Source organism: Bos taurus, chromosome 16 (genome assembly GCF_002263795.3).
Source record: "Bos taurus isolate L1 Dominette 01449 registration number 42190680 breed Hereford chromosome 16, ARS-UCD2.0, whole genome shotgun sequence".
Classification (NCBI taxonomy): Eukaryota; Metazoa; Chordata; class Mammalia; order Artiodactyla; family Bovidae; genus Bos; species Bos taurus.
This window is the reverse complement of record NC_037343.1, coordinates 38750940-38864020: the sequence shown is the minus strand read 5'-3', so window position 1 is coordinate 38864020 and position 113081 is coordinate 38750940. Positions and strand designations below refer to the sequence as shown.

General features: G+C 40.1%; 2 protein-coding genes across 6 annotated transcripts; both read right to left on the bottom strand.

The window, feature by feature from the left end:
• Positions 1–14944: 14944 nt before the first annotated feature.
• On the bottom strand, positions 14945–62139 carry FMO1 (flavin containing dimethylaniline monoxygenase 1). 3 transcript variants are annotated; one of them, XM_010813213.4, is made up of 10 exons: positions 62063–62139; positions 53715–56910; positions 44758–44895; positions 31473–31661; positions 28308–28470; positions 23729–23871; positions 20340–20539; positions 18239–18594; positions 17499–17571; positions 14945–15713 (listed from the first exon to the last, which is right to left on the bottom strand). In XM_010813213.4, the coding sequence occupies exons 3-10, from the start codon at positions 44887–44889 to the stop codon at positions 15371–15373; spliced, it is 1599 nt and encodes a 532-aa protein (XP_010811515.1). In that variant the 5' UTR covers positions 44890–44895; positions 53715–56910; positions 62063–62139; the 3' UTR covers positions 14945–15370. The 3 variants fall into 3 exon arrangements, with proteins under 3 accessions (XP_010811515.1, XP_059731308.1, NP_001193128.1); XM_059875325.1 differs by lacking the exons at positions 53715–56910; positions 62063–62139 and adding an exon at positions 46353–49365; NM_001206199.1 differs by lacking the exon at positions 62063–62139 and having other exon boundaries at positions 14950–15713; positions 53649–53748.
• A 1638-nt stretch (positions 62140–63777) lies between these two features.
• On the bottom strand, positions 63778–107975 carry FMO2 (flavin containing dimethylaniline monoxygenase 2). Of its 3 annotated transcripts, none has more exons than NM_001163274.3 (9): positions 107856–107975; positions 106496–106633; positions 84652–84840; positions 80404–80566; positions 76697–76839; positions 72702–72901; positions 71090–71442; positions 68293–68365; positions 63778–67314 (listed from the first exon to the last, which is right to left on the bottom strand). In NM_001163274.3, the coding sequence occupies exons 2-9, from the start codon at positions 106625–106627 to the stop codon at positions 66969–66971; spliced, it is 1599 nt and encodes a 532-aa protein (NP_001156746.2). In that variant the 5' UTR covers positions 106628–106633; positions 107856–107975; the 3' UTR covers positions 63778–66968.
• Positions 107976–113081: the final 5106 nt, after the last annotated feature.

The window sequence follows — 113081 nt, the reverse complement described above, 5'->3', positions numbered from 1 at the left end:
CAGAGGAAAGTTGAAAAAACAATCTGATTAATGTGCATCAACATATCCCTTACCCATTTCATCAACTAGTAACCTCTTGACACATTGGCATTTTCTTCATCTCTCTTTCTCTTTCTCCACACACATGTACCCAGAGACACAGACACATATACACCTAAACACACAGATCTGAAAGTAGTCTTCAAACATCAGGATGCCATCAGAATATTTCAGCATGTATTTCATAAAAGTAAGGGCATTTCCCCACAGAATCATTATCATTACCACATCCAAGTCAATATAACTTCAGTATCATCCAACATACAGTCCACTTTCAAATTTCTCCAGTTGTCCCCAAAAATGTTCTCATCCAGTGGTGTACTGGAGCTCGTCTGCACAAAGGGAATACGTATGTCTTCCAAGCTCAGTGATAGCTTGGCATTACGCATAGTAATGCTTGACACAATAGCTTGACATTGTTCATGGTGGGGATGTTTACATCACGGAAACTGGCAAACACTACAAATTTGGGATGTCCCCCACCCCCAGCCATTTGTTAAATATTTACCCTCTCATTTTTGGCAAATGGCTTTATCGAGGCCTAACTGATATGCAAAAAAACCTGTATATATTTAATGTATATAATTTGATGAATTTGGACATATGCCTGCATGTGTGAAACCATCACCGCTCAAGGTAATAAACACATTCATCACCTCCAGAAGTTTCCTCATGGACCTTTGTTTATTTTTGGTTAAGAATATTTGACATGAGATATACCCACTTGCTGCTGTGCTGTGTTCGGTTGCAAAGTAGTGTTCAACTCTTTGTAACTCCATGGACTGTAGCCTACCAGGCTTCTCTATCTATGGGATTTTCCAGGCAAGAATACTGAAGTGGGTTGCCATTTCCTCCTACAGGGGATTTTCCCAACCAGGGATTGAAACCGAGTCTCCTGCGCTGGCAGGCAGATTCTTTACTACTGAGCCACCTGGGAAGCCATACACCCTCTTAACAAATCTTTAACAAAATTTAAAAATCCACAATACACTATTGTTAACTATTGGCACTACATTGAATGGCAGATCTCCAGAATTTATTCATCTTGCATAACTGAAAGTTTATATCCATTGAACAACAATTCTCCATTTCCCTCTCCCTCCAGTCTCTGGCAAGCACCATTTCACTGTTTCCTTCTATAAATTTAACTATTTTGAATACCTCATATAAATAGAATAATACAGGCTTGTATTTTTGTGACTGACTTATTTCACTTACAGTAATGTCTCCAGGTTCATCAATGCTGTCCCATATTGCACAATTTATTTTCTTTTTTAAGAGCTGAATAATAGCATACTGTATGTATATACCACATCTCTTTATTCATTCATCTGTCCATGGACATTTAGGTTGTTCCCATATCTTGGCTATTGTCAGTAATGCTGGAATGAACCTGATAATGCAAATACCTTTTTGAGATCCTGATTTCAATTCTTTTGTACAAATACCCAGAAGTAGAATTGCTGGATCATATGGTACTTCTAGTTTTAATTTTTTGAGGAACCTCCATACTATTTTCCATAGCAGCTGCACTATTTTACATCCCCACCTACTGTGTAGAAGGGTTCTGATTTCTTCACATCCTAACACTTGTTATCTTTTATTTTGCTTTTGATAACAACAATCTTAACAGATATGATGTGATATCTCATTGTGGTTTTGATTCACATTTCTTTGATAATTAGTGAAACTGAATACTTTTTAATATACCCATTGGTTATTTGTATATCTTCTTTAGAGAAATGTCCATTCAAGTTTTTTGCCCATTTTTGAATTGGGTTATTTGTATTTTTTTTTTTAAGTTATAGAAGTCCCTTACATATTTTGGATGTTAACCCTTTATCAGATGTATGGTTTGCAAACATTTTCTCATTCAAAAGAAAACGTTTCTTTTGCTATTCAGAGACTTTTAGTTTGATGAAATCTTGCTTGTCTATTTTGTTTTTGTGCCTTTGGTGTCATATTCATTGTTAAAACAATGTCAAGAAGCTTTTTCGATATGTTATCTCTTAAGAGTTAAAAAAAAGATCTTGCTGCACATTATATTAAAGACTGTTCTGCCTACAAAAAATAAAAAGAGTTTTATAGTTTCAGTTCTTACATTTAAGTATTTCATACATTTTGAATTGATTTTTTAGCATGGTGTAAGAGAATGGTCCAGTTTTATTAGCATGTGAATATCCAGTTTTCCCAACACCATCTGTTGAAAAGACTGTCCATTACCCTTTCTGTGATCTTGGCAGTTTTATCGAAGATATACTAACTATATATGTGTGGGTTTATTTCTGGGCTGTCTATTCTGTTACATTGCTCTGTATGTCTGTCTTCATGCTAATATCACACTGTTCTAATCACTATAGCTCTGTTTATTATTAATAGTTCTAACTTTTTTTGCGGAGTATTTAAAGGTTTTCTGTATGCAAATCGTGTCATTTGCAAACAGAGATAATTTACTTCTTCCTTTATGATTTGAATACTTTATTTTTGTTGTCTCTGCTCCAGCTAGAACATTGAATCTGAGTGGCAAGAGTGAACATTCTTGTCTTGTTTTTCACAATTGAGCATGATGTTAGCTGTGGACTTGTCATATATGACCTTTACTATGTTGAAGTAAATTCCTTCTACATCTAGTTTGTTGAGAGTTTTAATCATGAAACTGTTGAATTTTGTCAAATAATTTTTCCTTATCTATTAAGGTGATCATGTGATTTTTATCCTTCATTTTGTTAATGTGGTATATCACATTAATTGACTTGCATACATTGAACCACATACCACTCTTTATGGTTATATTTCTCCTGATTAAAGAGTCAGTCAAAGTTTATGTTTATAAACTTTGTTTAACTATTAGATCTCTTTAGTTTGTCTTATTCCATAACAGTTTTCCATCCTCCAAAGGGTCTAGTTTAAGAATGATCAACATCGAGTTTGCTACTACTGGAACTAATCTTCTAAAATAGCCTTCTACTTAGTTTTCTTACTTCCAGTTGCTCGCCTATAAACTGTCCTTCAGAACTATCTTTCTAAATCATAAATCAGATCATGTTTTTTTTTTTTTTTGCCTGTTAGTCACTCAATTGTGTCTGACTCTTTGTGACCCCATGGACTGTAGCCTGCCAGGCTCCTCTGTCCATGGGATTCTCCAGGCAGGAATATTGGAGTGGTTAGCCATTCCCTTCTCCAAGGGATCTTCCCGACCCAGGGATCGAACCTGGGTCTTGCGCATTCCAGGTAGATTCTTTACCATAGTTTGAGCTACCAGAGGCCCTCTGATGTATAAAAGTGTTTGCTGAAAGAGTTGAGTGGTTTGGGAGGGTTTTTAAAATCAGGAATAGTAAGGCATGTTTATATACTGTGGCAAATAACCAAGTAGAGAGGAAAACTCAACAATTTGGGAGAGAAGTTGGTGGAAATCTGTCAAAGTTATCTGCGAATTGCCACTATTTTTTCTCTGAGAGTGAGGTGAGAAGGAAGTGGTAGAGATTCGTGGTAAGAGGAGATGATATAAAATAGTCATCTAGGACATGAGATTGGGAAGTGAAGGACTTAAAGAAATCTACCAGGGTTTGGGGGCAGTAGGATAGGCATGAGTTGAAGAGTGATCAGTTAGGAAGCTGAACATTTTTCCTCTATCTAAGATGAAGTGTTCAGGTGGGGTCTGAAGTCAGAGAAGAGTTGGATTTTGTCCAGAGTTCGAGTCCTACCATGTAAGTGTGAATGAATGAGAGAAGACAATGGAGCTGAGAGTATGCAAATGTGATGTTATAGAATCATGAACTCTAAACTGGGTAATGAAGGAGATGAGAAAATAAAGGGGGGCTGGACAGTGAAAGATGGTGGAATGTTTGGATTGGAAGTCCCAGGAGTTTTAAGGGAATATCACATTAGAAGAGTTAACCGGAAGAATACAATGATGTTGGTGGAGAGTGGGATGCTTGTAATTCAGATTGTGAAAAATTACACTTGTTGAGAATAGTATAGCCAAGACCAGCACTGTCTAATACAATAGCCACTAGCCATATATAGCTTTCTAAGTGTGTTACTATTGGAGAAGGAAATGGCAACCCACTCCAGTGTTCCTGCCTGGAGAATCCCAGGGATGGGGGAGCCTGATGGGCTGCCGTCTATGGGGTCGCACGGAGTCCGACACGACTGAAGCGACTTAGCAGTAGCAGCAAGTGTGTTCCTAATTTCTGCAAGTGTTAATCATGCAGTTGTGTCCAACTCTTTGCAACTCCATGGACTATAGCCCACTAGGCTCCACTGTCCATGGGATTCTCCAGGCAAGAATACTGGAGTGGGCTGCCATTCCCTTCTCCAGGGGATCTTCCTGACCCAGAGATCGAACCCAGGTCTCCTGCATTGTAGGCAGATTCTTCACTGTTTGAGCCACCAAGGAAGACTATAGCTTTCTAAATTTACATATAAATCAACATTAAGTTAAAAATTCATTTTTCTTTGGCACTAGCCACATTTCAAGTGCTTAACAGGCATACGTGGCTAGTGGCTACTGCACTGCTGCTGCTGCTACTGCTAAGTCGCTTCAGTCGTGTCCGACTCTGTGCGACCCCATAGATGGCAGCCTACCAGGCTCCCCCGTACCTGGGATTCTCCAGGCAAGAACACTGGAGTGGGTTGCCATTTCCTCCTCCAATGCATGAAAGTGAAAAGTGAAAGTGAAGTTGCTCGGTGGCGTCTGACTCGTAGCGACCCCATGAACTACAGCCTACCAGGCTCCTCCATCCATGGGATTTTCCAGGCAAGAGTACTGGAGTGGGTTGCCATTGCCTTCTCCGGCTACTGCACTAGAGAGTGAAAATTGAATTTTTCCATAATGGCAGAAAATTCAATTGGACAGCACTGGTTTTGCATATAAACATAGTACTATGTGGGCTTCCCTGGTGGCTCGGTGATAAAGACTCTGTCTGCAGTGCAGGAGCTGCAGCTAAACCAGCAGGTTCAATCCCTGGGTTGGGAAGATCCCCGGGAGGAGGGCATAGCATCTCCTCCAGTATTCTTGCCTGGAGAATCCCATGGACAGAGGAGCCTAGCAGACTATAGTCCATAGGGTCCCAAAGAGTGAAGTGACTTAGCATGCATCCAGGTATAGTAGTAGGTGATTGAGACAGGTGGAGGATAAGATTGTTAGAGGGAGCTAGGTTAAGGAGCTGATTGGACATGACGTGGAAGGACGGTATATCTGATTTTGAAATCACTGAGAATTATGACAGGAGTCACGGGAAAGAGAGAGGCATTGAGTCAGAGGTTAATTCACAGCTTCTCCATGCTGCTCTGAGCCTCTTGGAGACAGCTGACCTCACCCACAGCTCTGTGTGTGGGTCTTTTAACCAAAGGAGAATCCCATCCCCCTAGCACATGATTAGAAGGAGGCTTTGATGCAGTTTATATGTGAGGACTTGAAACACGAGGAGAGATGCACTGGAGATTTTAATTTGTTTCTACAGTGCCAAGGGAAGCTGATGTAGCAGAGACTCTTAAATACAATGGAACAAATAAGACAAAATTTTATTTCTCTGCCATGCAACCATTTGCCCACTCTAGGCTGGTAAGGAGGCTTTCTTGCCTGAGTCACTCTTGTTATTCTGTCATCTCTGAGGACTTTGCATGGTTGAAACTGGGTTGCTGCCAAGACCATGATACAGCTCTCAGAAAGGAGAGAGTGAGGAAGTCCAGAGTAAGCAATTCCCTTTTAAGTAATTGAAGGAGAAACCACAAGCATAATTTTCATTCACAAGAAAATGATCACATGGCCACACCAGCTGCAAGAAAGACAGGGAAAGGTTGTCCCTACTTAGGCAGCCATGTGACCAGGAAGAAGAGGTAAACAGACTTTTAAAGTACAAGTTACTGTCTGCCATATTCTGCTTCTGAAGGAATTCTGGAGGCAATTCTTTCTTTTTCTACAGGTTTTAGTCTGGAATTGCAGCAGCTGTTTTCTTAGCATGCTAAGGATGAGCTGAGTCAAGGCAGAAGCGCAAAGCCAAGGAAACTGGAGAAATGGCACTAGAGCCACTGGATCGGGCAATCCTGAAGCCCACGTTACCTCTAGACTCCAGTTAGATGAGCCACTATGTTTTCTTGTTATACTGGTTGGAGTTGAGTTTTTGTTTCTTGCAGTTAGGATGCACCCCAATTTATTTAACCATTCCACTGCTGACACTATTTCTCTTTGTCATTGTTACAAGCAATGCAATAAACATCTTTGTACACATGACCATTTCTATAGGATAGAGTCTAAGATGTGTCATTGCTGTGCCAAAGAATATGTGCATTTAACATTTTGGTGAACACTACCAAGTTGCCCCAACCTATGTTTAATAACATTTACATTTCACAATCACCACCCTCCTCTAATGTTCTGAGATGTCTCCTTTTGTCTAGGTTTTGTAGGATAGCTTTTACAGAAGAGGATTTTGGTGATGTGTTCTCCTCTGCTGATGTTGAGGCTTAGATTTTTAAAAAAAATTTTTTTTAAATTTATTCTTTTATTTTTGGCTTTGTGGGTCTTTGTTGCTTTTTTGTGTGGGCTTTCTCTGGTTGTGATGAGCAGGGGCTACTCTTTGTTGTGGTGCACAGGGGTTAATAGCCACCTGTTGCTCTGGCTAAGGCATGAGAAAATCTCCATGGGAAAAGAATATAAGCAAAATATAGCAATAGAGCATAACCCAAATAAAAGTACATTGGGTTGATCAGTTGGGGTCATCATGCCCTGCTAAGCTAAGGAAGAACATAGTGTGGACCTTGGAACGCTGGTCAGCACAAGTTCAGAACACTGCCTATGCACACACTAAGATGTTTTCCCAAGGCATATGCGGGTCTACCTCCAGATAGGTGATAGCCCTTGTACAAGAAAATAAAAGACAGTTTAAAGTAATTAATAAAATGGGAGTCATGACTGGGGACACAGGAGGCTAACTTCATCGTAACACAACAGATACTTTCTGCTTGCCAAGACACTAAATAAAAGTGATGTGGCTCTGAGGAATAGGGCTCTTGACCCAAGAGGTCTTGAGTTGCCCGGTCCCATCTTTAAAATTTTAATTCTGTCTCTAGTTTCTTTTTCCCAAATTGTGCGTTGACCACTTTTGATCCCTAGCTGCTGTGCTGGACACAGCAAAGGTGCACAGACTTCTCATTGCAGTAGCTTCTCTTGTTGCGGAGCACAGGCTCTAGGTGTGCAGGCTCAGTAGTTGTGGCTTGTGGGTTTAGTTTCTCTGGGGCACATGGAATCTTCCTGCAGCAGGGATTGAACTCGTGATCCCTGCATTGGCAGGCGGATTTTTATCCACTGAGCCACCAGGGAAATCCGAGGCTTAGTTTCTTTCTCTATTCACATACTGCTCTTGCTCCTTCACTGTTTACTAATCCAGCCATGACTAATCATAGTTACACTCTTTATAAGTCTGCTGGCACTTCCATGAAAACAGATGCCAGAAATAAAAATATGACATAGTTAGATAGTATAACTTTTACTCTGTAGGAAAATGTGCTCCGTAGTCTTATCCTATTGATACAAGCTAGTTGTCTCATTATATTTTCCCTTTTGCCCTAAAGTTTGATATCTATTTTTAATTATCTAGCAAGTTTTTTTTTTTTTTTTAAGAGAAAGGAGTAAGTGTAGACTTTTAAAAAAAATCAAAATGCTCTGAAGTTAGAGACTGTTTTAAAATAATGATATACTGTGTTAAGGACAGGACAACTGTGGGGGTGTTGTTTTTCTTAGTTGTCACAGTTTTCATGTGAAACTGTCTACACTGGGAAGCAGTGATTGGGAGTAGGCACTAGGAATGGGCTTCCCTGGTACTTTAGATGGTAAAGAATCTGCCTGCAGTGCAGGAAACCTGGGTTCAATCCCTGGGTTGGAAAGATCCCCTAGAGAAGGGAACTGCTACCCACTCTAGTAATCTTGCCTGGGAAATCCTATGGACAGAGGAGCTTGGTGGGCTACAGTCCATGGGGTCACAAAGAGGCAGACACAACTGAGCAACTTTCACTAGGACTGGGAGAACACAGAAGCTCTTTCTTTAATTGATATCCTCTTACAATGATCACTACAGGGAATGGGGAGACCCTCACATTATTCTATGGGGGAAGGCAGGGAGATGGGGCCAGGGGGACCAATGGAACAGGAATCAGTAACCTAGACAGGAAATGAAATGGGCCTGAACTAGGCAGTGAGGAAAGGGGGAAGATAAGGAACAGAGTCTGTGATTTTATTAATACTTACCTTTATGTGAGTATTTACTGTACGTTAGGTACAGTAAATAGGCTCTGTTTCTTTGCATTGATCACTGAGGAAGGCTTTCTTATCTCTCCTTGCTATTCTTTGGAACTCTGCATTCAAATGGGTATATCTTTCCTTTTCTCCTTGCTTTTCACGTCTTTCTTTTCATAGTGGTTTGTAAGGCCTCCCCAGACAACCATTTTGCCTTTTTGCATTCTTTTTCTTGGGGATGGTCTTGATCCCTGTCTCCTGTACAATGTCACGAACTTCCATCCGTAGTTCATCAGGCACTCTGTCTATCAGATCTAATCCTTTGAATCTATTTGTCACTTCCACTGTATAAGCGTAAGGGATTTGATTTAGGTCATACCTGAATGGTCTAGTGGTTTTCCCCACTTTCTTCAATTTAAGTCTGAATTTGGCAATAAGGAGTTCATGATCTGAGCCACAGTCAGCTCCTGGTTTTGTTTTTGTTGACTGTATAGAGCTTCTCCATCTTTGGCTGCAAAGAATATAATCAATCTGATTTCAGTGTTGACCATCTGGTGATGTCCATGTGTAGAGTCTTCTCTTGTGTTGTTGTGAGAGGGTGTTTGCTGTGACCAGTGCCTTCTCTTGGCAAAACTCTATTAGTCTTTGCCCTGCTTCATTCCATACTCCAAAGCCAAATTTGCTTGTTAACTCCAGGTGTTTCTTGACTTCCTACTTTTGCATTCCAGTCCCCTATAATGAAAAGGACAACTTTTGGGGGTGTTAGTTCTAGAAGGTCTTGTAGGTCTTCATAGAACTGTTCAACTTCAGCTTCTTCAGCATTATTGGTTGGGTCATAGACTTGGGTTACTGTAATACTGAATGGTTTGCCTTGGAAACGAACAGAGATCATTCTGTTGTTTTTGAGATTGCATTTAAGTACTGCATTTTGGACTCTTTTGTTGACTATGATGGCTACTCCATTTCTTTTAAGGGATTCTTGCCCATGGTAGTAGATATAATGGTCATCTGAGTTAAATTCACCAATTCCAGTCCATTTTAGTTCGCTGATTCCTAAAATGTCAATGTCACTCTTGCCATCTGCTGTTTGACCGCTTACCATTTGCCTTGATTCATGGACCTAACATTTCAGGTTCCTATGCAATACTGCTCTTCACAGCATCAGACTTTGCTTCTATCACCAGTCACATCCACAACTGGGTGTTGTTTTTGCTTTGACTCCATCTCTTCATTCTTTCTGGAATGGTGGATTACACTATTTAATCCTTATGAGACTCTACAAGGTAGGATGTGTTATAACTTCTATGCAATAGGAAAGAAAACTGTAGCTTCAGAAAAGTACATTACTTGCTCTGGTTCACACAGCTAGTAAATGGCAGGACTTCTGCACTCATTTCAGTTCTCTAAGCAGCCCCTACAGCAGGGTGTATTGAAAGATCTGGAGAGTTGGACTGTAAAAAAAGATAGGTCCAGTAGGGGGTACTATTTGTGTACACTAAAAAGAATTTCTGACAATGTAAAATTACCCTTGAGTTGAAATGCCTTACCAGTCTTTCTGATTTAAAGGATGTGCCGGAGGCCAAAGTGTTTAATATATTTTCCCTTTTGCTAGGTTTCTGGGACCTAACTTGTAGTGGGAATTCCTTATAATGTACTTTCACAGCCTTGAGAAATTTCACAGAAATAGCACCTGGGAAAACAGCATATATTAAGAAATTATGTTAATGATTATCTTTCATGTTTTTCTTAAGAATAATTGCCTTGTTACAAACCCCAAGGCCAGATCCAGAAGGGAGTATGACTGGGATCGTGAAAGCATGGACGTTGGAACACCGGGTTGGTATCAGACATGAACACTGCCTACTTGCTAATTGTTCCCAAGGCTAGCCCAGAAGGGAATAGCCTGGGGCAAACACAAAGAGATCTGGACTATGTCAGTGTGGTCCATGACATTTAGGAGTAGGTGATCAACAACACAGCATGTGTCTTGAGAAAGGTAAGTTCTGAGAAAGTCTTGTAGTCAGCAATTAGGAATAAAAGCTGGACTCAGAGTGGACTTTGCACACTCAGAGGTCCCCTGACCCATTGCATCAGATTTTGTGTTCTGTCTTCATTCTCCTTGCTGGCTCCTGGACTATTAGGGCAACAGTAACTAAATTCATTTGTTTTTATGCATGGGTTGTGTTTCAATCAGTAATTGAAAAAATGTATCTCAATAGGTAATTATATAGAATTAAATTGGCAATTATGTAGAATTTTTCTGGGCTCCAAAGTCACTGCAGATGGTGATTGCAGCCATGAAGTTAAAAAATGCTTACTCCTTGGAAGGAAAGTTATGACCAACCTAGACAGCATATTAAAAAGCAGAGACATCACTTTGTCAACAAAGGTCTGTCTAGTCAAGCCTATGGTTTTTGTAGTGTTCATGTATGGATGTGAGAGTCGGACTGTGAAGAAAGCTGAGTGCAGAAGAATTGATGTTTTTGAACTGTGGTGTTGGAGAAGACTCTTGAGAGTCCCTTGGACTGTAAGGAGATACAACCAGTCCATCCTAAAGGAGATCAGTCCTGGGTGTTCATTGGAAGGACTGATGTTGAAGCTGAAACTCCAATACTTTGGCCACCTGATGTGAAAAGCTGACTAATTTGAAGACCCTGATGCTGGGAGGGATTGAGGGCAGGAGGAGAAGGGGACGACAGAGGATGAGATGGTTGGATGGCATCACTGACCACTGACTTGATGGACATGCATTTGAGTAAGCTCCAGAAGTTGATGATGGACAGGAAAGCCCATGGGGTTGCAAAGAGTTGGACATGACTGAGTGACTAAACTGAACTGATGTAGAATTGCACAGTTTAAAAATAAACAGTACTCAATAAATATTTGTTTTCTTCTTTCATAGTTAAATAAATGAGTAAGCATTGTCAAGAGCACTCCTTTCAAGGTTATCTAATTTTGATTCTGAGACTTGTTTGGAAACTCTGTAAAACTATAATTGACAGCTGTTTCCCAGTATGATTTATGGACTAATTCCAAGGTGAAGAATGAGACCTCTTCTTCCTATTGAACTTGTTCTACACTATGGCCACAGAGTAGGTCTAGAATAGCCATGGTCAGAGAAGAGGGAGGAATGAACAGTGAAAAAGATGCATGTGGAGATTCAGAAACATAGTGGTCTACATGGAGGAAATTAGCTGCAAGATCCAAGACACAACAGGGCAGATGTGCTTGGATAGAGAGGCAGGTCTGTACACACACTCAGGCAGAGTGAGGAAGGGAGACATATGGATGCTTTCATGGAGCAATATCCTTGTAATATGATTTTCATGATATCACTATTAAGAATTCTGAAGTCATTTTTTACATTGGAAACCACAAGCTTAAATGCTGGAGTTAAGAAGATCCCTGGATGTATGTTTTGCAGATCCATGTCTTCACTCAGCCACTTATTAGCTCTGTTACCTTGGACTAGGGGCTTCCCAGGTGACTCAGTGGTAAAGAATCCGCCTGCCAATGTCGGAGATACGGGTTCAATCCCTGGGATGGGAAGATCCCCTGGAGAAGGAAATGGCAACCCACTTGGGTATTCTTGCCTGGGAAATCCCATGGACAAAGAAGCCTGGCAGGCTACGGTCCAGGGGGTTGCAAAAGAGTTGGACACGACTTAGCAACTAAACCACAAACAACAACAACTTTGGAGTAATCAACTGATATTTCCTTGTCTGTTTCTTGTTAAATTGTGTAGTACTGACCTCCCCATGAAGACAGAGCTTGCCATAGTAAGAAATTCAGCTACCATCATTACATTTGGCAGAGATTCAAAGGCAGGAAGGGGAATTTTTTTAAAAAAATTAGAAAATGAGAGGCATTCAGACATACTCTTATTGGAGATTGTTTGCATGGGAAAGGTGAAGGCGGGTTAATGAGAAGCAGGGCATCACATGTGCCTGTGTTTGGGGATTATATTTGATTTTCTTTGTTGTTCATGAGTTGGAACTAGGGCAAGAGTTAGAGAAGCTGGCACTTATTGACCAAGTCCTGGTCCTGAATGTTCTAATCTGATTGCTGCAGAGGTTATGGGTCAGAGTTCTATTGTGACCAAGTCCTGGTCCTGAATGTTCTAATCTGATTGCTGCAGAGGTATGGGTCAGAGTTCTATTGTTGTAGATGGTTTGGCAATAATCTGTTTGTGTATTCAGTCCCTTGGCACAATGTGTTCAGCAGATGAGATTAGATTCAGGTGGCAGCTTGTGATCCCATAGTTTGCCCCATGGTTGCCTGGATAGTTTACCTTGCCATGCTTCATCCTGGGTACCCAACTTTCCCAGCCAACTTCATGAGGAATACTAAAGTGTCAGCTCTGCTTCACAGGAGAGAAAAGCATTTCCCAAAGTCATTTTTATTATATTCAGCAGAGCAGTTTTTCACTATGAGTTCCTATATTAAGTGCTCTGCTTCCAATTCCAATGTGTGTGTGGGGGGTTTTCCCCCCACACCATTGAGCGGTTCTTGGAGACCAGCTGGGTTTCCTACAGTTGAACTCGATTCTGACACTATCTACCTAGAGATAGTATCAGGTTCTATGCATTAAAGGCTTGGTCCTACCAGATCGCCTTCTCTTCAGATGTCAGTCATGAGCCCAGGTTGTCACCTGTGCATCTGAGAGCCAGTTGTAGGTAGGAAGTTTCAGTGAGCCCCTAATTGGGTTCAACGAATTTGCTAAAATAATCAGTGCTTTTGTGAACTAGTTTGGCTCCCAGAACTCAGAGAAACATTCTATTTACTAGATTACTAGTTTATTATAAAAGGATGATATAATTTAGGAATAGCCAGGTAGAAGAGATACACAGGGCCAGGTAGGTGGGAAGGGAATGGAATTTCTATGTCCTCTCAAGGGCACCATTCTCCCTGAATCTCTGTGTGTTCACCAACTTGGAAGCTCTCTGAACCTCATCCTTTTTGGTTTTTACAGCGGTTTCATTACATAGGAGATTTCATTAATGTGCATTAGAGGATACCCCAGGTTGACTGTCATAGAAAACTGTCTCTTGAGCCTTTAAATTCTACACCAATTCTACACCTCTGGCTGGCCAGCTGTTTGTTTCTTTATTTAGGTTTTAAGGTAAAAGACCTGGGGCTATTTGTTTCCATCAACCTGACTACAAATCTAAAGGCGCAGTTGAAATGTCTATTTTTCTTGCCATCCTCAGAAGAGATTGCTGCAGATCTACTCTATGATTCTCATTCTTTTCAGCTTACAATACAAATAGCTTATTATTTTTTGCAACCTATGTCTTATAATAAAGCAGTGCTGAAAAATTAAATAGAAGAATGTTCACTTGCCATATAGGCTATGAAAATGATTTGCTGGTGGTGATTTTTTAAGCTTGATTTTAAATAGGTTTATGAAGAATGGCACTTGGAAGACGTGGTTCAAATTTTGCTATTTAAGGTCCCCTGGAGGAGGAAATGGCCACCCACTCCAGAATTCTTGTCTGGGAAATCCCATGGACAGAGGAGCCTGGCGGGCTACAGTCCATGGGGTCGCAAAAAGTCAGACACAACTGAGCGACTAATACTAATACTAATACTCATTACATAGGCATGATTGATTAAGTCACTAACCATTGGTTACTGATTCAACCTCCAGCCTGCCTCTCCCCTCCCCACAGATCAAAGGGATGGGAAGGAAAGTTCCAATCCTCTAATCATATGGATTGTTCTTCTGGTGATTGGCCCCCATCTTTAGGTGTTTTCCAAAAGTCACCTCATTAACAAAAGATATCTTTATGTTCTGATCACTTAGGAGATTTCAAGAGTCTTAGGAGTTCTGTGCTGGAAATGAGGAAGACCAAATATACAGTTGTTATTACATATCACAATATCACATATGTCAAGAAGTGAAATTGGAAATTGGTTAGAAGTGTTAAAAAATGGAACAAAAAAGAGGAGCTGCAAGAGCGGACCAGAGTGGAAGAGCCACAAACTACATCTCTTCTTACCTACACAACTCACTTACTCCTGATTCCGTAGGTTTTGAATTTACTCCAGTGTGAAAACCATGGGCCTCTCTCTCTGTGAGGAGAAGTTGGCCATCTAAGCCCGTCAGTGAGATCATGTGAAGGCAACACCTTTTCTGGCTGAGTCACATTCTCAAATGTGTAACTGTGAGAGAGGATCCAGGGTTGGTATAGCTTGGTCAAAAACTGCTTTTGACATGGTGTTTGCTTTTGCTCTTCTTTTCCTATCTTTTCTTCTATTATCTCTCTGTGAAAGACTTCTCAGCTCTGTCTTTTCCAACTGGATTTCGTTGACCCTTAGAAGAGGCAGCTGTTTGCCTCTTTAAGCAGAATTGTAAAGGTGTATGTGAGTGGAAGGTGTTTTTACTTTGGGTGCTGGAGGCCGGTTCCAAGAGTGGGTGGAGGTGGTTGCTTTCTGTGCAATAGATCTGATTGGGTTTGTTCTTATGTCAGCTGGAGACCCTGTTTGGTTGAAGAGTGCATTCTAGGGGGATGGGGACTTCTAGGCAGGTACATTTCTTTAGAAACACTCCAACCAAGTCATTGACAGCTCCCATCCTTTTATGGTCTTTATTAATAGACTTCTCATCCCCTTCTCTCTTTTCCCCAGCTCTTAAAAAGAGAATTAAAGACCACTCAAAAATAATCATAGGCTTTTGCTTTCTTTTTATTTTTAATCAGCTGATACCATAAGAGTGCCCTTTTAGTACAACCATTTAGTATTTCTTTCGTGAAATATTGAGTTTTAATCAAGATCTATGAAAATAGGAAAGAGGTCTAATTGCTCAGAGTGGTGTCTGAGACAGCTCTCTCTTCTAAAATGAACTTTGAACCTTCCAGCAGTCTTCAAATGCACAGAAATCTTGGTTATCTTTCTCTAGCATTAGAAGCAGGTGGAGCTGGGAGACACTCAGGAATACTAGTGGGCCTTTGAGCCAGCCAGGGAAGGGGAAGGGGTGGCTTTCATTGCTCAGATATAGATTATAGTCATGAAGGCAAAGCTGTTGCAGTGGGGGAACCAGATTGCTGTCCATCTACTCTGTGCATTTGATAGTTTATTTAGGTAATTTTTTATTTATAGGAAAATCAGGAAAATGGCCACAAGCAAAGCTAGAAAGCTGAAGACTTTAAGTAAGCTTGCAAAGAGAGATGGGGATTCTTGTACAATTCGAGTTTTGGTGGCCTTGAATGTTCGGTCCCACTGGGTCATGATAGCATTTCGGGCTCCTTCCCATTTCCCTGGACCAGTCAAACGGAACTGGTATGGTGTGCATGGGCCAAAGAAGATGGCCAAAGCCAGGCGTGGATCCGTCAGGAGCAGAGAGAACAGGTTGGGCTTTGCGTTGATAGCGGTCAGGAGTTCATCTATATATGTGATATAATCGGTTTCCAAAGCTTTGCAGTAACACAAGCCAAACCTTTATAAAAGGAAGATTGGGATAAAGGAGAAAACAAAAAGATTAAATAATGGTAACCTTAGAACAAGTAAAAGTGCCAGAAGTAAACAATAGGCTGCAAAATTTGAACTGGTTTCTGTATTCTTCCCTCCATGCCCATAGCTGTCTATTGGTCTCATGGTATTGTTTAAATACAAGATAGATCCTTTGAAAAAACACTCTGTACACATGGTTCGTCAAATGCTGATAATGAATCTAGTATTACTTTAGTCCTATTGTCAAATGACTAGCAATTTCTAGAAAAAAAGGTTTTATATAATTTTACTATTCCTACATCTTCCTGAAACTCAATTATTGCTTGATTTGTATAATGTGAAAAATCACAAAACTCAGTAGGGTGAAATTCTGTGTAATGCTAGTATTAATCCTTAATTAATTAATCCCTTGACTGACCAAAGTGACAAAAGCTTTTGCTTCATGTAGTTCTAATTAGTGATTTATGTTATACCAGAATTGCATAATGGAGATCAGATCATATCCCAGGTTGAGAGACACTGAAAGTGCTTTTATAATTTTGGGATTTAGGACTTTGACAAGGATAGAACAACATTTGAAGTTTGGAAATATATATGAAGGAGAAAAGTGGTGTTTCTTAAATGCAGTGATTTTAAGAATTTTTTCTCGGCTACAAACCCCTTCTTTTTCCCAAGTGAAAAATATATGTCAAAGTCTGAAACATAAATAGTAAAACAGAGAAAATAATAGGAGCTTTAGGATTAGGACTTGGGGAGAGCAAGAGTCCCTCCCAGCTGGCCGTCTGCCTTCCACTGTCCCGGCCCTTCGTGGTAGCCAAAAAGCAGAGCACAAGTGGAGACCTGTCTCTGGAGAAGGGCCAACAAACTTGTTCTTCAGAAGACTAGATGCTAACTACTTAAGGTTTATGAGGGCCATGTTACAGTTTCTACCTCAGCTAGTCAACTTGGCTGTCCTAACATGAAAGCAGTCTTAAACAATACGTAAATTGCGTCTGCTCAGTCGCTCAGTCGTGTCTGACTCTTTGCAACCCCATGGACTGTAGCCCGCCAGGCTCCTCTGTCCATGGGATTTCCCAGACAAGAATTCTGGAGTGGGTGGCCATTTCCTTCTCCAGGGGATCTTCCCCACCCAGGGATCAAACCTGTGTCCTCCATATTGGCAGGCAGATTCTTTACCAGTGAGCCACCAGGGAAGCCCAAACTTGAGTGGGGCTGTGTGCTAATAAAGCTTTACTATGGCCACAGTGATCTGAATTTTACATAATTTGCACGTTTTATAAAATCTTCTTCTTTCCAATGATTTAAAATAGGAAAATAGGTGGTTGGCAGATTTGGTCCATTGGCCCTGTTTTGACTCATGTTCTAGAGTGGCTGTCTGAATAAAAACAGGAGAGGTGAACGTAGATTTGCTGAAATGAGTGAATGAGCAGACCCTTTGGTGTCAGAGTGGATAAACACAACAGTTTGCCTTCTGATTATGGATAGAAGTATAGAGTAATATCTGGTAGATAAGGATTAATTACATTTGGTTTAGAATCTAAACTCCACGTCTCCATGTCGTGCTAGATGACCATGGTCTAAAGTGATGGTTTAGGACATTAAAACCTGTTTCCTTTGCCTTTCTTTCCTTAAAACAGGCTAGCTTAGTCTTTTCCCCCCCCTTTTGAGTCTTAGCCGCTTCTTTTTTCTCCAGTGTAACTCGCACAATTCTTTGCTCTTGCTTTACCAGTTTTAGTTATGATTCAAAAAGAATGCATAGCATTTAACTTACCCACTGGGCTTGTTTTTTTTCCTTTCATTAACTTCCTCAATCATTATGCTTGATGGTGGTAACTTAATCACACCTATAAAGCAAACAAATAAAAATGCAATGTAACTTCAGTGCTTACTTAGCAGGCAAAGATGCTTTACTACTGCACATCTTTTATTTCTAGTACCCAGCTAGTCATTTATTCTTTTGGCAGAAATGTTAGCAGAGTAATGTTAACTCCTGGTGATTATGCCACCAGTTGAAGAGATAAGAATCAGATCCCCTCACTACTTATTTGATGTTGCAGAACCTCACAACTGGCTTGACTGAATTTGTCATTCAATTGATTGAGCTTTTAAAATGTTAAAATGTTAATTGAACCAGTTGATTGAGTCAGAATAGCAGCTGATATTTTTTGATCCATGATTTATCTTCTGTGCTTGTACTGGCACAAATTCATTGTGATATTGTAATTCAGTGAACAATAGATGGATTTGCTTAAAAAAATTCTATTATTTTAGATGGGAGGTGGGAAAAGTCTCAAAATTTCCAGTACCTAAAATGACATGGTAAACTGAACACATATATCCTATTATTTCTTTTTAAAAATTTAATTATTTTACTTTGGCCACACCATGTGGTTTGTGAGATGTTAGTTTCCCAATCAGGGATTGAACCTGAGCCCTCCACTGTGAAATGAGGAGTCATAACCCCTGGACTGCCAGGGAATTCCCATGGTCTCCTATTTCTTATACACTTACCTTTCAGGACCCGAACAGCCCATCGAGCTTGCGTATCCCCTGTGGGTAGTAAGGAGCCCAAGGGTTTGATGAGACCAATGACAGCCAGGGTTGGCTTTGGCAGATGTGCAGGAAAGATGTACTTGTATAGCGATGCCTGGCCATCTTCGACTTTCACTACAGTCTCGTCAAGGAAGGGGAAAGCAAAAGTGTATCCAGTGGCAAAAACAATGATATCGATGGGCTCTTCCTTTGGGGTGTTGCTAAATACGACAGAGTTTTCCTTCACTTCCTTAACTCTTGGCTTGATGAGTACTTTCCCAGTGATGATACGGCCTGGGAGCTCGTCATTTAGCACAGGCTCTCTTAGCTGTACCCTAGACATTAAAATGGATAAGGAAGAGATCTGCCAGGGACCGATGGGGCCAGCCCTCTCTCCTCCTCCCCTTCTCCTCTTCATTCTGTGACTGGCCCCTCAGCTAGGCAGGAGGTGACAGTATTGTGGGAAGTTACCTCTGTGGGAGTGGATTCATGAATGACCAAGAGGGATGATGGAACCATGCTTACCATTTACAAGAATTTAGAAGCCTCGGGAGAAGGAGGTCAGAGTTTTCTCTAGCTCTGCTTCTCCTGCTGAATTCTAGCATTCAGCTATCCCTGTCATTTTAGAGAGAGCTGAATGCTGAAGGACCACAAGGGACACCAGGGACTTCTCTATCTGCTGAGAAATGCTAGAAACTCTTTCCTCCTCGGAAGCAATTGTACAAGGAAAACATGCATGTGTATAAAGGAACCAGGGCAGAATTAGCTTTTTCTGGCTATGCCTTTGGAATCACCCTTTTCTGGCTGTGTCTTTGGAATCACAAAGCAAATACTTTGCAAGATGATTTTAAGTAAGCTGAGTCATTTTGGGCTTATGGTGAATGCACAGAAACAGACAATGTGATAAAATGGAAGGTGCTCTGGAGCAGGAGGTAGTTAGGGTGGCTTTGTGTCCAAATGTTTATATTTAACAGAGCTTGGGAAAACCATTTCGTCTTTGTAGGCTTTCTTTTATTCACCTGTAAAATAGGGATGCTAATACTTGCCATCCTTGTTAGTTGATTGGGTAGGATGAAGAACATATGAAATAGTGTATTTCTAAGAACTTTGGAAATGAAAAAGGATTAGCTAAATCTAACAGGGAAGATATTATAATTCCTCAGGCTTCTTTTACATTTTCTAGGCTTTGTGGGATTAAATAAAGTCTTTTGAGTGGCCATTTAGGCTAAATCAAGCTTATGGTAGGAAAGGCTCTGGTGAAAAGTTTAAAACTCCTAGGGGACTTGGAGTTAGGCAACAGAAGAGGGTAGGTAAGAAAGGAAAAAAATGGAGACAATAGCAGGACTAGACAAGCAGGGAGAGACGAAGGTATATGAGAGAAGGATGAAGAGACCTAGAGGAATGAAGTACATGTAGCAGGAAGGGGGCTGCCTGCCAACCCTGGTGGCTTGGGTGCCACCTGATCCATCCTGGTCCAGAGTGGAATCTGGGGGAAGATCAGACAGGATCTCTAGGCTGTGGTGTTACCCTGGCAATGGAATATAATTGTACAGAGTCAATGAATGAGGAAGTAAAATAAAACCACTGGTTCTCATTAATGGGATAAGTAATGGGTTGTAACTGAAAGGACAAGACTGAAATCAAGGTCATCTTGGGAAGAAGGCACTGTCCTTTGAAAGATGGTGAAGGATTAAGTTTTTCCCACACTGTGAAATAGTGTGCTTTTGTTGGAAGAGTCATAGACAAGTTTTTCTCTTTTGATTGATGCAACTAAGGTTTATGTAACTTGCCAAGGTCACAGAGTCTGCTTGGTACTAGATTAACTTGGGCAAGTGACTGAACTTCCCTAAGTCTTAGTATACCCATTCTGAAAGGGAGGTTATATGGCTTACTTTAAAGGGTTGTTGACAGTTATGTATCACATAATTCTACTTACCAAGCACTAAAAACAGTTAGCCATTATGACTAAGTAATTCATATGAAGTTTTCCTTCATACTCAGTCTTGTTGCTGTATTATGGTTGCTGGAAGGACCAATGCCCCTTCTCCCTAACAGCCTTCTGCAGACCCTCCGTATTTACCTGTCTTCTGGTATTAAGCCATAATTTGCATGATTGAACCAGCTGTTCATCCTTTTCGCTATCAACCAGTTCACAATTGGAGTTGGAAGAGAATTTCTGAATGTGTTCTGAAATCGTGTCATGAAAACCATGTCCCATGGGTACCCTGAGTCAAAGACACGGCTGATCACCCATGCCCCTCCAGTGGTGCTGAGGAACACCTAGAAGCAATCAAAGAGGTCACTCAGTTTGACACAGTGAACAGGGCTGGTTCGTCAGAGATGAGAGAAGTTTCATGAATTGAAAGGCACCAAATAGCCAGCCACGCCCAAAATACCTCCCTGACAAGACAGTTTTGGCTTCTCTAACTCCCACTTTAAAGTTATTCTTTTGAGATAATGGTTTGAGTATCTAGAGTATGAAAATGCCTTAGCACGTATTATTGAGCCCTTTTTATCTGCCAGGCTCAGTGCTAGACCCCATGGTGAATTATATATTGTGGTTAGCCATAGGAACTTAGAATCTCATGTGAGAAGATAATGTTATCTCAGGTGATAACAACTTTGTATGCTAGTGACTATGAACAAGAGCAGGGCAAGGATCCAACTGAAAGTTGTCTATAGGGACTTCCCTGGTGGTCCAGTGGTTAAGACTCTGCCTTCCTGGATCAAACCCATGCAGGAAGCACGGGTTTTATCCAGGGAACTAAGGTACCACATGCTGCACAGTGCAGCTAAAAAAAAAAAAAAATGTCTGCAAAGAGTTTCAACATAAACATTGTTAGAACTGACAGTAAAATTTAGTAATACAACTAGTTTTAGTGGATTTTTAAAAAACAGATTATTTAACTATTTGAGTTTATCAGCTGACCTAGTTTGTTAAGCTAATAGTTGCTTTGGAACCTATACAACAAGGAGTTGTCTGTATAACTTTTTAAAAGTTGAAAAATTTAGTCAACTGATCTGTTCCTTTGCAAATACAAAACAACTGGTTTAATGCCTGGTTTTTCTTCCAATAAACTGGGGCATGGTGGCCATAGCTGCAGTGTTAGTGTTTTTATGACACATTTTGTTTGACCTTATAATACTGGACTGGGTAGCCATTCTCTTCTCCAGGGGATCTTCCCCACCCAGAGATAGAACCTGGATCTCCTGCCTTGCAAGGCAGATTTTTTACCATCTGAGCCACCAGGGAAGCCTAATAATATGATGGAGCCTTATGGTGGCAAGAATTATGAGCACATCAGTAATTCTGATGTTAGACATATTTGCACCTGCCTTTCTTCATCATGATGCAGAATCAGATATGATATTTTGGTAGAAATGAATTATATTCTGAAACAAGGGGAGTTTCTTTGTCAATATAGAAATGGTGTGTGCCAAAGCATGTTTTCAGACTGCAGAAATTTCCAGCGGTTAGAGAAATAGAAGTAGTAATGCATGACTCACGTGTGGTGGTCATTGTGAATGGGCCTGTGCTGATTTTTGCTTCAGAACCTCCTTTCCCTTCCTTCAGGATAACTCTACCAAATTGCTAAGTTTCTCCAAATCAGTCAATCAATCATCAAGTTCCTTCCTTAAAGTTCCAGAAAGGAACACACTCCTAATTTTTCTTCCTCATACCTATTTTCATTCTTGCAATTATTTACCTAATTATTTATACTTATTTACTTGACATCTGTTTTCCCCATGACTATACCATCTATCAGAGAAGGCAATGGCACCCCACTCCAGTGCTCTTGCCTGGGAAATCCCAGGGACGGAGGAGCCTGGTGGGCTTCCATCTATGGGGTCGCACAGAGTCGAACACGACTGATACGACTTAGCAGCAGCAGCAGCATACCATCTATGACAGCAGGAATCCTGTTTGATTATTCTATTCTTTCGTGTAGCCTCCATGCCTGGCACAACATTTGGTATAGCAGAATTCAATGACTAATATTGATTTGTCGCCTGAATGGCTTTCAATGAGTTTATAGCATAGTTGGAAAGAAAATACATACTATAAATAATACATACTATATATTTTACCTATATATAAAAGGTAATTGCCATGCCGTGCTAAGTTGCTTCAGTCGTGTCTGACTCTGTGTGACCCTATGGATGGAGCCCACCAGTCTCCTCCATCCATGGGGATTCTCCAGGGAAGAATACTGGAGTGGGTTGCCATGCCCTCCTCCAGGGGATTTTCCCGACTCAGGGACTGAACCTGCGTTTCATAAGGTTCTTTATCACTAGTGCCAACTGAGAAACCTCATAAAAGGTAATGAGCAATACCAAGAATTAAAAGTGCCATCTGAGGAGTGTAAATTTCAATTATTACATAAATTCATACTGGAGAGATGATTTTGTGTTGGGTAGAGGTATCTGGGAATGTAAATGTAAATTGTAATAAAAGAGAAAAGGGCACTGCAGAAGGGAGGGCTATGGTGTGAATGAAGGGGAAAATAGAGACTTGGGGGTGGGAAAGGTCACAGAGCAGATCAATCAGCGTTCAGTTGATGATCGTGTGGGAAAGTAGTGTAGGATAAAGTTAAAATGGCAGATCTGGACCAGGTGATGGAGAGCCCTGTAATTTATGATTTTTTTTTGTTAGGTAAGGAGGAGTTGTTAGTTTTTTAACATGAGTGTCATAAAGAGAATAGGCTTTTCAGAGGATTTGTCTGTTGGTGGTTGGGGGTCTGGATGGATTGTCGTGTGTGGGAGGTTGACTGGGATAGGAGTACAGGCCCTTAAGGTAGAATTAGGAGCAGGGGCTTTGAATGGAAGAGACTTGGGTTTGAGGACTGGCTCTACTGCTGGTAGTGTGCCTATAGGCAGCTTGTTTAACTCTAGGTTTCAGTTTCTTCACTTGTGATTAAGGAGTCTTGTACCTACTTCATGGCTTGTTTTGATGATTGGCTGAGGTCATGCAGTAAAGCCTTTAGTGCTGTTCTCAGTACAGAATAAGCAAGCCCCAGTAATAGTAACTCTTTCCATAATTGTTGTGAGGAGGACTGTGTAATAGATCCCACGTGAGGTGGTATGGACTTGATGAGGATGGTGACAACCAATAAGGAAAGGAAGGAGCAAATGGAAGATCTTAGTAAGAAAAAATTAGCCAGAATTTTCTGACCTATGGGACTGAGTAAGAAACAGATGCTTGCTGTAACTCACTTTGGCTGGGAAAATAGCACAAATAGGAAGTCATAGAACTGAATTTGTGAGGAAAAATGACACGATATATGACACCTGGAATTTATAGTAACATGTATGAACATTCAAGAAAAAAGTACCTTAAAAATCTGTCTGTGTGTGTGTGTTTTAGGAATTCTTTTTTCTTTTCATCATTTATCATGGTGTCAAACACAGTTTGTTTGAGGCAAGCATCTTAAGATAAAGCCCCTCATTAGGTAACACCAAGAACAATACCTTCTTTGCCAGGTGGCTGGCCTCCACAGCAATGTCTGTGCCAGAATTTCCCATTCCAATAACAAGAACGCTCTTGTCCCTAAATATATCTGGATGTTTATACTCTCGGCTGTGGAAATACTGGCCTTTAAAATTATTTATACCTATAGAAAAAAAAGGAAGTCAAATAGAAAGTTTACAAGATCTGTGAATGAAACACACATTATTTAGCTAATAACATCCTTTTGATGGGTGACTTAGGTTGTTTTAATAGCATACTCAATTTTAAGAAAATCTGAAACATGGATACATAATTATGCAAGATACAGAAATTGGTGAGTGATTATTTCATGGAGATACTTACTCCATCTCACTAGATGGCCCTCTAGTTTTACTTACTATATGATTACTAAGTTAAAATATCATGGCACTGTAAAAAAATCCACCCTGCCAACCTACTAGGGATTTCAAAGTTTTTGAGCATGAGCCACCCATCCTTGCTTTGCCCTGCAGTAAACCAATTTCTGCTAAAAACAAAAAACAAAACAAAAAACTAAAAAAAGGAAAGAAAGAAAAAAAAATCATGGCATTAAGACTTACTAAGCTGAAGTACAAGAGGTCATTACTTTTAAAAATTTGATAGAAATGAATGTGACAGAAATACTGTATTTACTAATTGATTATTTAGAACTTTTCGTAAGCAAGGAGAAAGAGCAGAGAAGTTAAAGTGAACTATGAGTCAGTGCTTCCACTCTATTCAGCAAACTTTTTGGACACCTCTTATGTGCCAGACACTGTGCTAGATGATATGGGAAATAAGAAATAAAAATATGGGACTTTCCTGGTGATCCAGGGGCTAAGAATCTGCCTTCCAGTGCAGGGGATACAGGTTCGATCCCTGCTCGGGGAACTAAGATCCCACATGCTGCAGGGTTACTAAGCCCATGTGACGCAACAAGAGAAGCTTGAGTGCCACAGCAAAGACCCAGTGCAACCAAACCTTTTTTAAAAAAGGAAATAAAATTATAGTCCCTATTTGAAAGATCCTTGTGTGTTTACTTTGGTGACTGATGGTAACTTGGCTAGGTTTGCTGAGTCAGCCAGAGTTGGCTCAGAGAAAAAGGGGTTATGTTAGTTATACTGGGATCAGCGCTGTTTGAACTAGATAAGACATCTCAGTTGATGCCAAATCTCATTGAAACATCAAATGCTTGTGGAGGGTTTTGGAAAATACTCTTAGGTTGCATAAAACAGTCAAAAGTAGTACATCCTGTGCAAAGAACTTTTTTTTTTTTTTTAAAGAAAATATGATAGCAAATCTAGATTCTCAGTGAATTCTCAGGATATGGATGCTGTGGCACATTAGTGGCGCATTACTGGGCCTTAACCAAGGCCAGTAACTCTATTTCACCTTAAATATTTAGAAGTCTAACATGAATCTCAGTTAAAACCCAACCACAATCTAGATCATTTTGAATTTAGCAATGATGCAATCAAATTCAAATATTGACTTAGCTCAACATTTGACCCAATAGGGATTCAAGAACTGCCAGGAATGGAGAGCTGGACAAGTTTAATTAGAATAATAGAATTATCTGTGAATGTTATATTGTCTTAGATTCTCTCTGATCAGGCTTTTTTGGATCACAAGTGGACAAATATGAGACTCCGTGGTTGAGTCTTCTATCAGACTAATACTTTCCCCACTTATATTACAGGAGAACAGAGCAAGAACTTTTGTTAGGTGAAGTGGCTGTGTTAGTAAACACAGCTGAATGTATATGGTTTCTGAATTAATAAAATAAATTACCTTGGGAAGTTATATATTTATTCCAGCTGTAATACCTATTATATTTACTAAGACTTTTTGGAACGCTTTCTTCTGGAATTGCCTCCAGAACTCATGACATGTTTTTTTTTTAATAACTTCAACAAATTTAATTTTTGTGACAATTAACAACTACTCCAGGGTGTATGTAAGTCTGCTGTGGGGCAGAGAGAGAGATGATGAGGTTTGGAGGACTCCATTTCAAGGCTAAAGTCATGAAATTTTAGTGCTCAAAGGCTCCTTAATAATAATTTAGCCATGGATTTGAAATAACCAATTGGTAGTGGCTGGTAATATGGATATTGAGAAAGATGGCAAATACTGATAGAGTTCTGTTTGCTTGATTTGTGATATATGCTGTTGGGTAAGGTAGGTCAAACCCCTCAGTTTCTAGGAAGGAAAACAGAGGTTTAGAAAGGTTAAGTGGAAAGCCCAAGATTATATAGTTTTTTTTTTTTAAACGTCTGATGGGTAATGTGCCGGTGTCCTAACAAGGTTTAGGAGGGAGTACATGTCATGCTGGCTGGAAGAAGCACAAGCTGGAATCAAGATTTCTGGGAGAAATATCAGTAACCTCAGATATGCAGATAACACCACCCTTATGGCAGAAAGTGAAGAGGAACTAAAAAGCCTCTTGATGAAAGTGAAAGAGGAGAGTGAAATGGTTGGCTTAAAGCTCAATATTCAGAAAATGAAGATCATGGCATCCGGTCCCATCACTTCATGGGAAATAGATGGGGAAACAGTGTCAGACTTTATTTCTTTGGGGCCCCAAATCACTGAAGATGGTGATTGCTGCCATGAAATTAAAAGATGCTTATTCCTTGGAAGGAAAGTTATGACCAACCTAGATAGCATATTCAAAAGCAGAGATATTACTTTGCCAACAAAGGTCCATCTAGTCAAGGCTATGGTTTTTCCAGTGGTCATGTATGGATGTGAGAGTTGGACTGTGAAGGAAGCTGAGCACCGAAGAATCGATGCTTTTGAACTGTGGTGTTGGAGAAGACTCTTGAGAGTCCCTTGCACTGCAAGGAGATCCAACCAGTCCATCCTAAAGGAGATCAGTCCTGGGTATTCATTGGAAGGACTGATGCTGAAGCTGAAACTCCAGTACTTTGGCCACCTCATGCGAAGGGTTGACTCATTGGAAAAGACCCTGATGCTGGGAGGGATTGGGGGCAGGAGGAGAAGGGGACAACAGAGGATGAGATGGCTGGATGGCATCACTGACTCGATGAACGTGAGTCTGGGTGAATTCTGGGAGTTGGTGATGGACAGGGAGGCCTGGCGTGCTGCGATTCATGGGGTCGCAAAGAGTTGGACACAACTGAGCAACTGAACTGAACATGTTATGCAACAGTGTGAACACCCAGTGATCACACTTATGAACTTCAAAAGGATCATAGCTTCTTAATTGTATAGCCTGGAATCTATACCTTGGGTATAGATACTTGGGTCCCAAGCTCATCTGATTTAAACTGAGCACATTGGCTCCATTGCTTTCAAGCTATATGTTATCCTAATCTGACCTGACTTGAGTAACATCTGCAGGGCAGGTCTAGGACCATTTCAAGTACATGAATTTGTTGTAAAGTAAGTATTGCTGTCACTACAGGTCATATGTAGACTGTGATTCCTCCACTGGACCCCTATAAAACTCTTTTCATTCCTTTTGTGCAGGCTATGTGTTGTCTTATCCACTTCTGTATTCTTAGCAATAAACACAGTGTACTCTCTATGTCATGAAATTTTCTGGATTCTTGGAGTGATCCTGTACCAGGCACTCCTATGTGGGAGTTGGAGTAACTTGCCTACTCAGGGATTTTCTCTGTAGGCAAGAAATGGGTGAGGTGGAAAGAATTCATAGTTGAATGCATTTAAACCAAGGCTGTTGAGTCTTTCTCAGGGATGCTGAAGAGTTTCCTGCACCAGGAAGAAGGCTGAACTGCTTTCCAATTCAATGATTATAGTCTATGACAGTTTTCAGGGTGTGTTTTATCTTAACGTGGCCTGACTTCAGTAACAGCTGGGGGCAGACCAGGTATCATTGGAGGGAGATGAGTTAATTGTGAACTGAGCCTTGTGATCATTACAAGTAATATTTAGATGATTCAGAGAAAAATTTGCTAAAATTTGAACCTTTTGAATCCTTTGCTACAGATTAAATAAGCCAAACCTCTGGATTTTCTATTCCCTCTGAGTTGTAATCCAATTGAAATTTGACATAAATGAATCATGGTTGCAAAAGCCAGATGAAGAAACTGAGGCCCAAAGATGTCTTAATTTGCCTCCCAAGACTCGTGCCCCTGGTGACTATTAACCAGTGCCGTAAACCTTTGGTCTAGGTAACTACCATGACCCATAGACACAAACAAACAAAAATCAAGTTATTGTTTCGTTTATTCACAGATTGATGCTTGTGACCTCTACTCTCACCTTTGTCAATGCACTGCTGCTGAGGCTAGCAAACTATCTAGGTCTCCCAAGTCTTAAAAGGCTTTCTGGTGCTGCCAGTTACTTAGGGATGGACACTGAACCTCAGTGAAGCATAAAACTGCTTCATAGTTATTCATTCTACTCTTTGGTACTCATAACTTGTTACTCATGAAAGCCAAAATCTGGCCAAATAGCGCTGGTCAGGGGAAAAAACCCTCTTACCTCACTACTTTATTTAATGGAGGAAATCAATAGGAATGTATTTCCAGAACAATCCAGTATCAGGGTTGGTCACATAAGACAAATTAAAGTCAGTTGTAGAAAGGGCTATACCTGGAAAGGAGTCCAGTGGTAGATTCGGATTAGTAAGAAAACCAGTACAGACCATGACAGCATCAAAGATGGCTGACTCTTGCTTCCCTTCACACAGAGTGACTACCTCCCACTGGCCTGTGGCAGTAAAATCTGGGCGTTTTCTTACACTGCAGACTTTTGTCTGAAAAAAGAATCATAGACATGGTTAATAGTTTTCAAGATTCCAGAAAGGGCTTGCTGGCTGACATGCCAATTATTTCAAATGTTCTCGAGCACAGACTAAATATAATAAGCATAACCCTAGACGTTGAATTGGGCTCTCAGGTTAATCACAATTTTCTGGATGGAAGTATTCTAAACTTAGGGTTGTAGAGGGGTATTGAAGAGAGGTGATAAGGTCCAAAAATTTTAAGTGATTTGCTCCAAGTCTCACAATGAGTAATAGAACCAAGATTATAACCTAGGATATTTCTGTGTTTTTGAAATTCTTTTTCTGCCATGTCTAGTTCCTATAGAAACAGCTCTTTTTTTAACTTTAAACTTTTTATTTTGTATTGGAGTATGGCCAATTAAAAATGGTGTGGTAGTTTCAGGTGAACAGCGAAGGGACTCAAGAGACAATTCTTTTCAACAGTTCCTTTCATAGAGACATGGATAGTATATAATTGAAAATATAAATCTGGTCACAAGTATCTTAGCTTATGAAAGGCCTTACAGGCTATGGTACTGAAGTTTGCCCAGACTGAGGCAACTATGGAAAAGTGCTCATTTTATGGGTGAATTTCTGTGGAGTTGATTGAATTTCAAATACAGTTGATTCTTGAACAACATGGGTTTGAACTCTGCACGTCCACTTTTATGTGTATTTTTAAAATACAGTAAATATTACAGTACATAGGATTTATAAGTGTTTGAATCCATGGATGTGGAACTGTGCATACAGAAACAGCACAGAAATGCAGGAAATGGGAGATTTCCATTGTGTAGAGTTGGCCCCTCTAATCACCCATGTTGCTCCAGGGTCAACTGTGGTCTATTTTTATTCTCTTCCACTACATGTATGTCCATGGGTATGAGGTTCTGATTCAGAAAATATATAAAAGAAATTTACAAGTCAAATTTAAAAGCGTAAAAGAGACTTTGCTGCCTCATTTTCCTCTTCGGGTTTCAAAGAAGACAGACTTCTCAAGTCCAACTTAATGGTTCACTGTCTGGTTTATCATACTTGAAGTGCTTGTTGGGGGGTCTACATTTGTATTAGCAATCATCTTTTTAAAACATAAAATTTCAGCTAATTAAAAAATCATTCAAAATAAAATTTATTTTTATCTTGAAAATACTGAATTTATCATTGAAAATTTAGAATGTATAGAGAGGAAGGAAAAACAAAACCTCTCACAGACAGCTGCTTGTGTGTACTTTCTTAAAACTTTGGTGAACATCCAGTTTTATATATATATTTTAAAACAGGCTTGGAAAGCATGTAGTGAAGGAAATGTTCAGGTTCAGAAATTCTGATACATTATTAAAAATATTTTTGTGGATTATATCCATTGATTATGGCACTGTTTTATTTTTACTCTATCCCATGGGAAATAAGGAAGTGGGATGAAATATTCTTTGGACAACTTGAGTACTTTTAATTTTCTCCAGTTTTATTGAGATATAATTGACATATAACACTATATAAGTTTAAAGTGTACAACCTAATGATTTGACATGTGTGCATATTGTAACATGATTACCACAATAAGTTTAGTTAACATTTATCACCCCACATAGTTACAATTTTTTTCTTCTGATAAGAACTTTTATGATCTATTCTCTCAGCAACTTTCAAATATACAGTATGGTATAATTACCAATACATCTCCAGGATTGATTTACACAATATAAAAAGTATCTCCAGAACTAATTTGTCTTATAACTGGAAGTTTATACCTTTTGACCACCTTCCCTTACACCCTAGCCTACTTCTGGCAGCCATCAGTATGTTCTCTATTTCTATGAGTTTGGTGTTTGTTTGTTTGTTTGTTTGTTTTGGCAATGCTTCGGGGGGCATGAGGAATCTTTAGTTTCCCAACTGGGGATTGAACACATGCCCCCTGGATTGGGAGTTCAGAGTTTTAACTGCTGGACTGCCAGGGAAGGTCCCTTTTTATTTTTGGATTCTGCATATAAATGAGATCATGTAAATTTATCTTTCTCTGTCTGAGTTATTTCATTTAGTATAATGCCCTCAAGGTTCATCCATGTGTTTGCAAGTGACAGAATATTTTTTTTACCAAGGCTGAATAATATTCCATTGTCTGTCTATCTTATTTATTAATCATCTATTACATTTCTGTATCTACTTATCCATCAATGGACACAAGTTATTTCTATAGTTTGGCCTTTGTAAATAATGCTGTAATGAATATGGAGGTACAGACAGTGATTTCATTTTGATCAGGAATACTTTAAAGGTTGTGAATGTGAATCTTACATGGTACTTGTTTTGATCAATCTTTCCATGCATGTTACTTTTTCTGTGTAATTCTCCATCAATTCCTAACCATCCCTACCTCTTATAGGGAGGATAATAGGAGAAGAGAATCATATGAATTTTCATGTGTTTCTTGAGAGAAAGGAAAAACAGGAAGAAAGAAAGAGGATATATTTATTTGCTTCTGTCTTTCTACCTACCACCTGTCTCTTCCCCTAAAATGGGAAAGGAGGTGGGTATGGTCAATGAGAAGAACAACGTCAAAGATTTTTCTAATTCCAAAGATATCTAGAAAAATTTTCCTTCAAACAGTGAGATTCTCTTGTATATGAGCCAGTAAAAAGGACAGTAAAAAGGGAGAACCCAGGAGCTGGTAGGAAGTTCTCAATGTCCCTGTGTATAGGCATTTGGCTCAAACTGAAAATGTGATTTGATATTTTTAAGGTCCATTTGGATACTTGGATGGAAGCATTGCAAACTAAAAAAATTCTACAGATGAATCCTTAAGCCAACTATTCACTTCCACCTCCAGATTTACTTAGGGTGATTGTAAGTAAAAGGGGAAAAAGAATCCAACCAGGTGTTGTTGGTCTTGCCAGTTCATTCTCTCATTTATAGAACCCCAGGTAGAGAGAGATAACACAAAATAGGTAGGAAATATTTCCTGACTGCTAACTGATGTTTGGTGCCTTTCTTACCTTGAATTGAATGCATTCCAGGAGGTTGAACCGGTTTGCATACATTTTGAGATAATCCAGGAATTGAGAATTTGGCACATAGTTTGGATAATCTTCTGGGAATGGAAAGTCCGGGTAACAAGACATCTCCTTGCAGCTGTTGGAAACCACAGACTTGTAGAGGCTGGCTCTGCCTTCTTCAACATGTTCCTGTACAAGCAGTGCACGCACATGAGTGTGTATGCATGTGTGCATATAGCGTGCACACACATGAAATGAATACTAATTTTTAGATATTTGAAACATTGACTAAGATTAAGGTGACCCAGACAATTTATGTATGCGACCTTCTACTTTCTAATGGGATTTGGTATCCTGCACTTAACTTGAAAAATGATGAATATCAGGATAAGAATTACAATTTCATCATTATGTGCTAACAAACATAGGATAAACTTACCTGTCTAGATTTACACAGTATCACTGCAAAATAAAGGAAAATATGGAAATACACCAGACTCAGAAAGTAGTTTCTAGAGGATGAACGGTTGCTAGGTATGTTGATTTCATGAGGTATTGTCAAAAGGATTATGGAGAAAGGGCATTCAGATTATGAAGGATTTTGTATCTAAAATTAAGGAATTTGAATTTCGTAGAAACTGATGGAAGTGATTCATATTAAATTTTGAAAATATAATTCTGGTTTTACAAAAGATAAAGGGATCTGGAAAGGAAGGGAATGAGGCTAGTTAAGAACTAGAAACACAAATCCATACAATTGCCAATGAGAACCTGAGCAAAAGCAATGACAGTTGAAACTGAAAAAGATTGGATTTGTTAGGTAGCAGAAAGGTAGAATGCATAGGATTGTATGCATTACAATTAATGCTGTGCATTACAATTAATGCATTACAATTAAAATCTAAACTGATTAGATTTATGGTTTGGGAGAAGAAGCAGGTCAAGGGTTTCCAGACTGGACAACTGCGAGCATGGCAAAATGCTAAAGAATTTCCCATCCCAGTTTGAACTTAAATAACCAGCAAATAACAACATCTCAGACAACTAATACTACAAGGCTGAATAGTGGGCAGTTTTAGTTACTCATTTAGGTATATACATTGTCTCTGTTTTTTGGGTGTATTATAAAGGATTGTTCTAATTTCAGTGGGAAAGTTCTTAGCATTTTAATATTATTTGCCATCTTGGATATGTATAGTTCCTTTTTCCTGTGAAATAAAAATCATTTTTATGATCAAGTAGAAATGTGAATATAAACCTCACATATGGAGAGGACGTACTTTGTTCCCTCAAAAGGTGTGAATCTAGAGCTGCATGAAATGTGACATGTGTTGTGATAACAGAAAATAAAATTATAACATATCTTTATAGTTTGAAGTAATGATACAGATCTCATCAACTGATGAGTTCCCATTATCTTGCTTATTTGTGGCTCCACATCTGATAGTCTTATTTATCCAGAACACATCTAGAAAACTGGAATCTAAATGGCTTCGGAGAAAGATGACTGTTTAAATCCTGACCTTTTATTCTGTAGAAGATCTAAAGCAGTGCTGTTCAAAGAGCCAGACTGGTATGAACTCTTTGCTACCAGTTTATGACAATGTAAGTACAGAAGTTGAGGGTAAGCGTCTTAAAACTTTTATAGCGATAATTTGACATTGTTCAGTATTCACGCATGCGGACTCCTTAGTGATGAACGGGATCCATCTTGGCTTTGTCTAAGTCATGTGATGAGTTGTGTGGGATTTGAACTGTGTAGTAGTCATGTGAGTAGGACTCCATTACAGTGTGTGATATTTCAAGGCTAGTTTGAAAACTATTACCCAAAAGTGCATAAAAGCTATAAGCTATTTTCTTTGATTGGAAGATAATTGATATTTGATTATAACTTTACAGAATAAATGGTCAGAACTGACTACTACTGGTAAAGGACTGAAGATAAGTTTTAAAAATACAGTGCCACTTGCTTCACTTTGGATAGCAGTTAAAAAAATGAATATCCTGAGCTTGCTGAGGTTGCTTTGAATTTTTTTCTTCCATTCCATTCTTATATTCTGTGAGCCTCATTTCTTTATGTGTGCTGTTAAACAAAACTCAGAAACGGTTTAGATATATGTTAGGTCTTGGGAGGAGTGTTGTCGCCCATCCAATCCAGATTAGATAAAATGACAAACAAGAAGCAAGCTTAATTACCACATTATAAGCCTTAAGTATTAATATGTACGATGCATAGAGAAAGTGTGGCTATAGGTGTTTAATGGAGAACTGGTATTTCACACATAATGTTTTGTTTAGTAAAAAGTCACAAGTATAATAGTGATTTTCTACAGTAATTGCCTTGTACACACTTTCAAAGAAATTTGAATTTATGTTTTGTTTCATTTTCACCTTATTATAGCTCTTTTTATTGTATTTCACAAATATAATTGTCTATACTTCCTTGGAAATTAAAACAAACAAATCTGATTCTTTTCCACAGATTGAGGATCACAGCTGTTTAGATTAGCGCTTCTAAATCTTATTAAGAATTGCGTGGGGAATCTTATTCATGTGTAGATGTTGACTTGGTAGGTCTGGGTGAGCCTGAGATCCTGTATTTCTAGCAAGTTGACTTGCAGATACTACTGGTCATGGACCATGCTTTGAGTAACAAGACTTTAGAGCAGTCCTACCTGATAAGAGTGGGATGTAGGCCACACATGCACTTTAAAAATTTCCAATAGCCACATTAAAAAAGGTAAAGAGGATACTCAATAATTCCAAAATTTCATAATTTCAATATGTAATCAATCAAAATTATTAATGAAGTATGAACTTTTTTTCCTCATATTAAGTCTTTTAAGTCTAGTGTATATTTTACAAACCTGAATCCAAATGCTAAATTTTCACTGGAAAAAGTGGATTTGCATACCCAAATTGTTAACAAACGCATAAAGATTCTCCAGTAACTGAACTGAGTATTGGCTTTAAAATGAAAATTAATCAAAATTAAATGAAATAAAAAATTCAGTTCTGTAGTCAAATCGACTACATTCCACAGTTACCTGTGGCTGGTGGCTACCTTACTGGACAGCACAGGTTTAGACCATCCTTAAACTTGAAGCCAGGTATTAGAACTAAATTTAGTGTTGGTTTGATGTAGTTAAACATGATCAAGTTTCTTCCGGGTTATAGGAATGAAGAGAATGCGAATAGCTCTAAAGAGCTGTAATATTGAGAAGTGAGAGCAAACAGCAAGGGAAACAACTAGAGTGTAAGGAGAAAAACACCAGTTATCAACATTTTGGGATCAGTCAGTGTGTGACCAAAGCTCATTCACTTTTCTCTGGCATCTGAGAGCAGCATATTGTAAATAATACTTTGTTAATACTGCCGATTTCTAGTTAGCAGTAATAAAAGGCTAAATTTGGAATATACACTGTTAAAGAAGGGTAGAGATGTGTATAATATCTTGTTGTAAAGATTTTCATAAAAATAGTTCAAGAAACTTTAAAGCATTTAGTAATGGCATGTTTAAAAATCAAAGAGCAGTGGAGACTCACTGAAACTGAATAAGTCATGAAACCATGGTGACTTTAAAACAAATGAACCCACAAACAAAAATAGAAAATAAAGAAACCAAAACCAGCTTTGTTTTGCAACAGTTTGGAAGATAACTGTAAAGGCAGGAAGAAGAAAACTTTACAGGAAACACTGAAGCTTATTGTGAAACAATGTATCACAGATGTCAGCCTATAGGGTGGAATCCAACATGCTCTGTCTCTTTCCTCCTCTGCTTGTTTCTCTTGGTAAAAACACAAGGTCTGATGTGTTTAAGGTATATACAGAGATTACAGGTCCATGGCACTTCTGAATGAGGTTTGCAAGTCCTGAGCCCTCCCCTCCAGGGTTTGCCTCTGTGAAAAAAATGTCCCAATGATTCCCAGGCGCCACTGGGACCCCTGGCGGCAGGCACTCTTGGCATTCTCTCCGTCTTAGTTTGCCAGTTGCCATGGTATGCTGTGTGTGGACTCATGTTTTTCCTGAGAATTGATGAGGACACTTAGGGGAAACATTTTTGTCTTGAAGGGGCAACTGAATGAGAGGTGTGTGTATGTGAAAGTCACTCAGTCATGTCCAACTCTTTGTGACCCCATGGACTGTAGCCTGCCAGGCTCCTCTGTCCATGGAATTCTCTAGGCCAGAATACTGGAGTGGGTAGCTTTTCCAGTGGGTCCCCTTTTCCAGGGGATCTTCCCAACCCAGGGATCGAACTCAGGTCTCCCGCATTGTGGGTGTATTATTTACTCTCTGAGCCACCAGGGAAGCCCGAATGAGAGGAGGGAAAAGGGGAAATAATAAGGGCAAGAATTGAGGGGTTTTTGGCTTCTTGGTCCACTTGGTGCTGCAATACAATAGTAAGGACATTATATTCAGTAGAACACTTCATGGGATTTCATGAACAGTCCAGGATTTGCACGCCCTTATTCCTGAGCTATGGCACAGACTCTGGAAATGAATGGAGTATAGTTCTAGACAGCGCAGGTCCTGGAGTCAGACAGCCTGGGTTCATATTTAAGCAGAACATTTTTAGCTGGGTGACCTTGGGAATTTTCTTAAGTTCTCTGTGTCTCAGTTTTCTCCTCTTGAAATAGGAATAACAATAGTACATATAACCCTTGGATAAAATGAAATGATAGCTCTAATCACAAAGAGTCAGACATGACTGTGCGACTGAACTGAACTGAACTGAATGCATTTAGAACACTGCCTGATAAGCTCTCAAAAAATATTAACTGTTTTGTATTATTCTTCTACAATTACCATGGAGATTTACTTTCTCAAGTTCTGTGTCCTCCAGAGAAGACTGTTGGCAATGGGAAGAAGCTTTGTCAGGTCAGAGGTCTCTCCTTTCTCATTTAAAATATGGATATAAAATGATAATTAAAGTGACTACTATATAGACACATTAGAGACTTTCTCTCAACACTGAGTGTGGGGAACCCTGAGCTAGGTTGTTCACAGCTCTTGTTCTCAAGAACAATTGTTTCCTTCTTTTCCTCTCCTTTGAAAAGTCAGAGCCCATTTTACTTTGTCACTTCTTTTCCCTATAGTCAGACTGCCTATATATAGTCTGTCCACAGTCTATAGATCTGTCTTCAGATCTACAGCACAGGTGGGCTGTGGAAACCTCAGAGAAGGCTTGAGGAACCCCATGAGAGGGTAGGGGCCTATCAGGTGGATCTATTCCAAGATGATATGAATTCAATAAATGTTTGTTTAATATATGAATAAAGTGAAACCTACTAAGATTACTGAACTTAAAAAATAAATTTTTAAGAAGTAAAAAGGTATCCATTTAACAGATCATTTCGACCCCTGTAAGAGTTAGGCTGAACACACCTAAAGAAACCTTCAATGATTTAAGGGGTGAAGTATTATACTTAATCATTGCCCTCACTGAATCCAAAAATATGTGGTACATAAGGTGCCTCGTGGGTTTGCTGGGTTGCTCAGCTGGTAAAGAATCCACCTGCAATGCAGGAGATCTCGGTTCAATTCCTGGGTCAGGAAGTTCTCCTGGAGAAGGGATGGGCTACCCACTCCAGTGTTCTTGGGCTTCGCTGCTGGCTCAGCTGGTAAAGAATCTGCCTGCAATGCAGGAGACCTGGATTCGATCCCTGGGGTGGGAAGATCCCCTGGAGGAGGGCATGGCAACCCACTCCAGTGTTCTTGCTTGGAGAATCCCCATGGACAGAGGAGCCTGGTGGACTACAGTCCATGGAATTGCAAAGAGTCTGATACAACTGAGTGACTAAGTACAACACAGCACAAAGCACATAGTGGGTACTCAATAACTGGAATAAGCAAAAGGATACATGTGTGGAGGCAAAGACCTTGATGGACAGAGGAAGAATGTCATTCCAGGGGAGGATTATTGTTACAGAGATGTGAAGGGTGAAGCAGAATGTGTTTCTGTCAGCATAGTATAATTACCTCTAGATGGTGTCAGTGTTCTACATGAAGGCTATTTCTCAAGGCTCCTTCCTAACCTAAAACCGTCTAAGAGTAATATTAGTTATGAGCGACAGGATAATTCCTGGCATGTTTTTCTTCAATTATTCCTCTACAGTTGAATAATCAGCCTTTAGCATTACTGTTCTAAGCCTCCTTTCCCTATTCAGAGCCTGAGAGAGTTGGTTGTAGAACAGATGTTCCACACTTGCCTCCTGCTGCCACTGGATTTGGTGCTCACAGGTGGGTTGTTTTCTTTTGAAATGTTGCCAACCCCTCCCCCACCCCGGAAAAGAAATGGGCTTTCTTTTCCGTTGCAACCTTTGTCTGCTTCCTCTTTAAGACTGTGGTCTAGAAGAGGCCAGAGTTATGCCCATATGAATATTGAATTAAACAGCAGTAGTCCATAATCTCTATAATGTTGAGGGCATCTCTCCACTTATTAGAAACCTTCTCCATATTTGTTTTCTTAGGTTTCTGCAGTTTGCCATTTTATTTTTGCTTTGTGACCCCTTCCACCCAGAACAGGTCCTAAAAATAACCCTTGTACATTTTGTGGCAAGGAGAGCCCTTGCCTGGGCAGACTCTAATTCTACAGGTTTTGAATGTGCCACTTGCTTTGATTGCAAAGACACCTCCAACCGTCTTCTGTGTGTGTGTGTGTGTGTGTGTATCTGCTGGGGTAGGAGCTGGAAGGGATTTCTCTAGAAAGACTCAGGAGACTCATAGCACGTTAAAGCTGAAAGTCCCCTATAAGGTCACTTAGTTTAGAGATTTTCAGTCAGGCTCTAGAGGAATCTCCAGGTAGTACAGAGGTGCCTTAAAGAGGCTTCTGTATCAAGAGAGAGCTGCTGAATGAAGGTGGAGGTGATTTTTCCTGCCTCCCAAGACCCTAGTAATTTAGCTTTTATCTATTTTTTAAACTGACTCCATGTTCTCATTTTACAGATGAGGTAATGGGGACTGAAAGGAGTTGTTAATTACTTAGGCTACTGCTGGGTCACCCTCTTTCTCATCCTTTTGATGTGCTATCACTTGCCTCACAGTGACCTCTTTTTTCCTTCATTCTCCACCCTGACTTCTTCAGCCTCCACAGATGCCATGTTTTCCTGAAAGAACTGAGGCCTCCATTGTGTTTGCTCCTGTGTCTTCTCTCCTTCACCTCAACATCTCTTGTCCATGTCCCTTTTTCCTTCCTTTCCTGTCTCTGAGGAAAGTGTGCCTCTGCACTTTCCCAAGGCAAATCCTTCCACTTGGATCTGCAATTCTACTTCTTCCTTTTACTGCTAGGATTTTGTCTCAATTTGGGCTAATGTATTCAGTCATTTCCTGTTATCCCAAGTATATTCTCTTTACTTGAGAGAAACATATATGGGTCTTCCTATCATGCAATCCAAACAAACACAATAGCAACAAAGACATTAATTCTGCTTATTATCCATTGCTTTCTAAATGGAGTGTGTGCGTGTGTGCTCAGTTGCTTCAGCTGTGTCCAACTCTTTGTGACCCTAAGGACTGTAGCCCACCAGGCTCCTCTCTCTATGGGATTCTCCAGGTAAGAATACTGTGGGGGTTTCCATGACCTCCACCAGGGTATCTTCCCCACCTGAGGATAGAATCAGTATCTCCTTCATCTCCTGCATTACAGGCAGATTCTTTACTAGCTGAGCCACCATGGAAGCTCCTTCTAAATGGAGTGTGAATCCTCAAACATTCCACCACTGTCCTCTTCTTCCATGTTTTCTCTTACACATACCCCATGTACCAATAAGCTATTTTTATTTTCCAACAAGCACAGTACTTTTTCTTTACAATATCCTCCCTGGTATTTCCCACTCAATCTCATTTGCCTGTTGAAATCTTCTAGAGTCCATCACACACTATCTCCTCCATGAAGCCTTCCTTGGCTTCCCTCAAGTGGATGTTATCCTGACTTCATTTAAATGCCCATAGTACTGCTCCCGACTTGCAAGATCCTGCCCTTTTCTATCAGTCTCGTAAAGAGACTGGGCATCACCACAGGGCAGGATGACTGTTTCTCATTTTTGTGTCCCTCACAGTGCTTTGTGCATAGGTGTTTGATCTGTCCAATTACATAGCCAGTTGGGCACAGATGGATCTAGAACACATTTCTTTTGATTCTTCATCAATGGTTTTTCTTTTTTTTTTTTTTTAGTGTGTTAATAATTGGGTATATGTGATTGACATAAGGGGCATTTTTCTCTGGTATCCCAAGGTCTCTGGGCTTACATTTTGCTATGACTGAGATTACTTTAACCAAACAACTCTACTAATTGTCCCTCTATTCTGGAAATTTATTCTGCAAGCCAGCTCTCAACTCTGATGGATTAATGCTAACGCATCAGATTAATTAGTGGTAATCTGAGGTGTTGTGTTAAGAAGGATTCTGAGGTTAATTAGGTGAAGGGAATAGTGTTTGACTGGGTTTCCTTGATGTCTAGAGATAAAGAATGTCCTGCAATGAGGGATACATGGGAGACACGAGTTTGATCCCCGTGTTGGGAAGATCTTCTACAGGAGGAAATAGCAACCCACTCCAGTATTGCCTGGAAAATCCCATGAACAGAGGAGCTTGGCAGGCTATAGTCTAAAGAGTCACAAATGTCTGAGTATGAGTCCCTGAGTCCTAATAGTGTTTGATTAGCAGTGTCTTCAATGGCCATGAGAGGCCATTATGGCATACATGTCAGGTTCTGCTTGTCTTTTGGAATGTATGTGGTTTGAATCATAGGAACAGAAGTTCTCTTTCCCCTAGGCCCCTTGGGGAGGTCTCTGTGCATCGATGGTCACATTTGGTGGTTGGACACATTTCAAGATATGCAGTTTTTCTTTATGTGAGCCAAGCTGGTTTATGCTGGGACTAAACTAGCATCATGGAAAAGAAATGCAAAAAAGCGAAATGGCTGTCTGAGGAGGATCCACGCACCTATGGACACCTTATCTTTGACAAAGAAGGCAAGAATATACAATGGATTAAAGACAATCTCTTTAACAAGTGGTGCTTGGAAAACTGGTAAACCACTTGTAAAAGAATGAAACTAGAACACTTTCTAACACCATACACAAAAATAAACTCAAAATGGATTAAAGATCTCAACGTAAGACCAGAAACTATAAAACTTTTAGAGGAGAACATAGGCAAAACACTTTCTGACATACATCACAGCAGGATCCTCTATGACCCACCTCCCAGAATATTGGAAATAAAAGCAAAAATAAACAAATGGGACCTAATTAAACTTAAAAGCTTCTGCACAACAAAGGAAACTATTAGCAAGGTGAAAAGGCAGCCTTCAGAATGGGAGAAAATAATAGCAAATGAAGCAACTGACAAACAACTCATCTCAAAAATATATAAGCAGCCCCTGCAGCTCAATTCCAGAAAAATAAATGACCCAGTCAAAAAATGGGCCAAAGAACTAAATAGACATTTCTCCAAAGAAGACATACAGATGGCTAACAAACACAGGAAAAGATGCTCAACATCACTCATTATCAGAGAAATGCAAACCAAAACCACAATGAGGTACCATTTCACGCCAGTCAGAATGACTGCGATCCAAAAGTCTACAAGCAATAAATTCTGAAGAGGGTGTGGAGGAAAGGGAACCCTCTTACACCGTTGGTGGGAATGCAAACTAGTACAGCCACTCTGGAGAACAGTGTGGAGATTTTTTAAAAAACTGGAAATAGAACTGCCATATGACCCAGCAATCCCACTGCTGGGCATACACACCGAGGAAACCAGAATTGAAAGAGACACGTGTACCCCAATGTTCATCACAGCACTGTTTATAATAGCCAGGACATGGAAGCAACCTAGATGTCCATCAGCAGATGAATGGATAAGAAAGCTGTGGTACATATACACAATGGAGTATTACTCAGCCATTAAAAAGAATACATTTGAATCAGTTCTAATGAGGTGGATGAAACTGGAGCCTATTATACAGATGAAGTAAGCCAGAAAGAAAAACACCAATACAGTATACTAACTCATATATATGGAATTTAGAAAGATGGTAACGATAACTCTGTAAGCAAGATAGAAAAAGAGACACAGATGTATAGAACAGTCTTTTGGACTCTGTGGGAGAGGGAGAGGGTGGGATGATTTAGGAGAATGGCATCAAAACATGTATAATATCATATATGAAACGAATCGCCAGTCCAGGTTCGGTGCACGATACAGAATGCTTGGGGCTGGTGCACTGGGACAACCCAGAGGGATGGTAAAGGGAGGGAGGAGGAGGGGGTTCAGGATGGGGAACATGGGTATACCTGTGGCAGATTCATGTTGATGTATGGCAAAACCAATAAAATATTGTAAAGTAATTAACCTCCAATTAAAATAAATAAATTTATATTAAAAAAAACAAATAGCTGTGAAAAGAAGAGAAGGGAAAAGCAAAGGAGAAAAGGAAAGATATAAGCATCTGAATGCAAAGTTCCAAAGAATAGCAAGGAGAGAGAAGAAAGCTTTCCTCAGCGATCAATGCAAAGAAATAGAGGAAAGCAACAGAATGGGAAAGACTAGAGATCTCTTCAAGAAAATTAGAGATACCAAGGGAACATTTCATGCAAAGATGGGCTCGATAAAGGACAAAAATGGTATGGACCTAACAGAAGCAGGAGATAGTAAGAAGAGGTGGCAAGAATACACAGAAGAACTGTACAAAAAAAAGATCTTCACGACCCAGATAATCACGATGGTGTGATCACTCACCTAGAGCCAGACATCCTGGAATGTGAAGTCAAATGGGCCTTAGAAAGCATCACTACGTACAAAGCTAGTGGAGGTGATGGAATTCCAGTTGAGCTATTCCAAATCCTGAAAGATGATGCTGTGAAAGTGCTGCCCTCAATAAGCCAGCAAATTTGGAAAACTCAGCAGTGGCCACAGGACTGGAAAAGGTCCGTTTTCATTCCAATCCCAAAGAAAGGCAATGCCAAAGAATGCTCAAACTACTGCACAATTGCACTCATCTCACATGCTAGTAAAGTAATGCTCAAAATTCTCCAAGCCAGGCTTCAGCAATACATGAAGCGTGAACTTCCTGATGTTCAAGCTGATTTTAGAAAAGGCAGAGGAACCAGAGATCAAATTGCCAACGTCCGCTGGATCATGGAAAAAGCAAGAGAGTTCCAGAAAAACATCTATTTCTGCTTTACTGACTATGCCAAAGCCTTTGACTGTGTGGATCACAATAAACTGTGGAAAATCTTCAAAGAGATGGGAATACCAGACCACCTGACCTGCCTCTTGAGAAACCTGTATGCAGGTCAGGAAGCAACAGTTAGAACTGGACGTGCAACCACAGACTGGTTCCAAATAGGAAAAGGAGTACGACAAGGCTGTATATTATCACCCTGCTTATTTAACTTCTATGAAGAGTAATCATGAGAAACGCTGGGCTGGAAGGACAAGCTGGAATCAAGATTGCTGGGAGAAATATCAATAACTTCAGATATGCAGATGACACCACCCTTATGGCAGAAAGTGAAGAGGAACTCAAAAGCCTCTTGATGAAAGTGAAAGAGGAGAGTGAAAAAGTTGGCTTAAAGCTCAACATTCAGAAAACTTAGATCATGGCATCCGGTCCCATCACCTCATGGGAAATAGATGGGGAAACAGTGGAAACAGTGTCAGACTTTATTTTTTGGGGCTCCAAAATCACGGCAGATGGTGACTGCAGCCATGAAATTAAAAGACGCTTACTCCTTGGAAGGAAAGTTATGACCAACCTAGATAGCATATTCAAAAGCAGAGACATTACTTTGCCAACAAAGGTCCGTCTAGTCAAGGCTATATGGTTTTTCCAGTGGTCATGTATGGATGTGAGAGCTGGACTGTGAAGAAATCTGAGTGCCAAAGAATTGATGCTTTTGAACTGTGGTGTTGGAGAAGACTCTTGAGAGTCCCTTGGACTGCAAGAAGATCTAACCAGTCCATCCTAAAGGAGATCAGTCCTGGGTATTCATTGAAAGGACTGATGCTGAAGCTGAAACTCCAGTCCTTTGGCCACCTCATGTGAAGAGTTGACTCATTGGAAAAGACCCTGATGCTGGGAGGGATTGGGGGCAGGAGGAGAAGGGGACAACAGAGGATGAGATGGCTGAATGGCATCACTGACTCGATGAATTTGGGTAGACTTCGGGAGTTGGTGATGGACAGGGAGGTCTGGCTTGCTGCGATTCATGGGGTCACAAAGTGTCGGACATGACTGAGTGACTGAACTGATATGAAATTAGCACCTTTGGCCTCTCTGGAGCTTTGCTCACTGAATTAGTAAATGAGTGCTTTATTCCTGTTCCAAGTTCTACCCTTCAATAATAAGAGAATGCTAGGTCTTTCTCTTAATCTCTTAGGGCCTCTGAGGCCAGGATATCTGAGACCTTGCTCCTTTTCATTCTTTTGACATCTTTCTCCTTAGCACATTTAAAGCTCATAGGAAATATTCTTGTTCTCCTGAAAAGAAGGAAAAACAATAAGTTTGAGGAAATCTGATGCAAAAATCTCTCTGGCTGAGCTGTGGAGTTCAGAGTTTCAGTGACTCCAGTAGGGCCCCTGTGATTCTCCTGGGTCCCAGGGCAGTCAAGGGTGGGCTTTATAGTTGCCTCTCCCTCCTCCCCTCTCCAATCCATACTGTAGTCCTGAGAATATTACTTTTATTTTCCTCCAGCATCAAAAAAGTCTCCAAACTCACATCCTTTACTTGTGATTGTTCTTGGCATGGGTTGGAACTGCCAGGATCACAAGACCTTGAGTACAGAACTCCCCCTACACTGAGTCTTATGCTGCTTTACTTAAGATAGAGCAGGGCTGGAAAAAGAAGTTGGTATAAGCAGCTCAGTCTTGCAGGCAGAGGCAGAAATTCCTGCACTGTATTCATACCGTTGCCCCCACACTGCAGTTTCTTGCTTCAGACCCCCAGAGTTCTGGTCTTATCCTCCCTTGTCCTGAGCTTTCCCAGCTTGTCTCAGCCACTTCATCCTCTTCTACCCTTCATGGGCATCTTTCTTCCTCTTGGCTTTGGGTGTAGTTTATAAGGCAGCTGATGCACTTCCCACCCAAATTCAGGTGGTGCCCTTCTGCTTTTTTAAAAAAAAAAAAAATTTTCAATGGCCCTTTCTGTCTCCCTGTTCAGCGGATGTTTCTAGCTCCTCCTCATGGGTGCCAGCCCTTGTGGAAGAAATTCAATCTCTTTTTGCACCAGTCAACCCTTTTCCAACAGACACACAACAAAGTCACGGAAACTCTACTTACGGTGAATCTCCACAGCCCCCCAAGGTCATCACTCCTCTCGAAGCAGGTGGGCTTTAGCCCTTCCTCCAGACAGCACTTGATGGAAGCCAGGCCAGTGGCCCCAGCGCCCACAATCGCAACTCGTTTGGCCATGTTGTCCTGTGTGGGGACAATGAAGCGGAACCATTTATTCATAAGTGAAAGCCTCACCCCATCCTTGGCTGCTCTAGCGAACCAGGAAAAAGAATTGGAGAGATTAAGGGATTTGCTCCTTTTGAATCCTCTGTAGCTGGTTTCTGGTGTCGTGCATGTGAGGAGGGCAATGTTCGGGTCACTGGTTTAACCCTGTGCTTCGTATGTTCCCACCCCCTCACTCAGAACTGGTGCTAAATAACAGTACATTTGTCAAGACTGTAGCTTTTGGCAGAATGGTTGAAATCGGATCCTTCAGTACACGGAATTTTGCGTTCTGCACTGTGCTGCTGCCTCCAGCCTTCCTCCACAAACCCTTGAGTAAAATAATAGAGCAGCAGCCCAGGAAAGGATCGCCTTGGCAAACTCAGGTTTTTATAAACACGTGAAATCGAATCTCAGATTGGTGTGATGTGATACGAGGTCACCCAGAAGCTGGTGGAGTGGGGTTGAGATGCAGAGCCAAGACACTGGCCGCCACAGGCGCTGTTACAACACTGCCCTGGGCTGGTCCCTGTCCCTGGCAAACTGCCAGTGTTCCAGCTGTGCTGTCATCCTTCTCCTACCTGCTGCCAGTGGATGGTCATCAGTGGGAAAGAGAAGGTGTGGGATGGAAAGGTAGGCATGGAGAATTCTCTTCCTGTCTCCACAGGGTCCTGACTCACCTCTAGGAAACCATCGTGTCACCACTGGCACTGATGGAGGGGTATCTGACCTTGGCCATGGGTTAACATGAACTTGTAAGAATGATGAGAGGCAATATAATGTATTGGTTAAGCCAGTGTTCTCCAACTTTTATGGCACCAGGGAATGATTTCATGGAAGACAGTTTTTCCAGGGATTAGGGTGCAGGTGTGGATGGTTCAGGTGGTAATGAAAGCAATGGGGGAGCGATGGCCAGGGCCAGAGGAAGTGTCGCTACCTGTGCTGGCCCACCCACCCTCCGCTCACCTCTTGCTGTGTGGCCGGGTTCTTAACAGGCCACAGGGGGTTGGGAACCCCCGGGTAAGCAACCAGACTCTGGACCACATTGTCTGTGACTTTGGCAAATCATTCTACTCCTCTGTGTATCATATAAAGTGAAGAAAATAGTAGTGTTTTCCTTGCAGGGTTTTGTTAGAATCAAGTGAGTCAATTACACATGACAGTTGGCTTAGAAGTGCTCCTGGGACATAGAAAATGCTCAATAAATAGAAGCTATTTTAAGTATAAAAACATTTCCCTAAATCAGCTTCCTCTTTGCCTTTCCCATCACTGAGCCTCTGTTCTTTAAATTCCTATAGCATTTTGGTCAACACGCACAAGCTTAACTCTTTATCATGTGATTTTAGCTGTTGTTCCCCCCAATTTTTTTGTGATCTTTTTCTCTCCCCAAGTTAGTAAATTTTTAAACCAGATGGATCAAAGAGTAGATGCAAAATTACCTCAAAGATACTATCTTCCTGAACATTTGCCATGAGACAAGGAAGTCTCACAGAGGAGCTTGTTGCACAAAACTGAATATACATCTTTTGTTTTTCAGGATTGAGACACAGAGTAGTAGTACAAGTACAGAGACGTCATCTGATTCGTACTCTGCTGTGACCCCAGGGTCTAGGGCTGCACTTGGAACATAACGTAATTGATGCTTCAGCTCAGTTCAGTTCAGTCACTCAGTTGTGTCCAACTCTTTGCGACCCCAAATATCGCAGCACGCCAGGCCTCCCTGTCCAACACCAATTCCCGGAGTTCACTCAAACTCATGTCCATTGAGTCAGCGATGCCATCCAGCGATCTCATCCTCTGTCGTCCCCTTCTCCTCCTGCCCCCAATCCCTTCCAGCATCAGGATCTTTTCCAATGAGTCAACTCTTCGCATGAGGTGGCCAAAGGACTGGAGTTTTAGCTTTAGCATCAATCCTTCCAATGAACACCCAGGACTGATTTACTTTAGGATGGACTGGTTAGATCTTCTTGCAGTCCAAGGGACTCTCAAGAGTCTTCTCCAACACCACAGTTCAAAAGCATCAATTCTTTGGCACGCAGCTTTCTTCACAGTCCAACTCTCACATCCATACATGACCACTGGAAAAACCATAGCCTTGACTAGATGGACCTTTGTTGGCAAAGTAATGTCTCTGCTTTTCAATATGCTGTCTAGGTTGGTCATAACTTTCCTTCCAAGGAGTAAGTGTCTTTTAATTACATGGCTGCAATCACCATCTGCAGTGATTTTGGAGCCCCCCAAAATAAAGTCTGCCACTGTTTCCACTGTTTCCCCATCTATTTCCGATGAGGTGATGGGACCAGATGCCATGGTCTTCGTTTTCTGAATGTTGAGCTTTAAGCCAACTTTTTCACTCTCCTCTTTCACTTTCATCAAGAGGCTTTTGAGTTCCTCTTCACTTTCTGCCACAAGGGTGGTGTCATCTGTATATCTGAGGTTGTTGATATTTCTCCCGGCAATCTTGATTCCAGCTTGTGCTTCTTCCAGCCCAACATTTCTCATGATGTACTCTGCATATAAGTTAAATAAGCAGGGTGACAATATACAGCCTTGTCGTACTCCTTTTCCTATTTGGAACCAGTCTGTTGTTCCATGTCCAGTTCTAACTGTTGCTTCCTGACCTGCATACAGGTTTCTCAAGAGGCAGGTCAGGTGGTCTGGTATTCCCATCTCTTTCAGAGTTTTCCACAGTTTATTGGATCCACACAGTCAAAGGCTTTGGCATAGTCAATAAAGCGGAAATAGATGTTTTTCTGGAACTCTCTTGCTTTTTCCATGATCCAGCAGATGTTGGCAATTTGATCTCTGGTTCCTCTGCCTTTTCTAAAAAGAGTTTGAACATCTGGAAGTTCACGGTTCACGTATTGCTAAAGCCTGGCTTGGAGAATTTTGAGCATTACTAGTGTGTGAGATGAGTGCAATTGATGCTTAGTACCCCCAAATATTTCTGTTTATATATATATATATGTTTTTAAAATTTTTATTTTTTTGGCTACTCTGTATGCATGTGGGGTCGTAGTTCTCCAACCAGGGATTGAATCCTTGCCCCCATGCAGTGGAAGTGCAGTCTTAACTATTGGACTGCCAAGGAAGTCTCCACAAATATTTCTTGAATGAAATGAAAAGGCCCATTTGTTTAGGTATCGTGTGAAAGTGTTATAGAGCCAATTTGCTTCAGCTGGATTTGATTTACTGGGGAAAGTTAGTAGATTCCCTTTGGGGGAAGTCATGCTCTAGTTGCTTATGGAATTGCCTTGAGCTCACTTTATAAAAGAGAGTATCTGTACTGACTCTTATTCCAAGGGCCTGACACAGTACTTTAAATATTTGCCTTTAAACATTGAAGAATCATCATCGACAGATTAGAATTACGGCCAATTATGGATTTGAAGATGTTATAGGGAGGCAAATTTTAGGTCAATATAAGCACTTTTCAGCATTTCAAGCTGATATTTATTTTGTTCAGACAGAGTCTGTAGGATGGTTTTTGGGGGAGATTTCATAAGTAGGAAATTAGTAGGTAATGTGGAGGGTGAAATCTAATGCCCTATAGGGTCTTATCAAGCCAGATTCATTACCCTTCTCATTAATTACCCTTCAAATACTCAATGAGGGGCTTCTATGCTGCTAAGCCCTAGGCAAGGTATTCAGGGGTACCAATAAGGCATGATGCCTTCTTTAGCTGTCATTCAGTGGGAAAGTAAGATTTGAGAATAAGTACCACATTCTGTGTCAAGTGCTAACACAGAGATGTTTCGCGTGTGCTTTGCAGTAAGCACATGATGAAAGAGGTGCTAATACTGACTTTGGGGAGGTAGGAAAGCAACACAGAAGCGTACTGTTTGCTCCCGGCTTTGAATGATGAAAAGAACTCCAGTGGGCAGAGGAGTGGAGGAAGTGCCCTCCAGAGAGAGGTAGCAGTGAGAGTAAGGGCCAGAGATCGGCCATAGAGGCATCATGACCATTTGACTCTACAGAGGCTTGACTCTAAGGAGGGCTATTCTTTTGACTCCTGTAAGAAATAGCATGTTCCCCACATGAGAGGACTACATTACTGTGTTGATTTACTGGATTGTATGTGTTTAGTCTTCTTTCTGCATAAGCCTATATGTTTCTTCACAGAAGGCCATTTTCTGTGACTAGTCTCTTATTTTCTCATAGCATCTAGCTGCATGCTTGGCCTGGACAGTAGTTGCATAAATATTTGGCAATGGGTTGATTTCCTGACAGGTACAATGAATTAATTCATCACCTTATATCTTTTTAATTAAAAAAATAATTGAGTAAATATCTTCTGGGAGCTAATATCCTGGGTCAGACAGTCTGTCCTCAAAATGACTTTCTATCAAATGTACAATCCATAGTAAGTCCCTCCCCAGGTCATAACTGCTACTCAGTGTGGGCCAGATGCAGCCAGCCTTTTTGTAGAAGTAAACATCACTCTGGATTTTTTATGGGAAAGTAGGGTACTTGGGTCTTGCCTGGAGAATCCCAGGGACGGGCGAGCCTGGTGGGCTGCCATATATGGGGTCACACAGAGTCAGACACGACTGGAGTGACTTACCAGCAGCAGCAGCAGGGTACTTGGGAGTCAGACCTGAGCTGGAAGTTTAGTGTTGGCTAATTGCCAGCAGTATGATGTTATACAAGTAATTTGTTTCTGTGTCTCAGTTTCCTTCTAAAATGAAGCTAGTTGCGACTGACATATATATATACACTTGGTTGGCGTGTTGCTGTGTGCATGGCGGTTTTTTTCTGACTCTTTGTGACCCCATGGACTGTAGCCTTCCAGGCTCCTCTGTCCCGGGCAAGAACATATATACACTGCTGCTGCTGCTAAGTCACTTCAGTCTTGTCTGACTCTGTGCGACCCCATAGATGGCAGCCCACCAGGCTTCCCCGTCCCTGGGATTCTCCAGGCAAGAACACTGGAGTGGGTTGCCATTTCCTTCTCCAATGCATGAAAGTGAAAAGTGAAAGGGAAGTCGCTCAGTCGTGTCCGACTCATAGCGACCCCATGGACTGCAGCCTACCAGACTCATCCGTCAATAGGATTTTTCCAGGCAAGAGTACTGGAGTGGGTTGCCATTGCCTTCTCAAAATACATAACTAGCAAAAACTGGCTGTATAGCACAGGGAACTCAGTTTGGCGCTTTGTGGTGACCTAGATGGATGGGATGTTCGGGCGAGCAGGGAGGGAGGCCCTAGAGGGAAGTGATATATGTATACATATAGCTGATTCATTTCACTGTACAGCAGAGACTAACACAGCATTGTAAAGCAATTATATTCCGATAAAAATAAATAAAAAATATAGCTAGAAGTTGAACCTGTTGTAAGAATGAATCAACAGATGTGTAAAACACTTTAGCACAGTACTTGGGACATTCTTATCTCAGAATAGAAGTTGCTATGTTATTTTTACATATTCAGGAGCATTTTCTTGAATCTGATATTTTTGTAGATATCTGCCTTGACAATTTTGAGTTTATTTATTTGGAATAGAAGAGTATTGGGGCAACTAGAAATATATAGCTAAAGATTGTGTTCTAGCAAGTAAAGGAAATGAGTAGGGAAATAAAAGAAGTGATGATGAGAGAAAGGGAAAGAGAGAAAAAGATAAAAGGAGAAAAAACAGGTTTCAAATCACCCTTCAGGACTTTTCTTTTTATTTCTTTACGTTTTCATTTCAGATCTACTTGGTGTGTGTCCATAGTCTCACATGAATTGTTCTCATGTTTGGAAAAGTGAACATGAGAATACATGAGCACATATGCACTCAAGGTGACTACTGCATTCACATGCTAATGAAAATTAATGCTTCCAACCGTTTCTTCAAGTATTGATACTTCTATGAAACCAAAGTGATTAAAAAAATTAATAAGTGCTTTTTAGAAAAAGTATTGTCTGCCTTTATTATTTCTTTTAACTAAAAATCATTTCTAGTCAGTGACTGCTGTAGGTTAGACAAAGTGATTGATAACAGGGTAGGAAATTTTATTAAGGTGAAAAATACTCTAATGCCACTGATTAGTGTTATTTCACATGCTAATGCAAAATGAATATTAAAAATACTATTGCTTCTAATGTGAATACACAATAAAAATTTGGCCATTCCTTTGCCGGAGGTTTTAAAAGCAGCGTATCATCACCATCATCATTATTTCAATGAAGAAATCCTCATCAAAGCTGACTAAATATGAAAGAAGTAATAAAAATAAAAAGTATGACCAAATTGAAGTGTCCACTGGATGAAAGTGAGTTTATAAAAAACATCAAGCAAAATAACTTAAGCAACACAAAATTGCTAAATGAGTTGAGAAATTACTGTCGGTTACATCAAAGTCACCAATTTTTAACCAACTGGGTTACAAACAAACACTGGTGTTTTCCTAAGCATTTTACATCACTGCCTCTACTTCAAAAGAAGTAAGATGCGAAAATATAATGTACCATAGTCAGACTGAGTGCCTCCGTTGGTTTATTAGGATGATATAGGGGTTAGAACATGAGGCTAGGGCTGTCATTCCCAGAATTGTGTGCAGAGGTACCGAGTTATTTTAAAAATTTGAGGAAAGCGTAGTAATACTCCATGTCTGTTGAATACCAAAGTATTAGCTGGAGGTAGTCCACAATTTTTATATCATATAGGGATGTGTTCTATTCCATAATGTAACATCTCTGCAAAGCTAGGTTTCTGACTGTTGCAATGTTAAAAAGTGAACAGTTGAGGTAGAACAGGAAATGAATATTTGATCTGATTCCGAGTTGAGCAGTGCTGTGTGCACCTCATTATTAAGTAATTGCGATTATTCAAGTATAAAATAAAAATAACATTTTCCTTTAAGTTTGTGTATTATTATTTCAAACAACTACAAGGTTGATTGAAAAAGAACAAAAATATAAATACAGAGAACAGAATAAAAATACAAATACAAAGAAAAGAAATACATAAGTTGTTTGGATGTGACTATTTAATAAGAGGAACTATAGCTTGGGGGCCCTGTGACAAAATTACTTGCACACTAAAGAGCCCCTTAAACCTAGGAAGTCTGGGAATCTTTGGGTTATAGTCTTCCCTTCTGAATATATTTTAATTGATCAGGAGACCTTGTCTACTGGTGTCAAGAAATGCAAACTATCCTATACCTGCTGCTGCTACTGCTGCTAAGTTGCTTCAGTCGCGTCCGACTCTGTGCGACCCCGTAGACGCAGCCCACCAGGCTCCCCCATCCCTGGGATTCTCCAGGCAAGAACACTGGAGTGGGTTGCCATTTCCTTCTCCAATGCATGAAAGTGAAAAGTGAAAGTGAAGTCGCTCAGTCGTGTCCAACTCTTTGCGACTCCATGGACTGCAGCCCACCAGGCTCCTCCATCCATGGGATTTTCCAGGCAAGAGTACTGGAGTAGGGTGCCATTGCCTTCTCCGATCCTATACCTAGTCCAGCAGTTAACCAGTGTTAAAAGGTTTCTGGTGTGACTCATCTATGTATTTCAAAGGAAACCATCTTCACTGGTGCTGACAGGCTTCTTGTTTAGTTGCTAAGTCATGACTCTTTTGTGACCCCGTGGACTGTAGCCTGCCAGGCTCCTCTGTCCATGGGATTTCCCAGGCAAGAATACTGGAGAGGGTTGCTATTGCCTTCTCCAGGGGATCTTTCCCAACCCAGGGATCAAACTCTCATCTCCTGCACTGGCAGGCAGATTCTTTGCCTCTGAGCCTCCAGGGAAGCCAGACAGGCTTGTAACCATTCCTTTATTTGTACATTACCCACCCGCCCCTTCCCCTTTCTCTCTTTCTGTCTCTCTGTCCTGTGTTGTGTCTCTTGTCCTCTCTCTCACACATGGACATATACACACATTTCTTATCAGGTGGTTGTATTTCGGAAGAGGCTGAAGGAGGGGGAAACAGCTGCTGGAGGTTAGAAATCCCCCCTGCTCTGGGATTTCTAACCTCCAGCAGCTGTTACCCCCTCCTCCAGCTTCTTCCAAAACACAATCACTTGATAAGAAAAGTTCCGCCAGGTTCTAAATTCACCATACCAGTTACAAGGCCACAGATATTCCCTTGGCTGGAGGGGAAACTGCTGCTGCTGCTGCTAAGTCACTTCAGTCGTGTTCGACTCTGTGCGACCCCGTAGATGGCAGCCCACCAGGCTCTGCCGTCCCTGGGATTTTCCAGGCAAGAACACTGGAGTGGGTTGCCATTTCCTTCTCCAGTGCATGAAAGTGAAAAGTGAAAGGGAAGTCGCTCAGTCGTGTCCTACGCTTAGCGACCCCATGGACTGCAGCCCACCAGGCTCCTTCGTCCATGGGATTTTCCAGGCAAGAGTACTGGAGTGGGGTGCCATTGCCTTCTCCAGTGGGGGGGGGGGGCGGAAACTAGCAAATAACAAAGGACAGACAGTCTTTCCATCTGTTAATCAGATGGCATTCAACCGGATATCTACAAGAGAGTTTTGCAACTCTTAAAATTTATACTCCTGTGAATTTAACTGAGTGAAAAAAAGACAACATGCAACATAAATTGGTCAGATTCAAAAGGGAGGGGTCATTGCCTCTGTCTCTGAGCTCACGCCAATATTTGGTAGACAAACCCCCAAACCATTATCTAACACCAAGTTATAAGCTATTAATGAAAGCTCTTAAGAAAAAGTCCTGATTTCCCTTTGCATTAGGAATACATGTTTTCCCCTTGATTAACCAGTTAGTAGTCTACCCAGCAATGTACTTACCAGTGTACACAGAAGACTCGATACTATCTGACTTTACCGTCCTGATACAAGTACTCAAGCACTTACCCCTCTTTGTCCTTTGGGATGGGGAGTGACTTTATAGCTCTCCACAGATCAAGGGAGTGGCATTCTGCTGAGTTGACTCTGTCCTGAAGCACAATAACAAAACAGGAAAAATCTGGGCCTCACCTCCCTAAAGCAAAAGAATCAGAGGTTATATCTGGTTATTTACTTTATGTACTTGAAATTCCTGATGCCAAGTCCTGGCCACAGTTTGCAGAAATGGAACTGAATGATCCAGAGCCAATGTTGTCCTAGGCATCCTGGGTACACCGGATGAACCCTGTCTAGGATAAAGAATGTTATGCAGAATTTGCAATCTAAGTTTAGCCATTACTTATATTTTAACTTGATTAATTGCAACAGTGAAATGCTAAGATAAATACTGGTGATATGTACTTTAGACTCACTCTTTTCCCTGCAAAAGAGAAATTATTTTAGGGAGTCACAGCAGCATATTCATTGTTCCTAGATTTCATTCTTAAAAGAGGAGGGGATAAATAAAATAAGGCAATTATGACAACAGCTGCTACACTGAAGAGTCACTTTTAAACATTTTGACCCATTTCTCATTTAGAGAAAATGCTTATTGTTTCCAAATCATACATCACCCGTATTAGTATTCAGTTTTTTCTGTTAATTAATTTATTTATATGTTTTTATTATTTAAAAAAAATTAATTTCCATTGGAGTACAGTTGATACACAATGTTGTGTCAGTTTCAGGTGTACAGCAAAGGGAATCAGTTATACATTTACATATAGCCACTCTTTTTTAGATTCTTTTGCCATATAGGGCAGTACAGAGTACTGAGTAGAGTTCCCTTTGTTATACAGTAAGTCCCCATTAGTTATCTGTTTTATATGTAGTAGTATGTATATGTCTATCCCAGCTTCTCCTCTTTAAAGACTTGAATGCAGATGATTGCCAAAGCACTTGGGAAATATAACAACTGTGTGGAAGGAGCACAATATTTGGCATCAGAAGTCCTGGGTTTAAGTAAAGTTTCACCATGCACTATTAGAGTAATCTTGGGAAAATTATTTAATTTTTTAAACCTTTAATTTCCTCAGTTTAAGATAAGCATAATAATACTTGCCTCACACAGTTGTGGTGGGGAATGGATGAATCTGTATAGAGGCTGTGATGGTGATGATGATGATGCTATTGCTAGACCAGATAAGGTGTCTTGATTTTTGATTTACAATATTGAAATGACTTCCACAGGTACAGAGACTAAACTCCAAAACTGATTGGTAAGACTGAAGCATGGAGAAGCTTCTGGAAAGACAAATCTTTTTTTTTGTTGTTCCCCCTTGATTTTCAATGTAGTTTCACTACACCCTTTAGCCCTACATTCAGAGGGCCTTCTGTATCATTGGGTCTGTTGCTGGCTCACAACACTTACCCTTTGCCTTTTCTGGCTTACTGAAGACGTGGCGCCAAAATGGCATTATTGGCTTTGTTGAGCTCAGCTGCCTTCCTGTAGCTATGAAGATGATAGTATTTGGATGATTTCAAAGCTTATTTTTTACCCCAAAATTAAGGCTTCAAGACAACTATTAGTTCAAGTGTGTTTTTAAAAATCAAAATATGTTTGATATTGAGTCATGGATACCTTGAGAGCCAGGACCACGATTAATGTCTCAAACTCCAGTACTTAGGCATTTACCTTGATTGTACATGCACCTTTGGTGCCCACCAAGGAGGTCTCAGGGCCTTACCAGGCAAGCTGCTAACATAAATGGAAACAAAAATTTTATAGTGTTGGTTGTGTATAAACCTAGCCATTGATCATAGCATCTCATTTTCCATAATTATCAAGAAACTTAAAGTAATTAAAAATGAAAAGACTGGCCTTCAACAGCACCTTCCTTTTTTTTTTTTCTTCCTAATTTTAGGGTTTATTGTCAATTAGTTGTACTTGAGGCCTTGGAAGAGGGTGTTTGCTATGCCCAGTGCATTTTCTTGGCAAAACTCTATTAGTCTTTGCCCTGCTTCATTTCGTATTCCAAGGCCAAATTTGCCTGTTACTCCAGGTATTTCTTGACTTCCTACTTTTGCATTCCAGTCCCCTATAATGAAAAGGACATCTTTTTTGGGTGTTAGTTCTAAAAGGTTTTGTAGGTCTTCATAGAACCGTTCAACTTCAGCTTCTTCAGTGTTACTGGTTGGGGCATAGACTTGGATTACTGTGATATTGAATGGTTTGCCTTGGAAACGAACAGATCATTCTGTTGTTTTTGAGATTGCATTCAAGTACTGCATTTTGGACTCTTTTGTTGACCACAATGGCTACTCCATTTCTTCTGAGGGATTCCTGCCCACAGTAGTAGATCTAATGGGCATCTGAGTTAAATTCACCCAGTCCAGTCCATTTTAGTTCGCTGATTCCTAGAATGTCGACATTCACTCTTGCCATCTCCTGTTTGACCACTTCCAATTTGCCTTGATTCATGGACCTGACATTCCAGGTTCCTATGCAATATTGCTCTTTATAGCATCAGACCTTGTTTCTATCACCAGTCACATCCACAACTGGGTATTGTTTTTGCTTTGGCTCCATCCCTTCATTCTTTCTGGAGTTATTTCTCCACTGATCTCCAGTAGCATATCAGGCACCTACCAACCTGGGGAGTTCCTCTTACAGTATCCTATCATTTTGCCTTTTCATACTGTTCATGGGGTTCCCAAGGCAAGAATACTGAAGTGGTTTGCCATTCCCTTCTCCAGTGGACCACGTTCTGTCAGACCTCTCCACCATGACCTGCCCGTCTTGGGTGTCCCCGTGGGCATGGCTTAGTTTCATTGAGTTAGACAAGGCTGGGGTCCTAGTGTGATTAGATTGAATAGTTTTCTGTGATTATGGTTTCAGTGTGTCTGCCCTCTGATGCCCTCTTGGAACACCTACTGTCTTACTTGGGTTTCTCTTACCTTGGACGTGGGGTATCTCTTCACGGCTGCTCCAGCAAAGCGCAGCCACTGCTCCTTACCTTGGATGAGGGGTATCTCCTCACTGTCACCCCTCATGACCTTGAACGTGGAATAGTTCCTCGAGGCTCTCCTGCACCCATGCAGCCACTGCTCCTTGGACGTGGGGTTGCTCCTCCCGGCTGCTGCCCCTGGCCTTGGAAAGTAGTGCTCAAAATTCTCCAAGCCAGGCTTCAGCAATATGTGAACTGTGAACTTCCAGATGTTCAAGCTGGTTTTTTAGAAAAGGCAGAGGAACCAGAGATCAAATTGCCAACATCCGCTGGATCATGGAAAAAGCAAGAGAGCTCCAGAAAAACATCTATTTCTGCTTTATTGACTATGCCACAAAGCCTTTGACTGTGTGGATCACAATAAACTGTGGAAAATTCTGAAAGAGATGGGAATACCTGACCACCTGACCTGCCTCTTGAGAAACCTATGTGCAGGTCAGGAAGCAACAATTAGAACTGGACACGGAACAATAGACTGGTTCCAAATAGGAAAAGGAGTACATCAAGGCTGTATATTGTCACCCTGCTTATTTGACTTATATGCAGAGTACATCATGAGAAATGCTGGGCTGGAAGAAGCACAAGCTGGAATCAGGTTTGCTGGGAGAAATATCAATAACCTCAGATATGCAGATGACACCACCCTTATGGCAGAAGGTGAAGAGGAACTCAAAAGCCTCTTGATGAAAGTGAAAGAGGAGAGTGAAAAAGTTGGCTTAAAGCTCAACATTCAGAAAACGAAGATCATGGCATCTGGTCCCATCACTTCATGGGAAATAGATGGGGAAACAGTGGAAACAGTGTCAGACTTTATTTTTGGGGGCTCCAAAATCACGGCAGATGGTGACTGCAGCCATGAAATTAAAAGATGCTTACTCCTTTGAAGAAAAGTTATGACCAATCTAGACAGCATATTGAAAAACAGAGACATTACTTTGCCAACAAAGGTCTGTCTAGTCAAGGCTATGGTTTTTCCAGTGGTCATGTATGGATGTGAGACTTGGGCTGTGAAGAAAACTGAGCGCTGAAGAATTGATGGTTTTGAACTGTGGTGTTGGAGAAGACTCTTGAGAGTCCCTTGGACTGCAAAGAGATCCAACCAGTCCATTCTGAAGATCAGCTCTGAGATTTCTTTTGAAGGAATGATGCTAAAGCTGAAACTCCAGTCCTTTGGCCACCTCATGTGAAGAGTTGACTCATTGGAAAAGACTCTGATGCTGGGAGGGATTAGGGGCAGGAGGAGAAGGGAATGATAGAGGATGAGATAGCTGGATGGCATCACTGGCTCGATGGATGTGAGTCTGAGTGAACTCTGGGAGTTGGACAGGGAGGCCTGGCGTGCTGCGGTATTTGGGGTCGCAAAGAGTCGGACACGACTGAGCGACTGAACTGACTGACTGGCTGAGTCCTTGGAATGGTGAAATCTATCCGGGCCCCTTTTTGAAACAAACCTAGACCCTAAGAAACTGAACTGGTGGATGACAGTGATCTTTAGGAAGTAACTTGGAATTTCTGCTCTGTGGGTACGTGGTAGGATTGAACTTCTTGGTCTGTTAGTGGTTGGTTGGGAACATGTGACTGATCATGGTCAGTGAACTGTGAACCAAAGTAGCAAGTGTCTTTTCTGGGCTCAGAGGATTTAATTGCTGGTATGATGGCACCCCACTCCAGTACTCTTGCCTGAAAAACCCAGTGGATGGAGGAGCCTGGTGGGCTGCAGTCCGTGGGGTCGCCAAGAGTCAGACACGAGTGAGCGACTTCACTTTCACTTTTCACTTTCATGCATTGGAGAAGGAAATGGCAACCCACTCCAGTGTTCTTGCCTGGAGAATCCCAGGGATGGGGGAGCCTGGTGGGCTGCCGTCTATGGGGTTGCACAGAGTTGGACATGACTGAAGTGACTTAGCAGCAGCAGCAGCAGCAGCAGCAGCATGAGATCCCATAGAACTTTCATTTCTTTCAGTGTGGTAAGGAGAAACTTTCAACATGGCTGTTCCATTAGCTTGATGCTTTGAGTAACTATGATGAGCAGAGCTTAACTCCCAATGGATATATAGCATGAGAGAGAAATAGTCTTTGTCTTATTTCAGAGTTTTGAGATTTAAGGATTTGTTGTTAATGCATCACACCTTGCTTGTAATGACTGATGCACTAGAGGGATGTTTGTTTGCTCCTTCATTGCATTTTTAAATAATCTTCTGAAGTCTCACTTCCCTTCCTTTCTTCCCCTGTTCTGTTCATATTTAAAGTCACAGAATTTCAAAGTTAAAAGAGAGCATAGAATTTACTCAGTTTTAGTCCGAGTTGTAAATTGGACCACCCATTGCAATTTTTTTCTTTCTCCCTCTAAAAAAGTTAAAACAGTCACAACTCCTTACTCTTCAACTCCCCCACACAAAAAGCATCAAGAAGCCCCCTGTGCCTCTCTCTCTCTCTCTCTCTCTCTATATATATATATTTTTTTAATACACGTGTTCTTAAGTGGAGTTAATTCCCTAAGTGCCTTTCATGTTGAGATTGTTTTTCTTTTTGTGAGAATACACCTGCAGAACAGTAGCATTGAAAGGGGAGGTGGAAATTGTACCATGCCTACTTGAGGCCAATTATTTTGCTTGAAATGGGTCTTTTCTCTGTCAACAGTGGTGAATCAGTGATTCACACCTCTGCCATCTAAGGATGAGAGCAAATAGCAGCCACTTTAAATTCCCTTAGATGTCTTTGTAGCTTGATGAAAGTTTTGTGGGAAAGTCTGCAACAGTGAGTTAGAAACTGTTATAACACTTAAGGTGCTATTATATTTTGTAACTGCCTAAGAAGTTTGTAATTAATGGGAAATGTTTACATGGTGACATATGTGGGAACCTTCAAGTTGTGAACTTTCAAAGGCACAAATGTGCATTTGTGTGTCCAATTATGTAAGGTAGTTCAGGTGTCTGGTGTGTGTGCATTTTCTACAAGCGGTTGTGCTTTTGCATACTTTACTGTACAAAGTACTGAGTACAGTACCTTTACTTCAAGGTCAGGATATCTGGAAGCAAGCATAAAAGCAGTGATGATATAACTGGTTCTACTGTGCTTTTCAAGGTACTGTACCATAAGATTAAATTTTTTTCTTATTTTTTTGTGTTTATTTTTTATGTATTATTTGTGTGAAAAGTATAATAAACCTATTATAGTATGGTACTATGTAGCCAATTGTGTTGGTGGGCTCCTAAGCTAACTTGGTTGACTTACAAACAAATTGAACTTACCAATGCACTCTGGTAATGGGATTCGTTTGTACCTAGTGGACTTACTGTATTTAGAACAGCAGCGAGGGGTGAAGCAGAAAGAACACTGGTGAGAAATCAGGGTTCATTAGTATTCTGTGCCGAGTAGAACAGTCATCCTTGTTTTGCCTAACACGTGAGGCTGTGGTGAGGATTAGGTTAGATAATAATTGTGGAAGTGCTTTGTAAGTACTACAGAACTCAGTTATCTAAATCTTTAAAGTGTGCATCTGGCTTTTCTTGCTCATCATGGTATTCCCAGCCACTGCACGGTCTTCTCTATGTCTGCATTGGACTCTGTGCTATTACTTTTTTGTCCCAAACCAATGTAAGTGCAGGGCTTAGCTCCTTCTCTACTCCACAAAATGTCTAGCTCCACTCAGTATTTGTGTGTGTGTGTGTGTGTGTGTGTGTGTGTGTGTGTGTATTTAATAGCTTTATTGACTAGCTGAAGAATCACAAGGAGAGATTGCATGGCCTCCTACCCAACATTCTGCTATCCTGCTGGTTCTTTTCTTCTTTTTGTTCTTATTTTCTTTCCTTCCATCCTCTTTTAAAAAACCTGAACCTTTCTCTCTTCTGAAGAATTTCATTTTGCTCCAAACTCAAGTCTCTCTTTTTTGCTCCCAGGCACTTGTAAGAATATTTTTTTCAAACAAATGTTGTCCCCATTCTTATTTAGATACCTTAATACCTAAGTTAACATACTTTTTACTGTAGATATTCATACAATTTTATGTTATTTTATTAGACACACAAATATATTAAAACTATTTTTGAATCTTCTTGACAACTTGCATTTCATCAACTTCTTAGTTCTCTTGTGGATCAGCCCCATTCTTGGTGTGTAGAGAGGGGATAAAATTGATTAACATGATATTTTACCTTGGATATAAGACGGACATTGGAAAATGAAGAAATAATAAATGATTTTTTTGTTGATTCATCATCCTTCAAATCATCATTTAGCACAGGCTGCAGAGTCAGACAGTTCTGGCAGCAAAACCCAGATGGGCTTGCTTATAACCCACATAACTTGGAAAAGCCTTTTTGCCCACTATGTCTCAATTTCCCGGTGTATAAAATAGGCTATGAGGATTAAATATGATGAAATTAAATTGAATTCTTCATAATATTTAGAACATAATAAATGACCGATATATGACTTTTTATTATTTTCTCCAGTTTCTTTAGGTTGCTAAACTTGAAGTAGTTCCACAATAAGAGAAATTAAGATCCTATAGAATCAATTACTTTCTACTGGCTAGTAGCCCAAAGTATAGGAATGTCTAACAATTAAAGCTCTGTTTAATAGTTATAACTAAAATTCCTCTCCCAGAATATATGACAGATATAGGTGGATATCTGGGTGTGAAAACACAAGTTTTAGGTGTATACTTCTCACCCACAAGATAAAGCAGCCTGTCTTAATTGCACTTTGTTTGAACTGATAGAGGAAGCAATACCAGCTGGTATTCAGGAGACATGACTATTCATGTGGCCCTGGGTGGTGACCTGAGTTCTTTGAATCTCTGTTTTCATGTCTGAGAGCATTCTCTTTAGTCTCTTCCATCCTTAAAATGACCCAGTGACTTGCAGTGATCCTTTGGTTCCAAAATATGATTCCTATTACTGCTTTGCCCTGAGGAGTGCCAAAGCAGCCTTTTCTGTGTATTTTCTGGAAGTTGGGTTTGGTAGCTTCTTGGCACAAAATTGTCACCTTTGCTGTTAGTGCTCCTGCTGCTGCTGCTAAGTCGTGTCAGTCATGTCCAACTCTGTGCCACCCCACAGACGGCAGCCCAACAGGCTCCTCTGTCCCTGGGACTCTCCAGGCAAGAACACTGGAGTGGGTTGCCATTTCCTTATCCAATGCATGAAAGTGAAAAGTGAAAGTGAAGTTGCTCAGTTGTGTCTGACTCTTAGCGACCCCATGGACTGCAGCCTACCAGGCTCCTCCGTCCATGGGATTCTCCAGGCAAGAGTACTGGAGTGGGGTGCCATGCTGTTAGTGCTAGTGAACTACAAAAGACATTCTATTTAACCATTATTAAAAAATTGACAGTTAACAAATTATGATAAAACCATAGAATATTATACTTACTGGGAATTAGTGATCATCTGACCCCTTTTCTATGCTCAGTTGAGAAAACTCAGTCTCAGAAAACTGAGGTGACTTCTTTAGGAGCTACAGAAGTAATCTAATAAAAGGCAGGAGTGTAAACACTATTGCAAAATTGAAACAAAGTGGTTTGGTAATACAGAGGGGGAGGAGATATATTTTGGCTGGAGGGACTGGGGAAAGCATTTGACCTGGCACTGTAGGAAGGATGGGATCTTACTAGAGTATTGGGAAGGCAAGAGTAGATAGTGTGAAGAAAGGGAAGCTAGTGAGGCAGTGTTGAGAACATTGGAGGGAAGATGTGACGGCATCACAGTGGGAGGAGTGCTGGGAAGGGAAGTGACAGCCGGTGTGGAGAATTTTGAATAATAAATGATGGAGAGCCACTGAAGGTTTCTGAGGAAAGGAGTCAGGTGTCAGCAGGAAAGGAGAACTCCATAGCATCTCCTTGTTGGTACTCTCACAAACACCTTTGAGTCTGGGCTTTTAGGGACTGGAAGTTTTGGGGCAAGGGGAAGGGACACTAATATCTCAGAATTGGTTGTGGAAGAAACTGATGACTAACTAGGTAAATTAATCTAAAAATGCTGATTCAACTAAGTAAAGAATATAAAGATAATATTATGAACCTATGGTAACCATGAGAATGTGTTTTATAGATATTTCACAATAGGGAGTGTGATTAACCAAGGGCGTTAGCTGCGGTACTTGAGATGCATTGCTGCACTCATGCTCAGGTTACTTTTCCCATGAGCTGCTTTCAATCGGTGATGACATAGCCCAGAGACTGAAACATTTCATTCACGGGAGAGTTAGGGCTTCTCTGATGACTTGAAGTGTCCCCAGTGGCTCTGCCGATTCCTCTTTAGACTGCACAACAGTCTATGATGTTTCTATCCACCCATCTTCCCTCTCTCCTTCATTCAGGGTCAGACTTGCATTGCTGTTCAGTGACTCTTTCAGCCTTTTCTTGCACAGCTCTCTCTCTTTCCTCTCATGCAGTCATTTTCCTTAATAAAACCCTTGCATATTTAATCTCATTCTAGCACCTAAACTGAATTAAGTAGAATCTAATCTCAGGATTAGAGATTAGAATCTTAAAATCAATCTTAAAGGAAATCAACCCTGAGTATTTGTTGGAAGGGCTGATGCTGAAGCTGAAGCTCCAATACTTTGGCCACCTGATGCGAACAGCTGACCCATTGGAAAAGACCCTGATGCTGGGAAAGATTGAAGGCAGAAGGAGAAGTGGGCAATGGAGGATGAGATGGCTGGAAGGCATCAACGATGCAATGGACATGAACTTGGGCAAACTTTGGGAGATGGTGAGGGACAGGGAAGCCTGGCATGCTGCAGTCCATGGGGTCTTGAAGAGTTGGACATGACTTGGTGACTGAACAACAACAATCTCAGAAGCCTTTGTTTTAGCCTTATTGATCCATGGTCTGGTCATAAGGCAGACTGGACCAGAAAGTGAGGTATGTTGTGTGTAAACATATTCTCCTTCTTGGGAAATAGCCAAAAGCTCTGTACAAGGCGTTGCAGGCCAGCAGCAACATCTTCCAGGATGAAAGACCAGTTATGAAGAAGAATCTTCTTTTGCCATCCTCATTATAATGTGACTGCTGGATTATAATTCAATTAAGTTTTGAAAACCTTTATTACTTGGAATTTTGTTACATATGATGGTCCAATAGTTTTATTTTTCAAATATCTTTATTTTTCTGCAAATATGACACATTTGGCTTTGAGGGTGGAAATTCAAGGACCAATCATCTGGAGAAGAATAGTTCAAATCAGAAGTTAGTAAAGGGAACCATCACAGGGAGAGATTTTGCAAGAAGATGGTAGCTAGCTAACATCCTTCTCAGGAGAACAAACATTCTACAGCAAGAAATTGTAAGACTGAACCTAAGGAGGAATTTGGGCCTTAGGAGGGGAAAAATTCATGGACTAATCTCTGAAAGCAGTGTTTTTTTGAGAAGCCTCAAACCAATGTTTCCAAGATTTAATGTGCACAAGAATCCTCCAGAGAATTTATCAAGACTACAGATTGCAGTGGAGATTCTAATCCAGCAGGTCTGAATTACAGTTACATTTTATTCAGGAATCTGCACTTCTATAAACTCTCTGAGATATTCTGATGCAGAAAATGTCTGTGGGTCATAGTTTGAAACAAACTATCTTAGATGGTTTGTTTATCTAGGATACTTTCAGGTTTCAGGATGTACAGAGGCAAAGGAACAGACTTGAATGAGTCTTCCTTAATCAATCTCAGGCTCTGGATATGAACTATTTATGTTTAAAAAATGCACCATAATACTTGGAATGATTTCAAGTGATTATCTTCTTTCTAAACATTTTCAAGAATGTAAATTGAATAACAATTTTGTCCTAATGGTATTATTCCCTGCCACCCCACTGATTCAGCATCGACCTGACAATTGATTCTCAATCTTCCACTATAGAAATAGAATAATAACCATAGTCATTTCACTGGGTAGTGGTAATGATGAGTGAGTTATGAAAAAACAATTAGGGCAAAGCTTTGCACATTACAAAGCAGGGGCTGGCAAGCTTTCTGTATTTACAAACTTTCTATAAATATTTTAGGCTTTGTGAGCCATACTGTTTTTGTTAGCAACTACTCAACGCTGTCATTTCAGCTTCAAAGCAGCCACAGACAATCAGTGAAACGGAATGGCTGTGTTCCGGTGAAACTTCATTTACAGATCTAAGTAGTGGGCTGGTTTTGACCTACAGGCAGTAGTTTGCCTACTCTTGCTATAAAGCCTTGATAAATTCCATTCTATTATTATTACTAATATAATGGCTTGTAAGTGATTTTTAATAATTAGCAAGGTAATTGGTTTTTAATTGATAACTGAGTATATATACCATATACACTTTTTCAAAGGAATCTGCTTATAGGAGCAATGAAAAAAAACAACAACACCTGTATTTAAAGGCTGGTATCATTTCAATAGCCTTTAAAGAGTTTCCACTGACAGGATTGCCATCACACTGTTCTGGGCACTTGAGAAAGAAATCTAGGCCAAGTGAAGAGTGGTGACCCCAAAGGCTTTGGAGGAATAAAAGGAGAAATTTGTCTAAATCTTGAATCTCTGACCTTTCTGCTATATTTGAAGGTCTTGTTCTGGGCTTGTGACATGGTTTAATCTCCCAAAGCACAATTTGTAGAAATAACGGCTGTGATGAATGTTTTATAACCAGATATTTATCTATTATGTTGCTCAATATCTATTGACATTGAATTGCTTGTGACATTTTTAAAGTTCAGTTCTAAGCAAATGTCTGTCTCTCCTAACAAGCTGGTATGCTTGCTTTTATCAGATGACAAAGATTACATACTGTTTTGCTTTTTGCCTTGGTTATTTGTTAGTTAGAGCTAAATACAAGGCCCAGTCATTAAAATACTTTTCATCTACTTGGGAAATATACTTTTTTCCCTTAACACTTGTTTTTTGAAAATGTAAATGATTATCTTTAATGTTATTATATAAGCATTTATTTTGTTGTAAATTCCTTCAAATTTTAGACCTAGCTAAAATATAATCCAAATATTATAAATAAAATTAATCAGATCTTATTTGTGAGAAGAGTATTGTTTTCTATGTAAAGGACCCACAAAAGTAATACATATGTGATTATAAATAGAACTTTAGTATTTTGTTAATAGTAGAGGTTTTTGTAAATAAGTATTATGGGGCAAGGTTATGATATTCAGTTCTGGAGTCAGGCAAACCTGAGTTCCAATTCCAGCTCCATCACAAGATGGATGGCCCTGGGCATGTTACCTGAGTCTCAGTTTCATAGCCTGTAAAATGGGTACAAGAGCTGCACCCATCTCATGTAATTGTCGTGAGAATTAAATGAAATAATATACACAATGTGCACATTGGTATATGATAAGTAGTCTCTCTCTCAATATATATATGGTAAATACATATTATATGTATGGTAATATTATAAATACATCTATCTGTCTATTATGGTATGCTTATTTTTAATTTTACAGCAGTGTCTCTATCAGAGTATAGTGAAGTGAAAGTGTTAGTCGCTCACTTGTGTCCAATTCTTTGTGACTCCATGGACTGTAGCCCGCCAGGCTCCTCTGTCCATGGAATTCTCCAGGCAAGAAAACTGGGGTGGGTAGCCATTCCCTTCAGAAGATCTTCCTACCCAGGGATCAAACCCAGGTCTCCCGCATTGCAGGCAAATTCTTTACTGCCTGAGCCACCAGGGAAGCCCTTCAAAAATATAAGACAAATATAAGAAAAGTGGCTGTTTGCTCAGCTTTTAATGTGAGGCCCTAAAAACCTGTCCGAATGTTGCTGTTTTCTAAGTCTATCCTCTCATTTTTTTTTTCCTCCAGTATTTTTGAGTGATTCTCCATGAAGCAAATGGAGCCTGACTTAACATTTGAGAACTTTGTGACCAAATAAAGTTTGGCTAAGAGGATTATCAAGAACAACATGCAGAAATTTAAATATTTACACATTGTTTAAATTTTCCAATAATTTAAACCACGGGTGCTTTTTATCCTGTGTAATTCTACTATTTTTCCACATGGCTCTCCTTTATTCAGGCTTGGCAGCACTATTCAGCCAGTGTTACTATATTGATTTTTTTTTTTTTTGGAGAGTCTGGTGAGTTTGAGGGAAGGATGGATGGCAAAGAAATTTCATGACACAATTTTGGTTTTATACATTTTATACCTAATTCTTCTAACTCTTTCTCTCTCTGTGTTCTTTCCAACTCTAAAATTTAGACTTTAGATTTAATATTTTTCCTTTTAGTTTTTTTTTTTTCTTTAAGAGGTACTGACTGCTATTAAAACTTAAAGCATTATGCTGATAGATTAAAATCACTGAAGTTGGGAGAAAAAGGCCACCACAATAGCAAGAAGCCCCAGGATTTTCAGTAGGAAGGAAACTGGGAAAGTTGATGAGGTTTTGATAGCCCGTGTCTTTAAAGGCTTCAGTATCCTTCGTTTCTGGGTGAAGATGGCATTCCTGGCTCCATTCCACTGCCCAGGCCCAACCAGGCGATACTGATAGGGGTTGCATGGCCCAAAGTAGAGTTTCACAGCCAGTTTAGGATCTTTTAGCAAGAGAGAAAGGATGTCTGGCTTCACACCTATCTCTACAGCGAGCTCGTCCAAGTATTCGATGTGATTGGTCTGCAGTATCTGGCTATTGCTCTCTCCAAACCTTAATGTAGGAAAAAAGACAGTCACAAAATATTCTAAGTTATATAAGAACATTAGGTATTCAATAGCTGCTGAAAGAATGGAGAGAGGAATGAATGAATACATGAGTTTTGAATGACTCTGGTGGCAAGTGTTAGTTTATTTCATCAGGAGACCCACATCTCAAATTGAGAGTAGGATATAAAATAAATAAGTCTGAATTCATGGAAGTTCTAGGAATGTGATGGGATTTATAACCATTATTATTATTTGGTATTTAGCAAGCAGCTACAAATCTTCTGGCAAGTAAAACTAGTCAGGATTGTTGCAAAGATTCACCAGATTACAGATGAAAGTGTAGCTCGGTGTCTTGCACAGAAGAGATGCTTAATATTTTCTTATTAAATTATTAAAGTATCTGGCACTCTGGTTGGCATATAATAGATGAATTAGAACTTGAAAGTGAGATAATCCCTACATGTGATGTAAGGCCCCCGAGTAAACCTTCCAATATACTTAATCACTTATGGAATTTTGTGGATTCCTTATGGAATGGATTCTTAATGGATCCTTAAGATCACTTATGGATTCTACTGTGTCACAAAGTATAAATCCTCGACTTTCATTCCATATCAACTCCTTTCTAATTTGCTTTGATGGGAGTTCCCCCAGCTAACTTTCCAGAGATACTCAGGCTACCACCTGAGTGTGTGAGAAGATATAGAATCTAACACAGGCATCATACAAAACAAATGAAAATATGTCAAGGAAAAATGTTCTTGTTTGGTGAAATGATTATTTTTAAGAAGTTGGATCTTAAACTAGCATATATAAGAATCACCTTGGAAGAACACAAAAATATGAATTTCCAGTCTCATCCAGATTTTGATTAGGTTGGTCTGGGTTATGTCCCAGGAATCTGCATTTTTAAGAAGCAGCTAGGTGATTCTTGTGAGCAGTTCAATACTGTTCTATGTAAAGAATTTTAAAAAATTCTTACAAGTCAATTCTTTTTTTATTCCTCTTGATAATGTCTTCCATCATAGTTCTCTCTGAGGGCAAGGTACATAAGCCTAGAAAATAAAAGGTTGGTTGAGCAGTTGGTTTGAATCAGTATCATTGCCTTATCTAGTAATTGATTCTTACATGTAAATTTTGGCCACTGACCCATGTTAAACCAGTCAGGGAGGCTGTGCTGTTGAACTCCAGCGTGTGCCAGTCACATTGAGTTCTGTGTAATGTTGCCCAGGATTCACCAGACTACACCATGGACTCTGAGGTGGGGTGGTGGCAGTTAAGAGAGGAAACTGGAGAGGGAAAGTGAGCCTAAGAAGCCAGGGAGCTGTGCCAGGTGGCTTGAGCTCCATTCTGAAGGTGGTGGGAAGCCGTGGGAAGTGACCTGATCAGGTTTGCCTTTTGGAAAGATTTTCCTAGGCGTTGAATTTTGGAAAATGGGTTCCAGGGAGGTGAGTTTAAAGGAAGCAAGACCAGTTAAGAGGCTGTGAAGTAAAGCAGATGAGGGAGAGAGTGGCACAAGCTAGGGTGGGGCAGTGGGGATGGAGAAAGATTGATGTGAGTTCTCACTGTGTGCTTGGGGGTCCATCTGTGTCACAAGTGTCCCTGGAGCTTCAGACACGCTGAAAAATGGTCAGTCTCTCTGGCAGGCTACAGTCTATGGGGCTGCATAGAATCCGACATGACTGAGCAACTAACACTTTCACTTTTTTTGGCTCCCTGGGGGCTCAGACAGTAAAGAATCTGCCTGTGGTGCAGGAGACCCAGGTTTGATCCATGGGTCAGGAAGATCCCTTGGAGAAGGGAATGGCTCCCCACTCCAGTATTCTTGCCTGGAGAATTCCATGGACAGAGGAACCTGGTGGGCTACAGTCCATGGGGTTGCAAAGAGTCGGACGTGACTGAAGAACTAACACTCCCTGGATATGGCTAGTCATCAGACATCTCAGATTCAATGAGTCCAAAATTGAGCTTATCACTGAAGTCCTCCTGCTTAGGCTTGCATACTCTTCCACATGCCTCCCCTCATCACAACACCACTTTCAATCCAGTTTCCACTACCTGAGATCTGCAAGTCACCTGTGATTCTGCTCTTTTCCTCTAATTTTTCTTCTTGGAGCCAATTATTATGTCCTGCTGGTTTTATCCTTAACTATTTCTCTTCTCCATGTTGTCTCTTTGCCTGGCTGAGGTTGTATCATGTTTTAGTATAGACGATTACACAGCCTTCTCACTAGTCTCTGAGACTCGATTCCTTTTGCCTTTCAAATCTATCTTTCACACTAATGCTGAAATAATCTACCAAAAATGTAAATCTGATAATGTCTGGTCTTTACTTAGAACCTTTCATTGGGTCCTCTGGCAGAAGAGCTTTCTTAAGTGGAGACTCTAGGTCCTCAGGCCAGACTTAATCAGGGTTCCTAAGGGTCCACTGGATGGTTTTGGGTCTACCAGCTAAATTTGGGAAGGGGCTTCAGGTGGCTCAGCAGCAAAGAATTTGCCCACAATGCAGGAGACGCAGGTTTGATCCCTGGATTGGGAAGATCTTTTGGAGAAGGAAATGGCAACCCACTCCAGTATTCTTGCCTGGGAAATTCCATGGACACAGAAGCCTGGCAGGGTACAGTCTATAGAGTCACAAGAGTTGAACATGACTTAGAGACTAAATAACAACAAGAAATTAGGAAAGAGCTGATCTATATTTTGTATTCAAGCTTGTTGCTGCTGTTGCCCCTGCTAAGTCGCTTCAGTAGTGTCCGACTCTTCGCAACCCCATGGACTGCAGCCTACCAGGCTCCTCTGTCCATGGGATCTTCCAGGCAAGAGTACTGGAGTGGGGTGCCACTGCCTTCTCTGAAGCTTGTTAGTGTGCCTTAAAAGGTTCCTCTGTTTTGGTCCCTTGCTCTCTAAGAAGAATCTTTCACCCCTCTCTGCCTCACACCCCATGTTCTAGGAATATCAGATAGCATGTAACTCTCCATCTATATCACACCTGTGTTCTCACTTAAGGGTTCCTTTTTCTGCACCTGGCAAACCCAACTATCTAGGAGTCTTCCTTGACCACATGCCCTTCCTCAGCCCCACTCTGCTGTTGCTCAGCACCGTTTCTCTTCTTTCCAAATACTCCATGCATTCCTCTGACAAAGCATTTGTCTTACTATCTTGAAATGATCCGTTTAAATTTGTCTCTATGCCACCAAGTTCCAGCACAGGGCTGAATATTCAATAAATTTTTGTTTAGCTGAATTGAACCCTGGGATCAGGGAGATAGTCTTCTGAGAAGTGCAAAGTGCTACACAATGCTCAGAGAGAAATATTTCAATAATTTTATAGCTTTGTAGGGATCTGTGAGGTTGAGGTGCTTAGATATTAAGAGTTAATTTGAAGTTAAGTATGGAGTAGGCCCTAGGTCTCTTGATTTGCACATATCCCAAGGAATTTATAAACATTTTATAGGCAAAACTTGGAGTCATAGATGTCTTCCTTCTTCACTGTTCTCTCATTAGTCCAACAAAAAGTAATATGTACTTAGCACTATGCCAATTGAAATTCTCTGAATTTTCTAGTATTTTAAAGGAATGATTATGGATATTTATTCTTGTATCCCAGTATTGGTTATTTTTTGAATTCTCTGCTAATTTTTTAGGATGCCAGTTTTGTGAGAGGAGCCAAGGTTGGAAACCTTCTTTTTGGCAACCTCCTTTTCTAAACTTGTTTTTGAGCAAAGTCCACCAAGTGTGAAACCTTCAGCCACTCACCTGCCTGCTAACCCACTCACTTACCTTTGAAAACTCTGGTTACCCAACGAGCTTGAAGTTCAATAGTTGGGAAAATGGAACCTAGGGGCTGGATGAGGCCAATGCATGCAAGAGTTGACTTCTCCAATTGAGGAGGGAACATGAATTTGTACAGCGAGACCATATTATTCTCTACTTTAACAAGATCTTCAAGGAAGGGAAAAGAAACAGTATATCCTGTTGCAAAGACAATGATGTCAATGTTCTCTTCCACTGTTCCATCTTCAAAGATGGCAGATGTTTCTGTGAGTTCTTTCACTCTTGATTTCACCTTGATGGCTCCATAGAGTATACGACTTGGAAGATCATCATTTACGACAGGCTCTTTAACAAGGTATCTGAAACACGCAGAAGAAAACACTCAGAAAGGAGTATTTAATGAGGAGTTTTGAACTCTGTTAATATTTTATGGGGTTGGATCTGAGAAAAGAGTGGTTTCTGAAATATTTGTAAAACTTTCTAACTTGACTTTCTAACTTGGCCTACCCCAAGCTTTACTCTCAGACTTTATTCTCATGTCACACGAGACTTTATTCACATGTCACATATCTCTTCCTTCAACAAATAAGGAAAACATGCATGTAGATGATGTGGGCAAAGCGCATTGCAAAAAAAGAGACATCCTAAGGATTTAGACAAAATGCCAAAGCCTGTGATCAATTCCCGAGTATTCCAGTTGTCATTATCCTGCTGATATTTCCACTGTTGCTTTATGTTTTATACCTTTAATTATCTTGCTGTTTCATTTAATCTCTATCTAATCATAAGGAAGAAAACATTTGTTAAATTCCCATCAGTTTTGAAACTAATTAAGAGATTAGTGTGAAAATTAATGCACAGAATTAAGTTTGGGGATATCTCTTGATCTCGAATATCCATGGATAGCATTATAACATGAATAGTGGAGCAAAGTCTGGTTACATGTCTAGAATTTCCTTTTTTTTTTTTAGATTTGAGAACCACTTAAAAAAAAAAAAAGGCTGCATGGCATATATATCAGATCTCAGAATACAGCAGCCACATTGCATTTGTTTAAAGACTGCAAAGCTCGCCTGTTCTTTTTTTTTGGCGGGGGAGCGGGGAAGGAGCCTGTTATACTTTGCTAACTCTACACCGTAAGAGTTCTTCCCATGGGTAGCTTTTGAGAACATATTCATTGCCTGTTAATCTCCAAGATATACATCACTGATCTTATGAATACAAGCAAAAAATATGGCTGTTTATTTTTCTTTATTTGATAACAGGTTCCTGTAGAATTTGGATCAGTTTTCCCACCCCACCCTCTGAAAGGAAGGTCACAATCTCTTAAAACAGCCTTTTTCAATGTTGGATAGCTCTGGGTATTAGGAAGTCCTCCCCCGATCCCAGTTCTACTCTCTGGAGCAACTCATATTTATACTTCATCTTCCCAAATATTAACTTTTTAAAAGGCATACAAAATGAATCTGGGATTCAAAATCTGGGAGCTATATGGTACCCATACTGTTAGGTTGTGGTCTGAACTACCATGTTAGTGATCTGGCTCTTTTCAAAGAGAAACCCTTCTGACAACCCTGATTATCAATGAGTATACCATAAAAAAGCAAAGTAACTCTACTTGTTTTGAGGGATAAGGCCATAATTTTCATGGTCGAACCATTGATTCATCCCATTTTCCATCATCCATTTTACAACTATTCGTGGCACGGCATTTCGGAGCTGGGTTTTAAACCGGGTGTGGTACACTGAGTCCCAGGGATAGCCATCTTCAGAGATACGACTTATGACCCAGGAACCATGTCTGGTGCTGATAAACACCTGGTGAGCAAAAAGGAATGCAGTTCACATTAGGGCATCATCTTTTTTGGGAGGAACCCACTGTGTAGATAATATATCACATGTATGGCCCCAGAACTGGCTGAAATGCTTTGTCTTAAAGATGATTGACTTCAAAGTGAAGGATCTTCTAGTTTTCACTGCTCTGGGTCAGCTTTATTGTACAAGTGGTGCCCAGAGGTAGTTATGCTGATAGAGGAAGACTACCATAGTCTTGAGAACTTCAAGGAGATCTGAGAAAATCTGGGCTAAATCAACCATAAAACCCACAAATCTATTTTTACATCATGGTTCAATACGTCTTCCCTCCTCTCAGTTTTCTATCCAACCCAAGTTGTTTTTATAGCAAAGGTATACAATTATAATCCAAGGAAATACGTATGATCGCAGCCTAAAAGCCAGATTTTTAACTTTGAATTTATTTTAAAAACTCAGAGTTTAAAAATCTAACCTTTATTATTCATAGATATTACTTTATATGGAAGTTAATACGGGAAGTAATCAGTTATATTAATATATATATACATATATTTATTCTTTTTCAGATTCTTTTCCCATATAGGTTATTAGAGAGTACTGAGTATATTTCCCTGTGCTATACAGTAGTTCCTTGTTGATTATATATTTTACACATGGGCTTTTATTTTATATCTAGTAGTGTGTTTGTGTATATATCAGATGTATTCCTTACCTTGTATACTCATATTGCCCTTGTTTTCAAGATGTACATTTAAATCTCTTTTCAAGTGTATTTTACCTTGTTTACTGTTACTTCTCCATTGACCAAGTGCATATTTCATTTGCTTCTTAAAATTTTGCATGTCAGTACTTTTTTTTACATGCCAGAACTCTGTGAGTTCTATTGTACAAGGACTTGATAAACACATTAATACTCCCTTGTAAGGAACTGATTGACTTAAGAGTTGAAGACTGTGAATTCTAGATCGAGGACTCTGGATTCAGACTACCTGGGTTTGACTCCCAGCCTTACTACTTACAAGCTGTGTTGCCTTGAGTGAGTTACTTCAACCTCTCTGTGTCTCTGTTTCTCTCTCCATAAAATAGGGGTAGTAGCAGTACTTGCTTCATAGAATTATTGTACCAATTAAAGGAGATGATACATGTAAAGGACTGAAATTGTTGCTTGGCTAATGACAGGTATTGCTAGCTATTATTATTTTGTAAATTTAGGCTGGAGGAGTTTCATGTAGTGCCTCATATCTGGAGTGAGCCAGAATTTGGAAGCAAATTTTTCTGGGTCTCAACTCCTTAACTTGTAGAGTAGCACTTGTATAAAATGGTGTTGAATTGTTGGTGTGTGTGTAGTAATATACTTAACATCCTGACTGTTTCTGCTGCTATCCTTTTGTTGGCTTAGCCAATACTTTGGCTAGGTATTAGGTAATGTACTTAAATATTTCTATGAAGTCTTTTTCCATTACTTATCATCTGTCCTTCTTCTTTAGGGCTTCCATGGTGGCTCAGTTGGTAAAGAATCTGCCTGTAATGCAGGAGACTTAGGTTTGATCTCTGGATTGGGAAGATCCATTGGAGAAGAGAATGGCTATCCACTTCAGTATTCTTGCCTGGAGAATTCCATGGACGGAGGAGCCTGGTAGGCTACAGTCCATGGGGTCACAAAGAGTTGGACATGACTGAGTGAATAACACACTTAGGATCAATCCATGTTCACACTGGAAGCTCTGCCTGTTTTATTCCCTTTCTTTCTCTGTCACCATACCTGCAGCAGGGGAGCCTATTTTGGCTAGGTCCACTAGCTGTATCAGTGTGATATGTCTGAGGATTTAGGATCAGATGCATATTTCAGGCAAAGGACCAGAGATTTGGGTTTTGGTGGGAAAGTGTATGGATGACTCAGCACCATCACACAGCATTTTGAGTGGATGGTTGGACTGTGGTATAACAAGTCATATAATTATGAACATGAACTTCCTTTAACAAAAGCAGGGCACACTCAGGACTAAGGTGAGTTTAGACTGTAATTTTAAGCTTTGCAGGTGCACCTGGTTCTAACTCTTACCTACACAGCTCCTAGAAAATCTCTGGTAAGCCTTGTCAAAGAAGGATTGAGAATGCATTACTCTGTGTAAGATATTTTATCATAATGATCAATTATGTTATTAATCTAATAAATGTTGGAAAGACTATTTAAAGATTAATGAGCTGGAAGGCACACAAATATAGCTAAGGTGCTTACTTAATACTGAATCTAGCATGATAGACAGGCTGTTACATGACAAAGCCCATAAGAGGAAATAGACTCTTGCAATCTAAGATCTTTGGATCAACTGTTCTAAGTCCAAATCACTGACCTGCAACATGTAGTGGTCTAGTATGGAGCTTCACTTAGTTGACGGCTAGGTCAGCTCCTTTCATCATACGCCCTTCCTCAAGCTTGTCAGGTTTTCCAAACAGTAAGGGGACTGAACTTGGCACCTCCCCCACCTGAGCTGGCTTTTCTCCGAGCCTTTACAGTTACTGCCTCTTTACTTGTTCTTCACATGAAGGCCTTAAAACTTTGAAAAATGAAAAGTGGTTTCCTTTCATAAATAAGGTGAGGACCTCCTGTGTCTAGTACAACTCTTTCTGGTGTTAGTGACCTGCTCTGTCCTCAGGGTGGTAACTCTGACAGGTCCCAGTGGAACCCCTTCATTAACCTCCTGGGGAAGCACCACGTATGTTTATCACATTTGCTATTCAATATCTGAGCCCTGGAGCTTCCTTGGTGGCTCAGTGGTATGAATCAGTGCCTGCCAGTGCAGGAGATGCATGTTAGATTCCCGGTCCAGTAAGATCTCCTGGATAAGGAAATGGCAACCCACTCCAGTGTTCTTGCCTGGGAAATCCCATGGACAGAGGAGCCTGGAGGACTATAGTTCCATGGGGTCACAGAGTCAAATATGACTGCCCAAGAACCACAACAACATCTGAGTCCTGACAGTGTGAGGCTCAGCATAGGGCACTTTTGGCAGTGGTAGACATGGCCACAGTAAGTCCTGAGTAGCCAGAAGATGCCAGGGTAAAGGAGGCCCGTGTAAGAGTGATAGAGCCCCTGGAATCCAGACCATGTTGAAAGGGCTTGCTGCGGGGAGAGGAACCTAAGCTATTTTCCCATCTTTGCCTAGGCCTGTCCTTCTAAAAGGGATTTAGTTTCTGCCATTCCCAACCATCTCTGTCAGCATCATTTGCATCTTGTAATGTTTGACGCTTGCAGCTAAGCTGTGTCATTCCTGAACAGGTGCAAAGATAACAGTGGTCGGAAGGCCTCAGGAAGCACCTAAATATTTATGATCTTGTTCGGGAGTCTTACTGTCTATTTAATCTCTCTTTTTTTAAAAAAATGATTCTTGGGAACTATGGATTGTTTACATTTCAAATAGAATTCAAATATGCATTTAATTTCTAAAAGGCACTCCTCCAAAGATGAGCAAGTCAACTCATAGAAGCCCCTGGGTAGAAACAAGGCCTCCTGTGCTGAATGTTGTCTGATCCAAACTAAAGAGAGAAGTCCGGAGAAGTAAAATGTCTTGCTCTAGGTTACACAGCTGATTAATGGCAAAGCTGGGAGATTGACTGGCTTCCTGATTTCTAGATTTCCTATGATACCACACTGGGCAACCAACCAACTAATCAACCAATTTTCAAGTAATGGAGCCTTGGTTATATGGCTGTGATTTTCTACTATGCCCTTCCCTTTTCCTCTCCTCCCCCCCAGCCCCGACCCCTAGCAGACAAGGTAATCAGGAAGCATGTTACCTGAGCAGCCTTCTTACACAACTCAACTGCAATATCTGAGGCTGAGTTTCCTATTCCAATCACCAAAATGCGTTTCTTTTCAAATCCCTCTGGGTGCTTGTATTGGCGGCTATGGAAATATTGGCCTTTGAACTTCTGGATACCTTTGGGGGTGAAGAAAAGAGAAATCCATGAACTATGTCAAGTTAATTTCAATAAAACTGCACTGTCAGCTTTTCCTTTCTGGGATCAATCATTTGTTTTGTTATTTCCCCTCTTAGGGAAGTTACAATATTAAGGCCAACTGGCAAACTCAAAGTATGAAGCATGTAAAAAATGTTAGGTTAAGCATATGGTGAAGTGAAGTGAAAGTTGCTCAGTCGTGTCTGACTCCTTGCAACCTCTGGACTATACAGTCCATGGAATTCTCCAGGCCAGAATACTGGAGTAGGTAGCCATTTCCTCCTCCAAGGGATCTTCCCAACACAGGGACTGAATCCAGGTCTCTTGCCTTGTAGGTGGATTCTTTACCATCTGAACCACCAGGGAAGCCCAAGCCTATAGCTCAGCACCAAAAAAGTTGATTTCAGAGGTTGCAGCTTAGGTATTTACTAGAGGACAGATGGTTTTGATAAACAGAGCAGAGTCAGGTATTGATTTCCAGCCATCCATTATCCTATTTTGGACTATACAATGATACTTCAATATCACATAGCATATATTCTTTTAAATGTTTCTTAAACATAGTATTAAGTGCTATTATTGTAATTGTGTAATAATTGGAATAATATTCATCTTTCTTATTTTGCAAAAGCAAATAAAAACTAAAATAAACTAAAAACAAGGCACATTTAAGGCAAAGGATAGTTTCCACATTGCAGTAAGTCAGCAACTTACTGGATGAGCCTTTTTTTTAATTAATTTTTTTACTGAAGGATTACAGAATTTTGTTGTTTTCTGTCAAACCTCAACATGAATCAGCCATAAGTATACATATATCCTCTCCCTTTAAAACCTCCCTCCCATCTCCCTCCCCATCCCACCCCTCTAGGTTGATACAGAGCTCCTGTTTGAATTTCCTGAGCCATACAGCAAATTCCCATTGGGTACCTATTTTACATATGGTAATGTAAGTTTCCATGTTACTCTTTCTTTACATCTCACCCTCTCCTTCCCTCTCCCCATGTCTATAAGTCCATTGTCTATATCTGTTTCTCCATTGTGCCCTGTAAATGAATTCTTCAAAACCATTTTTCTAGTTTCCGTATATGTGTGTTATAATATGATATTTATCTTTCTTTTTCTGATTCACTTCATTCTGTATAATAGGTTCTAGGTTCATCCACGTCATCAGAACTAATTCAAATGCATTCCTTTTTATGGCTGAGTAACATTCCACTGTGTATACGTACCACAACTTCTTGGTTCATTCATCTGTCAATGGGTATCTAGGTTGCTTCCATGTTCTAGCTGTTGTAAACAGTGCTGCAATGAACAATGGGATACATGTGGCTTTTGCAACCCTGGTTTCTTCAGGGTATATGTCTAGGGCTGGGATTGCTGGGTCATATGGTGATTTTATTCCTAGGTTTTTAAGGAATCTCCATACTGTCTTCCATACCAGCTGTATCAATTTACATTCCGTCCAACAGTGCAAGACCATTTCCTTTTCTTCACACCCTGTCCAGCATTTATTGTTGTAGACTTTTTGATGATGGCCATTCTAACCAGTGTGAGGTGATACCTCTTTGTGGTTTTGATTTGCATTTCTTTAATAATGAGCAATGTTGAGCATCTTTTCATGTGTTTGTAAGCCATCTGTATGTCTTCTTTGGAGAGCCTTTTAAAAAAATTTTGTTTTTAATTGAAGGATAATTTGGAGAAGGCAATGGCAATCCACTCTAGTACTCTTGCCTGGAGAATCCCAGGGATAGGGGAGCCTGGTAGGCTGCTGTCTATGGGGGTGCATAGAGTTGGACACGACTGAAGTGACTTAGCAGCAGCAGCAGCAGAAGGATAATTGCTTTGCAATATTGTGTTGATTTCTTCAATACATCAATATGAATCAGCCATAGGTATACATTTGTTCTCTCTCTCTTGAACCTGCCTCCCATCTCACCCCTCTAGGTTGTCACAGAGCCCCAGTTTGAGTTCCCTGAGTCATACAGTAAATTCCCACTGCCTATCTATTTTGCATATGGTAGTGTATATGTTTCCATGTTCCTCTCTCCATTCGTTCCACCCTCTCCTTCCCCCGCCCCAACCCATATCAACAAGTCTGTTCTCTATGTCTATGTCTCCATTGCTGCCCTGAAAATAGGTTCATCAGCACCATCTTTCTAGATTCCATGTATTTGTATTAATATACTATTTATTTGTTTTTCTCTTTCTGACTTCACTCTGTATAATAGATTCTAAGTTCATCCACCTCATTAGAACTGACTCAAATGTGTTCACTTTTATGGCTGAGTAATATTCCATTGTATGAATGTGCCACAGCTTCTTTATCCATTCATCTGTCGATGGACATCTAGATTGCTTCCATGGACAGGCCTTTTTGAAGATAAACAACTGTGTCTTTTCCCCGGAAAACAGGACCTTATTAAAGTACTTGTCTTTGATGATGGGTTGCCTGAAAGAGCCTTTAGATCATGTGCTCAGCTGCTTCAGTCACATAGGACTCTGCAGCTCCATGGACTGTAGTCTGCCAGGCTCCTCTGTCCATGGAATTTTACGGGTAAGAATACTGGAGTGGTTGCTATTTCCTTCCCCTTTAGATCATACGAGTTCTCAAAGTGTTGGTCCCTTGGCCAGCAGTATTAGCATCACCGGAGAACTTGTTAGAGATGCAAATTCTCAGCCTAGACCTACAGAGCTGGAAATGCTAGGGATGGAGGCTAGAAAGTTGTGGTTTTAAAAGTCCTCCAGGTGATTCTGTTGGAAAGTTCCATTGCTTTAGATCAGGAAGCCTCAGTCCGGGTTGCATATTGAAAATCACTTGAACAAGTAATTGACCTAGGCCTACCCTAGACCAGTTGAATCTTTGAAGGTCATTTGAACTTTAAAAGCTCCTCAGGTGGTTTGAGTAATGTGGGGCTTGGACTGAACCACCCTATTAAATGTTTTCCTAAAGGCCTTGGGAAGGAAATGTGCTCTCTTAGGGAGAGGCCTGGGAGGGGCCATCTTCCCCTGTACTCCTCGCATCCATCACTATCCTATAGGAGCACTGATGTCCAGAAACTACCCCCAGTAACCCTGGCTGTGGGGATGGCTCTGTGGAAGTCCCCAAAATGAAACAAAGTCACAAGTGTTTGGCAGGATAGAAAAAGGTCAGGGTAAGCTTTTGTTATTGTTCAGCCTCTCAGTCCTGTCCGACTCTTTGCAACCCCATGGACTGCAGCACGCCAGGCTTCCCTGTCATAAGGTAAGGTATATGGCTGAAAGCATCTCTCCAACAGAAAACCAACTTGGTTGAAAATTCTCTGAAATTCTGAGTAACATTTAGTAACTTTGGGGGAGGCTGAACTTTGGCTGAACTCTAATAATGAAGACCTGAAGGGCTCAAAAGAAACAAAGATGGTATTTGGAGTATTTCATGTTTCTGGCTCTATCCTGATTTTAATATTATGCTGAGTTGCAGTAGCTAGCCAGTTTTGCTGTCAATCCAGCCTGAACATTAAATACCTGGACACCTACTCCCAAAAGCTGGGGCTCTGCACAGGCCTCACCTGGAAATGACTCCAGTGGGAGATGAGGAAGGATATGATGGCCGCTGCAGACCATGACTCCGTCAAAGACAGCGCTTTGCTCCTTGCCATTGTTCTTGGTAACAACCACCCACTGGCCAGAGGATGCAAAATCTGGGTGTTTTTTCACACTGAGGACGGTTGTCTGGAATCAAACACAGAGAAGGCATCATCGAGAATTACTCTGGCATAAAAGGGGCCTTATCCAGTGCCCAGGAGTGGGTAAGGGTAGAGTGCAATGTCTGGCTCCATTGAGATTCCATTTGAAGCCATTTCAAGCCACTTAAGGCAAAGACAGCTAAGTGCGCCCTGCTGCTTCTTCCATGGCACATGCTACCAAGGATGTATTGCTTTGTGTGAGAGGCCTGACTTAGCAGTGGGAACCAGCGTTAAGGACTGAATAAGGAGAGAGACTTAGAAAATCATGGCAAAACTCTGGGCAAGATACAAAATATGTGTTCATCATTCAAGTGATCACACAGTCAGCATTTATCACAAAACTTTTGTGTTGACCTCTTGCAGACTCAGTGTTAGAGAAGATATTCCATGAATAGTGCCTGGCACCATGACAGCACTCCATGAATGGTGAGTTGTTCCTATTTATTTTATTAAAGGCATCATGTGCTTTTTGAAAAAAAAAATTAATTTATGTTTGGTTGCACTGGGTCTTCATTGCTACTCACAGGCTTTCTCTCATTGCGGAGAGTGGGGGTTACTCTTCATTGTGGTGCATGGGCTTCACGTTGAGGTGGCTTCTCTTGTTGCTGAGGATGGTCTCTAGGGCATGAGAGCTTCAGTAGCTGCGGCACATAGGCTCAGTATTTGCAACACACAGGCTCAGTAATTGTGGTGGATGGGCTTAGTTGCTGTGTGGCATATGGAATCATCTTGGACCAGGGATCAAACCTGTGTCCCTGCATTGGCAGAGGGATTCTTATCCACTGTGCCAGCAAGGAAGTCTGCATCATATCCTTTATTTTGCATATTGTTGTTTACTAGTGAGTGCGAATTTTTTTTGGTAATATTTATTGTTACATTTGCACAACATTTCTTGCTTTGTGAATTGTCTGTTCATATCCACTCATTTTTTTTTTTTTAATGTAGTGTGTGGGCTTCTCTTGCAGAGCACAGGCTCTAGGAGCGTGGGCTTCAGTAGTTACAGCATGTGGGCTCAGTAGTTGTGGCTTGTCATATTTATTATTTTTAAAATGTCTTGCTAGCAATACATTTCATACTCTCATTTGGATTAAATAATTTACTGGTTTATTGACTTTTTGTAAATGTTGTTTGCTGTGTGGAGGTTTATGGATTTTTGAAAGTGTATATACATGTTGTGTTTGCTGTATTTAAGAAGCAATGTCAAAGGAAGTGAAGAGTTTCTCCCAGATGAATGGCATGCATCCCTCTTGCTGGCAAGTGTTTGAGCCCCTTTTACATGCTTTTCAAAATTTCAGATATTTTTCAAAATGCTGTGTTGGCAATTTTGAAGCTTTTACAGTTTTAAAAAATGTATGTGGAATGTTGTGAAAAGTCTACAAAATGTCTGGGTATTTTCAGTTGAAAGATTTCAAATTTGGACCTAACAGAAGCAGAAGATATTAAGAAGAGGTAGCAAGAATACACAGAAGAACTGTACAAAAAAGATCTTCACGACCAAGATAATCACAACGGTGTGATCACTCACCTAGAGCTAGACATCCTGGAATGTGAAGTCAAGTGGGCCTTAGAAAGCATCACTACAAACAAAGCTAATGGAGGTGATGAAGTTCCAGTTGAGCTATTTCAAATCCTGAAAGATGATGCTGTGAAAGTGCTGCACTCAATATGCCAGCATATTTGGAAAACTCAGCAGTGGCCACAGGGCTGGGAAAGGTCAGTTTTCATTCTAATCCCAAGGAAAGGCAATGCCAAAGAATGCTCAAACTACTGCACAATTGCACTCACCTCACACACTAGTAAAGTAATGCTCAAAATTCTCCAAGCCAGGCTTCAGCAGTACGTGAACCGTGAACTTTTAGATGTTCAAGCTGGTTTTAGAAAACACAGAGGAACCAGTGGTCAAATTGCCAACATCTGCTGGATCATCAAAAAAGCAAGAGAGTTCCAGAAAAACATCTATTTCTGCTTTATTGCCTATGCCAAAGCCTTTGACTGTGTGAATCACAATAAACTGTGGAACATTCTTCAAGAGATGGGAATACCAGACCACCTGACCTGCCTCTTGAGAAAACTATATGCAGGTCAGGAAGCAACAGTTAGAACTGGACATGGAACCACAGACTGGTTCCAAATAGGAAAAGGAGTACATCAAGGCTGTATATTGTCACCCTGCTTATTTAACCTATATGCAGAGTACATCATGAGAAATGCTGGGCTGGAAGAAGCACAAGCTGGGATCAAGATTGCTGGGAGAAATATCAATAACCTCAGATATGCAGATGACACCACCCTTATGGCAGAAAGTGAGAGGAACTAAAAAGCCTCTTGATGAAAGTGAAAGAGGAGAGTGAAAAAGTTGGCTTAAAGCTCAACATTCAGAAAACGAAGATCATGGCATCTGGTCCCATCACTTCATGGCAAATGGGAAATAGTGTTAGACTTTATTGTTTTGGGCTCCAAAATCCCTGCAGATGGTGACTTCAGCCATGAAATTAAAAGATGTTTACTCCTTGGAAGGAAAGTTATGACCAACCTAGATAGCATATTCAAAAGCAGAGACATTATTTTGCCAACAAAGGTCTGTCTAGTCAAGGCTATGGTTTTTCCAGTGGTCGTGTATGGATGTGAGAGTTGGACTGTGAAGAAAGCTGAGTGCCAAAGAATTGATGCTTTTGAACTGTGGTGTTGGAGAAGACTCTTGAGAGTCCCTTGGATTGCAAGGAGATACAACAAGTCCATTCTAAAGATCAGCCCTGGGTGTTCATTGGAAGGACAGATGCTAAAGCTGAAACTCCAATAGTTTGGCCACCTCATGCGAAGAGTTGACTCATTGGAAAAGACCCTGGTGCTGGGAGGGATTGGGGGCAGGAGAAGAAGGGGACGACAGAGGGTGAGATGGCTGGATGGCATCACTGACTCGATGGACATGAGTTTGGGTGAACTCCGGGAGTTGGTGATGGACAGGGAGGCCTGGCGTGCTGCGATTCATGGGGTTGCAAAGAGTTGGACATGACTGAGCGACTGAACTGAACTGAACTGATAATATATTCACTAAAGTACTCCACATTCTTGGCTATAGAAAATGTGGTTCAAGGGCCAATCTTCACTGTCACTGGGGAGGTTATTAGAAATGTAACTGACCTGAGCCAGTTCAGTCCTTCTCAGGCAACCTGGTGGTTTCCCATTCCTGGGCGGTCACTGTATTGATACTGAACTTAGTCTGGACATGTCCTTTTATAGTTTGAATTGAGTTCTTGCATCTTATGGCTTATACCGCTTCAGAGACCAATAAATGGGAGTGAGTTTTCTTAACCCCTCTCCAACCTCCAGAAACAACATCAATAAAACGATAAACAAGAGAAGAAGCAACTGGGGGAACTCTGTATTAGATAGACTGAAACATTTTCATGGTATTTGCATATGTTTATGTCCACCAAATCAATTATTACAAATTAATGTAATACAAATCTATAGTAAAACAAAAATTACTGAGAAAATGAAATATGTTAAAAAATAAGTTCTACCAATATTTATTCAGAGCTATAATTTATTTCCTCAACACAGTTACTAGTTTTCAGAGTGTAGGTTATTGATACAACTTTAGGATGGTTAATGAGGATATTGTTTTTTTCTTGTTGATTATTTGTTTTTGAGGAAACAAGGGAAAGGTAGTTATAATTGCATTTCAGAAGTATCTGGCCATTCTTATGTTGCTAAACAATACATCAAAAATTAACAAAAATGGTTTCTATAGGGTTCTGAGATGAATGGGGAGCTGTGGGTTTATCTAATCCATTTTCTAAGATAATCCATTTCTATGGAGAAGGTAAGAAAATAAAACAACATAACTTTTATTTTCATATACCCTTTCAAAGGAAATGAAGCTAGTCGTCTTCAGTGGTTATAGATACTAATTTAAATGCAGTTTCACTGTCAATATCATTCAAGCCTTAATTTTGACAAATGTTTTTCTTCTGTTTATGCATATAGCCTATAGTATCACAGGTGATGACATTACTTCTTGAGTTTTCTATCGTGCTATTTCCCTCCCCCCTACCCAAAATACAATACCTGGAACTGAATATACTTTAGTAGATCAAACTTCTTGGCAAAGATTCTGAAGTATTCCAGGAGTTTAGAATTGTGCAGGAAGTTTGGAAAATCTTCAGGCATTGGAAAGTCACTGAAACAGGACATTTCTTTGCTGGTGTTGCTGATGACAGATTGATAGATACTTGCTCGGCCATCTTCAACATTTTCCTAATGAAATAAAGGAGTGGTAATAAGGTATTAAAGAAATCCTTCAATTTCCTGCTCACCTTCCACATGTAACCCCTGCATGATTGGAAGCTCTTTCATTGCTGCTGTTGTTTAGTCATGTTCAACTCTTTTGTGACCCCATGGACTGTAACCAGCCAGGCTACTCTGTCTATGGGATTTCCCAGGTGAGAATACTGGAATGGGTTGCCATTTTCTTCTTCAGGGGATCTTTCCAACCCAGGGATTGAACCTACCTCTCCTTGGCAGGTGGATTCTTTACCACTGAGCCAACTGGGAAGCCCCTTTCATTGCTGCAGTATGACTGAAATGTCTGGTGGATGAGGAGCTGTGTATATGCCATTCTTACATTGCTAAAGAATGCATCAGTAATTAGCTTCCCAGATGTCTACCTGTTTAGTGTCAATCATTGTGACAACTGATGCTGAAGCTGAAACTCCAATACTTTGGCCACCTGATGTGAAGAACTAACTCACTGGAAAAGACCCTGATGCTGGGCAAGATTGAAGACAGGAGGAGAAGGGGATGATGGAGGATGAGATGGTTGGATGGCATCACCGACTCAATGGACATGAATTTGAGTAAACTCCAGGACTTGGCAATGGACAGGGAGGCCTGGTGTGCTGCAGTCCATGGGGTTGCAAAGAGTCAGACGCGACTGAGTGACTGAACTGAACTGAACTGATTGTGACAATCAGCCCCCTTCCAAAATTTTCCCTGGGGAGGCTACACCCATCTTCCACATCTTTAGGAGCCAATAAACTCTGCGTCACTGGTCAGAGACTATAATGGAGAATTTCAGTTAAAATGAGTACTTTGGGGAGCAGGAAGTTTTCACATCTTAATTTGAATCCCCCGCCTTTATCTTATGCTTTATGTGAATCAACCTTCCTCAAGTGATAATGGTAAGTAGTATTTTTCTGTTTCTGGCTGCACTGGGTTTTTGTTGTAGTGTGTGGGTTTTCTCTAGTTGTGTCAGGGGCTTAGTTGCCCTGTAGCATGTGGGATCTTAGTTCCCCCAGTGGGATCAAACCTACATCCCCTGCATTGGAAGGTGGATTCCTAACCCCTAGACCACCAGGGAAGTCCCAAATAAGTAGTATTAATGCTAATCAAGTATATTTTTTCCTTTTGAACTTTTTATTTTGTATTTGGGTATAGATGATTAACCATGTTGTGATTGTTTCAGGTGAACAGCGCAGGGGCTCGGTCATACATACAAAGGTACTCATTCTCCCTCAAACCCCCCTCCCACCCAGGCTGCCACATACCATTGAGTTCCATGTGCTACACTATAGATCCTTGTTGGTTATTCATTTTAAATATAGCAGTGTGTACATGACCATCCCAAACTCCCTAGCTAACCTTTCCCCACCTGCCCCTAGCAACCGTAAGTTTGTTCTTTAAGTTTGTGAGTCTCTTTCTGTTTTGTAAGTAAGTTCATTTGTATCATTTTTTAAGATTCCCCAATCAAAACTTAAGTTTGATTCTGAGTGTTGTTGAGTATGCTTTGATAATTCAGGAGATAGCACATGCTGTGGCTGAGTTTATAATTTCCTCTACAACAAGTGCTCTGCGTAATGATTTAACATTAAATAGTGCAAGAGCCAGGTATGGTGATTCAGTGTTTGTGAAGTCAGCATGTTATCAAACAGGCTTTATAAGAAAATGTAAATAATGCCACCCAAGAACTCCTCAACAGATGCTTCTGCACAGGCAGAGACTAAGTATAATCCAGCATATAGTAGTTGCTATGATGACTTAGCACTAGGGTGGGATGTAAAAAAAACATGGAAAGATTATAGGAACTCATGAATTAATTATAATAAATTACCTAATCTTACATAAATGGCATTATAATCTCCTCTACAGAATAGTAAATAAAGGACAGTAAATATCCAACTGTAATTCTACCATTGTAATAAATCAGTTGTATATGTTGCTTTCTTACCATTACTTATAGAAAATTATTACTTTCCTGCCAGATCTTTAGGTCAAGCCTCCTTAGATTTTTGGACACGGAAAGAGGCAACCTGGACTAGCAGAAGGAGCCTGGGCTTTGAGTTAGACACAGGTTTGAATTCATCTCTTTTAGGCTGAGTGAGCCTGGACCAATCAGTGCCTCTGAGCTTCGGTCCTGTCATTTGTAAACTAGGGATGTGTTAGGTGCTCAAAAGTATTGTTATTGTCTATTGTTACAGAGGAAGCTATAAGCTTCAGCAAAGTTGTCAGTGACTCCTCACTGTTCACCACAGAATAAAGGTATCCAGGCAGCTGCTCTGACACCACAGGAACTGATACAAACACACTGTCATCTATCACATCTGAATTTTCTGATATTTCATTTACAAGAGGCTATACTTTATTTCTGGAGAAGGCAATGGCAACCGACTCCAGTACTCTTGTCTGGAAAATCCCATGGATGGAGGAACCTGGTAGGCTGCAGTCCATGGGGTCGCTAAGAGTTGGACACGACTGAGCAACTTCACTTTCACTTTTCACTTTCATGCATTAGAGAAGGAAATGGCAACCCACTCCAAGTGTTCTTGCCTGGAGAATCCCAGGGATGGGAGAGCCTGGTGGGCTGCGGTCTCAGGGGTCTCACAGAGTCAGACACAACTGAAGCGACTTAGTAGTAGTAGTAGTAGTAGTAGTAGTAGTAGTAGTAGTATACTTTATTTCAAAGAGTTAAAGATTAAACTGTGGGATCTTTCCTCTTTTATCAGCAAAGCTCTTTATATGTGTTGGGCTTCACTGTGTCCAAATTTCAGAGATTATCGGTACTAACATGATTTTCCAAGGCTAAAACAATGTTTGCTCTCAGATCATGCCATTTAAGACCAATAAAAAGTCCAAGTTTGTAAAGATCCTTCTCCTTCCTCCATTGCTTTCTCTTCCTCATTCATTCATTCACTCATGCCTACCATAAGCCAGGAGTCAGATGCCTTTTTTCCCATGAGCAGATTGTTTATCTTTCCTAGTCCGTAATTGAGGGGCAGATGATAGCTTTGTTACAGTATTAAGTGGCTTGGTAAAAACTAGTCATGTTAGGGCATGTCAGTTTTCTAGGTGATTTGGTGTGGTCTTATTATTAACTGTATGTATGTACAGAAGAAAAGGGAGTTTGTATTCAAATATGAAGTGCTTTCTGTCTCATATACAAGGATATAATCTGAACTTTGAATGAGTAAATCATGGTATTTTTGTTTTCAAACACTAGCTTCAAATTGCATAATACGGTCATCCCTTAGTGTTCGTAGGGGATTAGTTCCAGGACCCTCTGTGGATACCCACATCCAAGGATACTCAAGTCCATTATATAAAATGGTATAGTATATGCACAGAGCATACACAAGTTACATAAGTCAGATTCTTCCTTTTCTCCTGTAAAACAGAGTTCATCAATTGTTCCATTAGACAGTTGTCATGGGGCTTTGATGAGATTAGATAATGCTTAGCACAATGCCTGACTTTAAATAAGTGCTCCATCCATGTTTGCCTCTCTTGCATTACTACTGGCCATTAGAGTTAGTCTTACTGAACCAGTCATAGTTTTGAGACAGAATAAAATGGACTGTTACAGTAGAGCTAACATGTTAGTTTTTACAAGTGCTTTAAATTGGCTTTAACATGTAGTTGGCTCCTCTGTCAGGTCATTTTAAGGGAATTTTGAGTGATGAGAACTGGTTCTGATGCCTGAGCTTCTATAGTAGTTTCAGGGCCAGGGCAAGGATCTCCTTTGGGGATTTTACTTGTGTAATTTGACACAAATGATGACATCAAAATTCTTTTATGAATATCAAGTAATAATCTTTATACTTAGGTTGATTGGTAGACAACTATTAAAAAATGCTTTCTGTCCATGTGCACTTCTTCCTATACTGGCTGAAGTAGATGTCTATATATCTAGATAAATCTGGGTATAATTGAGTTTTCCTGGGGTTGTAGAGGGAAGATGATTCTTATTAATTCTCCAGGCAAGAACACTGGAGTGGGTTGCCATTTCCTTCTCCAATGCATGAAAGTGAAAAGTGAAAGTGAAGTTGCTCAGTTGTGTCTGACTCTTCGAGACCCCATGGATTGCAGCCCACCAGGCTCCTCCATCCATGGGATTTTCCAGGCAAGAGTCCTGGAGTGGGGTGCCATTGCCTTCTCCAAAGTAAATAAATAAATGTCTATCAACTATATCTCCTGTTTAGGTCCTGAGCTTGGAGTTAGGGGTAAAGTGTTACCAGGACACAGTTTTCTATCTTTATGGAGCTTATTGTCACATTGAATTAAAATCAGTTTGGGCTTTGGAGATGGAAAGTAGAGAAATAAGATGAGAGGCTTTGCTCTCAACCAAGGCAAGGACAGGAGACATGACTTTCAAAACAGATAAATTTAATTCATATATTTACTTAAAATACAAGCACTGCCTAAAAATGAACTAAGCACAAATACAGATTAATAGCCTGAATTTCCTAACAAATAGAATTAGTGACAATTTACTTGTTTAAGATAATTGATCATATGGTAAGCATTTTTCTTACTATAAATTTTTTTGCAAGTCAGAAGATTATGTTCAGACAACCCTGATTTAGAATTTATGATCTTTTATTATAGGCTGGACTAACGTTTATCTTTGATTCTTTAAAGATGAAAAGGATATAAAAACTAAATTAAGTTTAAGAAAGATTATAAAGCTAATATTTAATCTAGAAGGAGCAAGCTTACAAAGCAAAAATAGATTCACTTATTACAAATATAAATACAAAATCTTATAAATTGTTTTTTGTTATGAAATGTAATTATATTGACTTCTAACAATCCATAGTTTATTCTCATGGCTAGTTATTCTAAGCAGTTTGGAAATAAAATTTATTTCTTTGAAAATATCCTAACATTCCAAATTTTCACTCTTTTGGGTGGATTTTATCTGCTCTGTTACTTGTAATAAGTGTAACTGAAACTTTAAATTCTTACCAATAAGAATATTTTTATTTTAATTATTTTAGTATTTTATTTTAATTATTTTAGCATCTTATTTTTATTTAAAAAATTTTATTTTTTTTATTGGCTTATAGTTGATTTACAGTGTTGTGGTAGTTTCTGCAGTACAGCAGAGTGAATCAGTTATACTTGCATCCACTCTTTTTTAGATTCTTTTCTCATGTGGGTCCTAGTCCTACAATTAGAGGCAAAACTGTCATTCTCAAATGCTAATCTATGGACTAATTCCAGTAGAAGAATTCAGGGGAGCTTTGAAAAGTATAAAAACGGTAAGTAGGTCTGGTTTGGGCCCAGACATCTGTATTTTAGAAGTGCTCCCCAGACATCTGTAGTTTGGAAGTGCTCCCCAGCTGACTCAATGCACAATGAACACTGAGACACACCCTTTATTAGAGTGTCATTGCTTTCTGTCCTCTCTCCTTTGGGCTGGTACTTCCCTAATTTCTGCCCTTGATCACTGAAAGAGCCTCCTAATTAAACTCGTTGACTCAGATACTGCCCACTGTCTTCACTGATTTCAGGGTAAATGGTACACTCGTTGGCATGTGACACAAGGTCCTCATCCAGACTCTGGCTCTTCTCTCCAGCCTCATCAGTTATCTCTCAGCCAACCTGCATCCTTCTTTCCAGCCACGTTACATGACTTTGTATTCTCTAAGTGTATCAAGTTTCACAAACCTCCACGCCTTTGCACATGCCATTTGCTTGGCCTAGATGGATTTTCACATATCTGATCTCTGTTTATTGTCAAGACAAATAAAAGTATCATACCCTTCTGCTGAGTGAAATTCTGTGCTTTCCATAACACTCAGTGTTTCAGCTTCTATAAATCTGCACTCTGGATTTTCTTTAGTTCCCGCCACACCCTGCTCCCGAAAAACGAGCCCTTTGATGGTAGGGACTGTACAATTGTGTCTTTTTAGTACCTAATATATTCCTGGTGCATATTATGCAACCAGGTAATATGTTTGTTGAATGAGTCAAAGAAGTCGTGTTAACCAGAGCATTTCCCCCTCATTGTAAATAGGGCTTAATGATACTAAAGTGAAAGTCAAGTTGCTCAGTCGTGTCCGACTCTTTGCGACCCCTTGGACTGTAGCCTATCAGGTTCCTCTGTCCATGGGATTTTCCAGGCAAGAGTGCTGGAGTGGATTGCCATTTCCTTCTCCAGGGGATCTTCCTGACCCAGGAATCGAACCCAGGTCTCCCGCATTGCAGGCAGATGTTTTACCGTCTGAGCCACCAGGGAAGCCCCATAATGATACTAAGATACTACTAAATGATACATTAAAATAGTAGTGTAATGGGAATAAGTAAATGGTTTTGCTGATAGTATGCTATAAACTTTATTTTATGCATGCAAATGTTATGATTTTGCTAATATTATGTTACAAACTTTATTCTATTCTATACATGTAAACATTACTTCTTTAAAAAAAATTATGGAGCTCCCGGGGGACCGGGTGGGACCAGAGAAAGCGAAGCCGACCTCGGCGGGGGCAGGAAGCGCACCTCCCCTTTTCCTAAAAGGAGCTCAGGCCCCGTATTGAAAAAAAAAAAAAAATTATGGAAAACTAACTAAAATTAGGGCTTTCCTCTGTAGCTCAGTTGGTAAAGAATCTGCCTTCAGTGCAGGAGACCTGGGTTTGATTCCTGGGTTGGGAAGTTCCCTTGGAGAAGGAAATGGCAACCCACTCCAATATTCTTGCCTGGAGAATCCCACAGACAGAGGAGCCTGGCAGGCTACAGTCCATGACGTCGCAGGAGTCGGATACAACTTAGTGACTAAACCACCAATCAAAATATATCTTAAACAGCTGGTAAAGAGGCTTAAGAACCATAGTATTTTATATTTGTTTTCCTGGAGAGTTACAAATATCTAACATGTTAAATTTGGTTCTATTAAATGGACAACAATGTACAAAAACATATATTGAATAATGCTGTGATACATTTATCACAGAGAACTTCCCAAAGTAAAACAAGGGTAAGGCGGTTATCTTTACAGGGAAGGAAATGACTCTTTGTTCTAAGCTAGTTCTGTCTAATGTTAAACTGAATATAATGTGCTGTTAAAAAAACATGCCAACTGAAACAGAAGAGAGGCTGTGAGGCATAGAATAAAGAAAGTACGTGTTTTGGTCAGTGCGAAAACGGCACCATATGGGAAATTCCTTTTGGTGATTTCCCGGGTGTCTACTTCACAGTCTCATCTATTATCAACATTTAAATTAGTAAATTTGATGGAGACAAATACAGATGATCAAATTTGTATATACCCAAGTGTGGAGGCATAGAAACTTGACAGAGGATTGAAACTTCAAACAAACACTTAATAAAGTGAGGTACAGGTGATTTACAATATTATATTACTTTCAGGTGTACAGATAGTGATTCAATATTTTCATACATTGTACTTCATTAGAACTGGTTACAAAATAATGGGTATATTTCCCTGTGCTGTACAATATATCCTTGTTGCTTAGCTTATTTGTTTTATACACAGTAGCTTGTATCTCTTAGTCCTACACTCCTAACTTGCCCCTCCTCTCTTCCCTCTCCCCGCTGGTAACCATTAGCTTGTTCTCTCTGTGAGTCTGTTTCTGTTTTATTATATACATTCATTTGTCTTATTTTTCAGGCACACATAACCAATAACAGAGTATCTGTCCTTCTCTGACTTGTTTCACTAAGCGTAATACTATCTAGGTCCATCCATAGGTTGTTACATGTGTCAGAATTTCATTATTTTCTATGGCTGAGTAGTATTCCATTATGTATACTGCCACATCTTTATCCATTCATCTGTTGATGGACATTTCATTTGCTTCCATATTTTGGCAGTTACAAACATTGGGGTGCATGTATCTTTTTGAATTTGTGTTTTTGGATATATACACAGCAGTGAAATTGCTGCATTGTATAGTAATTCTGTTTTTAATTTTTTGAGGAAATTCCATACTGTTTTCCACAGTGACTGTATTAACACACATTCCCGCCAACAGTATACAAGGGTTAGCTTTGTTCTACGTCCTTGCCAACATTTCTTATTTGTGGTCTTTTTGATAATAGCCACCCTGGTGTGAGGTAATATCTCATTATGGTTTTAATTTGCATTTCTCTGATTAGCAATGTTAAACATCTTTTCATATGCCTGTAGGCCATCTGTGTATCTTCTTTAGAGAAATATTTATTCAAGTCTTATGCCCATTTTTAAATTGGGTTGCTTCTTTTTTTGATACTGAGTTGTATAAGCTGTTTATATATTTTGAATATTAACCCCTTATCAGCCATATCATTTGCAAGCATTTTCTCCCATTCAGTAGGTTGTCTTTTCATTTTGTTGATGATTTCCTTTGCTGTGCAAAAGCTTTTAAGTTTTACTAGGTCTCATTTGTTTATTTTTGCTTTTGTTTTCTTTGCCTTAGACAAATAAAAAAAATATGTTATAATTTATATCAAAAAGTGTTCTGCCTATGTTCTTTTTTAGGAATTTTATGGTTTCAGGTCTTATATTTAGGTCTTTAATCCATTTTGAGTTTAATTTTTTATATGGTGTGAGTAAATATTCTTATATTATTCAACATAGAAAACTTAACAGAAGATTGAAACTTCATATAAACACTCTTTGATTAAGAATAAAACCAACTAGATAATGTCTAACATGCACAAATGTGAAATCCTATAATTAAGATTAAAAAATTAGTTTTTACAAAGATAGGATAATAGTGACCCAAGTCATCAATAATTCAGATGAAAAACACAGGGGTTTTAATTGATTCCAAGTTTAATATTCATCTTTAGAATTCTGTGAGATGAAGCATGAGGGTAAACATGTATAAGTTTAACTGCAATATTGTGGCTGGTTCTAAGACATCTTATTATGTCATCTCATTGTCATCTACCACTTATTAGTAACTATAGGCAAATCACTTACTTTGACTTTCTCACTTTTAAGTTGGAATTACTAAAAACTATTGTGAGTATAGAATGAGATAATTCATATGCAAGTAATTATATAAATGATAGCATTAGCTTTGCACATACTGAAAAAGCTAGTGCACATTAAACCTTTAGTAGAGGTGCAGCATTCAAACCTAGTGAAGCACAAGCTATAGTGGGAAAGTGTAAAATGAATTGACTGTAAATTTTTTGAGGGGAGTGATTTTTATCTGATTCATTCAGACTTTCATTTTTATTATTTTCCCACTACCTGTATCCCTTTGGGCAGGTTATTTATCCTAAACTCTTCATATGTTAAGTGAGGATAATCATAACACCTATGCCCTAGGAGTATTGTGAAGAAAAATGAGATGGTGCACAGCAAATGTTTCCTGTTGCTGGAGAAAAGTGCTAAAGTATATGTTAATTACCCACCTTTCTCATGTTCCAAAATGGCCACTAGGAAGTGCTAGAGAATCTTTCGGAAGAACTCAGCACCATCTGAGTTGGGCATGGGGCAGGAATTTTAAAATTTTAACTTGTCACCACTAAATGTATTAAGTGATCTTAGAAGAATTGTGTGTAAATATAGAAGTTAGAGAGTAACATATTTTAACATTGATTCTGATTGGTAGAGTTGTAGAGAGGCAAGTATTGCTGGAAGTGGGTGTGGAGGCTCCCAGCAGCATTTTCAGCAGCTCCTTCCTTGGCACTACTGTCTCCTGGAAATCCAGACCCTCACGTGGTCCCATTGGAGGCCTGTGAAATTTTGATTATTGTATGTTTCACTCTTCAGTGAAGACTTTGTCTTCTTTGGGTAGAGAAATTGTTTATATTTATCTCTTGGATATAGTTTTAAGGGAGGTTTGAAATGTGATATTGTTGCAAGTGCCAGGGAGCTATATACTTAACCATTTTATATCTAATAAGGCTTGGACTATAAAGCTGAGTGTTGAAGAATTGATGCTTTTGAACTGTGGTGTTGGAGAAGACTCTTGAGAGTCCCTTGGACAGCAAAGAGATCCAGCCAGTCCATCCTAAAGGAAATCGGTCCTGAATATTCATTGGAAGGACTGATGCTGAAGCTGAAACTCCAATACTTTGGCCACCTGATGCGAAGAACTGACTCATTTGAAAAGACCCTAATGCTGGGAAAGATCGAAGGTGGAGGAGAAGGGGACAACAGAAGATGAGATGGTTGGATGGCATCACTGACTCAATGGACATGAGTTTGAGTAAACTCTGGGAGTTGATGATGGACAGGGAAGCTTGGTATACTGCAGTCCATGGGGTTGCAAAGAGTTGGATACAACTGAGTGACTGAACTGAACTGAATTAATTCAAATTTTAACCTAACTTTTCTATCCCACAGGATGATATCTCTAATTCTGAAATTTTAGACATCAGGAATGTGATAGCAGGAGAAATATTTTGGGGCAGAAAGAATCTTCCTGGAATTAATCAAATCATATATATATATATATATATATATATTAACTGAAGCATAATTGGCATACAATATTGTATTAATTTCAGATGTAGGACATAATGGTTGCCATTTGTATGCATTGTGAAATGATCACCACAGTAAGTCCTATTTCTCATTTGTCGTGATAAAAAGTTATGGAGTTTATTGTGCTTTTTAGTTTGATGGAGTCCCATTTGTTCATTTTTGCTTTTGTTGCAATTGTTTTCAAGTCAGATACAAAAAAATCATTACCAAGACTGATGTCAAGAAGCTTACTGCTTCCATTTTCTTCTAGGAGTTTTATGGTTTCTGATCTTGTGTTCAAGTCTTTGATCCATTTTGAAACAGTTTTGTGTGTTGTGTAAGATAGAGATCCATTTTCAGTTTTTCACAGTGGCTGTTCAGTTTTCCCCACACCATTTATTGGAAAGACTATTCTTGCCCCATTGTGTATTCTTGACTCCTTTGTTGTAAATTAATTGACCCTATATATGTGGCTTTATTTCTGGACTCTCTGTTCATTTCCATTGACTTATGTGCTATTTTTTTTATGACAGTACCATTCTGTTTCTTGACTACTAACACTTTGTAATAGTTTGAAATCAGAAAGCATGATGCCTCCAGCTTTGCTATCCTTTCTCAAGACGGCTTTCACTATTCAGGATCTTTTTATCAGTTCAGTTCAGTTTGCTCAGTCATGTCTGACTCTTTGCAACCCCATGGACTGCAGCACACCAGGCTTCCTTGTCCATCACCAACTTCTGGAGCTTATAACAAACTCATGTCCATCGAGTTGGTGATGCCATCCAACCATCTCATCTTCTGTTGTCCCCTTCTCCTCCTGCCTTCAATCTTTCCCAGTATCAGGGTCTTTTCAAATGAGTCAGTTCTTTGCATCACGTGGCCAAAGTATTGGAGTATCAGCTTTAGCATCCGTCCTTCCAATGGATATTCAGGACCGATTTCCTTTAGGATGGACTGGTTGGATCTCCTTGCAGTCCAAGGGACTCTCAAGAGTCTTCTCCAACACCACAGCTCAAAAGCATCAATTCTTCGGTGCTCAACTTTCTTTAGAGTCCAACTCTCACATTCATACATGACTACTGGAAAAACCAAAGCTTTGACTAGACAGATCTTTGTTGACAAAGTAATGTTTCTGCTTTTTAATATGCTGTCTAGCTTGGTCATAACTTTTCTTCCAAGGAGAAAGTGTCTTTTAATTTCATGGCTGCAGTCACCATCTGCAGTGATTTTGGAGCCCGAAAAAGTAAAGTCTGTCACTGTTTCCATTGTTTCTCTATTTGCCATGACATGATGGGACCAGATGCCATGATTAGTTTTCTGAACGTTGAGTTTTAAGCCACCTTTTTCACTCTCCTCTTTCACTTTCATCAAGAGGCTCTTTAGTTCTTCTTCGCTTTCTGCCATAAGGGTGGTATCATCTGCATATCTGAGGTTATTGATATTTCTCCCAGCAATCTTGATTCCAGTTTGTGCTTCATCTAGCCCAGCGTTTCTCATGAAGTACTCTGCATATAGGTTAAATAAGCAGGATGACAATATACAGCCTTGATGTACTCCTTTCCTGATTTGGGACCAGTCTGTTGTTCCATGCCCAGTTCTAACTGTTGCTTCCTGACCTGCGTATAGGTTTCTTAGGAGGTGGGTAAGGTGGTCTGTATTCTTGTCTCTTGAAGAATTTTCCACAGTTTGTTGTGATCCACACAGTCAAAGGCTTTGGCATAATCAATAAAGCAGAAGTAGATGTTTTCCCGGAACTCTCTTGCTTTTTTCAATGATCCAACAGTTGTTGGCAATTTGATCTCTGGCTCCTCTGGCTTTTCTAAATCCAGCTTGAACATTTGGAAGTTCATGCTTCACATAATGTTGAAGCCTGGATTGGAGAATTTTGAGCACTACTTTGCTAGGGTAATGAACCCGGTGAACGTGTCCGCTCTTCTTGGTCTGTCCGCGGCCCCTCGCCTGTCTTTCCCCCTGCCCGTTGGGGAGGGTGAGGAAGGCAGGGGTTGGGCGGCCTCTGGCCCTGTCCTTAGGTCTCCTGTCCCCCGCCTTGGGGCGTCAGTGGGCCGTTGGTCTTCTGACACAGCAGATACTCTCGCTTCGCCTTCTCCGCGGGTGCCCCGCGAGCGGGCCCTCCCCGCGGTGGGGAGGGCTGTGCCACTGCCGCGCTGCGCACGCCACGTGGGTGTGTGAGCGTGCCTCATTTGACCCTCGGTGGTGCCCCTGGAGCGCTCCAGGTCGTCCCTCTGGTGCCTGAGGCCGAGCAGTGGTGTTGTTTCCCTTAATCCGGTGTCCCCCTTGGGTCCCTGCCGCAATGGTGTGTGTGACCCATGAGTGGCTCTCTTTAGGGGGGTGGGTAGAGACGGTAGGAGAGGTGTGCCTGTTCCCCTCGTCGTGGAGGCTGACGGATGAGGCCTTGCAGGGGGCGGGACGCAGGCTCTGCTCCGGCCCTGACCGCGCACACGCTCCTGTGTGGTCGTCCGCTTACCTGTGCCGCAGACCCCTCCCGCCCAGCTGAGGACTGGCAGCTCCTGGAGCGCCTCCATGGGCCCGAAGGAGAGACGATCTGGGTGAGGGACGGCACGCCCTCGGTGAGAAAGCCTTCTCTAGCGATCCGAGAGGGACAGCCGCTACCCCTCCCGAGTGCGCAGTGGCCACCGCCAGAGCACGTGGGCAGAACCCCCTCCCCACCCACCCCTCCTCTCTGTTGGGGGTGGGTGTGCCGGCCCCGCGGTGGGGCCGTGTGCCGCTCCTTGCCTTTTTTTTTCCTGAAACTTCCCTGGTGGCTTAGATGGTAAAATGTCTGCCTACAAGGCGGGAGACCCGGGTCAGGAAGATCCACTGCAGAAGGAAATGGCAACCCACTCTAGTACTCTTGCCTGGAAAATCCCATGGATGGAGGAGTCTCCTAGGCTACAGTCCATGGGGTCGCTGAGGGTCGGACACGACTGAGTGACTTCACTTTCACTTTCTTGCTAGCGTTTGAGATGAGTGCAATTGTGCGGTAGTTTGAGCGTTCTTTGGCATTGCCTGCCTTTGGGATTGGAATGAAAATTGCTCTTTTCCTGTCCTGTGGCCACTGCTGAGCTTTCCATATTTGCTGGCATATTGACTGCAGCACTTTCACAGCATCATCTTTTAGGTTTTGAAATAGCTCAACAGGAATTCCATCACCTCCACTAGCTTTATTTGTAGTGATGCTTAGTGATCACACCATCATGGTTATCTGGGTCATGAAGATCTTTTTTGTATAGTTCTGTGTATTCTTGCCACCTCTTCTTAATATCTTCTGCTTCTATTAGGTCCATACCATTTCTGTCCTTTATTGTGCCCATCTTTGCATGAAATGTTCCCTTGGTATCTCTAATTGTCTTGAAGAGATCTTTAGTCTTTCCCATTCTATTATTTTCCTCTATTTCTTTGCCCTGATCACTGAGGAAGGCTTTCTTATCTCTCCATTCTTTGGAACTCTGCATTCAAATGGGTATATCTTTCCTTTTCTCCTTTGCCTTTTGCTTCTCTTCTTTTCTCTGCTATTTGTAAGGCCTCCTTGGGCAACCATTTTGCCACTTTGCATTTCTTTTTCACTGCCTCCTGTACAATGTCACGAACTTCCGTCCATAATTCTTCAGGCTATCTGTCTATCAGATCTAATCCCTTGAATCTATTGGTCACTTCCACTGTATAATCATAAGGGATGTGATTTAGGTCATACCTGAATGGAGAAGGAAATGGCAACCCACTCCACTGTTCTTGCCTGGAGAATCCCAGGGATGGGGAGCCTGGTGGGCTGCCATCTATGGGGTCCCACAGAATCAGTCATGACTGAAGCGACTTAGCAGTAGCAGCAGCATACCTGAATGGTCTAGTGGTTTTCCCTACTTTTTTCAATTTAACTCTGAATTTGGTAATAAGGAGTTCATGATCTGAGCCACAGTCAGCTCCAGGTCTTGTTTTTGCTGACTGTATAGAGCTTCTCCACCTTTGGCTGATCTTGTCTGGATTCTATGCAAATTTTAGGATCTTTGTTATATAAAATGATCTTTTATGGTCCTAAAAATTTTAGGATTGCTTGTTATATTTCTGTGAAAATGCCGTTGGAATTTTGATAGAGATTGCATCGAATCCTTAGATTGCTTTGGGTAATATGGACATTTTCACAATATTAATTCTTCCAATTGGTCGGCATGGAATATCTTTCCATTTATTTGTGTCTTCTTCAACTTCTTTCATTAATATCTTATAATTTTCAATGTACAGATATTTCACTTTCATAGTTAAGTGTACTTAATTTATTCTTTTTGACACAATTATTAATAGGGTTATTTTCATAATTTATTTTTCTGATAGTTCATTCTTAGTGTATAAAAAACTATAGACTTCTGTACATTAATTTTATACCTGCAACTGAATTTGTTCTAATTTTTTTTGGTGGCGTCTTTAGAGGGTGTGTATATATATATGTATATCTATATATATACACACACATATACATATATGTATATATATACACACACATATATACACATTCATCTATTTACATATACATATATATTGGAGAAGGCAATGGCACCCCACTCCAGTACTCTTGCCTGGAAAATCCCAGGGATGGAGGAGCCTCGTAGGCTGCAGTCCATGGGGTCGCTAAGAGTCGGACACGACTGGGCGACTTCACTTTCACTTTTCACTTTCATGCATTGGAGAAGGAAATGGCAACGCACTCCAGTATTCTTGCCTGGAGAATCCCAGGGACGGGGGAGCCTGTTGGGCTTCTGTCTATGGGGTTGCACAGACAGAAACGACTGAAGCGACTTAGCAGCAGCAGCAGTATATATATATAGTCTATAGTCTATATATAAGAATCATATTATCCACAACAGTTACAATTTACTTCTTCTTTCCAGTTTGGATGCCTTTTATTTCTTTTTTCTAACTAGCTACTCTGGCTAGGACTTCCAGTCAATACTATGTTGCATGAAATTAGGAAGAGTGGGCATCTTTGTTTTGATCTTAAAAGATTTCAGTTTTTCATCATTGAATATGCAGTTAGCTATAGGCTAGTCATACCACCTTTATTATGTTGGGGTATATTTCATCTATACTCATTGAGAATTTTTTTTTCTGTAAATGGATGTTAAATTTTGTCAAAAGTTTTTTGTATCTATTGAAAAGATCATGATTTTTGTCCTTCATTTTGTTAAGGTGGTATATCACACTGACTGATTTGAGTATGTTGAACTATCTTTGCATTCCTAGAATAAATCCTGCTTAACCATGGTATATAATCTTTTTAATATATTATTGAATTCAGTTTGTTAATATTTTGCTGAGGATTTTTGCATCCATGTTCATTAGGAATATAGGTCTATAATTTTCTTTTTTGTGGTATTCTTGTCTTGTTTTGGTGTCAAAGTAATTCTGATCTCATAAAATAAGATTTGAAGTGTTCCCTCCTGTTCAGATTTTTGGAGAAGTTAGGTATTAAATAGGGAAGGATATGTAATAAATATTTTTTGAACGCTTGGTAGATTTCACCAGTGAAATCATCTGGTCCTGGACTTTTGTTAAGTTTTTTTGTTTGTTTTAACTGATTCAATTAATCTGATTCAATCTCCTTACTAGTAACAGCCTGTTTAGATTTTCTGTTTCTTCATGATTTAGTCTTAGAAGATTGTATGTTTCTAGGAATTTGTCCATATTTTCTAGGTTGTTCAATTTGTTGACATATAATTATTCATAGTAGTATTTTATGATCATTTGTACTTCTTTGGTATTAGTTTTAACTCTTATTTTTTTCTAATTTTACTCATTTGAATCCTCTTTTTTACTTAGTTTAAAGTTTTATCAATTTTGTTTATTTTTCAAAGAGTCAACTCTTTTATTGATATTTTCAATTGCTTTTTCAGTCTCTATTTTATTTTTTATTAAACTTTTTATTTTGTATTGGAGTATAGCCAGTTAATAATGTTGTGATAGTTTCAGGTGGACGGCAAAGGGACTCAGTCATACTCAGCCATGTTCATATTACCCCCCACATTTTATGTTTTAATGTCACATTTTATGTCTTTTCTGTGTATCCTTTAGATAATCATTGTAGTTATAGTTTTTCAACCACTTTTGTTAAAAATATTTTTAAAATTGAGGTATATTTGATGTAAAATATTATGTAAGTTTTAGGTATATAACAGAGTGGTTCAGAATTTTTAAAGATTATACTCCATTTATAGTTACAAAATATTCACTACAGCTTATTTATGGAGAAGGAAATGGCAACCCAGTCCAGTATTCTTTCCTAGAAAATCCCATGGTTAGAGGAGTCTCACAGGTTGGAGTCCATGGGGTCACAGAAGAGCTGGACACAACTTAGCAACTAAATAGAATAGTTTATTTTATACCTAACAGTTTGTACCTCCTAATCTCCTACTCCTTTCCCCCTTCCCATCCTCCCTCTCCCTACTGGTAACCACTGGTTTGTTCTCTATAGCAGTGAGTCTGTTTCTGTTTTGTTATATTCAACAGTTTGCTTTATTTTTTAGATTCTACATATAAGTGAAATCATATAGTATTTGTTTTTCTCTGTCTGACATTTCACTTAGCACAATACTCTCCAAGTCCATTCATATTGTTGCAAATGGCAAAATTTTATTATTTTTATGGCTAAATAGTATTTCATTATGTATGTATATATTATATATATATACATGGTATACATAGTATACACACACACATCACATCTTCTTTATCCATTCATCTGTTGGTGCATACTTATGTTGCTTCCATATCCTGCCAATTGTACACAATGCTGCTATGAACATTGGGGTGCATGTATCTTTTTGAATTAGTGTTTTTTTTTTTTCAGATAAATAATCAGAAATGGTATTGCTGGGTCATATGGTTAAGTTCTCGTTTAGTTTTTTGAGAAACTGTACTGTTTTCCACTGTGGCTGCATGCACCAATTTACGTTTCCACTACCAGTGTGTGGAAGTTCCCTTTTCTCTACATCTTTGCCAACATTTGTTATGTGTGTGTGTGTGTGTGTTTAACTGATAGCCATTCTGACAGACATCTGTTTCCTTCCTGAGGTTAGGGGTGTTTTCAGCCATTACTTCTTCAAATAAGTTTTCTGTGCCCTTCTCTCTCTCTTCTCCTGAGACATCTACAATCCAAATGTTACTCCATTTGATGCTGCCCTCTAGGTCCCTTAAGCTGTCTTCACTTTTTAAATTCTTTTTGCTGCTCTGTTTTGGTGAATTCCACTACCCTGTCTTCCAGATCATCGATTCTTTCTTTGCTTCATCTAGTCTGCTGTTGAACCTCTTCAGTGTATTCTTCAGTTTAGCTATTATATTCTTCAGCTCTAAGGCTTCTGTTTGGTACTTTTCTATCTTTTTGCTGTACTGAAATGTTTGATACATTTTCTGTCTTTTTGCTGAACTTCTTGCTGTGTTTATTCATTCTTTTCAGTGTTTTATGACCATGACTTTTAGGGCTTTACAGATAAATTATATATCTTGTTTCATTAAGTTTAAAACATTTTTATTGGCATATAGTTGACTTACAATGTTGTGTTAGTTTCAGGTGTACAGCAAAGTGATTCAATTATACATATATCTACTTTTATTTCTTTTTTAGATTCTTTTCCCATATAGGCTTCATTATGGTTTTTTTTTTTTCCCCTGGGGTTTTATTGTTATTTCATTTGGAACATTTCTCTGTCTCTGAGTTGGTTTCTATGTACCAGGTAAAACAGCTATCTCACCCAGTATTGAGGGAGTGGCATTGTGTAAGAGAAGAAACTTATCATTTTACCTTGCCCTACCCCTTGGCTGTCTCTCAAGCCTTCTGAGTATCTGAGCAGTCAAAGTTTTTAATAGGCCCCAGTTGTTGAGGTGCCAAGAACTCTCTGTCTTATTTTTTTTGTCAGACTGTGGAACCCAGAACATAATCCACCCTGTGCTGGTCTTCAGAGCCAAGCATGCCAGGGGCATCCACTGTGTGGTCTGCACCTACCCACCAGCTTTGGTGGAGCCCTGGGAGTGGCTTGGGGGTCAGGGTACTTGATTAGCAGGCTTTAGTAGGACCAAAGGATCAGTGTATGGGCAGGGTGCAGTGAGCAGCAAGCGGTGCTAGTAATGGAGGGGAGAATGCAAAAATGGTTCTGGCTAGTGCCTCCATCTCCAGCGACAGTCCCAACAAGTTCCTGCACCTCTGGCAGATGCTCTAAGACTAGTAAATGAAACTCCTTCACATATGGTCTAGGCACTTCACACACTGCTGCTTTGTACTGGATTCCAGGGCAAATGAGTCTGTGCACGAGCTCTTTAAGAGCAGAATCCCCATTCCCTACAAGCCTAATATTCTCTTAGATGAAAGCCCTGTTGCTTTTCAAAGTCAGACATTTTGGAGGCTGGTCTCTCCAGAGCAGGTCCCAAGGGTTGGGGAGCCTGATGTGGGGCACAAACCCTTCACTTTTCAGGAAGAAGTGCTCTGTTCATGAGATCCCTCCCACATGTGTGTTGCTCTGCCAAGGATGGGGTTTGGGGAAAGATAATGCCTTTGCTTCTCCTACCTGTCTCAATGCAGCCCCTTTATTCTTTGTTGTGGCAGGCTTTTCAGCTCATTTTCAGGTCCTTCCCAGAGAGAGTTGCTCCATATGTAGCTGTGGATTTGTTGTGTACATGGGAGGAAGTAAGTTCAGGATGTTCCTACACTGCCTTCTCCTACCACCCATCAAGTCATATTTTTGATAGACCTCTCAAAAAAACTCTTACTCTTCTGTGTCCAAGTTAATGATAATTAAATAAGAGACCTTTGGCTCTTTGATAGTAAATCCCAAATTGGGTAATAAAACAAAGCAATGACAAATTTATCATTAAACATGGACTCATTGAAATTTCATGTTTCTTTCTTAGGTGAAAAAAAAAATCTACCTGGGGAAAATATCTGAAATGGAATCTATATGTGAACCCAGAGTAGGCAAAATAACACATCCTTGGGTAAGACAGAAATTTCCATTTAATCACAGCACCCTCTCAGGTAAAGCTATAATGATTCTAATGATTAGTTGTTAGTAAGAAATGAATGTGATTCAAGCTGTTTTCCAGTTTCTTCTCAGCAGTTACTGTTTTGTATAAGGATCAATATCTTCATTATTAGCTCTGAGTGTGCTTGAATAGTTGAAAACACAGATTTTTTTGTTTGGTATTTGAGCAATGTTTGCTGAATTTGTCTCATCATAGGATTTATTTGGGACTCATGTAAAAAAAAAAAAATATATATATATATATAGATTCCCTGCCTCAAAAGATTTTGACTCAGTAAGTCTGGGCTGGTGTCCAAGAATCCATATCTTTAAGAAACCTTCTAGGCATGTCTTATAATTATATACAGTTGAGAAACCCAATGCCAAAAAATTCCTCTTGGCACAAGAGTCATTTTGAACTGGGAAAGCACACATGTTAGATGTTCTTGCCATCTCCTTGATGAGTCAGCTTGTAGTGAGAGCCCTTTGGATGGTCTCTGCTGGTGTGAGAGTCTGCTTTCATGCACTCAAAATCTTTCACTTGTGTCTGGAGTGTTCCCACCAGTTTTAATATCTCATTTGAATGTACTTGATACATAATCTGAAAATCACTGCTCCTGAGTTCTGAGATAAAAATTTGTTTAACCTTTCTGAGCAGGAATGCAAATTATGGTTATAAGTAGGGGCTCCTGCTTCGGAGAAGGCAATGGCACACCACTCCAGTACTCTTGCCTTGAAAATCCCATGGATGGAGGAGCCTGGTAGGCTGCAGTCCATGGGGTCGCTGAGGGTCAGACACGACTGAGCGGCTTCACTTTCACTTTTCACTTTCATGCATTGGAGAAGGAAATGGCAACCCACTCCAGTGTTCTTGCCTGGAAAATCCTAGGGGCAGGGGAGCCTGGTAGGTTGCCATCTATGGGGTTGCACAGAGTTGGATACGACTGAAGCAGCTTAGCAGTAGCAGCAGCAGGGGCTTCTGCTTAGGTGTCATGGAGACTAAGGTTTGAATGTTGGTTCCTACAGCTGAGTGACCAGTCATTTAACCTCCATCAGCTTCTGTTTGCTTGTCTATAAAATATGAATATAGGTATCATAGCTAATGTTTGCCATATTTGAAGTTCTTTGCATAAAATATCTTCCTTTATTTTTAAAACAGTACTATGAGATAATCATACTTTCTGTTGTTCCTCATTATACAGCTGAGAAAACTAAGACACAGGAATGTAAATAACTTGCTCAAGGTCTCACACCTAGGAGATGGCCAGCTAATTATTTACTTAAAAGATTATGGGAAGAAATAGTTATAAATCTTTATAGCTATCTATCTTTGTATCTTTCTTTAATTTTTTTTTCACCTGAGTAATTTATTTATTTATTATACATATTTCAATGCCATTCTCCCAAATCATCCCACCCTCTCCCTCTCCCACAGGGTCCAAAAGACTGTTCTATACATCAGTGTCTCTTTTGCTGTCTCATATACAGGAGGGACAACTAGTATTACCAGTATTTGAGTTTGGCTAATGGAATAAATTTAATGAGTAAAATATCGTTAAAAAGTATAGTATAGTATAAAACTATATACTTTTATAAGCATACTTTTATATGTATATACTCTTATACATATAAAAGTATAAAAACATATACTTTTATACATATAAAAAGTATAGTATACTTCAAGGATAGGGAAGCCTGGTGTGCTGCAGTCTGTGGGGTTGCAGACTTGGACATGACTGAGCGACTGAACAATAACAATAGATACTTCAAGAGTGCCCATAGTTACACTAGAATGTTATCAGAAAGCCAAGCAAACGTTGTTTATTTTATTGTCAGAAAAAAGTCAGCAGTAATAAGAGCTCCCTCTCTGAAAAAGCAAGTGCTCAATGGTTAGACTATAAGTCGTGTCTTGAACAGAATGCCTCTCACTTCTATTTTGTAAAATGTTCTCTAATATCATTATATTGCTTTGAGAATAACAAAAATGTGGGCTGCAAGACAATCGTTGCATCCAGAGGAAAAGATTCTTTCACATGTCGTGTTGGCTACCTGGGCACCAGTCTATTTCTTTAGTTCCTGCTTGAAGTAAATCTGATCAAAACTGCTAAAGAAAAGCCAAGGTGTCTCAGTAGTATGAATCACCCTACAATAGCAGAACAACCTGTTCAAGAAACAAGAAGATCTCACTTACTTTGAATCTCCACAGTCCTCCAATATCTTCAGTCCTCTCAAAGCAAGTGGGTTCGAGTCCCTCATCCACACAGCACTTGAGAGAGGCCAGGCCGCTGACCCCAGCTCCAATCACTGCCACCTTCTTTGCCATGGTATCCTGTCAAGGAGTTGATCAATTAATGCTGCTTCACTGAGGCAACAGGTAAGACCGTCCTTATTGTGTGGACAGTAACTGGCTTTAAATGCTGTAGCAGTGGTCATTTAATAAGCAGCACTATTTGAATAAAATGCCTCACCAATCAAATCCCAGTCTCCTCTTCCCCTTGAAAGAAGCCAAGTTGTGTCACGTCTTGGTTTAACGTTTAAAAGCAACCTATTTAACAAAGCCAACCGATTCAAAAACATAGTACCAGGGATATGAGCCAGTCTTCAGTTAAGTTCCTTTTTTTGAAATTTTATTTTGAAACAATTTTATTCAGTGTGTCTTTTTTCTTTTTGCATGAGAGACTACCACTTCCCCCTTAATAAAGACATGCTGCTGCTGCTGCTGCTAAGTCGCTTCAGTCCTGTCCGACTCTGTGCGACCCCATAGATGGCAGCCCACTGGGCTCCCCCGTCCCTGGGATTCTCCAGGCAAGAACCCTGGAGTGGGTTGCCATTTCCTTCTCCAGGGGATTTTCCCAACCCAGGGATCGAACTCAGGTCTCCCGCATTGGAGGCAGATTCTTAACCACAACTGAGGTATCAGGGAAGCCCAAGACATAATGGTACTGCACACTTTAAATAAAGTGCAGTATAATATAAACCTAACATTGGGAAGGAAAAGAATTTGTGTGACACGTTATTTGGAGGGTCTGGAAATGAACCTGCAGTCTTTCTCACCTGTGCCTGTACTGTCAAACAATGAACACAGTTTTCAAGAGACTGAGAATAAGCTAGACTTCAGTACTTCAGTGCCGAGGAGTCCCAACATTCAGAGTCCCCAAAGCGAGCAGAAGGCTTTCCTTGTGCAAGGATGACTAGACCCGTCATCTTCCAAGTACTGTCATTACTGCCCTAGAGTAGAGGGTTCTCCTTCTTCTCCAGACGTTGGCCGACGAGTCCTTAAGGGTTCGTCAAGCCATAATCAAGAGGGAAGGAAAGGTGCTGGGCGAGATTACGCAGCAGGGGCGGGAGCGCGGGAACCGGAGCCCTCTGATAAACGCTCTCCCTCCTCGCCCTGTTACGGAGAATGTGAGCGAGAACCGGCTTCCAGCTCAAACAGGAGACGTAGCTCCCGCGCGGCTACGCTGGGCCCGCTCCCCGCTTCCTCTTCAGTTAAGTTCTTCAGAGTACCGAACTTTTGTTTTTGAGTCTTTTTCCCCAGCTATCATCCTTACCTCTGTTTTTGTCTTTGAGTGCGCTGACAGTAGTTTTCTGTGTAGATTGTGTGCTGGGAGGTAATCAGAAGCGTTTTAAGAGTCAGAGGAACCTGTGGGCAATAGGAGCTTGCAGTCCTCCGCCTCCTCCTCTGGCATTCTGCCAGCTGAAACTTCAAAGTCTTTGTCAGGAGTCCTGAAATGAAGCAAGAGGCTTATATCCTGAGATCCAAGGTAAAGGTTACAGTAACAGCATCGTACAGGTGCCCATGTATCATACAGAGAGTTTAAAAATCCTCTTTATTGATATAATGGATATAATCAATGCTCATTAACAAGTTAGCAAATATGCTCATAAAAAGAAACCCAAATTATTCCTTTATCCACCATAACATTTTTGTTTATCTTTCATATCTATATATGTAGATAATACATACACATAAACAAAAATGGAATCGCACTCTACATATAATTTCCAACTTGATTTTTCACTCTACAATATAGCAATACCTTTATATCTATAGCAGCATTTTTTTATAAAACACTGAACATGTGTATTTATTTTTTTTAAATAATAACTCCAAAATACACTTTAACAACAACCATTAATTGGATAATGTAATATAGAAGCACATAAAATGTTTAAAAATGGCACAGGTTTAGCAAAGTGGATGAATAGAAAAGGAAATACCAAAACCCAGTATAACAATACTAAAATAAATTCAGTAGATTTCCATAGGTCATACATATACATTAGAGGACATAATGCAAAAAAATCATATTTATTCAAAACATTCCAAAATAATATTAGTCATAATAAGAACAGTGCAAAAGAACTAAATTTTGAAGTGAAAAGCAAAGGAGAAAAGGAAAGATATAAGCATCTGAATGCAGAGTTCCAAAGAATAGCAAGGAGAGATAAAAAAAGCCTTCCTCAGCGATCAATGCAAAGAAATAGAGGAAAATAACAGAATGGGAAAGACTAGAGATCTCTTCAAGAAAATTAGAGATACCAAGGGAACATTTCATGCAAAGATGGGCTCGATAAAGGACAGAAATGGTATGGACCTAACAGAAGCAGAAGATAGTAAGAAGAGGTGGCAAGAATACATAGAAGAACTATACAAAAAAGATCTTCATGACCCAGATAAGCACAATGGTGTGATCACTCACCTAGAACCAGACATCCTGGAATGTGAAGTCAAGTGGGCCTTAGGAAGCATCACTACGAACAAAGCTAGTGGAGGTGATGGAATTCCAGTTGAGCTATTCCAAATCCTGAAAGATGATGCTGTGAAAGTGCTGCACTCAATATGCCAGCAAATTTGGAAAACTCAGCAGTGGCCACAGGACTGGAAAAGGTCAGTTTTCATTCCAATCCCAAAGAAAGGCAATGCCAAAGAATGCTCAAACTACCGCACAATTGCACTCATCTCACACGCTAGTAAAGTAATGCTCAGAATTCTCCAAGCCAGGCTTCAGCAATACATGAAGCGTGAACTTCCAGTTGTTCAAGCTGGTTTTAGAAAAGGCAGAGGAACCAGAGACCAAATTGCCAACATCCACTGGATCATCGAAAAAGCAAGAGAGTTCCAGAAAAACATCTATTTCTGCTTTATTGACTATGCCAAAGCCATTAACTGTGTGGATCACAATAAACTGTGGAAAATTCTTCAAGAGATGGGAATACCAGACCACCTGACCTGCCTCTTGAGAAATTTGTATGCAGGTCAGGAAGCAACAGTTAGAACTGGACATGGAACAACAGACTGGTTCCAAATAGAAAGAGGAGTACATCAAGGCTGTATATTGTCACCCTGCTTATTTAACTTAGATGCAGAGTACATCATGAGAAACACTGGGCTGGAAGAAGCACAAGCTGGAATTAAGATTGCCTGGAGAAATATCAATAACCTCAGATATGCAGATGACACCACCCTTATGACAGAAGGTGAAGAGGAACTAAAAAGCCTCTTGATGAAGGTGAAAGAGGAGAGTGAAAAAGTTGGCTTAAAGGTCAACATTCAGAAAATGAAGATCATGGCATCTGGTCCCATCACTTCATGGGAAATAGATGGGGAAATGGTGGAAACAGTGTCAGACTTTTTTTTGGGGGGGGTCCAAAATCACTGCAGCCATGATGGTGACTGCAGCCATTAAATTAAAGATGCTTACTCCTTGGAAGGAAAGTTATGAACAACCTAGAAAGCATATTGAAAAGCAGAGACATTACTTTGCCAACAAAGGTTTGTCTAGTCAAGGCTATGGTTTTTCCTGTAGTCATGTATGGATGTGAGAGTTGGACTGTGAGGAAGGCTGAGCACCAAAGAATTGATGGTTTTGAACTGTGGTGTTGGAGAAGACTCTTGAGAGTCCCTTGGACTGCAAGGAGATCCAACCAGTCCATCCTAAAGGAGATTTCTGGGTGTTCTTTGGAAGGAATGATGCTAAAGCTGAAACTCCAGTACTTTGACCACCTCATGCGAAGAGTTGACTTATTGGAAAAGACTCTGATGTTGGGAGGGATTGGGGGCAGGAGGAGAAGGGGACTACAGAGGATGAGATGGCTGGATGGCATCACTGACTCGATGGACGTGAGTCTGAGTGAACTCCAGGAAATGGTGATGGACAGGGAGGCCTGGCGTGCTGCGATTCATGGGGTCGCAAAGAGTTGGACACGACTGAGTGACTGAACTGAACAGAGAGAATTCATACTTATGAATGAGAAGGCCATATAAGGAGGTCAACTTTTTGTCAAAATTAACCTACAAATTTCACACAGTCTCAAATAAACTCAGAGCAGTGCTTTTATTTATTTATTTTTTAAAATTTATTTATTTATTTTAATTGGAGGCTAATTACTTTACAATATTGTAGTGGTTTTTCCCATACATTGACATGAATCAACCACAGATGTACATGTGTCTCCATCCTGAACCCCCCTCCCACCTCCATCCCCATCCCATCCCTCAGGGTCGTCCCAGTTATAGCAGCATTTTTAAAATGGCTGCATGAATTCCATTTTGTTGATGGATTAATTTTCCATCTAACAAATACCCATTTCTATATCTGACATATCACCATGCCTGGACAAATGATCTCATGGAATTTACATTCTTTTAAAAATCTTTTAAAACACACACACACACACACACATATACAGACACACACACGAGCATCCCTGGTGGCTCAGATGGTAAAGAATCTGCCTGCAATGCAGAGGCCTGGGTTCAATCCCTCAGGTGGGAAGATCCCCTGGAGAAGGGAATGGCTACCCACTCCAGTACTCTTGCCTGGAGAATTCCATGGATAGAGGAGCCTGGCAGGCTATAGTCCAGGCAAGAATACTGGAGTAGGTTGCCATGCCCTTCTCCAGGGGATCTTCCCAACCCAGGGATAGAACCCATGTCTCTTTTCTACCTGTATTGGCAAGCTGGTTCTTTGCCACTAGTGCCCCCTGGGAAGCTCCAGTAAAGACATCCCAAAGTTGCAGTTATGAGGCCTCAACACTATGTGAGTAATGCCCTAATTGGGGCATGTTGTGCTGCCGAGACCAATATCTTTCTATTCAATTCTTTATCTCTCAGGGAAAAACTGCCCTAACGTTCCTTTTGCTATATTGTCATTTCTACTTTTGGTATTCTCATTTCTACTTTTGCATCCTGGAAGGCAAATTAGAAGTAAACACAAGCTTACATATATCATTCAATGGATGGTTTTAAGCATAGATTGGTCTAGCTCCAGATTTATGAAAAATCAAAACCAAAAATAATGCCAAACATTTCACTAAATCTGAATGATCATGGCTTTGCTAAAACATTCAATTTTTATTTCTAAACAAAATATTTGATCCTACAAGATTATAATGGAAGGAAATAGAAAAACACTGGAAACAAACAAAATGTTCATCAATAGAAGACTGGGTTCAGTGAATTACAGTCCATCCATATAGTCAAATAATATGCAGCTTTGAGGAGTGAGAAACTTCTCTATATACTGCTTGCCAAGATATGTTATTAAATGAAAAAAGAAAGGTACAGAGCAGTATATGTACCATGGTATATTTGGTGTAAAACCAAAAGAATAAAACAAAAATGCATTTTAGTTTTCTCATATTTGCATAAATAAACTGAAAAGCTATTCAGGAGGTTAATAAAAGTGAATACTCAAGGGGATCAGAGAATGGGAACTGAAAAGTAGGGAGATGGGACCTTGGTAGATAGAGGCCATGAGTGAATATAAGATTTTTCATTTTTTTTTATTAAAAGTTTTTTGAACAATGAAAATATATAACTGTTGAAACAAGCACAATTGTTACTGTTTAGGACATCAAAAAAGCCTGTGCATTTGGATAACATCACTGAATCCTGGGTTCACCTAAGGAAAGTGTTTGATGCTTGTCTTACATGGTCACTACTGAAATAATGGAGCAATGAACTAAGGAACAAAAGGAGGATCTACCTAAAGAGGTAAATGACAGTCCCCATTCAGGAAGGCAGAAACTGATTGTATCTGATGAAATAGCAGTTTTATTCATGTCGATATATGGCAAAACCAATACAATATTGTAAAGTTAAAATATAAAAAAATATATTAAAAAAAACCAAAAACGTCTAAATCCTAGTCTTTGTAGAACTTGTTACAAATAAACTATAATGATTAATCATAATACCTTGCCTCCATTTCCAACTATCAAACTCTTACCCATCTTTGGGGTCTTTCCTGATCAACCCACACAGAAATTAGAACTTACATTGCTACTATTGAATTGTAACCTGCTCAAGTTTCTCTCATATACTGTGTCTGTTAGACTTCTTTACAACCAATAACCAACTGCAGTCGTTTCTATCAACTTAGTTTGTCTGAAATTTGGCCTCTTATCTCCATTATGCCTGCTACTATCAAAGTTCAGGTGGTTGTCCTTTCTTACTGAAAGTCTGATTGTCTCCTGACTCTCAGTTTTAGCCCATCACTGCCCTCCACCTTAACCACTCCTCCCCGCTGCCAGATTTATTCATTAAACTACAGGTGTAAATAAGAGAACTTCAGGCTAAGTATGGTTAACTGAACACATTTCTCTTCTGTTGCCCTTGAAATCCCACTAAAATATTAATAATAATACCCCCAAAAAGCATAAATTCAAAGGATACACAGAATAGGCGAGGAGATTACAGTAAAGAAGACAGAAAGAAAAACACCAGTACAGTATACTAATGCATATATATGGAATTTAGAAAGATGGTAACA

Coding starts and splice junctions, on each gene's coding strand:
- FMO1 (XM_059875325.1), bottom strand. CDS start 46,436: ATGTATATTCAGTTTTGTGCAACAAGCTCCTCTGTGAGACTTCCTTGT. Junction 31,662..44,757: donor GGGGGCTGTGGAGATTCACC/GTAAGTAGAGTT, acceptor CTGCTTGTACAG/GAACATGTTGAAGAAGGCAG. Junction 20,540..23,728: donor CCAGCCACCTGGCAAAGAAG/GTATTGTTCTTG, acceptor GATTGCTTCTAG/GTGTTCCTCAGCACCACTGG.
- FMO2 (NM_001163274.3), bottom strand. CDS start 106,627: ATGGCAAAGAAGGTGGCAGTGATTGGAGCTGGGGTCAGCGGCCTGGCC. Junction 84,841..106,495: donor GAGGACTGTGGAGATTCAAA/GTAAGTGAGATC, acceptor TTATTTCATTAG/GAAAATGTTGAAGATGGCCG. Junction 71,443..72,701: donor GGCCTTATCCCTCAAAACAA/GTAGAGTTACTT, acceptor TGCGTGTTTCAG/ATACCTTGTTAAAGAGCCTG.